Source organism: Colius striatus, chromosome 5 (assembly GCF_028858725.1).
Source record: "Colius striatus isolate bColStr4 chromosome 5, bColStr4.1.hap1, whole genome shotgun sequence".
Taxonomy (NCBI): domain Eukaryota; kingdom Metazoa; phylum Chordata; class Aves; order Coliiformes; family Coliidae; genus Colius; species Colius striatus.
Genome location: NC_084763.1, coordinates 49,252,091 through 49,395,464, shown reverse-complemented (window position 1 = coordinate 49,395,464; position 143,374 = coordinate 49,252,091). Strand labels below are relative to the sequence as shown.

Sequence of the window (143,374 nt, the reverse complement as noted above, 5' to 3'; positions counted from 1 at the left end):
TCGAATTCAATGGAACTTAGCAGACAACTTTTTCCTCACCTCAAACAGCAGCAACTGAAGCTTACATATGTTAACAAAGTGACAGAAAGTGTAGCAAATGCCTATTTCCTGCAGGGCAGTTTCATCACAACCAGGTTATATTGTGCTGCTTGCCTTATACACACACCAGTCAGGAAACCTAGGTTTTCATGCTACACCAACTAAACAAAATTTCACTGCCTTTCAGTCATTCTGATCAGAATTACAACTATTCATTTGAATAAAACACAGAGAAGTCACTATATTCAGACTTTTTGTGCTACAGAAGCAAATAAAAATCTTCTCCCAAAGGAGAAAGCACAGGAGAAAGATAACTCCAACTGCCAGTTCCTTCATGGACCCAAGTCCCTGCCAATAACAGATGTGAGAGAAACCAGCCAGTTCACACACATGATGCTGCATGGCAGTGACTGAGCCCTACAAAGGGTTGCACAACTACATGCAGAAACAGCACTCCTGGACAACTGCACCACTTCTTAACAAGTTGTGTAATAGAGGGTGCAAAACTCAGAAGGACTTTGGAGAAACAAAATCTTACTTTGAAAAATTCAACAAACTTAGTGCTACCAAAGACTGCAGAGGGCATTTATGAGTGACTGGATTAGCTATGCCACAAGGCTGAACACAAGCACTGTGGAGAGGAAGATGCTTGGGAGGAAGGTTGTGAGAAGAAAGACTTATAGACTAGCTTTCATGATGTTCCTCTAAGTCTTTGACTGGTATATGAGGTCTCCTTTCCTAGCTCTCTCCCTGCAGCCTGACTTCTGGACTGTGATGCTGCAGCAGAGAGGCAGGGACTGGCTTCCTCTCCCTCAGACAGCGAACACCAAGCACTACCACATTTCAAGGTCATGGGGATTGTTTATTTTCTGAGGACATGACTGTGGTGCTCAACAGTGCCCAGTAATTTTCTTCCTATTAAATGAAGAACCAAGTGTTTTTCACAGTTGTTCTTACCAACACAAACTTGGCCTCTCCTCCAACAGCCAGAAGCAGATCATCACCAGTCTGCTCCACAAACCTGGAAATGTCCTGTTTACACACATCTCCATCCTTAAGAAATACCCTATTAGGGTTTCCAACTCATTCCTACCATTTTTTCTTATTAACAACACAAAAAATCCCCTTAAACAAACAAAAAACCAAGAAATCCCAAACCAATATAAAAAAATCCCACAGGGCACATACATGAAATGTCAGAAAGCCTGTTGCTTCCAGTACAGTAAGCCTTTCAAGCTCTTAGCTCCCCTGACTGGAGAGACAGTGAAAACAAATGTTCAAATATTTTCCCAAAATATCTGGAAAAAAAATCAAATAAACATTCTGGGAAATCTTGGTTTATCCTGCTCTTCCAAGGAGTGAAATAATGTTTGTCAGCTCTAAAAGTATCCCCTCTAAACACAAGCCCGTGCTGTGGAAGACTGTCAAAACGGTAAGCACCAACATTTCAGCTGAAGTGTTTCCTGTAAACAACCTCCTCTAGCAACAGAAAGCACACAAAGCCACATTTGCAGCAGCTGTCCAAGCTAGTTGTTGCTGCTCGGTTGTTTGCTAAAGCTCCAGCCCTGGAAACACCTGGGCATGAGTGTATGCCAAGTGGTATGCAGGACCTCTGTGCATGTGCAGAGTCAGAGTCACTGGGAACGTTTCAAAGGCCGTCATCTCCATCCCTGTAATGCCTAAGCAAGTTTATCAGACAATCATCGATCTTGCCATACATAACCCCCAAAGGACAAGAGGGTTACACATAGATGGGGAACAGAGTTTAGAAATGCTAAGACACGAAACTCAGAGGTCTGTAATTTCTGTGGTTTCAAAGGAGGAGTCAAACTACTGTGTTAAGCAGGTCACCCCAGTCCATAGCTGGTATCTCAGAAGGAATCTCTGCTAGAGCAAAGAACAAATTCCTGTGTGAAGTGTCTCTGACCAGAAAATGATCCACTGCAAACAACTCTCCTCAGAACACTGTGCCTTTGACTTCAGTGAATCCTGATTTCTCTTTGACTCCAGATTTAACGATCGCTAATAAATGGGAGTGCAGAGAACATGACATGGCTTTCAAAGTGTAACCTCTGATTCTCCAATTCAGCAAGTTGAAAACAACAAGATAATTGAGATGATACTGATGTTTGCTTGTAACTTATGGAGAAGTTATAAAACTCTTTTGCCCAAGCTTTGGCCCTCAAGCTCCAAATTTGAGCTTAAGCATCACAACTCTGGTAATAATTCAATACTGAAGGCTTTTGGCCCCACAGCTTCTTACCTCTGTTCCTCTAAGGTCTTTGGGATAGTAAATGTCTTCAGTCATTTGAACACTTAGGCCAAAATCCACCAAAACAGCCTTAGTTGACATAAAGACAATGTTGCTTGCTGGAAGAAAAACAAAAATGAAAACATTTAAGTTTCTAGTATGCTGGGCATTTCTTACAACATGCTTATTTCATTTGAATGTTAGCCTGAAAAGGGAGATGAGCACAATCAGCATCCTTCTCCTAGCCAGAAATGATCTGTTAGTGATTGAGTCCGATTTTAAACTGTATCTTAAAAATCAAATTCGACTGGTTTAGGTAAAAGAAGTTTTGGTAGCTTAATTAAAAAAGAGAGAGAAAATGGTTGATGATCAGGGAGGCACCTCAACACAGCAAGGCCTGCCCTGCAGGTGTTTAATGGTCTCCAATGTGGAGAGATGACAGAGGACAGGCTATGGCTGCAAAAGTAATAAAAGATGGAGAGTTCCAAACTCCCACCAAATTGCATCAGTATTTAGGAGCTTAATTCACCTTCCTTCATAAAATTCTGCCTAAGGCAACACTTTGTATGTAGAGGCTTTCTTTGCAGTTGTATTTCTGATCAAATATTTATGAAGGTAGTGCTCTGTGGAAGCCTTGAGAAATTCTTATTTGCTGTTTCAAGTGGACAAACAAAGACTCCAAGTTATGAAACAGAAACACATTTTCTCCCAGAGGAAGCTGTGGGTCATTCTCCATGTTGACCATGCCCACTGTGACCAGTCAGAGGGAAGATACAAACTTGATTTCAGTGGTACCAAATCCTGACACAGTCCTTCATGCAGCTTCCTCCCTACCACTGCTATAAAACTACATAAATAAAGTTGTAATTTTAGGGATACTTTTGAAGATCTGGATTTTAAACACTGCCCAAAGGACAGTGCAGAGGGCCACACTGCCACAGCGCAGCAGGCTCTGCTGACTGTACCCCGTCTCACCTACTGCTGGAAATCCTCCCCATCAAATAGCCCTATGATTTAAATGTTTTCCAATCAAGGGTTAAAGTGGCAGCACTGAACTGCTCCTAAGAGCCAAGAGAAAGAAAGCCCTTCTCTGCTTCCTGGCTCAAGGTAATCTTTCAGTAAAACCTTCAGCTCCTCCTGCCTCAACTAGACAGAGATCTAGTGGCAGCTGATGCAGTGAGGAAGAAATCAGAGCTGTTTGGGAAACAGTCTTTTCTATCAACAGAGGCCACCTTGCCAAGCAGAAGGCATTGCTGTCATTAAGGGCCAGGGTTATCCAGCTCACTTCCTCAAACAAAACATCTCCTTGAAAGCAGAAGCCTTGCTGGGGTTTGCACCCAGGCACCTCCATCAGCCCCCACTTCAGCTCCTGCATCCAGTAATGCAGAAAAAGGCTGAGAAAGCAAGATGCACTCATACTCACCACATTCAGAATGGGCCAGTTCTCCTACCCCCTGTCTAGATGTAGTGGGTTGGGTTTTGGTTGGTTTGGCTTTTAAACCTTTTAATTAATGTCATTGTTACAGCCAATTACAGTAAACCCATAGGAAAGACTCTTACTGCAAGCAAGAAAGCACAACTAAAGGAAAAAACTAAGCAGTTTTACAGTTGTCAGAATCTCAAAAGCTTACATATAAATTATCAACCCACATTAACTAAAAAAGGTAAAACCTAGACAAAAATTTAGCAATTCCTGATCATCATCTTCTGTCAACTATGTATTGCAATGCTTCAGTGTGAATATTTCTATTTTAAACTCTCCAGTTTAGCAACAACTAACTCTCAGATAAGTCTTCATTAGAAGCCCTGTATCTACAATGGCAGAATTTATCTGTCTGTGGGTTGAGGTGGTGCTAGGAGAAACAGTATTTACTATTAAACATAATGCATTAGAATTAAAACCTACAGGGATTTAATATTAATGTATTTAATTTAGGGTTAATATAATTAAGTTTTGATGATTCATACGTAATATCCAGAGCTTTTTAGGAGCAATTAAACAGCAAAATTTGCAGTAACTGTTGAAAGGAAAAAAATCCACAACAGTACAAGTAACATATTTAGTCCTAAAGTGTCTCAAACAACAGCTATGCAAAAACATAACACCTAAAAGAAGGGGCAAGTGGAAGGTAGGCATGGAAGCTCCCAGGATGAATGTATGTGGAAAGAGGGAAACTTGTAGCTTAACACAGACTGATAATTTCATTCATTTTCTCTAAGTTTTTATTTCAAAATGTGTCACTCAAGCAAGGCAACAGAACCATGACTTTCAATTCACCCTCTACACTGAGGTGAATTAATAAATAGTGTAAATAACGATTATCTCCAGAACCTGAGCATGCCATTTGTTGAGCATTATCCATCCTTCCCTCCCAGAGGTGCAAGGCTACGCACCTTAGCTCAGGGCCAGGCTTTTCACCAGAGTCCCATGCCAGCTTGGACCAGAAAACATCCCAAGGAAACACACATAATATACATACGTTTAATGTCATGGTGGATAATTCTCTTGGAGTGGAGAAAGTCAAGTCCTTTCAGGATATGCTTTGTCACCCAAATGATTTCAAATTCTCTCATAGGACCACAACTCTCCAGCTTTTCCATGACAGATCCTCCCTCTCCAGCTTCCATAAAGAGATGGATCGTCTCATCCCACAAAATAGCACCGTATAATTCAGCAATGTTTTCGTGACGGAAACACGCCTGTATTTCAACATCTGATGGTTTGAACTGTTCCACTGGGACCTAGGACATCAAAACAAAAACCATGGAAGGCAGCTCAAAAAAAACCATCTCTCCATACTAGCACTAGTTATCCTACAGATGAAAATGGAAAAAGGAAGTAAAGCATTCCTATCCACTTGTTAAAATATGGAGCTTTATTTTGATCCTATGACTTGTTCTTCCTTTGCAGTTCAGAGAGAGTTTGTTGGAAACATGCCCAAATAACAAGTGCAATCTTCCAGAAAAAGCAATGTAGTAAGAGTTATTCCCGACAAAATCCACTGGTTACGCAAAAGATCTGTGCAAACTTCCCGGTGAAGGAGATGAAAGTCCCACTGCTTTTTCCATTAGCTTTGTGCATCTGCCCTACCAGAACCACACTCCCGTCTGACACGTGGCTCTCTACTTGCAGCACTCGGCACAATCTACAAACTAACCACGCTCAGGATCACTACTGACCTCAATTCAATCCTTATCAGCACTGTTCTATAGCTCAAAAGAAAGGAAACCTGCTTTAAAGTGAGCACCTCACAGTACTATATTTCTTTAAAAATTACTGACAGCAGATTGCCAAGACAACAAAAAGCAGTGTTTGCTTACACAAGGAAAGGCTACTACTGCTCTTTTTATTCTCCTTCCCTCAGACTTTGTGGACCAATTTTTTATTGCAATGAGAAACATTGTTTGTATTTTCAGAAACATTAGGAAGCTTTAATTCTGTACTGGCGTACAACAAGTGGCAAACTACTTCTGCCCAAAGGCTACAACAGCCTTCCCAACTCTTGCACACACGGAAGTAATGCAGGTGCCTACTCACAAGCAGGGGGATACAGAGCAGTGTCACAGCTAAACTTTAACTGCCCCTGAATATTTACTGCTCAATTCATAATAGTATGTTGAAAGAAAATGTAATAGCAGATTTTTTGAGACATCTCACAACCTTATGCTCAGCTGGTGCTCAGAATACAATGAGAAATGCAATATGAGCTGAGCTCTCAGGAATATTAGTGGAACTAGAGTAATGAAATCTATGTCTGAAGATTTCCGTTAAAGAATGAAAGACTAAAACTATTTGCAACCAGAGTTTTGCCATCACTTCCAGCAGAGGCATGATCTCAGGGACATGTTGATATTTTAGTTATTGTTAGTACAGCAAGACAAGTAGAAATACTTCTACTCCCACATCCAGAGGGCCTGATCACGTGGCAGTTGCACGTGCTTCCAGATACTTTCAAATGCAGAAACTTTTGCAGTCTCAGAGTCAAGAAAATAAAACAAGTTAACAGTTTCAAATGTTCACTTTCCCTACTCTGTGTAGGAACAAAAATCCAAGATGATCATCAACCTAACAGTGGAATTTGATGCAGACATATTTGAAAATATACTGTATGTTGTACAGTATTTGCTCAGAGATAAAACTCCTGAACTAACATACCAGTTTGCATGCCATTCTTTTCTTGGTTTCTCTGTCTTGGGCTAAGTACACCTTCCCAAAAGCACCCCGAGGAATAAAATCGGAGCCAATGTTCCTGTAAGTCAGCTTCCACGGGAACAGGAGCACATCTGAATCGATTTGATAACGCCCATTCTTGGGTGTGATCTGTGGAGTTCAATAAAAACAAAAAAGACAATCACAATGGAGTTCAAACTTCTCCAAGACTGATTAATTTTATACATGTAGTGGGGAAAAAAAATAATCACTTATATATGTGCATGATGCATGAGATCTGTCTTTATTTAGAAACATTAAATGGGAACAGCATGTGAGGTGTGGCATTCATTCACAGCCCAGGCATCCACGTTTCTCTCCAGTGACTAACTTACAAAGTGTAAGTTGCAACTAATTGTCTGGAAACAACAACAGCAGCTGGGTTAATGAAATGACCCACCTCTTGTTATTAGATTTACCTGCACGTTTGTCCTTCCTGTAATCTGCTAACTTGTTATGCCACATAGCTGTTACTCACAGGCTATCTTACATGAGCAAGAGTTTCAGCATTTCCTAATATCACATGTACTGCCAGGGGAACATAGTTTTATTTTCCATCTTGTATCAGAGTTTCTGCTGCTTAGGAAAAGGTCAAAGAAGTCCACCACGATTTATCAGCCACCTTCTTCTAGTTTTATAGTGTAGGTCAAAAAGAATAAAAGCAGCAATCACACTGCCTGCTTTGGGTGGGTAATGCTGGAAGATTTGATTCTCTCTATTGTCAGTGAGGCAAGGAGGGCTCCTCCAGGAAGCGATTCAGAGCATCTAAGCTAGTATCTTGCTCTAACTCTTCCTCCAAAACAGCTCCCTCCCCCTGCACGTGACATAGAGAGATCAAACTCCTAACTCCAGCCATGTGAGTACTGTTCAAGGTTTGATGCTATTTCTTCTGTCTCTTAGCTAAAGCATCAGCAACGATTCCTGCAAAAAATGCTTCTAATTAATTCAGGGATATACAGTATCGTGAGTCTCTTTACTGCTACTTTATTGAGATTCTTGAAGATATGTAAAAGCAGATTGAGAATATTTATGACTTTGTGTCTCATGTACTCAGCTCTTCATCTACACTTTTTAAGATAACGGCGTATTAGGAAGATCATTTGGTTTAAATTTCTGTTTAAGATGTAATGCGCATAATCTTTCTGTGCTTTACCTACCTTCCTGGTTTTTAATCAGAAAAGTATCTCATCGACTGCTAAAAATGTGATTTGTGACTAGTATCTACCAGAAATAAGTTAATTTTTCAAAGTTCTTAATTTTGGAGAGTATAAGCTCTTAACAGTGGGAGGGGGATGTTTTTAAATAAAAAGTATTTTGCTTAAGATTTGCAGAATGAGCCTCCTCTCTACATATCAGACCCCAGGTAAAGACTTTAGCAGTCTGTACATCTCTCACATTTACATTTCAAGGGGTTTAGAGTACCTAATCCACACCTATCCTGGAAAGCAACATAGACCAAGTGGAATGGATTTGCAGAGCAAGACAGCAACCATCATCACATTATTCATGTTTTCAGGAGGTTTGCAGGACTAGTTCCTAGCCTGGTCCTGTGGAATGAATGCTCATCTGCAGCTGTAATGCATCTTCCAGTTTGGTTTCAGCTGAAAGAAGTGCAGTTTGCACACTCCAAGACCCTTCATGACGTGAGCCATGGTGCAGTCAGCAGGGGTCACCAGGCAATCAGAAACACTCCTAATCCTAACTAAAATGCTGCAGATACTTATTATGTATGTGCACCTGCTGCAAGCAAAGCCCTGCCTCCAGTCCTCAGTTGCTTAATGGGATCACATGCACCTATTAGTACTTGGTTCATACCAATTGTATGCATCTGTAGAAACAACATGCAAGCAAAACAACCCTGAGTATGTAGAGCAGTGTCTATCCTAAGTATAGGAAACATTTAGAATTAGTAAGTGTCCTTTCAAATGTTACAGACTTTAAAATTGGCTTGTTTTGCAACACTGCAGTGCTCCCTCCAGATCAGATTAAAGCAATAACCTTTGCTGTTTCACACCTGAGTAACCAGTAAGCCTCAAGCAACCACTGTTCCCATATAAAACATATTACATGCAAGCTATTTAAGATGATAGATGTAGAAAACTTTAAGGAAACAAAACAACAGCACAAGCACACACTTTCTCCTCACAGTAGTTTTCAGAGCAATTGATTTTAAACAGAAGTACAACGACATAAACATCTACAGATGCTTGTAGAACACCAATAATTTTAGGGAACAAGTGATCATATCTCAAAACAACACGTCTATATTTTGATTTAGTAGTGTATGATATTACATAACAGTGGAATTCTGAAAGTCACAATTGATACTAGATACTCTTTTTCCTTTACTACTCCTCATGACTACTTTTTTCATTTTGTACAGAGAATGAATTCAGTAACCATATCAAATAGATCCTAGACCTTTATTTGGGAGTTTTGCCTAACGAACTGTTTTTACTGCATGAACACAAGGCACTGGAAAACCCTTATCATCTTCCAAACCTGTAAGCTATCACAGTTGTGGTTTCTGCTTTTTTACTTCATGTCTCCAGTTTGTATTCAATTGTTATGAAATGTTTTCAGCTCTCTTGGGGTCCGTGAGGCAACACAGATTGGAACTTTCTGAACAACAGACCTTTCTCCATAGCTGCCTGAGACTGCAGGGGCTAGACTTGATGGCCTCAGAGATCCTCTCCAGTCCCAGGTTTGCACAGGGAACAACAGCCTGACTGTTACACCTGGGCCTGAGGTGATCTTTACATAGATTCACTAAAAACTTCTGACTCCCAAGGTCTAATAATTTTCACATAGAAAGAAGAGAGACATACCATATTCAAGAGGATTCCAGATTCTTGCTGTCTGCATCCTTTGAATTGTTTTGCAGTGTTAGACACCTGATTTGCAAAAGCAAGCAAGTCTTCCACAGTCCCATATTTGACAGAGGACATCAAAGAAACCTCCCTTTCACAAAACAGTAGAGATTCTGCACGTTCTTCATTTTGATTTGCCTCTTCACACATTGTAATTAAGCTGTCTTCATAGGCTGCAAGGTCTCCACCTGGATAAAGGTTTTCCATGATGTCTATCACCTCAGACATATTTAAATTAGTTAGCAAAAAGTCAATCTCCTCTTTGCTATCACTACCCGTGCTCATATACTCCATTACTGTCCACTTTGCAAAACCACTCCTGAAAAAAAACCAAAAAAGAAACAAAGAAACCTGAAAACACTTTTCATCTAAATGTATTTTAGCAAAGTAACATGAGAAAGAAGTGATCAGGATGATACAGTTCATCATTACACAGTTAAAATTATTCATGTTATGAAGAAAATCATAACTAATAGACTGGATGAAAAGGAAGTAGAGTAAAAGTCCTTGCTAATGAAAATTTATGTAGAAGTTATTAGTGAATCTCCCCTGCCATTCACTCTTGGAATTTACTTTGATAAAGTGTTTCATTAGAGGAATTGGAACAGTAAAGAAGCACAAACTAGTTATATTTTGCTAGGAGCATCCTCAGTACAAATGAAGGCATTCATTATTTGGAAATTAACAACAAAGAGATATAAACATAATTAGTTTAATCACAAGTTTTTATGAGCAAATCATGCATTGTGTCCAAAAAGAGATCACAGAGCAAGATCATTCCACCAGCAATAAGCATCATTGTTAGTATCATTGCATAACGCACAAGTAAGCCACCACCTGAGATTCACAACCCAATTGATCAGAACTAGACTAGAATTGAAATTTTCACCAGTTTCAGAGAGTCAGAAATTGAGTCATCATAAAAGCAATGAGCTTCTGAAACAGTTTGTTCTGCCCTCTGTCCTACCAATAACTGCCCATCTCTCCGAAGAGGACTTTCACTATGAGAAACTGAGTTCAACATCCCAAAAAGTTCCTTCCCATCCCAGGTTGCCACTTTATGCCAGAGAGAGTTACTCTACCCAAGTTAAAAATGTATGCATGGTCAGTCATTAAAATACTTGCACAAATAGTTTTCAACCTGTAAATGTCTATGGCACTTACCTTGTATTTATCCTGGTTACATCACACAAAACCATCAAAAACACCTCAGTGTAATCCTTAAAGTCGTCATGTTTCTTGAACCCGTATTTACCACCAGTGATAATTTCACAGCGTTCTGTAGCAGTCTATTAAAAAAGCAAAGCAAATAGAGCCATAGCATACCAGCTCAAGTTGAAGGACTGGTTTATAGTCATATGATCATTTCCTACACAGGCTTCATGGAAAGAAAAACTAGTAATCACAAGGCTGAGATAACAGGGGATTTTTCTGTAGAAAAAGTTGTCAGCTCAAAAAGAGAATCAAGTCACTGTATGGTCATCCAGATTTCCAAGTAGTAGTGAAAAACAGTTTTTCCACTGTTAAGTCCTGAGTTTTAGTCTCCCTGCCTCATGCTTGCTAATAGTGAAGTGAAGGATCTCCTCTTCCTCTAGCAGAACTGAGTAGAGCATGCCCTATTTAGAGAGCCCTCACTTCCTTTTTTCGTAATCCACTGCAACCATCTATTTTGGGCAAGAGATAACAACCAGAAAAAAAGATACTTAGAAAAAGAAAAAGCATTGAGTGTAACCTATTTATCCGAAGGACAAGCAGCAGGCTCGGTTCCCTGAGGCCGTTTCTGGTTATGATTATTATCTTTCTTACCCTCCCCGTGAGGACGTGGAAGCTTTGTGGCACACATTTCTCATGGGTTAGAGTATTTACGTCAGCTCTAACGTTGAAGAAAACTGAGTAAAATGACACGGCTGTCTTGGCACAGAAACTCAAACTCAGCCCACGTGCTGGGAGTTCAAAAGGCAGGACAGGACATATCAGCAGATGCAGCAGAGGAAAAGGCAAGAGGAGTGCCTGCAGTGCAACACATCCCTTTCCAAATCCCTGGGGTGACAGTGGTAGAGCAGCACCATGCCCACCCAGTCTCAAGATGGACACAGTGACTTTCATCAGTACTCTACACTGGTCCACTTAGCCTCAACTCAACCTGATGGCCCTCCTAGCATCAGGGCAGCTGGGCAGGAAACCTTGCAGTCACTAGCACCACTCAAGTGGGGAGTACGCCAGCTCAAGTGGGGTGCTGAGAGAGGTCAAGTTTTTCCAACCTACACAAAAAAATAAAAGATGCTAGGGGTAGTTTCTAACTCATCTTCCTGCCCTATGCCCAAGCTAAAGGCTGCTAACAAAGCTTGAAAGCTTTTGTTCTTTTTAATAAAGAACATTCTGATTTTTCTACACTTTTATTTATTGTGGTTTTTTGGTGCTGAATTTGTGGGGGTGGAGAGAGAAGAAACCATCTAGTCATAAAAGGAACTGAGAGACTGCATGTGTAAAGTCAGGTAAAGTAAGAACTAGTCTTGAGGGGCTTTCTGGAGAAAAACATGAGCCTCTAGATGCTCTAGTCTTTTGTGGCTAAGGACAAGTATGTACCACAAGGAAACTAATTCACTCCCTGATAACATTTAAGTATATAAGGCATCTGTACAGTTTAGATCAAATGCAGCCTAAGTGCCAACTCTGCTCTACTCCTCAAAACATTCCCAGACTACAGCACAATACTAATAATATTCTTAACAGTTTCACTACCACCCTTAAAAAAGCTCTGAATAACAAGAAAAAGTGACCATAATCTGGGTGCTTTTACTGCTTGAGAACAGCTGCAGAGCCTTTATTTTTCCTTGTATCTATCAGATTCTAACCAACAATTGTTTACATACTGAGAGCAACATCTAGCCTATGTAAAGCTGATTTTTTAAATTATGCAGCAATTTATGCATTATATTTCCACTACTGCCAAGAAAGGTGTCCATTTGCCATCAGGGAATTAATCCTCCTTTTTAACCCCTAAAATCCTGTACTAGTATCTGTGGTGGCTATTCAAGCAACATCCTAAATCTTTCTATACAATCCAAGAACATGAAGAAATTACATCACTAAGTATGCTTTACTGAGGTTTTCAGTCAAAAAAGTGTTTTTATCTACAGTGGAAAAATAAAACTGAACGTAAGCGCTTAAGTAACTTGCTAAAGCATGAGACTCTTTCTCCAGTTCTGCCACTATTTCAACATCATCACATGAGTAATTTGCAAGCCAAGAGTTTATTTCTCTATTTATCATGAGCAGCTTTTCCTTAAACTTCTTTTTTTGAGAAGTCTGCTCCTCCAGAGCATCCTTATATCCACCACATTAAAATAAAAGTAACAGGATACCAAAATTATGTGGCCCCCATGGGATTTTTTTGTGTGTCAAGGATCAACACAACAACAACAAAAACGCCAAACTAACAAAACCTGCAATAAAAATTTAAAAAACTTACACACTAATAAAAACCTGTACAGTCTGTCTGAACACAATCATACAACCATAATAAAGGCTTCTTGTGCTGCTGTTATGGAACAGGTTTTTTGTCTGTGGCAAGTAACTGTCCACCAGTCATGGAAAAGTCTTCATTTGCTTTTGAGAAAAGTTACTGACAGAACTCGAAAAACACAGTCCCTTAAAAAAAAACCCTTCTGCTGTTAGAGGACAAGAACTGTCAACAATTGCAATTTTCACACCGTTTCAGATTTTCACTCGGGAAAAAAAAGGAAAACAGAAGAGAAAACAAAGTCCTCGGGCTGTCGATGGCCCATCTCCAGCGGGGAGGGGTCCCAGGAACTCCCTCCTTCTCTCCCCTCCATCTCCACCAAAGACGGGGTCTCAGAGCATCCCCCCACATCTCCAGCGGGGAGCGGGTCTCGGGGTCCCCGCCCCGCAGCCGCTGCGGACAGCGCAGGTGCCGGGGCTCGGAGGACTCCGGCGGCACACACGGTGCTGCCCGGGCGGCGGAGACCCTGCCCGGCCGTCACCACCCCCAGCATCCCGTCCGAAGGGCGAGCGGAGAGGCAGCCGAGCCCCCTCCGTGCCGCCGCGCAGTGCAGCCCGGTCCCGTCCCGCTCCGTCCCGTCGGGGCTCTGCCGGCGTCTCTCCAAGCCTAGCTGTCCCTTGCCTGCTCCCCCCGCCGCCCGGCCCGCAGCCCCCCGGCTCTGCTCCCCTCGCCGCCCGGCCGCGCTGCCCCCAGCCCCGCTTACCCGCGGGGCGCCGGGAGAGGCCGCGCCGCCCGCCCGCCCGTCCGCAGGCAACCAGCGCCGGGGCCGTGGGCCGGGGCCCGCGGGAAACTCCCGGGGGCGGGGAAGGGCGCAGGTAGCACCGCCCGCCGCTCACCGAGGGCGGGAGAGCGCCGCGACTCCGGCCGCGGTTTCTATTTCGGTTTCCTGGGAGGCGGCAGTGAGGGCGGCCCCGAGCAGCGCTCCCGTGGAGCTCCAGCTTGTGGAGACAGCTGCGTGTCGCTGGCTTGTGACATTGGTGAACTGCTTCCCACGGTCCTCTCACGTTCCCATGCCAAGCGGTTTTCCCACACGCGCTTAGTTTAAGCATTATAAATCCGAATAAAACTTCAGCTGAAACTCCTTGGAGGATATTAGTGGCAGTAGGAATAGATGAGTTCCAGTAACATTTTTAATTGCTAAAACCAGGCAGGATTATGTTTCATTTCTCAACCAAAAGGCACGTGACTGCTCTCCCAAGAGCTCCTCTCCAGTGAATTACTTTTTGATTAAGAAGTGACACCTCCTGATCACCAAAAACTGTTGCCACAGTTGCTAGGACGTCTCCTGAGACACAATTTGTATACTGTTTATCATCTGCACTATGACTGTTTGCTTACTGAAGGCAATGGCAAAACTTTCATTATAAAGTTTCAGGACAAATACTCACTTTAGGCTTCAGTGTTTATTACCAGTACATGCAACTCCTGTTTGCATTAGACACACTGACTCCTTTGTTTAAAGGTTATATGTTTGCTACCTCTCCTGTGCTGTTTAAAATTGTCCAGAGCATGGCACAACTGACATTCTGAAATGTGCAGGGATACAGACAGACTCAATCCCTGATTGCATTTTCCTTGGCATCGTAACTGAACGTGTGGAACACTGTTAGTGGGGTTAACTCCATCTGTGCATGGTTTCTCCTCCAAAACATACAGGTGATAAATACGTTGTCAAACCTCCATAAAGGTGTCTGTGTCTTCTTTGTGGAGTCTGACCTTGTTCAACTGCACTACTACAACAAGTTGCACTTGTTAAGGATTGTTTGTGAAAATAAGACAAGAAAGCTGAAAATTGTTAAAGGAAGAAAAAACAGAGCAAGGAAATGAAGGGGACTGGGGAACAAGGCAGGGTATAGGAGAGGTAAAAAGGAGAGAGGCCAGGTGTAGGAAAGGGAGGAATTGGCAGCATCTTGAAAGTGGGAGGTTAAGGCTGAGTAACGCATCCTCAACATGCTCCCACACTAGCATACCTTACGTATCCTCTTTCATGCACTCGCTTGGGTTATTAGTTTTCCTAAACCCACAATTAATTCTAATGAAATCATTTTCCTTTTTTTAGACCAGCTTCAAAGGTGAAGAGAGGAGTTTCTCCACATCAAGGAATTTAAGAAGGTCAAGTCATAGGATTCCAGAGGAAACTCACCTTGGAGAGATGGAGGAAATACAAATTTCTGCTCCGTGGCATGCATATGTAGGGTATAAATTGAAACATAGTATTTTAAAAAACATCTACTCTCTGTCTTGAGGATTGTCACAGAATCTCAAGGGCTGGAAGAGACCTTGAAAGATCATCTGGTCCAACTCCCCTGCCAGAGCAGGAGCTCCTAGAGTAGGTAACACAAGAACTCATCTAAGTGGATTTTTAATGTCTCCAGGGAAGGAAACTCAACAACACATCTGGGCAGCCTGTTCCAGTGCCCCCTTACCCTCATAGTGAAGAAATTCTTCCCTGTATTTCTTTGGAACTTATGTTCCAACTTACAGCCATTGCCCCTTGTCCTATCATTGGGTACAAACTCAAGACAATTAGGTCATATCAACTTTTTACAGACCTTACTAGGACAGGCTACCATGTTTACAGCTCTGCAGTGAAGACCTGCTACCAGAAGTAGCGACATAGACCCTAACACACACTGTGGATGAGCCCACAAGTTTTACACAAATGACTGGTTTTAAACACTAAGGAAAACAATGTCTCCTTCAGTCTGTGGCTGGGGAACCATGTCGTAGGCCAATGAGTATCTGGCGGGTACCTTGTGGCTCTGTGCCCAAGCCTCTGCATTGCTGATCCCGCGGGTGACTACTGCCTTCTGCACGGGAACTCTGCTTATGCACCCTGGCACAGCACCAATCCTTGTATTTCCTCTTCTTACGTAGCCAGCCTGCCAAAGTCTACACTCGGCCCCCACCGCCTTGGCCATTGGCCCCCTGGGATTCACGTCCACGGCCACCTTTACCCTCCTGCCCTTGGCCGATGAGGCTCATGTGAGGGACGGCCCGGGGGCCCTGTCCGCCCAGGGCAGGAGGCTGCCCGCACCCAGCCCGAGGAGCTCCGCCTATTCTCTCTGCCTGGAGCGGGCTGCTGCCGCACCTACACGCCTCGGGCCTTGCTGGAGCTGGCCGGTCACATCTGCTCCCTCACGCCAGTGGGCGCATGGCCGGGCGGTGACGTCGGTCGCGCCGGTAACGCGGCGCCGGCGCGGTGTGCTGGGGAGCGGCCGCGCAGCCAGACGGAGGAAGTTTGATCCTCGCGGGCCGCCGTGCGGCGCGGTGCGGCGCGTGCGCGGAGGCGGGTGGCGGCCCGGCGATGGCGCTCCGCGCGGGCGGGCGCGCGCTGTCGGTGCTGCGGGGCCGCCTGTCCCTGCCCGGCCCGGCCGCGGGCGGCGGCTGTGCGCGTGCCGGCCGGGCCCGCGCCGCCTCCTCAGGCGCCGCCGCGCGGAGAGCGCCGCTCGCGGCCCCCGCGGAGGAGCCGGCCGAAGGTAGGCACCGCCGCGCTCCGCGGGGCCCCGCCGGCGGGCCCTTCTCCCCGGGGGCACCACGAGGTCAGGCGACGGCGTGGAGCGGCCGCCCGACGTGTTTGCGGGGAACGGTTCGGCGCCGGGCATCGCCGGCGTCCCAGGCGTGATGCGCTCCCCTGGGCTCGGGAGCCGCTGCCCGCGGCGGCCTGTGCGTCCCCGGCCGCAGCGCTGGGTTGCGGTCCGGGAGGCCGGAACCCGCTGGCCTTGCCTGAGCCTTGCCTGCTAAACGTAGCTAGCAGGTGAACCAAAGGAGCGTGGTTATTGCCCAGAAACGCCCTTAAAAAGATTCAGGAGACGTGTGATCGTTGCCGTGTCTTCAGCCAAGAACTAGCGAGGACTGTCGGTTGTTGATGTGCTGTAGCTCAGGCGCAGCTTGCAGTTCATGTGAGCCTGAGGCCTCTGCTTATGCTTCCATTCATGTTTCAGAGCTTGAAAACCACTGGGTAACCAGCATTTTTTAAAGAGAGAAGATCAAGCTATATTGCCACAGATTCACAAAAGCAGCGGTCTTTTGCTGTTCGTGTCTTCATGCTAACAAATACGCAGCAAATTAGGTTAAATAACAATTCCAGGTTTCAGTTAATGGTTCTCATTTTGCTGTATAAATTCCATCACCAGTCTCTCCTGGTTTGCTGCATGACTATGCAGGTCCTTACGTGAGCTTCAGCATGCAGAGGGCAGCCTTGGAATCAGCACCAGCACCATGTGGAGGATGGGGCTGCTTCTGTTCAAAGTGATTGTAGAACTCTGTTGCTAGCTGGAAATACTGTATGGAACAGGGGAAGAAAGCAAAAAGGACTCTCTCTCCTGTGTTTAAAATGGTCAAACCCACCATTTGGGTGTGATCAGCTGCATCTGTGCTATGCTCGGACCATAGAAATTACAGCAGAGCCAGAAAGAGATGTTAAAGCACACCTTCTGCTATAGGAACTAAGCACTTCCAGGTAGTAAATTAGGCAAGAATCACATAGCCACTCAGGCCTAATGCAGAGAACTGTGGGAGTGAGAAGGTCAGAGTTCATCTCCTGATTGTATCACTCATCCGTGGGACTTGGCCTTTCTCTATCTCAGTCACTTCACGTTTCTCTGCCCCCACAGAAAATGAGACATTCATCATCTTCACAAACTGCCTCTTTTGTTTCTGGTAAAAAAGGTTGTATCAAACTAAGCTATTGAAACAACTACTTTGGGTATTACAGCTTGTGTGAGAGCACAATAAGAAAGTGAAAGAAAAGATTTCTTAGAAATAATAGCAAATGCTAACAAGTGTCATTAGAGGATCATTAAGACTTTCTGGAGGTCATAATGTCCTCTAGGTTCCTCCAAGTCAAAAACATAGAATGAAGAGCTCTCTATTGAGTCTTCCTGCAGCAGGTAGTAGCTGCAGGGAAATAACTGCATGTCCTCCAGCTTCCCAGTCTGAGTTAACAAATGTCAGAATTAACAGGGAGCAGCTTCACAGGCTGTGGAAATACCCTATACTCAAGGGATTGGTTTGGGAATTAGGTAGGGAAGTGACTATGATTTCAGATTTAGGCCGTGTACAATATTGCCTGTATGCAATCAAGAAAGAAATGTCCTTGTTTCTGGATGTTCCAGTGTGTCTCATTTCCGTGTTAGTTCTGTAGGCTGTCGGCAGCAATATAGATTGCCAGTAGTGTGGTGAGATGTGACTCATCTGTGGGTTTATTGTAGTAGAAGAGATGAAAGCATAGTATTAAATGAAAATGTTGAGTGGGAGTTTACTGTAAAATAAGGTGATGAGTTGTAAAAATAAGCAAGTCTTGAATTGTTCTGAAGGTGAAAGTGCTGGTTTTGTGGTAGCTGGGAGAGATTATCCTTTCAGTGCAGCTTGCCTCAGCTCTGGCTCTCCCTCATACCCTAGTTGGTATTTCCAGGCTCCTATGTAGAGTCCGGCTGTTTGTGCTGAGTTTTTTCACGGTGAATAGCAAATCAAAGAGCAAAGATACTTTGTATCATCAAGCTTCCTGTGGCATTAAGGGAAGTCAGTAGTGTTTTCTACCTATCCCACATTCTCACAGATGTGTGCTTTTGTGAAAGAAACACACTTATGCTTGTGCCTTTCATTCGTTCTTGTTTTCTCTTTTGCTGTAACCGTCTTTGAGAGCCAGAACAGACTTTTCTTCAGTTTTCAATCCAGAGGAAGAGATTAAATGTGCTAAAATTAGTTTTAAATCTTTCCATTTATATAGAAAATCCTTGATGCTTATTTCTTTTTCTCACAGATGCTGAAGTCAACAGCAGAAAGAAGACATTCACTGAGGTCCAAACAGAACGACTGGAGCAAGCAGAAAGGATTGTTTTAATTAAGTGCCCATCAAAACTTAATGAAAATAAATTATTACAATATTTATCCAGTCATGGGAACGTTAAGAGTCATTTCTTTTTTGAAAATCGTGTAAGTAATTAGATTTTAGTTTACATTGTTAAACTTAGACAAAGAATTTGGTCAAAGTCTCATACATTCAAGTTAAGCAAATTGTTTCTAGATAATTAGTTTATTAAACTAGCTTTTATCTTTGTTAATGTGCACGAGTTGCTGAGCAACAGATTTTCAGCTAACCAACACCTCTAAGGAACAGCTGGCAACCAAAATGGATTTTGGAAGTTTCTTTTTTAGCACTTGCAGCCAAGAATAACATATCTTGAATATTTTTGGCCTCATATGAAGAAGCGTCTAAAGAGTGTTGAGGTGCAGAATGTAGCATTCAGCTTCAGTCACATTAAATTGTCTTGGTACTCCCAGGAAAATCTGAATATTATCAGTTCAAGGCTTGTATCATTTATCTAACCCTGTCTGTTTTTGTTGTTAATATTTTAGGGTATCCATGCTGTCATAGAATTTTCGGAAAGGAGCAGTATAGCTTCATTGCAGGATGCTATTGGAATCCCAAGTGCTGCAGACCATCATGTTGTCCCATTTAAATCCAGACTTTTTACTTTCACAATGAAAAACCCAGTGAGTCAAGCTGCTGAAGAGACACCAATCCACCTCTCTCCTCAATCTCACATTCCATTGAAGGAGCTCATTCAAAAGCTTTGTCAGGCAGACAGTGTAAGTTGAGGTTTCTAGACCTCTCTCAATTAAAAATAAACCATGTCAGTTTCAGATTTTCAAGTGGTTGTGTGCAACTTATAAAGCAATTTATTTCTGTTTAAAAAAAGTAACCCCTGTTAGAATTGTGTGTGAATGATTCTCTTGCATTGAAAGAAATAGATGGAATTAGTAATTGTGAAAATCATTTCTTTTCTGTATGAAATAAACCTGTTGTGTTAAAAGAAATAATCTTCCCATGATATCAACCAGATAAAAATAGAAGTCAATAGATAGAAGATGGGTCATTGTACTTTTACAGTGTTTGTTTTCTTAACTAGATAAGCAGTCAGATGTACATTCTGCTGAATGAGCATCAGCTTACAGAAGAAAATACCAAGCTCCGATATCTGGCCTGTTCTCTGATTCGGGACTTCACACGTGCATATTTTCCAGACAGCACAGTAAAGCCATTTGGCTCTTCAGTCAACACCTTTGGCAAACTGGGATGTGATGTGGACATGTTCCTGGACTTCCACGACACACAAAAGCATGCTACAAAAGCGGTAAGGTTATGCTGGGCATCCTCAGCCTGTTGGATTCCTTCAGCAGCGCAGCTCATTTGCGGTTTCACACACAGCAATCGGTTTATTTAGTCAGGTTTTACATGAGATCTACAGTAGACTATGAACAAGTTTATTTGAATATTTGGATTTGAAGACTTCCAAAAGCTGCATGTGATGTGAAAGAGATGTTTCTTGCAATAGGAAGAAAATTATTCTGTGTATACTTACACTTTGTACTGTTAGGGTGAATTTCACTGTGAAAAATCTCACATCCTCTGAAATTATCACATTTCAATGTCAGACCTTGTGTTTTCTTCTCTGTTTAGGCTTCTTATCTATTTAGGCTGTTTAGTCTAGAGAAGAGGAGACTGGGGGGGGGGTCTCATTAATATTTATAAGTATATAAATAGTGGGTGTCAGGAGGTTGAGGCATCCCCTTCTATTGTATCTAGCAACAGGACAAGGGGTAATAGGATGAAACTGGAACACAAAAAGTTTCATTTAAACATAAAAACTGTTTACTGTTCAGGTGAGGGAGCCCTGGCACAGGCTTCCCAGGGAGGGTGTGGAGTCTCCTTCCTTGGAGGTCTTCAAGACCCACCTGGACGCGTTGCTGATCTAGGTGAACCTGCTTCTGCAAGGGGGTTTGGACTAGATGATCTCTAAAAGTCCCTTCCAACCATTCAATGATTCTATGATTCTCTGGAGCTGCTGGGCTTCATGCATGCAGTTTTAGAGCTTGGCTTTGCTTGTCAGGTCCTCCATGTTCTGAAGGACAATAATTATGTGTGTGTATGCATGTGTGTGCATTTTGGGAGGGTTGCCAGGGTCTTTTTCTTAGTTTGAAGAGTTGGCTTCATGGTACAGAAGAGTTACTGAATTACGTGCTGAGGAGTGAATACACACTAAATATTGAATACAAATAAAATGTGTGTGAGGGTGTCACGGTTTAAGACCTGGTATAGTACTAGTGAAGAAGTACTAGTGAAAAAGTACTAATGAAGTACTAGGTTGCAGTTGGCACACATGTTACTGTTTGTGTTGTCTGCCAAAGAAAGTAATCATGTTAACAGCACACAATTTGCATTGTGAAGGGAACCAGTGGCTTAGTCTTGAGAGGAACCTGAGCATAAGCTGGTGTAAGTAAACATTAGATGCTTGGGGGAACAAGATGACAGATCCCTGGGACTTGGTCCCCCGAAATTAGTTGAATGCCTCATTTATAATACAACAGCAAGTGCTAAGACAAGTGGTGATTACTAAGCAAGTGTAGAGGCTTGAAACTGAAATACACTCACTTGAATTTGCTGACCAAAGTATAAAATCTGCATCAGTTGGAGAGGCAACTTGAGAAGTTGGAGGGCTACAAGACTTCCAGTACACAATATTCAGTCACCAGTATTGCTTTTTTCAATGCACACAATAAATTTAATCCTAATGGTATCTTGGTCCATACTGTAACTTGTAAGTCAGAACAGAACAATTGCGGAGGACCAATGAGGGGCCTGAGGACTGGAGGAAGGCCACTGTCACTCCAGTCCTCAAAGGCAAGAAGGAGGAGCTGGGAAACTACAGGATGGTCAGCCTCACCTCCATCCCTGGAAAGGTGATGGAACAGTTCATCTTGGATGCCATCTCTAAACACATGAAGGAAAAGATGGTTGTCAGGGGGAGTCAACATGGATTCACCAAGGGGAAATCCTGCTTGACCAACCTGATAGCCTTCTGTGAGAGAATAACTGGCTGGCTAGATGAGGGGAGAGCAATGGATATCAGCTACTTGATATAGTATAAACTATTTTCTAGACAGTTTTTTAACTAGATGTTTTCTTTAGTATTCATCCTCTGTAGAAAAGGAAGTTCTACTGGGAATTTTATCTGATGATGGACAGAGTTACTAGGAGTTGTGGTTACTTGTGGATGGTTGACAGACTATCATGGGGAGGCTGTAGCAAAAGCCAGCAGGCATACTGCCTGAGCCTGTGTTTTTAGGTTACATGGCAGGTTAATAGGCGGTGTGTCATGGTGCTAGAAGCACAGAATCGTGGAGTGTTTTGGGTTGGAAGGGACCTTTAAAGGTCATCTAGCCCAACACCTCCTGCAGTGAGCAGGGACACTTTCCACTAGAGCGGGTTGTTTAGAGGCCCATCCAGACTGACCTTGAACATTTCCAGGATCAAGATATCTACCTCCTCTCTGGTAAGCCTGTGCCAGTGTTTTACCAGCCTCACCATAAAAAAAATGTCTTCCTTACATCTAATCTGAATCTACCCTCTTTTTGTTTAAAACCATTACACCTTGTCATATCAAAACAGGCCCTGCTAAAACAAGCCCTGTCCCCATCTTTCTTAGGCTCCCGTTAAGTACTGAAAGGCCACAATAAGGTCTGGAACCTTCTCTTCTCCAGGACAAACAAACCCAACTCTCTCAGCCTTTCCTAGCAGGAGAGGTACTCGGTCTCTCTGATCATTTCTGTGGCTCCTGGAGACCCTCTCAAACAGGTCCAGGTCTTTCCTGTCCTGAGGACCTCAGAGCTGGATATAGTACCTCAGGTGGAGCCTCAGCAGAGCGAAGCAGAGGAGCAGAATCCCTCAACCTGCTGGCCATGCTTCTTCTGATTCAGCCTGGAGTATAGTTGGCCTTCTGAGCTGTCAGCACACATAGACAGCTCATGTCCAGCTTCTCATCTAGTAAGTTCTTCTCTGTGGGGCAGCTCTCAGTCCCTTCATCCCTCAGCCTGTATTTGTGCTTCAGATTGTCCCATCCCAGCTGCAGGACATTGCACTTGACCTTCTTGAACTTTATGAGGTTCACATGGGCCCACTTCTCAAGCTTGTCAAAGTCCCTCTGGGACACAACCTGTCCTTCAGGTGTGTCAAATGCACCACTCAGTACTACATATATCATTGATGAAGATATTAAACAGTACTGGTCCCACTGAGAGATACCAGTTGTCACTTACACTCTGTGGTGCAGTGAGGCTTTTGTGTGCAAGCACAGGCTTTACACTCTAAAGATGATGATCTGATTGGTTTTGTTAGTATTGTTATATGTCTCTTTGGTTCCAGAACTAACAGTTTACTTTTAAAATTTTATGTTAGAAAAAAGGTCCCTTTGAAATGGAATATCAGATGAGAAGGTTACCATCTGAAAGATTAGCAACTCAGAGAATTCTTTCTGTGATTGGTGATTGCCTTGATAATTTTGGTCCCGGATATGTGAACGTGCAGAAGATACTCAACGCTCGCTGCCCGCTGGTGAAGTTTTTCCATCAACCCACAGGATTCCAGTGTGATCTGTCAGTGAGCAACAGGTGAGACCTGGTTTTAAAAAGTTGAGGAAGAATGCTAATGTACTTACTTTCTGTAAACCTGTAATGAAAGCTGTTTACTCCCTTTTCTGGTCTTAACAAATGTGAACGTTGGCTCTGAAAGCAAAACAGGTATTTTCAACTTCTAGAGCTTAGGTTTTAATGTGCTTAAGATGTCTTTCTCCAGCATAGGAAATACTTACTAGCTGAAACTGAAGACTTGAAAACCACTCTGTACAGTAAGGTTGGCTTATAAGGAATTGAAAGAAGGCAGCATTCATTAGTCATTACTTCCCATCGTATATGTGAGTACATGCACAACCTTTGTTTGGTTGCTGTCCAGATTAAGGAGCTCCATTGGGTTATTTTCAGTGATTGGACTTCTAGTTAGTTTGGTGTCCTTTTCTTTCATCTTAAGGGCCCTGTCTGCTGGCAAGGTACCTTGAATGCTAAATTTAACTCACTGCATCAGAAACATGAATCTAAAGCATTACTATCATTTGAGGCCTTTCACAGCAGTGCCCAACAGAGGGAGCAGGCTTCTTAGAAATCCCTTTCTCTGCATCTGTTTTTCTTCTTCCAGCTCGAACTCTTTTGATTGATAGCAAAGCACAGAATTTGGTTTGCTGTCACTTATTGAGGTATACATGCCTTAATCCAGTATATATCCATAGCCTTGGCATGAGGTACATAACCAGAAATGAGGTACCAACCTTTCCAGTGTTGTTAGGACAGCTGTAAAATTGTTGTTAGGGAGTAGGAAAACATGAGCAATTGTGTTTCAAAATACTTTTGATATGACTTTCAGTGCAGATGTTGTGATTTGTCTCCATCAGATACAATTAGATCCTAGAATTAGTTTTCTGAATTACCTAAAGTTCTGTTTCAGAGCAAATATCCTCCAATAAAATTACTTCAGCATATGCAGGTGCAGCCCCAGTGAAAGTCAACATGCAGCTCTGTGCAGGCTTCCTTGTAATTCTCTGCTGATGTTTTGGCTGGTTGGGACTGTGTATCTTGTCTTGTTATCTTTGGGAGTGATAACAGACCTCTGTGGACACAAGAAAGCACTTAACAGTTGAAATTTTAGAAGTAAAGGTGTTACAAAACAATAAACAGCAAACTTCCCCAAAATGCCATGCTGGGTTTTTAGGAGGTTTCAGTGCAAGACTAGGAGTCAAAACTCTTGCCCTTGTAGTTCAACAACCACTTTAGACTAAAACTGACCCCAAAGTAAGTTTTGCTCTCACATCTTGCTTCCATTTTATTCCCTGTTTTTACTTGTCCTTGTCCTCCCATCACTACATGAATATTTGTGTGACCCTATGACGAAGCGGATCAAAACCTGATCCATATGAAACTCTGTATCCTTCCAGAATAGTTGAGTGGTTTTTTTTTTCCAGCAGAACCAAAGGTCATTTGAAAATTTGCAGATTTCATTGTGTCTCTGTGCTTCATGTATTTTTTCAGTGCATTATTTTATTACTTTTTCGATTAAAGTTACAGAGGAAGTTGTAGTTCGTATTTTACTATACGTTAGGATAGAAATGCTACTTAATGTGTCTCAAAGGCAGTTGTGGCTAAATTATGGGTTTTGCCTTGATTCTGCATAGATGCACTCCTGAATACTTGATAGCGGTTTTTTGTCTGTTTGTTTTTTCTCCCACTGTGATGTGAAACAAGGAAACGGGAAAGATTACAAATGCAATATTATTATTTACCTATAACTGTATCCTCCTTGCAATGGAAAATGACTAGGTATTTCCTCCTGGACAATTTTAGCCATTCTCCTCTAAGTTTTTTAAATACATAAAAATTGAATGTTGTAGGCTTTCTTATGGGGCTGCCCAGGGAGGATGTGGAGTCTCCTTCCTTGGAGGTCTTCAAGACCTGCCTAGATGCATTCCTGTGTGACCTGATTGAGGTGGACCTGCTTCTGTAGGGGTGTTTGGACTAGAGGATCTCTAAAGGTCCCTTCCAACCTCCTATTTTATGATTCTATGATTTTATGATATGCTCTTGCCTTATAACTGGTTCTCTATGGCTCAGCAACAAACACTGCATCTGGTTCTTCACAATTCTCTCATCATTTACATGTCTTTTGCTTTTCTTCTTCAGCATTGCTATAAAATGTTCCGAACTCCTGTATATTTATGGCTGCCTTGATTCCCGGGTGAGAGCTCTGGTGTTCACTATACGATGCTGGGCACGTGTTCATGGACTTACAAACAGTATTCCTGGCACCTGGATTACAAATTTCTCCCTGACCATGATGGTCATGTTTTTTCTGCAAAAGAGGTCACCACCTATCATTCCAACACTAGACCAGCTTAAAGAACTGGCAGGTAAGGACAGCTCTTTATTGTGTTTACTGAAGTGGTTTTCACATTCCTTTTCTCTGAAGTGATGAAGAAAGCCAGCAATTGCTCAGTGCTCTCAAATACTGATGCATATTATGTATGCTTTAAGCTTGAAACAATATCTAAATTTTACCTGGGGTTCTTTTTGGTGAAAGAATGTATATTTAAAGGCAAAATAAATCCATACCAGTACAATACTAAATTCTTTTTGAAGAGGTTAGGCTTATTCTGTGCCTCAGATAATTAGAAGTGATTCATTTGCTCCCATGCTGGCCAGTTTTTGTTATTTTTGTCTTTTAAAAGACTTGTAGGATCTCAGATGTCTCTGCAGTTGTTAAGTATTTTGTGCAGATCAATATGATGTGTATTGTTTTATAGATACCAAATGCTGAAAAGAAAGGCTACATTTTTTACCTCACAATTTGTAATCTCCTTGAGACTGCTCAGGCCATCTGCAAATAATTCCTATATTTTTACAAACAAGCTATTCTGGCTGTTTCATGCATGGCTTTCAGGGTGTATATCTTCAGTGACTCTTACAAAAGCATAGAGGATGACATCCCAAGTTATTTGTTCCTCACTCATGCCTTCTGCTTATTGACATGCTCCCTTGGAAGCTTTGAGTGGAGGAAAGGGTCTGTGTTCAATTGCTTTAAAAGCAGTTGAAAGATTTCCATCAGATTTCTATAAAATTCTTATCCCTAAACCAGAACACCTGTCCTGAAATTTTACAAGAATATTCCTAATTCTCTTTAAGTTTTTTAGAAAAGTTGGTGGACACTTTAGGTCTGATCTTTTTGAAACCCTCATATAGGTATTAACCTCAGAGATCTGTGCTGTTAAGTGTATAATAAAGCTCTGCATGCAGAGATACCAGGTCTGTTACTTAAAAAAAGTAACTTCAGAGGTACAGAGATGTCACATACCTTATTCCTGTAGGCTTTTGAAAAGTTTGCTGTTCACTCTTGATTGGTTTCCTTCTTTTCCTTTGCCTATCCATATGTAGACTTTCCTCTTTTAAGTCTTTAATGACTTAAGCTGAATCTTAACCTGCAAGTTCACTTGCGAGACTCCTAATTTGATTTCTGTGATATGATAGTATTTGTTGACTTCAATCATGTCTGTTACCTGAGTTTTACTAAACACCAGGGCATTTTATTGCTTATCACTTCAAAATACACCTGTGGTTTTTGTTTCAGGTGAAAAAGACAAACATGTAATTGGAGGATATGATTGCTCATTTGTTAGCGATTTAAGCAAAATTAAACCTACAAAAAACACAGAAACACTTGGTAGGTAAATCTTCATCAACTTTTAAAAGCAGATTTTATGAGCACATTGAAAATAAACTTCTCCTTAATGTTAGTGATGGCTATTGTGGTTTTTTTCCCTTAGATACATTGTTGGGTGACTTTTTTGAATACTTTGGCAACTTTGATTTCAGAAAGAATTCCCTAAACCTTCGAAAGGTAAATGAATTTTAATCTCTCATCATTATCAGTTGAATTTCTCTGTCTGCCATTTGACAAACTGCATATGCTAAGTAACAGTTTCTCAGTTTTAGTTGTATATACAAAGTACATTTAAACTGATTTTATCCAGAAACTGAGTCCTTTCTGTGCAGGGAAGAGAATTTTCCTCTCAGAGCCTAATCACTTTCAGCACCATTAAAAACATTTACAATGTCATTATGTGGATATGTTGAAAAGCACAAACTCTGATGCTAAGTCTGTATAATTTTTCATGACAACCCTGTAATAAAAGTGGCAGTTTTTAAAAAGTGAAAGCTTTTTTGCCTCTATGAGGGGAAAACTTTTAAAATATCATGAAGTATATCATGGCAAAAGTCTGTAGCAGAACAGGCTTTGAATTTGAAGTTGGGAATCCAGACCCACTCTGTGAATTAACAGTTAAAACTGGTTTGTGAAACTTTCTTTTGGCACTCGAGTTTCTTTCTGCAATTTGTGTCAGCCCTCAGTAAGCATACTTACAACTCAGCAAGCATGACAGATAACGTGATTGTTCTCTGCTGTCGCTTTGGATTACTTTCTAAGTTGAAGTCATGCTATTTGTTGATCCGTGTGTGTGCAAGTATAGTGGAAATAGGTATAAACGTAACTAGCTTAACTCAAACCTGTTCCTGCTGGGCTGCTTACAGGATGGGGGTTTTCATGTTGCTGTGTGCACACTCTTGTTTGTGTTTCCTACTGTTCTGTTTCCTCTTTTTGCTGCTGCAAGTGGATCCTAGAAACTGATTCATTCAACTGAAGAACTTTTGTTTGCCACTAAGCCTTAGGAAAGGCAAGCAAAAACATACACGTGTAGGAGCCAGAGCTAGTCAGGGGAAATGTCTGTGCTGATGATGTTTTCCTGTTTAACTAGTCAGTCCTCAGGGCCCTGGGACAACAGTGTATAGCATATATGTGAACACTTCCTGGACTAGCAGTAACTGGTCAGGTTCCTGCTAGAGCTTGTGCTGGAAGGCTTGAGGAGGTTCTGTAATCCAGAACAGGTCAGCTAGGTAACACTGATGAGGACTGAAATGGAATTGCATTTAAGTAACAAGCCACATAGTTGTCAGCAGCTTGCATTGTACTATACCAGGTGCCCAAAAGTGGACTCTGACCTGCATAGCTTTGTGCAGACAGACTGAACTGGGAGGACAGCCAAGCCAATAATCTTGTTTTGTTATGCTAGCTCTTAATGAGCACGGTGAGAGGAATGGTTTAAACAGTTTAAGTGCTTATGGTAGTTTATCAGACTGGGTTATGTAGGTTAATGTGGCATGCTCACGATGCCCATACACAGATGGAGATAGGAATAGGAGGTTGCAGTGAGTGAGGCCTGAGGCTTGTGGAAGAGCAAATGGGAGAATGACCAAAAAGACAGGCTAAACTGTAGCTGTGTGTTCTCGAAGGAAATCTAAGATGAATGTGGCAAGGAAAGCTGCCACTAAGAGAATTCAGAGGAGTCATACAGTCAGGTTGACAGGAAAGTTAACTTGATTAATAATGACTTCTTTTTTTCCCCAAAAGTTCTCTACTGGGTCAAAATACTTTTACTCCTAATGCTAATGTAATAACTCACATGATTTGTTATTTGTTCAGCCTATAATGCATATATATGCAACTTTGGCTTGTTCTTTACTCTGTCTGCAGGGAAAGGAAGTAAATAAACCTGAGTCGTCTCCTCTTTATATCTGGAATCCCTTTGAACAAGACCTTAATATCAGCAAGAATGTTAATCAGCCACAGCTGGAGAAATTTGTAGCAACAGCCAGAGAAAGTGCCTGGATTCTACAGAAGGAAGATGAAACTCGGCGGACGATCAATCAAGAGCCTTGGGGACTGGCAGCCCTACTGATACCATTTGGAAAAAGTAATCCCAGCAAGATGAAGAACAGGACGAAAGGAATGGGAAGTGAAACAATCAGAAGCCTCTTGGACTCTTTAAAGTTAAATAATGCAAGCAGTCTACAAAAAGCAGTGGGAAAGTGACTTTCAGCACAGAAACACGGTGGCTGATGTTCTGTTTTAGGAATCGAACGTGACCCCCCGCTCCGAAGAACATTACTTTTAATATTTCTATTACAGTGGAAAAGACTCAGATGACCTCTGTTTGCCATCTTGATGTTTTTTGTACAGGTCTGCTTGCTTTCTGTACATTTTTCTCCTCCTTACTCTTCACTTTTCCATCTGTTTTATGAATGATGTGCATTCAAGTACAAGTTTTACAGATACATTTTGGAAGTACCCTTCAGTTCAGCACTCTTAAAAAAAGCACCCCAACAGACTGACAGGAAGAGCATGGGAAAAAGCCTTTGGGAATTCTGTTGGCTAACACACAAATGATATGTTAAATAAAAGCTCAAGAAACAACCACGTTTCAGTGCAACTGCGGTTTGAAAGGAGATGAATGTTAGAACCATTGCTTCCATTCCAAACATGTTCTGGGAGCCAGTAAAACCAAAGTGCATATATCTATTTTTTTGCAGTTGTTTTCCATTCATGTAGATAGTGCCAAGACAAAATAAGGACAATGGAATTGGATAGTAGGGTTTGCAGTTTCATAAAGCTCTCCAAGGGTAATGCAAGTGGTTTGTGTTGGAAATGTGGTTTTGCTTTTGTGTTTACCACCTGATCTCAAGTTTCTTCAGTCAATTCTTTTTTGTTTTCTGTACCCATAGGACTGGTTCCCGCCCACACTTGTATATACACTCATGTTTCTCATTTTACCTTCAACTTGATTTTAAACCTGTATTTCAGGTTCAGGCAGGGGCTTTTGCATGCCCTTCTTGCCACATCAGTCTACTCAAAGTTACTGTCTGTGAGGCCACACCAAAGCCTTCCTCTCTCTACTCCTTGCAGAGGGATCTGTCCTTGCAGAGATCTGTAGGGAGTCATACATCCCACTGGAGCCCTGTTCTCATTCCTGCCATGTTTTTCAGATATTCAGCTGAACAGAGAGTATCTCCTTTCCAGGTCAACTGGGTGAGCAAGGGTCAATGCTTCTCCTGTACTTAAAGCATTGAGTTCCTTGCCTATCTACCATGAAAGGGAGTGTTTTCTGAGGAAAGAGAAGAGGGGAGGGAGGGAAGGAAGGAAGCCAATCAGGGAACTGGAGAGCAGACAGATGTCAGAGATTTTCCAGGTAGGTTTGTGAGCCTTTGCCCTGCCTGATGTGAGAGCCACTTGTGCATTAAAACTGTCAATGGTGGTGACAGCTCTACAGACTGTTGTTTTAGTTCTGAACATAAATGATGTACAAGGAATTGCTGTAACCCAGAGATTATCAAACAGGTGCAACATCAGTGTTGATTATTGTTTCATTTTCAGTAACTTGAGATTCTTTCACATGTAGTGGTATATGGTCTTTATGGGGACTTTCTTTCTAACGCTGTAACCTGATCAGTTTAAAACTGTCTTTTCTCTTTTCCCTGAGGCATTGCTTGTTGGAAACACCATGGGCAGAGTGCATACTATCCAAGTAAAAGCTGCACAAGGAGGAGTATTTTCCAGCAGCTGACAGACTAAAGGTGGTAGGAAGACTGTCTTGGATCAATTCCATATTAGTTTATTTGGAATTTAAAATAATATCCATATGTGTCCCTTTCTAATTGATTCATAAATATTTTCTGGAATGACTCAGTCATTATCATGATCCCAGGAATTCTCAGATTCTTCAAGGTGAGCCTTGAATTTCCAAACTTAGTTTTTCTACCTAAATCCTGGTGCTAGTGGGTGAACTACTTTTTGCAGGCTGGTATGCAGTTTATTGTAACTTCTTATTGGTGCTAACCCAAAGCCTTTGCTAACAAGCTTGGCACTGATGCTGTGAGTAATCTCTTGTTACCTTAATCTGTACAGAGGTACGTTTTCTGGTGTTTCCCCAGGAATAGCCTTTGAGGCTTTGTGAAGATTAGGGCAGTACTGGAGTACTTGTGAATTTTCTGTTATCCTACTCAACAAAATTAGTGACACTGCAGTGCAATAGCTTATCAGGGACTGGAGCATGAAGCAGGGCTGTGGCAGTGTATACCCACTTGCATTATATTCACAGTGCTTCACTCTGACACAGATGGGAGCAATTGTATAAGAGCTTTGACCTGTAGGCACAGAAAATTTGTAGTAAAATACTAATAAACTTTGTGACTTGGTTGCATATTTAAGGCACTGTGAAACCCTTGCTTGGTTTGTCCATGTGTGTAGGCATGAGGGCTGTGTTGTCCCTGAGAGGCAGACAGGGCAGGAGCTGCCTCTGTGCATGCAGCTCTTGTAGCATCACTGCTCTGGTCTGACCCTTTGGGGAAGAACTCTCAACCCTTACCATGGCTGTAGGTGGGTTTCTGATAGGAAAAGAAAGAAGGCAAAAGCAGTGTTACAGCAATGGAAATGGAAAGGTGATTGTTTCAGATATCTGCAAGTCCGGGGAGGTGGAGGGCAGCTGCCAGGCAAAGCTTGGAGCCTTCCAGGAGCAGCTGCTCTTGATGATACCATTAAGACTGTACTGGCTGGGGTGGAGAGGCAACCGTGAGCTTCCCTAGAGTGTGGGCTGCCTGACACTGGGGGAACTGAACCCACCTATGGGAAAATAACCAGACAGAGAAGAGGAGGATCAAGATTTGAGGGCCTCTAGCAAATCAAGAGAGATGGTGTGATTTTAATTTCCTGAGGGAAGCAGCCTTTTCACACTGAAGATGGTGGGAAATAATATGGTTCTGTCAGTGAAACATGGGCTGGATATTTTTCATAAAGGACTATCACAGAATATTAGGGATTGGAAGGGACCTTTAGAGATCATCTAGTCCAACCCCCCTGCAGAAGCAGGTCCCACTAGATCAGGTCACACAGCAAGGCATCCAGATGGGTTTTGAAGACCTCCAAGGAAGGAGACTCCACACCCTCCCTGGGCAGCCTGTGCCAGGGCTCCCTCACCCTCACAGCTAAATAGTTTTTCCTTAAGTTTAAATGGAACTTGTTGTGTTCCAGCTTCTTTCCATTACCCTTTGACTATGGTGACAGTCTGGATGTGAGAGCTTGTTCGTAGCCTCCAAAAACATGTAAACAATGTCTCTGCAAGAGCGAGGCTGTAAGTTTCAGTTACTTGTCAAACTTGGCACTGATGCTATATTGTGTGGTAGGATTGTTGGGGAGGATCCATGTAAAGAACAGCAGTGAATGAAAGACATTTTTGCCCCCATGCCCCATCCCCTCACTGGGAATAGTTGTTAGTGCAGTCTCACATTCTCTGTGAACTGGTTAGGGAAGCTGAAAACATTTAAAAGTTCCTTGCTCTGAGAAAATGCTCTTTGGGACATGAACTTCAAATTAACATTTGTTGCCAGAGATTTTCTTTTTACCCTGAATGTTTGATGGTGACAAGAGTTGCAGGAATTGGTTCTGCTGCAACTGCCACTGCCTCATCATTCCTCTGTAGCTTCCTGGGAATCTGTGGCCTTGGTCTCCAGTTAGCTGCTGGGGGGGGCACATGAGTGTGATACATCTAAGACACGGTCACAAGATGGAGACTTCTTGGCTGGTAGCAGTTGTATTCCTCTGCCTCAACCACAAAGCTACAGTTCCTGCCTGAAATTCTGTGCTTTGGACTTGGAATCACAGTAAAATTCAGGTTAGGAGAGACCTCTGGACTTAGTCAAGCCCTCTGCTCAAGAAAGATCAACTGTGAGATTCGACCAGATTCCTCAGGGTTTTATCTAGTCAGGCCTTAAAAATCTTCAAGGATGGAGACTGCACAAACTCTCTGGACAATCTAGTCTAGTGCTTGACTGTCCTTACCAAACTGGTAGTTGATCTATAATGCACTGCCACATCTTTGTCCCTCTGACTGGCTTCCTTTCTGATGCTGCCCCATCCTCAATCAGGTGCTGTTCATCAAAAAGGTTCACACTGCTCCTTCATGTAAGGAGCCCCCTCCTTTCCCTTTATCCTTCCCGAGGAGTATCCATCCATCACGGTGCTCCTACCCCACGTGAGCTCTCCAACCCTATGTTATACCAGCGAGAACAGCTCTTATTCCTCCTGCTTCTGCCCAGGCTACACACATTTATATCTGTACATTTGAGGAGGTATCTCTTCATCATTTTTTATTGTTCTTGAGATCCCAAAACATAACCTCATGCAGCGACAGTTGTGTGCATGTGGAAGATGGCTGCTGATGCTCTGGTACTGCAGGATCTGAAGGCATAGGGCTCTCAGCTGCAAGGTGTTCTTACAACAGCATGTCTTTGTTCTTGCAAATTTATCTCCAAGTTCAATTCAGTTTATACTCCCTGGGGGCTATGAACTATGTTTTCACTTGATACAATTCGTTCCTTTTGAAAAAAGAAAGAGATACAAAGAAGCTTTATTGAAACAACTTTGCCACCAAAGTAGTTAAAGGTCCATGCCAAGTTCAGTTGAAGCAACCTTAGGATTTCCAACCTGAGCTGCTTTAGAGATCTGATGCATCAACAATTAGGAAGTTTTTCAAAGTGGAATCATCCTGTTCATTGGAAAGCTCTCTCTTCCACATGCTTTGTCTTGCATTTTACAAAATTACCACCAAGTTTCTCTTCTAGTACCAAATTCTTCTAAACGTTGGGGGTAATTTGGGGTCAGTTTGTTTAAAGCAAGGGTTAGGATTTATACAAGGCTAACCTCTGCCTGGAGGTAAAACCTCTTCTTCCATAAATCTTCTTAGTTGAAAGTTTTTATCCACTGCTTTTGCTGATCTGTTTCTTGTACTTTCCTTAATTAGGGGGTTGTTTTGCTTTCTTTTGCAGGACATTCTTGCTTCTTTTCCCCCTCCTCAGTGCCTTTTCATCATATCTCATCTGATCTGTAAAAAATAGTATTTCATTTGGCCCATAGTGTTTCATAGTAAATCCAGCTGCATTAAAGAAGAAGTTTTTAAAACATGGCTCTCACATTGCAATGTAAACTTTTTTGACTGCTTAGTTTCTTGTGTAGGTTGAGTCTCCATACTGCCTTTTCTATAGCTCATAGAGGGATCAATTAGCCAGACTTGATGGGCCTCACCTATACTGAGCACATATTTTTAGGACATCTGTTCGTTTAAGGGACTTGTTTAATACAGGCTATAGTATTACAGAGCAGAAGTTCCCTGCAAATTGTGAGAGATGCCTTCCCCTTCAAAATATTTTCTGTTTTCCACCGTTGTTAGGGGAAAACGATGTTCAATTTGTTTCACAGAAAGACTTCAGAGAGAGGTTTTTGTTCCCATGCTGAGCTCTCTTTCACGTACAGATTTGTAGTCAATGTAAACAGTGCAGCCCTGTACAGGAATCTTGCATGGAACAACTCCCAGAACATGTCATTTAGGTATTATCCTCACAGCCCGCCGGGGAGGTAAAAGCCCCACAAATTGCTGAGGCAGAGCCTCCCCTTTGTGCTGCTGACCCCATGGGAGGCAACAATTCCTGTCATTTTATACTGCTTTTTCTCATGTTGGACACAAGCAGAACTCTTGCTTTCCTGCAGAGAAAAGGTACATATGGTAGAAGTTGGATTGTTGGGTTGAAAAGCAATATTTTACTTACATTCCTTCTGAGGATTTACATCTTAAGTTTGGCTTTCTAAAGTCCTTCTCTATGAGCTATTGCTGAAGATTTTCAGGATGAAAGAAAGGACTGGGAGAATATATAAAGGCTTCATATTTCAAGTAATTAGATAAACAGTAATTACCATTATCTTCATTATAAAAAATAATAATATAGTGGAAAGTGATGCATGTAACAGTCCAGCAATAACAAGGAAAACTGCCTTGCCTCTTTAAACCAGTTTTCCTCCCTTAATTTTTGGTAGTCCTCCCAGTACACTACTTCTATAAAAGGATGGGATTTAGGAGAGTGTCGTGAATACAAATTACAATACCCAGTACATGGGAGGGTGAGTATTTAGCCACTGCAGTAAATAAAAAAGAAGCATTACTGACTACCGTGAAATGAGGTTCGGAGATTTTGTTGACTTCAAAAACACAATATAGAGAATTATTCCATGGGTCTTTAGGTGATTCATACTTCTTCCTTTTGACAATTATCTTTGGACACTTATCAAAAGAGGGTTTGCTAGAATTGCTTGATAACTCATCTTGCAAAGGTCTCGTTTGAAATGACCGTGATCTGTTTTATTGAAACACTGAAGACCGTAGTTATTACAGTTCTGCATTAAAATCCACCCTTAAGAAGGTTTGCATTGCAGTTGGCTGAGGAATGTGGACTCTTATTTTCAGCTATCCTAAAAATGCAAATGCTCTCAGATAGCCACAGACTTTCACACTTCTACCACTTGAGCTGTGTGATTTTAGTTCCCTTTTTACTGTAGATGGTATTTTCAATCTTCAAAATGTTTTTCAGCAATGAATTTTATATTCCTTCTAGAAGGTAGATGAGCTCCTCTGTCTCTGTTCATTTTGCTGCTGTCAAAGTCTTTGATGAGATAAGGAATAAAATATCTGGTGCTTTCCTTCCTCAGATGTGGGCAGAAGTTTGTTGCCTACTGAAAGGTGGTTGCATTTCACAGAGCAATGTTTTGGATCTGTTGATCTCTGAACCTCTCAGTGTCCAGGGAACTACATCTTAAAGAGCTCACCAGAACTAGCAAGAAAACAAAACGGATCCCTGAGAAACCCAACCTGATGGTCAGCCAGCTTCAATGGAGGTTTTTAACTCGGTGATTTTCCAAACGAAACAAAGGTCAAACCAACTGCTGTTGAGTCATGGTTGGAAATGTAGCATTTCTTGCATTCCAGCATCACTTTATGATTAATAATTTGCTTAAGTACACGGTGGTCTGTGAAGAGCACATCTCTGTTGCTTACAAAACATGGCTTCTAATGAAGAGTGGAGAAATGGTATTTTGGATGTGTGACAAACTCTGAAAGATATCTCTTAATGGGGAGAGAATGATTTTTTCTAGTGGGATATCCAAAGTTCCTGAACCCTGTGCTGGCAAAAAGCTTGTCTTTTAGCCTTATAAATTATAAAGGGGGAACATGGGTGTCTTAGTTTGCCTCGATTTAATTTTATCCCACATGTATAGGGTTACAAGTATGTGGCACTTAGGCATAAGTGATAGGATTTTATGCTCCAAATGCTGGTAAGAGAGAAGCTTCACATCACATAGGTTAATGTAAACTTGATTCAAAGACACCTAGTCCAAATCTCCTACACTTTTTTAGACTCTTTCCCCTCCAGCATTGCAGCAGAAGACCATAAATATTAACTACTGCCAGCTGCTCATTCCCAGTAGGGCTGCCTTTCCCTAGAGTTTGATTCAGTGGGAACCTTTCATTGCCAAGCTGACCCAGGGACTTGTGAAGCCTCAGAAGGCAGAGAATGGTTAGTTATCCCCATGCCTCGTTCCTGGCAAGTTTGGTTTTTTTCTTCTCCTCCTATCTCTAATAACAACTGGACACAGCACTGGAATTCTTCTCACATATGGAAAGAGTGGACAATGCTGTTACAGCATGGCCATTTCTATGCCTCAGATTTGTGCAATTCACGTTGTTGGGAGTTAATGACACGTTTTTATGTAGCATCTTTTTTTTCTGTTTTTAAATAACAAGATTGATGAACTGATTTTGGGTTGGTTTTTTTTAATTCCCTGGGGTTCAATAAGCTGGAGCTTTCAGACTTGTGCTTCACTTGTTTGTCCTGGCAAAGTACAACATCTAAAGCTGAGCATTTTTCTGCTGAATGTTTTTCTTCTCTGTGATGATAAACAAAATCTGCAGTTGGTGTCATGAGAGCAGTAGGTATGGGATTCAACTGACACTTCCCAGCAGAAAACTCTCCATCTTGCCAGGCCGTTGAGGAGACGCGACAATGATTTATTTCGGTGATAACGCAGCAGAAACACAAGTCCAATTGTTTGCTATGTAGGTCAGAATGGGGTATGTTGGCATCTCTGTTTGCAGACTTTACAAAGAAGTCTGGGAATGGGAAGCATGACAGGGAACCCCCTATTCTGATACTACTTAAATTGTTCCCTTGGCAGAGGTAGACTATAAACAGTTTGCTGTCGAGTACTTGCTGTCTAGCTGGCATAGCTGGACACTGTCTGTACATGATGAGGTTTCATTTTTCAGATTAAACAGCTCATTTGCTCTTTACCCAAGCTCTGTGATTAAAGTCTGGGTCTGTGTCAAGGAGAAGGCTCTTAGAAATACTCAGTCATGCTGTTCCAGCACAAGTTCCTGACAGCAGTTTATGTTTGTGTAGCTATTTCACGTACCTGAGAGTCAGCGGAAACTGGCAGGTAACTTGGTTAGCTCAGGACTTCTCTTCCAGCCTTGTGCTTTCTAATGTCTGTAATAGTGCTTCAGAAACTTGTTCACCTGTCAGTTTGGGGTTTGCCTATTCAGTCAAGGCAGGTTTTGCAAATTGACAGGAGATTAAGTTGGTGGGGATATAATTTTGTGTAATGCATCACAACATGTTGTTGGACTTCCCATGGCACATCACAGCAACATATCTACTTGTGGGAGACTACCAGCTCTTCCCTGACATCAGGGAAAGCCTCTGGCTATTGAAATACCAAGATTTTATCTCTTTCCTTACCTGGGTTCTCCAACAGACTGATGTGGGAATGCTTTTGTTTAGTAAGTTTGAATGGTGTCATGCACTTTGTGGGCAATGGCATGTCTGCATGCACCCATGCAAGCACCTCAGGCTCTCGTTTATCCCTCTGGTCCTCCTTTACCATTGTCTAGATAAACAGCAGCACTACAGCTAAGATTGCTCTGTAGCTAGGAGAAGCTGAGGCATATATTGTGCCATTGTAGTTTGGGGAGAATAACTCTTTCCCAAATGATGCATCTCCTTGAAACTGACTGGGAGCTGCTTCTCATACCAGTGGGAGGAACAAGCAAGGTCTTACTCTATCAATCAAATATATGTCACAGCAAACATTACAGCCAAAACCACCCTTTTTTAAGTTCCACACCACACACACTTAAGCAGAAAATTGCTCTGCCTCATATCTTGAGAGCTGAATAGTTGGAGGCAGCATTCCAAGATCAGGTCATGTACCTCTCTCTTTCCTCTGGAAAAAAGGAAATAAATCCTGATGACTGGACATGATGTTGTCTAATAATCATACTTTTTCTTGGCATGTTTATTAGCCCAATGAGGACTTTTATGAGACTATTCTCCATCAGTCCTAACCATTTATAGCTATTCTTTTCTCTGAGGTTTAGTTGATTGTCTTAAGAAAATCCATCTCATACAGGACAGACACCAAGTCAAGTGATAATAAATTTTCAATAACTATATGTGCAATCAAAGATTTTAAGTTGCAACACAATTCCAAAGGGAAGTGGGTATTAACTCTGATATTTTAATATCAGCCTCATCATGAGTATTTTATTTAACCTGGTTTTGTATTGCTGGTGAGGCTCAAACTAAAAAAAGGCCAGAGGAATTCTGTCTACCTACCTAAAGGTCAGCTTTCTCTTCTAGAAGGGCTGAAGCCCTAGCCAGTGTTTGGGTCAGTGTCTGTAGCTGAATATTTTTCAACAGAAGTCACTAGTGGAGGATCTTTGATTGTTCTTGATGATGAATAAAGACATAAAGAGTGATAATGCATGGGGATTTTGATTTCCTCCACTGCACTGGTACGTGGAACGCATGCAAACACAGCCCGCTCTGGCACACAGAGGCATGTGTACGGAAATGCAACTGGGATTTTCAAACAGCTCCGGTGTCCAATCCCAAATCTTTTTGGCAGCTTTGAAAAATCACTGAAGAATCAATTACACAGCAGTTTGTGCTGGGAAGAAGAAACAGAGCATGTCTTCTGCTGAAGCATCACGCTGTGGTGAATGGCCGGTAGGTCTGGTGAGCTAGTCATCCATTCCAGTCCCCTCTTTGCTTCTGTAAAAGAGCCAGTGTGTGTCTGGAAGAATGGGAAGCTGTCTGGAAATTTGATCCAACAAATAGCTCGGCTGATGCTGTGATAAAAGCATAGCTGGCTATTTCAGATGTTCAAACAATGATGGTGTTTCTAATTAAACAAGGTACTATAACCTCGTTTAACACTGCCACTACTCTGCTGAAAGAAGTAGAAAAAGAATGTAGAGCATGAGCCACACTCTAATCTTCTCATTTAAATATCTGCAATGCTAGGATAAAATCTATCATGATAGGATGAAAAAACATCTTTTGATAAGACTTTACCCCACACAGTTTGACTGTCAGGCTTAAAGATTGCTTTTAGGTTGGGATGGTGCAATAATTACTGTTTTATTAGGTCATTTTTATTTGTATCTATTTAATGCACTAATTTAAATAAAGCTACTTTTAAAAAGTGTTGGATTTGGTCTGATTCCTATAAAAATTAAGAGAAACAAAGTCTCCCTTCATTTTCTTCATTGGCACCAGGATGCAGCTGAGAAGATGCTCAGTCCCCCTCCCCCTAGTTCAAGGGTGGATTTCTCAGTGGTTCATGAAAGATTTCTTGTTCCTCCCTCACAGTTCTAAGGCATTTTATACACATCTATATGAAAGCTTCCTGTTGGGATAGAACAGCAAAACCACTTTGTTACAACTCTAGGGGAGTGTAGAGCTTTCCTCCCTAATGAGATCAGATGTTGAATCAAACTCAAGTCTGTTAAACTATTAATGTGGATCAACTGTGACAACAGTCCTGTAAGTGAATGGAATGGGTTTTTTTTAGTGTATTTGCCTCACTGATAGAGGGTAAATTCAATTTCACTTTTTTGGCAGAGATAACCAATGGAGGTAGAGCAAGGGAATTTACCCATGATCAGTTAAAGTAAAAACATTTGGATTAAATTCTGCTGTAGTCTAACCCCATGCAATTCTAGCAATACCAGTGAATCACTGTGGATACACCACTCCATCCTCTAGTGAAAACTGTCAACAGCAAAATCCACTTGTGGCTTAGTGGCTCACCACTGCCTGAATCAAGAAAGTGCTGGAGATTGGCTTCTCCATGCCTCTAGAGGAAACCAGTGCAGCCCCTTCCTGTGTGAGTTCTGGACGTAGCTGCTTGAAAGCAGCAGCTTTGCATGCCATTTAGCTGAGTGTTGTACATCCTGTAGCTGAGCTTTGCACAGCTTTTGAACTGCAGCAGCCACCCTGGAAGTTGCCCTCCCTGTGCTCCTGCGTGACACAGATGCTCGTGCAGCCGTCACCAATCACCCCTGCAAAAGGGGCACAGCAGCGACTGAGGCAAAGCCTGCAGTTCCCCTGCCTGTTTTATCACAGGAAGCTAAAGCTTGGTTTTCTTTTGCTTTTATGAGCTCTGCTGGCAGTAAATATCAGACCAATTTCTAATAACTGATGTTCTCTTAATGTTTTAGGCAAAGACTGACGTGGGCTTTCCTCCTGAGGCAGCCGCCCCCACCATGGCTGTACCTTGTTCCCACACAGCATCCGTGACGCAGCCTCTTGCGGGGCTGGGCTCAGCAAGCTGCACTCCTCCTTGGGAAATCCCCCTGCCTAAGCAAGTCCTGCTTGTGCAATAGGGTGGACTTTGCAGCTACAGCTTTTCTAGCTGGAGAAGAGGTAATGTGGAAAGCTTTGTCCTCATCCAACGTGGCTTTGGAGATAGGAGCAATCATGCTTCCACACTCAAACAAGCTGCAGCTTTGGTTGGGGAATTTTGAAACATCTTGTGCTCCATCAGGAAGTTTTAAGATACGTGCTGTGCCTCACAGAGACTTTCTCATCAGCATCCTCCCTTCACTGCCCCTCCCCAGGCCCCCTGGGCAGCAGAATTACTCAAATCATCCCAGGTCCCCAGGGACAGAGGAGCTGGCTGCTCTGCTGTCTGCTTGAGGGGAAAATCACCCCAAACGTTCCAGTAAGGGAGGGAGGAAACTCTGACTGTTGTGACACTCCTGAGTTTATCTCCAATTATGAAACCCTGGGTTAAGCACCTTATTTCTCTCTGGAAATTGAAATTTTGGCCCAAGGAAGTGAATAAATCTGTTAACACGGAAAGGGCCTGATTCCCTGCTTTGCCTGTCTCCTCTGCAAGGTCTCCAAGAGTGTTTCTGTGATGCTCAGCCCCATCAGGGCCAAAGCATGTTTTCTCTTGATATAACACTGGAGGGAGAAGTCCCCTCCTCCACAGACAGCATGTTCTCCCTTTTAAGGCATTTACATGGTTCAAAAAAACTTTATTTGTACTTCAAGCCCCCGTGAACAAAGGCAGGTGGATGGCTGCTGGCAGCAGGTGAGAGGGACTGGTACTGCAGTAGGTAAATGGGGGCAGGGAGGGCCATGGTGATAGCTGGGGTGCAGCCACAGCTTCTGCCACAGTCAGGGGCAGAGCATCCCACTCTGAGCTGCTCTGGAAATGGGATTCTGGGCAGCAACCCAGGGCAGGTACTGCCTTGTGATCACCTGTGCTCTTCTGCCTTTTGCTTCACATTTTTCATGATGCTAAAAGCATATAAGTCTGCCTGGCCCCTCCACCTCTGGCCTGCTCACACCTACATCTGAAACCTGCTCTCCCTTGTGCTGGGAAAAGCCTTGAGTGGGTTCTTCATTGAGACAAATAATTCATTCTCTGTTTTTACTTTCTCACCTGTCAGCTTATTCAATGCTGGCTACTGCATCACTTACACCTTTCTGGTATTGAGTCTATGTCCTGGACAAATACTGTCCTTCTTCTGTGCATTCAGCAGCTGAGGAGAAGGGCAGAGTCTGACAGCCAGAAGACAGCAAAATAACACCTCTTGTCTTGATTTTGAGCTTATCCCTAGCATTGAGAGAAAAAAAACCCCAACTCCTGTCTGTATAGTTTAACCATAACCATGCCTTGATGGTGGCAAAGGTAACGGAAAGCACCTGGGTTGGAAAGCACCCTGTCCAGTGGTGCTTAGGGACAGCACATGCACTCGGCTTTGCAGTAGCCTGTGACGTGCTGAGAAGGACAGGTTGGGTGGTCTGCTCCCAGGAGCAGCAACGCAGTGGGTGGGGAGATGCAGAGGATCATACTTTTGGCTTCAGTGCAGCACAGGAGACTAAACTTCCCTCTGCTGTTCCTTGTCAAAACCCGTTCCCTGACGATCTGAAGCCTGGTGAGTGTGGCAGTGGCTGGTCCCTGCGGGCCCTGCTGAGCTGCAGGACCCTGACATGCCCAGCACACCTCTCTTGGGTCTGTGCTCCACTGTGTCCATGGGCTCTATTGGACCCTGTTTAGAAACGTGCCATCACAGTGCTTGCAAAACTTTGCAAAGCAAAGGAGGTGTCTGGCTTTGCCAGCAAAAATATCTCTTAAAAGGAGAAGACAAATAACTTCTATGTGCTAGGCTCGCTTTACAGAAAGACAAATGCCAAATGATAGCAGTGGGAGGGGTAACAGAGGCAGCTTGTGTAAGGAGGTGATTTCTTGCAGCATGAAATCATGCATCTGTCCTGTCTGCCACAGACCTTAGAGCATTGGCTCTCCCTCCCTTGGCTCAGCTTCTTTCTCTCAGTGTGAGGCTGTGAGCTGCTGAGCAAAAAGTACATATTTTTAACATGGAATAGCTGCTGCTGCATGAGAACACGTCAAAGGCAGCAAAACACTTTGCAAACTTCAAATCAACCTGCCTGGCCTTCCCTCCCATGGCTGAAGCATGAGGCTGTTGATTAGAAAGGGCTTTGTTGAAGTTCCAGGTGAGCTGGCAAATCTTTCCCATCCCTCCACAGGTTTCTCCAATGCTGAATTTGAAAAAGAGTCCTCCCAGAAGGTTTGTTCATACCCTCATAAGCATGAACCAGAATAATACTATCATTTGTTCTATGGCTTTTCTCTACAAAATTCTCATTCCAGGGTGATTCTTTCAAGGCTCATTACATACATCTACCAGCTGCATTGTTTAATCCCTGTGAAGATCTATGGGTGTTTCTGTTTGGGCTGGGAGCTGATAAAGCTCAATATATCTAGTGCTTCTTGCAAATAAAAAGCTCATCTGTTATTCATTAAGAAAAATCCTATCAGAGATTGAATGAAGAGGTAAAAAACCATAACAATGTGAAGCTGTGTAACACTGGAATCACGGACTGATAAGGCTGGATAAGGTTGGCAGAGACCTCTGGAGAACATCCAGTCCAACTGCAAGGCTCAGCATGCAGGTGTCATGGTTTGACCTCAGCCACCAGCTAAGCAACACACAGCTACTCATTCACTCATTTCTCCCTATCCCAGATGTGGAGGACAACCAGGAAAATAAGTAAAACCTATGGGTTGAGGTAAGAACAGTTTAATAACTATCATATCATATCATATCATATCATATCATATCATATCATATCATATCATCATAACATTAAAAATAATTGTAATGATAAGGAATACAACAAAAAGAGACAGAAATTAAAGAAACAACACAAAACCCCTCAATGCAGTTGCTCATCATCCTCTCACCAATGCTTGAGCAGTGACCCACCCCTCTCCACCAACTCCTCCCTTTTTATATACTGGGTATAACGTCCTGTGGTGTGGAATAGCCCTTTGGCTAGTTCAGATCAGCTATCCTGGCTGTGCTCCCTCTCAGCATCTTATGAACTCCACCCTACTCACTGGCAGAGCAAGGTGAGAAAAGGCCTTGATGCAAGCACTGCTTAGCAATAACCAAAATCTTCCTGGGTGCCCTGGGTTTGGCAGGGATAGGATGAAGTTTCCCCACACACCATCAGGGGCCATGGCCAGATGATGTGCTCCTGTGCTGAATCACTCTCAGCATCCCGGGACAGCTGCTGGGGCTGCAGGCAGGGAGTGGTTATACAGGGCACTGCTCACTTTCTGTATCCCTTGGCTGTCACTGTAACTCCTTATTCTCTGTGTTATTCCTTATCTCAACCCACAAAGCTTTGCAATTTCCTCTTGATTCTCTACCCCATCCTGCTGAGGTGGCAGGAGTAAGTAACTGTGTGGTTTGGTTATTGTCAGCCAGGGCTAAACCACCACACTGGGTTATAAAGATTCTTCCCAGTGTAAATCCAAAACATAGCCCTACTCTGGCTGCTGGGAAGAAATTTAACTGTATCCCAGCTGAAACTGGTGTATACTTGAACATTTTATCTTCATTTTGCAGAGGAGGAGAGCTCTAGTGAAGATTTTGCATTAACTTCATCCCAGCCCCAGCAGTGACATGGTCAGATCCCCAGCAAGGGGTATCATTGTTGCATCTTTGCATGAGAAGCTGAAACGATTTGCTTTAAACATAGAAATGTAACTTACTACCCAGAGTGTGCTCTAAGAAACCACAGAACTTCTCTGAAAGATTAATGATATTAGAAAGTGCTGATGGCAGGCAAGAGCAGCTTTTAGCTGTAGGGCTGTGGTCTGGGTGCCAAGCTGCTCCCTGCACTGCAGCCTACTGGGGCTGGGGCCCTCGCCCCGGCTGCCCCATGATTGCCTTGGCATGGCACAGCATGGCACGACACAGGAGTCCACCTGTCTCACCACAGCAAGCCTAATGGGAGTGGATCACACTACTGACAAGCCATGGGCAGGCTTGAGGAAGAGTTCCTGGAGGTTACTGTCAAGTGTGCTGCTCCTCACGTTTCTGCAGAGCAGGTGGACTCTGAAACAACACTTTTTCCTTGAAGTGCTCATCTGCTTCCTATGTTTGCTTCCTCAAGCAGAACTCCTCTCTGTGCATTAATACACCACTGCAGCTTTTTCAGAATTGTTGGCCTGGCCTTTGCCTATCTATCTGCAGAGCTCTCAGTCAGCTGGTGGGAAGGATGAGCCCCTCCTCCCCATTTCTTTGCTTGTGCCCACATCACCCCAGCAACCTGCCTCGGCCCCAGCCTCCTCCCCATCTTCCTGTCTCGTCTGGGTGCCAAAAAGTGCCTCTCTGCCGCTTGCTGACACTTTTTTTTCCTCCTCATCTCTGTCAGTGAGACCAGATCCTTCTGTGGTTTCAGCCATGGTGTGACAGTTGGATTTTGGATACCACTAGCTGGAAAGATTTTCTATTCAAGAAAATATTACCCACCAGCAGAAAAAAAAGAGCAACTCCTACCCTCACCCTGGGACACTCATTGACAGTGAGCACCTCCGTCTTGTTCCTACACACCCAGGCCACACCTGCAAGCTCAGAGCAGGTTGCATCTGGCATAAAACAGATGTCTGAAGCCAAGTACACAATCAGCATCATGGTCACACTGAATCCCCTAAACAGGCAGAAGTGTGGTCCTCTGTTTTCAAGCCCATGCTCCTGCCAGTTTCAGATTCTTCGTTGTTAAAGATTCCAACTAAATTCCATGTTCTAGATGTATAGTTTTAACTCGGAGAGAGAGAAGGTCCTGTCTTTAGGCTTGACTTAAAAATGAGATGCATCCCATAAGGTGAGGGTTTTTTTCTGCATGTAACAGAAACAGTGTCATTGTTTATTAATCTGCATATGATCAAAGAGTGATTTCTACAGAGCCCAGTGGTTAATCCCACTCCTAAGGCTGGACTCTCCATGCAAACTGCCCAGTGGGGCACCAGGAGCTGGTGGGGACACTGATTAGGCAGAAAGCAAACTGGCTATGCAAATGCAAATGTCTGGTCTGGGACAAGACACTTTTCCATTGACAGGAAAGCCCCACCACAGTGAGCCAAGCAGCTCTGCAGAACTGCTTCCAGAGGAACAGGATGGATCCACACACAGCCTCTGATGTGATGACGGAAAAGCACCACAGAAATTGCTTCTACTCTGAGGACGATCATGTCTGACTTTCTGCAACCACCCTCAATGGACAGAGACCATTAGAGTACATTCCTGTGTTCTTTGGCTCTCCCCAGTGCTGGGATGCTGATGAGCAGTGACAGTTGCACCACTGCTGTCCTTTCCTGTGGTGGATATTGGAGATGTAAGGGCAGAGATGTGGCAGTACGATGTCACTTCTTGCAGCTTGGCTCTGGGGAGTTTTCATAGAATCATAGAATGTTAGGGTTGGAAGGGACCTTTAGAGATCATTTAGTCCAACTCCCCTGCCAAAGCAGGTCCACCTAGATCAGGTCACAGAGGAACATGTCTAGATGGGTCTTGAAGACCTCCAAGGAGGAGGACTCTGCACCCTCCCTGGGCAGCCTGTGCCAGGGCTCTGTCACCCTCACAGTAAAATTTGGTTGTGAACATCCTCACTACCATATAAGAAAACCAAGAATTGCATTGGAAAGTGCCTGGAAAAGCAAAATATTTGTGTGGATCCATAGTCACATATATCAGTATTTTTATCTGTATTTCTCCAAGGAGATGTGACAGGTTGGTTGGTTGCTTTGGGGAGGGGGAGGAAAGGTCAGAGTGGATACTTTCCCTGGCTGCACCAGGAGCCAGGTAATGCTGTGTTTGCTCTGTGATGCACTCTCTCTTCAGACCCAGATCATCCTCTAAGTGCCACCAGAGCCAAATTGCCCCATGGTAATTCACAGTCCCCCAGCTTTGCCCTCCTAGATCTTCTATCTGTGCAATCGCTTCACTTACCAAGTGGCACAGCACAAGTCATGGTCACACATGTGATCACATGCCTGGTCAGAAATGATCACATGCCACTCAGAAATGCAATAAAAACACAAAGCCTGCAAGCAATTGTGAAACTGAAGAGTCTGCACGTGTTGGAACGGTTCATGAAGGACTCTGTGGGCACAGCAGTGTGCCTACACACGTCTGCTGACAGAGGGCTGGCTGGAGACCAGGCCAGTGCTGCTGCCAGGTGAACAAAAGCCTCCAAGCAGTGCTGTCACTGTGGTGGCATTTGGGCTGAGGTCACCTGCCACAGGTAAGATCAGAGCTGGCAGCAGAAAGGCCGAGTCCCGATGTCCTCGGGGTTTGTTTACAAAGCCTCAGTTGCAGTCAGTGGCAGCCACACTGACAGGGCCACTGGGAAAGTGGTTGAATTCCAGGCTTCAAGAAAAAAAAAGAGAACACTGTTTTCCTGTCTTCAAAGTGCTGTGTTTGCAGGAGAGGCTCACTCTCAGGTCCTCATCCCACTTCAGTGCTTTATGGGATGCTGAACAGCAAAAGAACAGTGGAGAAACCAAACTGAAGGACATCACATTTGGCTTTGAAACTTCAGTAGCTCTTTACAGAGAGAAAACAGTTTTAATATAAGGTCCAGCACATAAAGATTTGGCAGTGGAAACTCCCCAGTGGAGTTTTAGCTGTTTTACATATTTAAGAGCAGATGTGAAGCTGGAGTTCTGTTGTTTCTGGGCATTTCTCAGCTATTCTTTGCCATAAGACATTTCATATGTTTTTATACCCCAATGCACTTCCCCTCCCATTGCTATAGTCCTGAAACTTTTAAAGTAAAACTTCATTTTGTAGAAGTGGAAAAAAGAAAATGTATCATTTGCCTCCCATCACCATCTACTCTCTCTGCTAACTGCCTCCCACACTCTAAGTTATCATCCTAAAGGCTGTTCTGAGCTCTCTCTTAGTCCTTGTTGTGCATGAGGCAGAAGCTTGGTGCTGATGTTTCTCTGTCAGCAGAAACTGTAATCATTCCTACTGTCCACTTCAGTTGTGCCAATGCAACTGTAGCATAAACTACATCAGTGAAATGATTTGGGTTAAGAAATAGCAAGCCAAAGGAGGAAAGCTGTGTCTGTTTAATATATGTTTGAGCAGAGCAAATAGTTTACTTTTCCATTTTACAGAAGTGAAGTAACTGTCTGCTAGCAAATGAGAGGAGACAACAGGCTGGCTGGGGCTGGCAGCTCTGCATGGGGGTTCCATGCTGGAGGCTGCTGGAACCTCTGGGCTTCTCTTGGGATGGGGACTCATGCTGACATGGTAGGTTGCCCCTTTGCTCCACATCTGTAATGAGCTGATATCCCAGGACATGCTGGGATCCACATGCCAGCTAAGGAGGGATGGTTTTGAAGGTCACTTGCACCAGGAAACTCACCAGCAATACAGTGTTGTGAAATATGTCACTACTGGTGTGACAATATATAGAATAAAGCCATATAATAAATAACCTAAAGGAGCAGCTGCATCACAGGGTCTCAAAGTTCCTCCTTGCTCCTTCCAACATTCTCTGTTTACAGCCTAGGACCTGCACTTAACTTCTTTGTCACGTGTCATCAATGGGTGCTGTGCCTGGCCCTGCCTCTTTCTTTCTCCTGCTTTAAGCTTCTCTGCAAACATTACTAGCCACATGAAAAAACAAACAAAGTAATTTCCAGAGGCCAGGAAGCTGGCATATTTCTAGTTACAATAAAAAAGTGGCCATAACCTGATGTGTACAGATGTCTTCCTTTAGTTAGGCCAAAAAATGTGACTATTTCAGAGCTGATTTATATTTCTAACTGAAGTCCAGAATGCTAAACTCTCCTACTGTTTCCTCCATCTGAACTTGGCTGTTTGCAGAGTGAGGAATTAGGGTCAGAGGTGGAAGTCAGAAGGAAGAAGGATCAATTGTTCCTATTGCAAAAGTAAACAGCAGTAAGTGCTTAATTGTTTCTGTACTTTTTAGTCCAGTGGATTTTTCAGGCTGCTCTAAAGAACCATCAGTGTGTGTGAGCAGCCACAATCAATCCATGTCCTGCTCCTCTCTTCAAGTGCTTGTTCTTGTCATTGGTCAAGGGTGAAGATGAGCTCCTTCACTGCTCTGGGCCTCTGTACAGGAAAGGACTACAAGAGACCTGCTTCTCAGTGGAAGCCTAGGCCTGCCTTCACAGCTGTCAAGAACATCAAGGGACCATGGCACAGGGTGGCCCTTGGAGGCTGCAGAAGGAAAACAAGCTCATGCAAACCAAGCCCTCTGGTGAGCACAGCAGCTACTGTTGCCTCATTTCCAATAGGTTTGTGTTTCGCCCTTGCCCTAGGAAAGTGTGGTCTCCTGTACTATACTTTCTAAAGCAAGTGGGCTTCACCTATAATGAAGAAAGATAAGTTTTCCGAAGAGCCTCCATTTTCAGCATCAGCCATGCTCTATATGCCCTGGTCCTCTTGGCAGCCAGGCTGCACAGGGATGTGGATGGAGGAAAAGCACACAGCTTTGCACCACACACCAGTGCCCACTGCTATCACCCTCTGCAGCAGACAAGTACCATTTTGGAACTAGTCCTCATCAGAAATGCAGTCACAGGCTGGGCTTCTGGCTGCTCACAGGTTTACACATCTTCCTGTCACCCTCAGGCTGCCCAGGAGTTTCCTCTCCAGTGGGACTTTTAACTGCTCCCTCCTTGACCTTCTGGAAATGTGCTGTTTATTTTAGCCCTAGCATGTGTCCTTCAGGAGCAGTAATGTCTTCAAGTATGTTTTCAAGTAAACTTAAGGCCAAATTGAGCTCTGCTTCAATCTCATTTCTAGCAGGAACGAACCCTTCCTGCCTAGACCAGCCCTGTCCTCCAGCCCCTTCCAAAGACACAGAAAGGTGCAGTTTCCCACAAGGACAACAATGTTTGATGCTCTGGGACTGAACTGGGCTGTCAGGGTGATGAAGGATATTCATGTTTGAGATGACCTGGTGAGTGGCAAGATGAAGAACTGGATAAGTTTCCAGGGCCCATCTGTCTTGCATGTCCTACAGATGACATTTTCCCCCTCTTTGTAATTTTTCCCAAGGTTTCATGTGTTTTGACAAACAAAGGTAACCAGGATGCTGAGGGGTTAACCAGGACCAGAAAGGCTTCCATGTCTGTTGGTGATTTGGGCTGTTACATTTGTTCTGCATTTCCCTGAGTCCCTGGAAGGCTGCAGTGCTCCTGTATGGGACATAATGGATATTGTATAAACCCTGGCTGCTACTCTGCAGGATAACTGTGGGCAGAGCAGAGATGAATAAAAGGGTTTAGCTTGGGCAAGAGGCACACCCTCTGTTTGGCAAGAAACTGTTTGAATTCTTACTCTGATTTATGCTAGTTTATAGAAAAGGCTGTACCAAGCTCTCCAGGCATGTGGTAACATTTAACTGTATAAAACTTGGAATCAGCTTCAAATACTGCATGTGGAGAGATCAAAGCTAATAAACTGTATATTTTATATAAGGAATATCTGTGATGAAGAAACAAATTCATCTCACCAATAGCCAATGGGGAGAGCCTCACTTAAAACCAAAGGCTGGTGTGGTGATGTTCCTCTCTGCTTGTTTTGCAGGAAGGTTGTTTATCAGAGCCCCTCTTTCCATTTCTGCTCTGTGAAGGCTGTGTGCTTTGCAGGAAGGTGCTGGTGTCTGTGGGCACGGGGCAGCAGCTGAGCAGGGCTCTGCCTCCCCTGCCAGAGAGGGATGTGGGCTGAGCCTTTCTTCTCAGGCAGCAACATGGGAAAAATTTCCCTGCTGCTGTAGTCATACTGATATAACTGTCTCTGCCATGTTTTTCCACATGGGGATGAGGGAGAAAAAACCCTGTGCTTGGCTGGTTTTTTGCAAAGCTAAAGACCGGTTGCCTCGTCCCAGCCCAACAAGAACCACAAGTGACCCATGATGCCTGTCTTAGGGAGCCTGGAGAAGGCCATGGTCCCTTCTACTCTACATGGTCCCTCCTACACTACATAGTCCCTCGGCACTGCTGCTGACCTTCCAGCCATCACCAAGGGGGATGCTTCACCATGGAGGATGGCAGCCGTTTGCTTCACCATCCTCTTCTGAGATGTCCCCTCGCTTCCTCCTGCTCACTCTCCCTCACCTGCAGTTCAGCTTTTATGTCCTGGTTATTTATGTGAAGCTGCCTCTCCAGGGCTGCCCTGTGTGGCTATTTCAGTCATTTCCTCCAGCAAGTTCCTGTGATTGTTGGGCTGGCATTGTGTGAGTCACCCACCACACTTCCTCCCACGCTCCTTCCCAGCTGCAAAAAGCCTCCTCCCGCTAATTTTCCTTTGTTAACCAAGGCATCCTGAAGCAATCCCACCTTTAGCACCACTGAAGCCATACTTGGTGATGGCAGCCCGTGCTTTGCAGGTGCTTGCACCATCCACAGGGGCGGAGGATGCTGCTGAGCCCTCTGGCAAATGCTGGTGGGAGAAACCAGCTGACCTGTCCTTTCACTTCTACCTGCAGCTCCACTTGGTTGTCCTGTATCTGGGGCACTTGGTTGGCAGTAAAGCCAGATTTCAACCAGGAAGGGATCCAAATACACAGCCTTGCTCCTGCTCTTTGTGTGCAGCCCCTGGGAAATGCAGGTATGACATCCACAGGGCAGGTAGCTAAATATATGGGTTGGACAAGTGTTAGAAATCTGAAAGGAACAGCCTGTGTTTCTTTATAATTTGTTTTGTTTCTTTTTATCTGCTTGTTTGGGGCTTTTTGATGTTGTCAGTCATAATAGAAATGCTTTTTTTTCCCCCTCTAAGTACCAGACTGGTATGCAACTAACATTTCTATCCCCGTAAGAGTGCAAAACATCAGCAAGCTTGAAGCTAGCAATTTCTTTCATTTGATAGAGACATAATGATTTTCACCTTTATGCTATGCTGGACAGACTCATCCTCCGGGATGCTCCTTGCACACCAGCCTTCAAAGAAGCCTAGCAATGCCTGTAGGAATGTTACCTATGGGTAGGAACATGAGGTACAGCAACAGAGAGTCCTTTGGATTATGCCTGTGTGTGCCCAATAGTGTGTGTGCCCCACAGCAGCTGGGCAGGGGGTGGCATGGACCAGGACCAGGCTTTTCTTGCAACCATCCAGGTGAATGCTTTTCTGAGCCTGTCCCTGAAATAACAGGGACCATACATGGGCTTTATACAGATCCTTCTTTGCACAGGAGGAAACTTGGCATTTCTCCCCTATTACCAGCTGAGGATGTTCACTTTGTCTGATGTTATTTCTGCTGCTTGTTATGTTTGCTCTTCAGCAACCTATGCCACATTTTCCACTGGGAAGGTACTAAAATCATCACCAAGCTGCAGGGGATAATTATAATTTCTGCTGAAGGGACCCTGATGTTTCTTATTAGCAACAGCAGTATGTGTGGAAACCTGTACTTTGGAGGGAGCAGATGGCAAATGGGTCCCCTGGGAGCACTGGGAGAGGAGGAAGGCTGCACTGCCACCAGCAAAAGCATCTGCCAGCTCTGTGTCTCGGTAACATCATCTTGGGCATTGCCAGTCTGAGGCTTTTCTAGCACATAGAGATATGGCAGAAGGTGGGAATCAAAGGAAAGGAATTTAGATGGGAAGCTCAAAGTAATGGGCCTGTGAACAAAATCTTGTGACTTATCTTCATGGCTTCACTCCAGAGGAGCTGACTCAGTAGTGATGGAGCAGGAAGGCCCAAGCCAATGTCATTGGGAGCAATGCCATGAGCCACGGGCTGGCCTTAGCCTGTCCTTCAGCACCCCACAGGATGAGGCCATGAAGAACAACAGGTTTGGGTCTGATGGAGGCTGCATGGTCTAATCTTACTGTGTTCTTTTCAGTGCACATGCAAGGGGACAAATTTCCCTTACTAAACCCTGTGTCTTTACCTCAGAAGGAACACAGGGCTACCCTGTATATATGAAAAGGCAGGTGGCACATCCACATTACTTCATTCATCTCTGGAGACATCAATTTTCCCTCCACAAGCAGGTGCAAGGAAGCTGTTGGCTCTGAGCCTGGTGCAACAGTGCAGCAACACAAGGATAGTACACCCAGACCTTTCCTTCTCCAGTAATTTCTCAGAGCATCTGTAATCTCATTTCCTAAAAAAAAATCAAAATAAAATATGAAAGCTGGTAAAAATCAAGAGATCAAGAGAATTGCAAGTGTCTCCTCACAGCTGTTTGGAGTTGTGCTACACCCAAAGACTAACTCACTTTTGCATGTTTCTCTATAGCCTGCTGGGATGGTCATTATTGGACTAGGCTGCTGTGGGCCCTGGAAACATCCTCCTGAATTTTGGTGCCACACAGATACAGCTGATCCTTGCTGAACTTCTCTCTGCTGCCCTTCAATAGGGCTGTCACAACAGCAAGAACATTAAGGATTCTACTTCTGTCTGAATTTATTAGGCTTGGAAACTCTGAAAGCCCTGGTGTTTGAGCTGAACTATCTGGAAAGTTGGATTTGTTTTACTCCCAGTCCTGCTTCCTCTGACATTTGAAACAGCAGGAGAGACAGTGAAGAATTCACTCCCTTTGTATCTCCTATGCCCACAATCTGACATTCTTGCCTTCCTCAGCTCTATGGAGAACAGGATTCCTGAAGGTTTTTTCCAAGCATGAGCTTTTCCAGTGAAGCCAACAGTTACCATGAGTTAAAGACCAAAAGATGCAAGAATTTGAGAAGTCATGTTCCAGGCTTGCCTCACACAAATCTCTAGTTCTGTGCTGATCTACATCTGCCACCTAGGTCAGCAGAGCAGGTATCTTAACTACTCAGGCAGTTTTATTTACTGTAAGACTGGAGCATCTCGCAATGCTGAAAATGGTTCTCACAGGAGCTCCCTTCTACAGCCAAGAGTAGAAATGTCAATAGGATAAGTGACTTGACAAGGTCAAACAGAGGTTTGCAAGCAAAATGGAAACCTCATGAGTTTCTGATTGTCACTAAAGACACTACAAGACATCAGTAGGACTGCACATGTTAGGACCAGGATGCTGAGGGGTGACTTAGACCCCTTAAAACCTCTGCATCTTGAAATGTATGTACCTGCTTTGTTTTAAAGCCAACCCTTTAAACTTGGAGGTGGTGGGTTTTTTTCTGGTGGCAGCAAAATGATGCTCAAACTGGCCTAGTTTTACTGATCTTTCTCATCTATAAACTCTGTGGTTCATTGACTACAGGAATTGCTGGATTCCTCATTAACGGTTGGTATTTTTATGCTTGTGTTCACTCAGCACAGAACATGGAGCAAAATCTTTCAGAAGGTTATCCACCTATTCAGGCCAGGGTTGCAGTCCACAGAGAAGCAGGCTCCTACTGCAAGCTCACCTCTTTTCCCTGAGAAAGGTGCAGGCAAGAAAACTGGAATCAGACCTACAGTATTCACATTGAAAATTCTCCCCGTGTTGACATCTTATTTTCTACTTAAGCTGCTCAAACTGAGGATTTCTTTAGTCAGGCCAATTTTCTAAGCACATAGCCTGAACTACCATTTCATCTCTCACTGCACATTTGGTGAGTGGAGCTGCCTCATTCAGGTTGGCAGTGGAGCTCTTACTGATGCGTGTAACAGCACAGGGGCTCCGGGGTGTTTTTCTGTCACTCCACCCTGGCTGTCAATCGAGGCGATGCTTTCCATGCTCCTGTGCACGAGGGAGGCCGTGCAGCTACAGAGGGAGAGGGCAGCCCTCCACAGTGTCACAGAGTGATTGGAGTTGGAAGGGACCTCTAGAAATCATCCAGCCCAAACTACTGCTAAAGTAGGTTCACCTCAATCAGGTCACACAGGAACTCATTCAGGCAGGTTTTGAAGACCTCCAGAGAAGGAGACTCCACACCCTGCCTGGGCAGCCTGTGCCAGGGCTCCCTCACCTCAACAGGAAAGAAGTTTTTCCTCATGTTCAAGTAGAATTTCCTGTGTTCCAGCTTGTCCCTCTTACTCCTTGTCCTGTCATTGGGTACTGCAGAAAAATGACTATCCCCATCCTCTTGACACCTGCCCCTTAAACATTTTGAGTGTTGATTAGGTCCTCCCTCAGTCTTCTCCAAGTTAAACAGCCCCAGGTCTCACAGACTTTCTTCATCAGAGACATGTTCCAATACTCTGATCCTCTTGGTGGATCTCTGCTGGACTCTGCAGAAGTTCTCTGTCACTCTTGAACTGGGAAGCTCAGAGCTGGACACAGTACTGCAGATGTGGTCTTACCAGGGCAGAGTAGAGGCGGGACGGAGAACCTCCCTTGACTTGACTCTTTATGCACCCCAGGATGCCATTGGGTTTCCTCCAGCTGCACACAGAGCCCTTCTCCCATCTGTCCCAAACAAGCCATTGCAGTCCTTCCAGGCTTAGGTGGGGAGGAGGTGCAGCATGGGGATGCTGCTCTGCTATCTCTCTGGAAGGGAGTGAATGCCCTAACATCAATGAAACAAGAAAAGGGGATGTTACCAGGAAACTCCCTCTCCCAGCAGCTAGCAGGCAGTGGTATCCCACCTCTGGGACAGCTTTATTCCCAGCATATCTACATCTTCACTCTTTCCAGACTGGGACTGAGCCCTGCTGCTTCTCATTAGTTCAGTTTTCAGTTTCCTTGCTGTCCCTTTTGATGTCCCACAGCCACCCACAAGCAGGGGCTCTGCTGGGGACCTTCACCCATCAGGTGCCTGTGTTGTACCGGGCACCAGATTGCAGACCCTGTGAGGGGATGATGAACAGCATCACCTCACTTACCCTGAAGAGAAGCTGCAGGATATTTTCTGTTCTTCATACACCACAATACTTCCCTGTATTTCTTTCCCCATAAGCACTGATTTGCTGCTTCTTAAGGGGTAAAAAAAGAAGAAGAAGAAGAAGAAAAAGGGATAATATTAATTAAGCTTGGGATTTTGCAAATACCTTTTGGAGACTTTCAGTGGAGATCCAGTGTAATATAACATTAAATATTTAGTGTGTCCTCTCAAAAGGGATTTGCCCTTTACATATGAAAAAGGGATGGGACTTAAAGATTAAACAAGTCTTTTTATTATCCAGCCTCAATGACTCAAAATAACAATGCAAGCAGCAGTGATTGAAGAATTTGCATGTAGTGGGTTAGGCAGAGTGATTAGACATCAAGGACAGAGGAAGGTCTGAGGAAGCTGGGCTGTATTGTGGGTGTCACTGCTGGAGACACGGGGATACCTGAGAGGAGGTGATGCAAGGCTGCAGAAACACTGACAGCCAAAGGGAGAGGGGCAGGGAAGAAGTGACCGTGCTCAAGAGGAAGGGTTGTGTGGCATTCAGGTATGGTGGCCTGATGGTTTCCCAGTTAGCCAGCAAGTGAACAACCCAACCTGTTATGCTACCGTAGTGTCCCGCTGCATGATAACATTAAGGGTTAAAACAGGGATGCCCCTGCTGCAACCAACCCTTCTCTTTTTCTTCTTTTGAGTAAAAAACCCATGAGATGAAGGCAGCTCATGTTAAAGCCAGTGGTTTGTTTCTTTAAACCTCTCTAGGAAGGTTTAACAGAGGAGATGTGGCCCAGCTTTGTCAGGTACCAGCCAAACAGCCAGAGCCATGGGTGGGCTGCAGCTCTCTATTGCCTAGGCTCAAGCACCTTCTTCAGTCTTTCCTAAACAATGCACCTATAGTGTTTGGCCTGGAACAAAATACTCATTTGACATTCTGTGAAGTTGTTTTCGGCCTTTTTCCCAGTCCAGCTCTGTGCCATTCTCGTGTCTGAATGAGCAGTAACCACCTACATGGGAAGAAGGTGGTGCTGGCACAGTCAAGAAAATAAGCACTCCTCAGCCCAGATTCAATTGTTTTCTGTTTCATTCTGTGGAGCAAAACTCTGAATGGTTTCAGTCATTTCCCTTTCAAAATAATTGCTTTCCTGATGCAGCCTCGGACAATCCAAGCAAAGAAATCTTTTCCTTTGTAGCAGCCCCAGTGAAGGAGTGGCAGATACTGCAAACGGAGCTGTGGTGAGCTCAGCATTACTAATGCCTATCAGATCTAGTTCTCATCACTGGAGTGCAGCAGCTCACAGACCTTAAAAAAAATGTACTGAAGCTGGTGAAACCTGTCCTTGGTTTGCCATTTAGATTTGCCAAATACAGAATCAGAAGAGACTGTTATAAACATTTACTCTGACTTCCCAGGCAGCTCAGGCTAGATCTTCCCTGAAATTAATTTGTCTTTGAACTAGAGTATTTCTGTTTGAAAATGCATTATAGGAAAATGTCTGGGTTTTGAAAATCCACCCCAGCCTATGCTAAACCATTCCCATGTTTGGTTAATGCCATTCCTAAAACCTTCCTTTTGATCTAAAACCCCTGTGCTCTGATATCCAGCTCCAGATTTTGCTGTGCTTGGTCTTCCAGGTTGGTGAGCTCCCTGATCATGTTTTTATTCTCTTTAGCATCGTTTATGGTGGGATTTGCCTTGCCTTCCTTTGGATAGGTGCAGTGAGGATGTCTCCAGCAGAGCAACTCACCACAAGCTCTTTATACTCAAGGGAAAAAGGTATTTTGAGGATACAATCTTTGTCACTTGTTTTAGACCTCTTCTTCAGCAGAAGGAGAATTGTACTCCCAAAGTGCTTATTTCTCTGCTTTGACTTCAAAGGAAGTCTAAAGAATAAGCTTAAATATATCAGTGCTTAGTCAGATGAGACCCACCCAAGCAAGCAGTGATCCCAGCCCTCTGAACTCATCTCTGACAAACTCTAAGACAGCACTGAGAGCCTCAAACACTACTTTACAAAGCGGAGTTATCACTCCTTCCAGTTACACCCATCATCCTTCCTCAAGCCTTTACAGTTTCCCAAACCCTTCCTGCAGCCGTTGCTGCTATGATTCACAAGACCCCACCACATGCCAGTAGCAGAGCAGCCCGAGCTGGGGAGTAAGCTCCCTGTCTGTGGCAAGGCTGCAGCATCATCAGCATTGTTTTGGGGTTTATTTCTACCACCTTGCCTGTGTCCCTGGAGATGTCCAGGGTCCATTTAGCAGATCTGTGTTTGCAATGAAGCTGTCAAATAATCACAACCTGCTCCCAGGGCATGGCATGTCTCCTTTTCACTTGCACCAGACCTCTGCTATTCTGCCCCAGCTGCCTTCACTGAAACATTGTGACTCATCAAAGACACGAAATAGAAAGGGAGATGTTGTTGACTCAAGGCCAGAATGGAGTTTCCTCAGCTCTCAGAGAGAACAGTCACTGAGGAAAAGCTTCTTATTTGGCAGGGTGAGCCCTGAGCAGAGATTAACTGGCTTCTGCGGGGAAATGTCGTCTTCCTGCAGCAGTGGTGGTGCACATCTGGCCTCCCCTGAGCCCTGGAGCAGAGGAGGCGGCTCAGCAGCTGCGGTGACACAAGTGCTGGCTTTGACTGTGCTGCTGCTGTCCCTGGGGACAGGCACGTGGGACACTCGGTGGTGGTGGTGGTGCAGCATTCCCTCCCTGCTTCCCCCACACTACCGTTTCCTCTCTCCTCTCTCTTCCAGGTCTTCCTTTCAGAGAGGCTTTTTCCTGGACACCGTTTGCCTCCACCATTTATGTGTACTTTCAGCTCATCTAAAAATCCTGTTTCCCCCCAAGCCTATCTCCAGGACACTCTGGACAAAAAGCAACCAAACAGACTAACTGAGGCCAAACCAAAAGGGTCCTATTTTCCTTACCCTCATCAGCTCTTGGGACATTTTACTACCTCTACCAATCTGGAGCTATCCTTGTTTGCTGTGGGGCTGTGTCTGGGTCTCTACTTGGTCCCCAGAGTGCTTGACACTCCTCTGTCAGCCAAGGAGAGCAGGGAAGTTTTTCTTCTTTCCCAAGAAGGAATACCTGCCTACACCTCAGCCCAGCCTGCATGCAAACATACAGTCCCTAAATGAGGGACTGGAATTGCTACCACTGCAAAGAAGCCGAGCAACATGCAGAGCAGGAGGGAGCACAAAAAAGACAATGGATGCTCCCTAAGTGGAGGGTTTGCATATTTGGCAGGATCTCCTGGAGAGATTGCTGACACCTCAGCTTCAGGTGTTTCAGAGCAAGCAGTGTGGAGTAAGATGAGAAACAGCTGCCTTCTGAGCCTGGAAAGCCAGTCCTATCCCCTCCAGGCTTGTTTCTCCAGCCTCATTCTTGCCCATCCTGCCTTCTCCAGCACTGTTTCTTTGAAAATTGTAACCTCAGCCCACTCCCCTCTAGTCCTAACCTCCACCACAGCTGTTAACCTGCATATTCAGACAATCCATGTCCACTGTTAACCTGGGTATTCAGACAATCTGTCTCTGATGTCTGTTAGGTTTTCACCTTTAAATACATAAACTGTAATGTACAGATATAGGCTCATGTTAGCTAACTGAGCTGGAGGTGAAAGCAAGCCCTGGTGAGATGGGGAATGAATGCTGAGAATCAAAGTGTCCCCTTCACCTGCACAATGGGATATCAATGGGTTGGCACTGCCAGCTGCTGCTCTATTAACTACTGGGGTTTAGCATCCACCCCTGGGGAAAGGGGGCTTGGCTGAGCCTGACCCACACCCAGCTCATGCAATGCAGCCCAGCAGAAGACAGGTCGAGGGAACTGGTCTAGGCTGGCCCTCCCAGCCTCTTGACCTGAGGCAGTGCCCTGTGGACATGACATGCACAGCCCTGCTGCCTTCCTGCCCGTGCCCATGGGGGCAGGAGAGACTTCACCTCTTTGCAAACGTGTGTTGCTTAAAAAGCAGCAGTGAGTTATAGGAATAGTACTGTCACAGAACTGCTGATATTTTTTTCTTCCTGTCCTGGTTTTGACAGAGTTTCTTGTGCTTCTGTTGAGCTTTTTCACCATCAGTTTTACCACCATTTCAGCCCATACTGGCTTTCTCTCAGCTGTGTCTTAGCTTTTGCTTTTACGCAGTTCATCAGTAGCAGAGAATTCACTGAAGAGGAAAATGACTCCTTCATTGTCTGCAATTATTTGTTGCTATTTTTTTTTTCTGTAGTTTCTTCATCACTGATCCATGGGAAGGTGGATTCTTTTGTTTTACAAACATGTCTATTGAGGTTAAGCCAAAAGGAGACCAAGCTACTGGACAAAACTCTTGAAGGCAATGAAGGGTTTCCAATTAGCAACACTCCTTCCCTTGCTAAGTAAAGCTCTACCAGTGAAATAGCTGTTAAAGACAAGTCTGGGGAAGTGCATTCCTACTGTCATCTTCTCATAATACAGACCTTCTAGGTTTAAGACTTTAGTCTTCAAATCATTTCCTTGAGTGTGTAATTAGCATTGATCCTGAAATGCAGAGCATTCTTAAGAAGAATAATATCTGCTAAGTAAATTGTGTTGCTATCTACAAATCTACTATGCACATCTTTCTCAAAGATAAACCTTGATGCCTGATGCATGTTTGTACAGTGGTGTCATACCCCCTTGAATAACTGGGAAGAGTATTGACAGCTGAGATTTTACTGAAGACAACCCATTTTTGAAAGTCCATCTTTGCTCTGATGCCTGGAGTAGAGCATAAAGTTGCTCACTGCAGGCACTGGGGCACCAAGACAAGGCAGAGGATTTTGGTGAGCCTTGTAAAGAGTGGCACAGACAGAAAAGCCTGGATTGAGTGAATTAAGAACAAACTTCAAATATCAGTATGGGTAATGTTGCTTGCCTGTCTCTAAGGTAAAGTCCACAGAGGTGAAGGAAGCACCGTTTCATTTATTCATGGAACTGCACATTGAACTGTGAAGGGCCATTCAAATCCATCCTAATTGTCAATGGCATTTTCTTCTCAGATAACCCAAGCTAATATAATGCAGCAGCCTTAAGGCTGAATCCAAGCCAAGGGCACAGTCAGGTCAGTTTTATTACTTCAGTTTGTGATTGTCCCCACAGCTCCTTCATAAAACAACTGCATTTAAGGTTCCTTGTAGGTGACAATGCATGCTGATTTGTGAGAAGGGATTTTGATGGTCTGTTGAAGGGATTATCTAGAAATCCCATCAGCAGGAAGAGTGCAAAGCATATCATTACTCTGTCCCTGCAATCAGTGAGGTGGGTAAAGCTTGGTGGATGCTGGCCCTTCAGTAGGGCTTGAGGCTGTTCCCTGCACACAAGCCTTTATCTTCATCTAACCAGAGTGACTGACAGTGGTACATTCCCCAAGAGACCCCATACCCATTACCAGCTGGGGGTGGTGGTTTTCAGCTCACAGGCAGTGTATCCATGAGCCCTGTGGACACACTAACAGGGAGAGCAGGACTTTTGTAGCATTGCACACATGTAGCACCAATGCCAGCCAGCTTAGACAGAGAAGCTTTGATCTAAGACTCCTAAGATCTGGGCTGTTGTCCAATTAATTGCCTATTTAATAATGCTAATAATAGTCAATACTGAACTTTTATCTATTATTTTCACTACTAGAACTGAAAGCACAATGCAGAAAAGGTGATTATTCCTATTTTACACACAGTGAAAGTAAAGCAGAGATGGGTGGATTGCCTTCACCTATGTCACACATCAGTTTACTGGCAGATCTGGGAATAAAACCTCAGTTTTCCAAACCTTGGTCCAAACTAGAGCTGCCAAGTCTCCCGATGCAGTTTTCTGAGTGTCCATGACTGCTTCAATGCCTTTCCCACTGCAGTACTTCCAGAAACTGGAGGAAACCACTTCTGGGCCAGGGTTCCCACACTTCAAGGTCACACTGAAAATCATCAACTAGGTAAGAATTTTCTCGGAGAAGCTGGTGGACTGTGTCTGATGGCAGCACACAGAGCAAACCCAGCGCTCTGGGTGGTTCAAAGGCCTTCCAAGGCATATATTTCCTATTTTGAAATGAACTTCACTTCTTTCTCCCTCTTCTCATTTCCTCATCTGTGCTGGGCACCATTAGCTGAATACAAACCACCACACACATGCTTTCTTTCATGGCCCCTTGTGCTGTAGTAGCATTGATTCTGCCCCATGTCTTATTTCAAGATCCACTTTCTTTCTGCAGCTTCTTCCCTCTTTCCCTGGCTCTTTTGCAGGAATTTGCTGTGTATCCTTGAATTTGCCTTTCAGCACCTCTCCAGGGAAGGGTTTATACTCAATGCCAAGCCACAAGCAGAAGATATCTCTACAAGAACCACTCTGCTCCATCCACTTGTGCAGTGTAACAAGAGACACTTGGTAAATGATTGTCTGACCTCTTGTACACCATTTCTGCAGCACTCAGTATTGCCCTCCCTGATGTGGATATTCAGGGTTTTCTTCACTTTGTGTAGCGATGGCAAGACCTCTAAGAAGTCTCCTACCCTGGAGAGATTCAAAGTTGATTAACTGTAAAGGTATATTTGTTGGATTTTTTTTTCCAGCTGAGATTCCCTGTATTTCTCAGATTTGATTAGCTGAATTCTCATTTTATAGAGAAAAAGAAAAAAGACTTCAAATGCACTCTCCAGTGAAATGATATTTGCATCCTCTCTCCCACATATGCAAATCTCCTTCAGGCAAGGCTGTAGTGTCCTGAAATATAACAGGTTTAAGCAATCATTTTGTAGCTGGCTATTCCTCCATTGCCCTTGTATATCTAACTAGAAAGGAGAAATGAAGAACAGCTTTAAAAAGCTGGGAGAAAGTGGAGCATTTCTGTATTAGCTATTAGCAGGTCAGAGGCTTTTCCTAAGGAAACGTGCCCATTTAAACAGAAAACTGAGAGCACACAGAGGTTTTTTTCTCCATCTTCCCTGCAGAGAGTGAAGTGAAATCTGGGCATTAGTTCTAAATTGTTTTCAATTTTTGTAATGGCTTTACATAAATAGCTTTTACTCCTCCGTGTCAGTACACTTGACAGCCGTTAAATAGCACCCTTGCCAAAACAGGGCCCTGTCCCTTCAGTCCTTATCCTGGTGCTAGTTTCTTGTTGAAACCATGAATCCCATGCTGGGAGTGAGCCACTGTGCTGATCTCTGTGGTCCCATGTGGCTGCCAGGGATACTATATCATGGCCAATCTGCCCAGTCCACCCTCAGCTCCTTCCCAGTGTACATAACCACGTAGTGGTTTAGCACTGGCTGGGTGCCAGATGCCCACCAAGTTGTAATATGACTCCCCCTACTAAGTTGGACAGCAGAGTGTAAAATACAACGAGAGTTTTGTGAGTTAAGATAAGGACAGGGAGATCACTCAGCATTTAGCATCATGGGCAAAACAGACTCAACTTGGGGAGAAGAGGGTTTGATTTATTAATGAACCATCAGAACAAGGATCTGAGAAATAAAACCAAGTCTTAAAAACACCTCCCCCCACCCCTCTCTCTCCTCCCAAGACTCTTCTTTCTTCAACCCTAACAGCTCAGGGGATGGAGGTGGGGATTGCAGTCAGTTCAATACAGATGGACTTTGCTGCTGCTGCTTCTCAGGGGGAGGCCTCCTCACACTTCCCACTGCTACACTGTGGGGTCCCTCCCACAGGAGACAGTCCCTCAAGAACTTCTCCACAGCATGTGTCCTTCCCATGGCATGATTCTTCCTATTCTTTACAAACAGCTCTGGCATTGGGTGTCCCTCGGGGGCAGCTCCTCACACCCTTCCCCAGCGTGGGTCCCTCCTAGGGTCTGAGGGGTCTGCAGCATGTGCAAAGGCAGACTATCCAGAGGTCAATCTGGGGCTGGCCCCTAAACCTTAGGGTTAGATTCCTCGTTCATCTGTAACAAGGACACAAGTATTGCCCTCATTTGAATGTAGTATTTTTGAGGAAAGTACTAGAGGCAGGTAGGAGCTCACCTGCTGTGGGGCTGTCAGCACATTTTAGATGACTGAACATCTGACTGCTGGGATGCCCTCCAACAAACCCACCTTCGACCCCACCAGGCTTTGGCACAGTCTGGTGTCCACACAAGCAAGGACATACACAAGCAGGAGATGGCTCTTTGTCACACGGGACTGGCTTTCTGATGCTGAGATCAAGTGCCTCCCACCTCCCTCTGGCAGGGGCTCACCATGGTGACAACCAGCTGTATCAACCTCCTGCCACCCAAGTAAGAGGCACTAATTAGCTACGAGCACCCAGGTTACTACTGTCAGCTGCTGCCGCTTCTCCCTCTCGCTCCCATTGCTGTTAGGACAGGATGTGCTGCCAGCAGAGCTGTGGCATCTCTGGGCTGAGGATCACTAAGGCCACCTGCAGTCCACTGTTGTGCCTCATGAGTAATGTCAAATTAAAGCACATTATGTTTAAGGGAGTGTTCTCCAGCATGCAGACCTAGAATCTTCTCATGGTGGGAATCATAGAATAGTAGGGGTTGGAAGGGACCTTTAGAGATCATCTAGTCCAACCCCCTTGCAGAAGCAGGTTCACCTAGATCAGGTCACACAGGAACATGTCCAGGCAGGTCTTGAAGACCTCCAAGGAAGGAGACTCCACAACCCCTCTAGGCAGTCTGTGCCAGGGCTCCCTCACCTCAACAGTGAAATAGTTTTTTCTTATCTTTATATGGAACTTTTTGTGTTCCAGTTTCATCCCATTATGCCTTGTCCTGTTACTAGATACCATCAAAGACAGGGATGCCCCAACCTCTGACACCCATCATTTAGATATTTGTAAGTATTAATGAGATCCTCCCTCAATCTCCTCTTCTCTAGACTAAACAGCCCGTTCCCACAGCCTTTCCTCATAAGGAAGATGTTCCAATCCCCTGATCATCTTGGTGTCTCTGCGCTGGACTCTCTCCAGTTCTCTGTCCCTCTTGAACTGAGGAGTCCAAAACTGGACACAGGACTCCAGATGAGGCCTCACCAGGGCAGAGTAGAAAGGGAGCAGAACCTCCCTCGACCTGCTGGCCTCACTCTTCTTGATGGATCCCAAGAAGAGACCCTGTAAAGCACACATTGCACACAAGAGAGCCTATCTCCCCTTTCTCTTGCATGTCTGGGGTTGCTGCAGTCCCTTCCATATGCTGCAGATGCGTAGATGTCCCTGCTGCCTTGGGTATGTCCTACCTTTGTGGCACTAGCCCTGCTTCCCAAATTGGCTCTCCAGGGTGTGAGACTACCAGCCTGGCTGGACAGAGCTTTTCTATCTCCAGAGCCCTATCAGCAGCATACCTGTGCAATTTGGCCATTTCACCAGCAGCAAAAAGAAAATGTTGCTTGCTTTCTGGACCATTTTTCCCCTGATGTCCTTTCTCTGTTATTTTTTTTTCTCTTCCCTCTCTTCAGTCATTTAAACAATTTCCAGTCTTACATTGAAGTGAAGTCATTTTAAGACAGCTTCCTCCTGTTTAAATTAGGAGGAGAAAGAAAGAGAAAAGAAAATCTTTCTTACTTTACTGTCAGCCCTCCAATATGAGCAAGTGAAAACTGTGTTGTCATAGTAAGCACCTTCACTGTTCTGGCATCAGTGCCTTGCCTATAAAGACACAGTCACTCTGCAAGTCTGAGATACAGTGAGATACAGACTTGCAAGGCAACTCCATGAATCTAACTGCCAGGCCAAAAATATCTACCTGCTCTTCTTTCAGCAAAGTTATGGTGGTGGTGATATGCTTTCAAATACAGGATTTTCATTATATTGACATTTTCCAATGATATGCTGAAACATATTGGTAGCTGAAAAAGCTGATGTTGGTAAGAGGAATTATATTTTTCAAAACTATTACTCTCTGTTGAAGACCAATATTCAAGGAAATGAGGTACAATGACCACTCAAACAGAAACAGCCACCCTACAGTACGGCTGCAGCAGCAGAAACCAGCCAGGATGCACTCCTTGAAGGGCTAGGGACCACAGGAGGGGATGCCCCAGGGTACCTCTTTTGGTCATCAGCTACAGATGTGACCAGTGGGACAATTTGGTTATGGGACTCCCTCCTCTGGCTGATCAGTCTTGCCATGTCTTGCTTTTAAACTGGCAAAACTACTTAGGTCAAACTTCAGGGGATTTTTTTTCCTTTTTATCTGTCACTGCTAATTACCTGCTCTGGGGGATGGGGGAGTTAAAGGATTCAAACTGATAATGCCCCAAGTATGCAAGAGAGAGTAAAGGCAGCTTTATGACTAATACATTGGGAGAAGGCTCTAGGACTTTGCAGTCAGGGTTACAGGCACAGTCTCTCAGCATGATCTTGAACCAGTCAATTTGCTATCTTCTCACTGACTCATCACCTGTGAGATGGTGAGGACATGTTCATCAGCATCTGGGAAGTGCTCCATTTGGGGTAATGAACATCACTAACAAATAGAGGCTGAAAGGGGATATGGCACTTCCCAGATCTCGCTTTCAGAGCACTTACTCCAGTCTTTCACCCCCTGGGAGGGCCCTGGGGAGCTCTATGAGCAGTGGGAGATGCTCTGGGGCTTTGGTACTGGGATTGGGTTTAAGCTCCTTAGCCAGAGAGAGGCATGGTGAAGGTGTAGCATCTGAGTGCATGGAAACAGCCATCTCCATCCATAGCTTCAAACATTCCCACAACTAGTTAGTGTTATTAGTTCTGCATTTCCCTAGCAGGGTGTGCTACAGATTGCCTGAGTTATGTCCCTCTCTTCCACTCCAGGAAAAGCCCTGGAAGCAAATGTGCCTTGCAGCATGCCCTGCAGGTCAGCTTGTGCTGCCTCTCCAGGGCCAAGGGATGAACTTCAGATGAGGAAATCTCATGCAAAAAAAACCCATCTGTGCAAGGAAATTATTAAGATCTCAGCAGTGAAGTACTACTTGCTGGGTGATGAGATGCAGCTGAGAGAGATGCAGCAATGGCCCCTCACCAACACAGCTTGAGCAGGAGCTGATGGTATGAAGCTGCTGTGCACCCCGGCTGAGCCTCTTCTTGCCCACAGCCTCCCCAGTTTGGCGACCAGCTCACAGGCAGACTTGCCTTCACGACTGGAAGCCCAGCAAGCACCATTCCACAGAGATGCCCATCAGGGAGCCCAATGAGAAACACAGCTTGCCACCAGTGCACCATAAACACCACACTGGTCTGAAGATAAACACCACAGTAATGGCAACATTTGCTTCCACTGCATCCACTGCTGGCTCCTCTGTACAGTGACCACTGGCTGAGCATGCAGAAGCAGATACTCCATAGGAGAATTGAAAAGCAATTTGGTTTTGTCTGGCTGAAATGGCCTTGCTGTCTCTCTTGTGCTTCAGCAGGCTTCTGTATCATGCCTACTGCCTTCAGCACATGGGCTCCTGCCAGGTTGAAAGCAGAGCTTTGCTGCAGGCCCTAGCCCTCATAGCCCATGGCTGGGGCAAGCCTCTGCCCTCAGCTTGGCTTCTGTGCATCCCTTCCACACAGCCACTCCAGCAGCAGGGTATTGGTCTATTCTATTGCCTACTTATGAGTAATATATGCTGTTAATTGTGGTTCACAGAAGAAATGCAAGTGGCCTGTGGCTCAGAGAGCTTCCCACCAGGCAGAAGTGAGAGAGCAGGAGCAAGGGTGAGTGGTGGGGTGAGCTAAAAGAAATCACCCAACAGCTTTTTAATTTGCCACTTGAGTTTTGATCCCCTTAGCTTCATATTTTTAACTTTTCTCCTCAAACAGGAGAACTAGTAACATTTTCCTTACATAAATGTAGGTGTTTTCACATAATCAGATGATTCCAGGAACTGGAGCCTTAGAGAAAAGCCAGAGTGTGTTACATGAGGTGTGAACTGAGAATCCCCTGAGCATCACAGTGCTGTCACTTGGATAGGCAGGAAGCACATTTTCTCAAGGAGAGGGTTATCTTTCAGTTTTAAGATTTATATTTTGATCCAGTTAGCTTCTTGAAGATTTAACAGCCCCTCCCAAATTTTCTCAGAGCCTCAAGGGACTGGTGGTTGGAGACCAGTGCAGGAGGAGGACAACACACCACAACAGCATGAGACTGCAGCAGATGGAGAAGGGAAGCTGTGAAAAGAGCAGGGTCACTGAAAGGACAGGGCTTGAATCCTAGCTGTGCCAGGGACTCTCTTTAGTTTGATGCTAAATTCTGTGAGCTTGTTTTTTGGGTGGGCATTGGTAAAACCACCAACACCAGACATATCGCTTGAATTATTCTGCTGTGAACTTCTGGGATGGCAGAGTCAGATGAATCAGGCACAGGTTTCCAGTTGCTCCCTGAGTCATCAATCCAACTATGACCCACAACACATTTTCAAGCCAGCAATTTAACTTCTCCACGTTTCTATTTGTCTTCAAAACGGACCAAATGAAGCATTTAACTCGAAAAGCCTGAATCTCATGTTTGTGAGACATACTGAAAAGCAGTGTTATGATTAATCTCATATCTGCAGATGCATAGGTAATGAAGATAAACAAAATACTCTGATCTTTGGTTTCCTAACTTCAGAAATATTTTTTCTCTTCAGATTGATGCAGGCAGCACTGTGTTTTTCAGGAGGCACAAAGGGGCAGTAAAAAGTAGGTTGGGATGCTGAGTGTCTAATTCATGTAATATTTTCTCTGCCATTTTGCTTAGCAGTTGGATCTAAATGGGAGGAGAAGTAGTGGGTTTGTTTTCAGGCAGCTTGGTTTCCATGTGAGTTATTGACCAGTTAACTTCACTACCACAACAGCTGATGTGGATAACAGTCATACCCATGGCACCGCCTGGGTTTACTAATGCACAGATTTTTGCTATCTTAATATACCAATGCTGGCTGTGGTTCCCTGTTAAGGCTCCTCTTGGATTCATTTCCTTATGAAAGCTCCACCAACCTCCAGTGCATAAATAGTGCGGCAGCACAGCGCATCATGAGGACTAGATCCGGTTGGATATCTTCCAGCTGAATGGGTTTTTTCCATTCAGAAGTGCCAGTTGGTCAAAATGAGAATGTTCTGCAGGAAAGTGTTGATTTTGACAGATTGCAGCAGCCTGGAGAGTTCAAACCCATTAGCTTTGCCATGGGGGCTTTTGCTAAATAGCTCTTGAGGAGCTGGACTTATGCAGGGAAACCTGGCAGGCACCTCTGCTTCCTCATAGCAGAGCTTTTCTAGGCTTTTACAAATCTCACAAGTTTTCCCAGAGTGGAAAGATTGATTTTCTGCACTGACTCAATAAGAATCCTTTAAAAAACCTTGGTTTTGGGTGTTTTTTTTCTGTTTTTCTGGAATACTGGCACACATAGATGCATTGGAATAATCACTGAGTAACTGCTTTGCTTCTCAGTATTGACAACAAGTACCATATCTCCTTCAAAGAAAGATGTAAACAGAAAGGAAAAGAGTCATTCTGATGGTATCAAGAGGACCTATCTGACCAATAATTGAAAATGCTACATGGGCCTGAATTTTGCCTTCCTCTCACATGCTGCCCTCACACCTCAGCTCACTCACACCTGGGCAGGGGAGCCATCAAACAGCAGTGGGGCACAGCAGCCTGCCTTTGTGCTCAGAGACCCAGTCATGCTCTGAAAAGAAGATGCCTGTGGTGCCTCACTCATCTCCTCTCATGGCTGTGGACGGTACCTAGTGTTTCTTTTCACCCCGTCTGCAAACAGGGATCAGGATGCTGGTTAGGGCTTCTGCCAACCCTGCTGTGACAATGGCACATCATCTGGAGCCTGACCTAATTCATTTAATTTGAGCTACCAGGTAGTTCTCAGAGGGTAAGAGCTTCAAACTGCTCACATCTTAAATAGATTTTAAAAGACTATCTAAAAGTGAAAGACTCTGTATCCAGGCCACTCCCTGGGTACAGCCCAGCACAGTCTGACATTGCTTTTCTTTTTGTAGAGATCTGAAATGCATTGCTAATGGGGTGTTAAGGAAAGACATCCACCTGTTTCATTACTTAATATATGCCAGCTTCCAACTCAGGACCATCTGTATGAGAGGGTAATGCATTCAGCTAAAGATATTTGCACCTAGTTTGTGCTCAGGTAAGTGTTCTACTCATGTCTTCATAAACCCTTTAATTTGGTGGGAGATTTCACTGGGTCTCTGTAACTGTCTGGGAGTCCTTTAATCTTTTTGGGGTGCTTTCTCCATACTGAGCTGATCAGTGCCCAGAATATGACTTGTGGCCTCCTGTGAGCTTTGTGACTTGCTTGGGCAGGTAGAAACAGCAGGCCATGAGAAAGGGCTTCACTGTAAACTCCCCAGCAGCTAGTGCAGGTACATCCCCAGCACAGTCTGCAGGGCCAACAGAGGTGCCCTCAGAGCAGGATTGGAAATGCCAAATGCCCTGGCTTTAGAAGGAAACACTGGCACTTGCAGCTTTCTACAAGGAACTCAAGATTTCAAAAATATCACCTCCTCAGCCCTGTAAGTTTTATCCATGAAGGATGGAGCTGGGAACTCATCTCCCAGCTTCTGCATTATTGTCCTTAATGTTATCATTCTTTCTCGTAATTTCTGGTGGGTGAGGTGGCTGTGTGAGCTCTTCAGTCTTTGTGCAAATCTGAGTCCAATTATCAGAACTTTGCAAAAAATATCCTTGTTTTCCTGCATCATCTCTAAACACTTGTGCACTGCCAATCACAGAGTGGCCCACACTGATGATGTGAAGCTTGGTTTTCTGGAATATGAAGAGATAGGAATGATTTTTGATCTGCTAAGGGTAGACTATAATTTAAGTACAACTACCTTTGTAGCTTGTGACTAAGTTTCCGTAGCTCCAAGGAGCAGTTCAGGCATCTGAGAAATCCTGTGCTAAACACTAGTTTCAGAGAAAAAAATCTAGCAGAATTACTGTGGCCATAAAACTGAGTGTAGTTCAGTTTGCTCTGACCTTAAGTTCAGTGTCTTTATTCTTCCTGGAAAGTCCTGATGTTTGCTCTTTCTGATGCTCACTCTTGACAGAGCATGCTCATCCTTACTCATCTTTGTCATTAAAAACCTGAAGAGGATTTACACTGCTGTTCCCAGAAAATGTGCCTTCTAATCCTCCAAATATACAAAGCAGAAATAGGACCTTACAAGAGAAAGCAGATTAAAGTACATCAAAGAGGAATCTAACATGGTGTTTTATTTCCTTGTTTAGTGTCTTTCCTCTGTGCAGCTTGCTTGTTTGATTCCTGTTACCAGTGATGCATATTTGTGTAACAGGGATAGGCAGGTGTGTGTCAGAGGTTCGTGCCCTGCTGTGTCAGGGATGTTGGGATACCTCATATGAGAGAGGTCTCACCAGCAGGAACTCATGGTTGGAAGAGAAAAGCCAGATGACAGGCTGCAAGGAAAGACTGTTTCTTTCAACGTGCAGATGGGCATGGAGGCAGAGAGGTGTGGGGACAGAGTTTCTTAAGAACTCGGGGCTGCTAAGCATGGACAGGTTTTCAGAAGAGCTGGGCTCCAATTTAGTAAGTAAAATAATGGGCTAATTCTTCCAAAGAATTCTGGACAAAGGGAAATGAGCTCTTCTGGGGATCTTGCCTTATATAGTTATTGTAACAACTTGGCTTTAGTGCCAAGTGTATGAAAATCTATCACAAAGTGACTTGCCAAAATGATACAGGGAGTCTGCAATATATCTGGGGATCAAATCCTGATATCTGAGACAAAGTATATTATCCAGACCTCTTACTTGTCTGGAAAGTACAAGATTTGGCCTTGGCTTAGCTGCCTTGCTTTAGACAAAAAAAAACCCAACCCAAACAGCTCAAAGCAGACCTTGCAGTTCCTTAGGAGCCTTTTGTGCATTTCCCCAGGGTGGTCTAGGGAAGGACCTGACTTCTCTGTGAGGAAACAGCCTCAGGGCTGGTATGACTGTGATGAGGCAGAGGCAGTCCCACCTCATGCTGCCCACTCTGAGCAGTGCAAAGGGTTTCGGGGCTCAGTAGAATGTTGGATCTTCCATGTACACTTTATAACTTTTGAACAAATTCCTCTAGGGCTGCTAGGTTCCAAGTGATGAAGGCTTGGAGAATGCTTGTGAGCAGGTTGGTGAAGCATCTTTTCCCAAGTCTTGTAATATCACATGCAGGATAACTTCTCTCACAGAAAACAAAGGCAAAATGTAAATGCCACAGTGCAAGCAGTGTGAGGGGCAAGCACTGGTGTGATGCTACACGTGCTGCATTTTAATCATCACCTATCTGTTTATTCAGTGAGCTCTGTATTTCCTTCAGGCAAGCTTTCACACTGCAGCCTGGGCAGCTGTTTGGCTAATTGTAACAGAAATCGTTTCAGCTAAGTAACTGAAGGCAAGGTGTGGGAACAGAGGCTTTCTGAGATGAAGGCTGCAGTTCTGGATGCATTAAAAAGGGACTTACTCCCTTCCCCACTGCCTGGATGCCTCCTGCCTTGCAGAAATTGTCAAGAATTATCCTCTGGAAATAGCCAAGGAGCCACAGAGGCCACAGGACTCCAATTCACGTCAGACCCACCATAACTTTCATTAGCAGCAATTGCTTCATTTCCCGAGGAGCAGCTCCCTTCCTGGTGACCAGCTCTGCATTTTGCTTTCATGGCAGAGTGACAAGCTGCAGCCATCACCAGACATTGTCAATGTGGCACTTTAATGTGTCATGTTTTGTGGTCTGTGATATAGGGACCTGCCAGAGATCCCTGGGCTCCTGCATTCAGAAGTGTGAAGGAAAAGAGGTACCATTGTTATTACTTAACGAGAACCATCACACACTTTGCCTGAAAATCAACATTTTCAACAATTTCAGCAAATTGCTCTGCTAACTGTGTTTTCCCCATTAGCCTCTATTTTCAGGATGTCTGAGGTTCCTGCTCCAAACTCCATTTCCTTTCATCTCAGCCTGCTGTTTCTACATTTTCTCCACAATGTGCTCTTACACTTCCAGCTGAAAAAGGACCCTGCTTTTTGCTCCTATCTCGTTGAATGCAGGTGGACATGTTTGTGGGAAAGAATTCTGTGAGCTGTGGGGAGCATCATTGTGACCATACTTTTCTTTTGAGTCCGTAGAAGTGCTGCACTTGTGCTACATGCTCTTGTGCTACTTCTGCTCACATTTGTTATATAAAAGACAGCTTGGCAACATGTTGCTCCAAATATCCTGAGTATATAACCCCATCACTCTGGGCACAATGGCACAGTGCATGCAGATGTGGGGCATCACTGCTGTGGGAGAATGGGCTCTAAAGATCCCTTCCAACCCCTACCATTCTATGGTTCTATGATTGATTCTATGATAAGCCACTCCTGTAGCCTCTGCTCGGTACCAAAACCTTTCCATACCAACCCAATATAGTCTGTATTGTGAAGGAGTTCATTAAGGAGCACAAGAAGCAGAAGAGGCCTCCAACTGCCCCAGTCTAGCTTGGTCCTTCCTTGGCTTGGATGAGCACTTCCACGGTGGCTTCTACTGCACGTGCAGAACAGGTAATGCTACAGAGGGTACAAGATAAGACAAGAGAGTCGAAAGAGGCATTGGTCACAAAATAAAGCAAGAGCTGACACTCCTAAAACTACTTGCTGCCCCCAAAAACTGCTTTGGTTTGGGTATCATTATGTAACACAGTCTTTAAGATACACACACCTGGCTTCAAGAACGTGACTCCTTTGTTAATGCAGAGAAAACTCTTAATCTCATAAATCAGAACTTGGTTACCATTGCTTTTGATCCTTATTGTCACAGTAAGTAATCTTCCTTTCTGCAATAAAAATGAGAATGATTAACATTACAGGAGATGCAATGAGCTCCCTCTGGAACAGCAGAGATTTCCCATAACACCAGAAATTCCAGTTTACAGCAGTCACTTATCTAGTGCAAACGCTCTCTGCTGACGGATGAGCCTGCCGCTTGGGATCTTTTATGCTTGAGAAGACCTGAAGTCACCTTGTAACAAAGGCATATTTAGCAGTAGCAATTGTATCTGCCCATCTGGTGGGACTGGAGGAGAAGATATCATCTTCTAGAGTGGAAGGTCTCACTGGGAACTGCTGCTGGCACTTCTCTATTGCTGAGCAAAACCAGCTCTGAATATTTTCATTTGTTGTCGCCAGTGCAATCCAGTTGTCTATGCAGCCTGGCTTTCAGCTATCTCATCCAAAGGCTCCCTTCATGAAATGCATGTTCTTTCCTTCTGACATCCACATGGACTTTCTCGTTCCGTCTCATACAGCAAGCCAGAAAAGACTTGGAGATGAGATGTAGAAGAGGAGCAGACAGGGTAAGAAAGCTTAAATAAGACATAATCAGATCATAATACCTCTTTTGTAACATTACAATTAAATACTTCTAACTAGAAAGGAATTTTCCAATGAGATCTACTGACTGAAGGAAGCCCTTTGCAAAACTGTAACATTTGATATCCAGAAAATTACAACAATAATCTGCTCAATACTATTGACACTTTGGTTATATCTTCATCATAGAGTTTATGCTGATGATTAGCATCAAAGGCAGTGCCCCTGGAGCAGTCTGGTTTTGATGACAGCAGTCACCCCAGAAACTGTTTTGACCTTACTGTGCTGTCATGCTGCTGCCCTCACCTGTGTGGGTCCCCTAAAACTCATCACCTTGCCAGAAGGTGAGCTCTTCTGTGGTACCTGCCTAGTTAAGTACTTTAAAAAGCATCTGCTAGGCATGCAGGGAGATATGGGAAGACTACTAGCAGCTGAATTATTTTGGCTTCACCATCTTTGCAAGCGGGGTGTTCCTTTGCAAAAGCAACCACTGAACCATACCTGCACTGGGCCAGTTAACCCAGATTTGGAGTATCATCAAACACAGGTATGAATGGGAGGAAAGTTAGGAATACATTGAACTGAGAGGCCAATTTAGCTACACTCACCATATACTCTTAAGCATCCATGGAGGGGAGTTAATCATCATTATTGTCTCTAAATTTGTTAACCAAAATGCCTTGCTAAACACCACAAATTCCCACCCACCTCTGAGCAACTGAAAATACAGGGCAAGCTTATATCTCTGTTATTGGCAATTCAAATAATTAAAACTGAGTTTTGTGCAGAGGCAGCCCTGGGCAGTGCTACAGAACCCTTCCTGAGACAAATGTGAGGTATCCCAGGCCTGCAGGTGACCACAGCTTTCCTCATCACAAGCTGAGTGTGCCAAGACACTTCTGCTGAAGTCCAAATAGGTTCTTGGCCCATACTTGGTCCCTGGTGTTTCAGCCATTTAATTATTTGCTGCTCTGCAGAGACTCTGTAGCTCCTTGAGATCCACCACTGCAGGGTAAGAAGAGCCTGTACCATGACAGTGAGTTTATATTATACTTCAGGTTTTGCTCAGTACTCATGTACTAACCTTCAACACAACTTCAGAGGTTTGATTGTTGGGGCAGTTGTAAACTGTGTAACTTAAACTTCCCTCCATCAGTTCTTGTTCCAGAAGGAGATTGGTTTGAATTTGTTCATCATGCCAAAGCCATGGAAAAGCCTGCAGGGCCTAGCTACAATGCTCAGCTGCAATGCTAAGCACATCCCAGTATGTGCCTGCTCACGCTCAACAGACCTGGGGCTAGGCTGGGGAGTAGGGTACCCCCACTCCATGTCTTCTGGACCTGCCACGTCCTCGTGGGTGCTTGGGACAGCTTGCATCGAGCAGTGTCCCACATAACTCTGAGCCAGAGTCCAGGCTCCAGTGCTATTAACTGGAAGATGCTTCTTGCTGGGTTGAGTGCAATTTCTTCATGGTAGTGGCAAGACCTGCTGTGTTTGGAGAGGGGAAGCAATGACTACATAGGCTCAATGGCTGCCAGCACCCCTTCTGTGCCAGTCAACGGGGCCTGGAGCCCCCAGCTGAGTGCTCAACAATCTTGGACAAGTAGTTGAGGACTGCATACAATTTAAGGGGAAACCCTTTGGTGGAATTCCCTGGATTAACCTGCAATTAACTTGTTCAGTTTTAGGTTGTCCTGATGTTTGGTTCCCTGACAGCTGTGATATACATAATGTTAGAAATAAAAAGAATAGAAACAAGCCCTGCAATCCAGAAAGAAAAAGAATTTGAGTCACATCAAGCTTAAATAAACTATTTTTCTTGTAAGTTTTTGGTTTGTTTTTGGCAATCATCACAATTTTTTGTCTCATAATATTTGATACTGAGAGTGGCTGATTCAGGACCTCAGTTCCTGGGGTATGTTGATTAAAAACTCCATTTGGTTTCTTTTACAACAGAATTAAGTTCCAGATGAGAAAACTGCAGATCAGAGGTGTGAAAATGTAGTCTGTTACCATCCCCAGTGGACTTTTTATCCCCCAAAGCCTGTATTCTCTATATCTACCTTGTAGTTTTGTGTAGTTCCTAATGGAAGACCTTTTAACGGGGTGGATTGTCAATATCACTTCTAGAAGTGGTTTTGTAATTCAAAAGAAACAGAAACTTTTTATCTCTAATTCTCAGTTCACTTTAGGAAAAAAGGGAGAAAACACACAAAGTAGATTGGCAACTATTCAGGTTCCTTAAACATGTAATTTCTCATCAACAATATCTATCATGAATTCCTCATCCCGTTATCTCAGAAGGGGAGGCCAGTGTAGGAGTTCTTACCTCTGCAGAACTGTACTTCATTGTACAGTTCATTGTGCTTCACACTTTCTTTCATTTGGTGCTTGGTTCATCTAAGCACTGACTGAAACGCAAAACTGAATCCCTAAACAGGCCTAGCATGTGATGTGCTTTGTTCTGCAGGATTTAATGGAAGGCAGGTGAGCACCACATCTTACAGACCTCAGCCTGCCACCGTTATGGTGCCAAAATACCCAGCGTTGCACAGAGGGTGCTGAAAGGGAATGTTGCTCTCACAGAAAGGGAATAATTTGTTGCTGTTTACACTTGGGAAAGAGCCATTCCAGCTAAGATCTGTAATGTTAGGATTGGATGAAGAAGGAAAGAGCTCTAGGAAAGTATGCGGAGCTGACTTTGTTTTGGAGGCAGTGGGCACGTTTGTGGTCTGCACTGCAGCAGGAGGACGTGTCAAGCAGGGAACAGGTCTGAGCTGCCTCAAGGCACAAGAGAAAAATAATAAACTTCTTCAACAGACAGGTGTTTGACTTCCAAATTCTGGCTGCTGTGTCAGAGCCCAAATCTGGCACAGGTTTCAGACAGAGCGATTTTTGTGTGTGTGTATAAAACCCCATGAACTTGAAGGAACCGGTGTGTGAATTTGGATCCAACTCGTTGACTTGTCTAGAAGGAGAAAGGAAACCAATACCAAACCCATTCCTATGTCACTCTTGTTCTCCACATCCCAAAGAAACAGAAGCAATGTGGAACACTGAAATGTCTTGCCTTGACATTTTAGAAATGAAATTCTTCCTTTCCACGACATTGTTTTTTAAGTGCAATTTCTTTGTAAATTGAGTACAGTCTGACCTAAGAGGTAAACTAGAAAAAATAAACATGCATTAGGATCAAATGCTTTCACTTAATACAAAATCATTTGTGCTTTCTCCCCTCCCACTTTTTTTTTAGCTCCTCTGGAAAAATGGACTCTTTTCAGGTCAATCTGCAGAGCAGTTTCTGCTGGCCTCTCTTCCTCCTGCTGTTTCCTATACAGCCAGCTCAGCAAAAGTGAAAAATATACCCCTCTGCAGCACAGAAACTTCCTTTGTGCATGCAAAGATCCTCCTTCCAGGTGGAGCAAGGAGCACAAGGAAAGGAGACTGGTTGTTTTCTTCCTAAAGTCCTTTCCAGCAGTTTGCAATGCTGTTGTGTGGGTCTGGTGCCTGTCGTACCAGTATCTCTGCAAACAGGATTTGGGCTTTTCCAGAGGGAGCTTCCCTCAGGAGGGCTGTAGCAACCTCTGACCCTGCTCTGGAAGCATTTCTCATGCCTGCTTTCCTTGTGAGTTCCCATTCAAGGATGAGGTAGAACCTGTAGCTGGGAAAAATCAGAGCAGTTGATCTCAGGGTAATTACAGTAACGTCAAAGAAAGCCAACTGGAGTGGAGCAAGCTGTTCAGCTGGTGGAAGGTGAAGTTCTTTGATGGGCCAGGGGCATGTTGATGGCAAATTTGGGGACATTTTGCTTCTAGCTCAGGTGTACATCCCTGCCTGTGGCACTGATGCTTGGGATTGCAGTTGCCTACCCTGCACAAACCCAAGCTCAAGTGAGCCAGGCTGAGAAAAGCACTGGGGAGAGCTCTGCCTGAGCCCTGTGGAGCAGGCTGGCATGCTTGTAGATGTCCCAGGCCTGCAGGCTGAGCTACACAACAGGCTCTTAACCAGACCTGTACATCAGAGTAAGCCAGCAGCACCTGAGTGGCACAAGAAGCTGATGCCCCAGCAGCTGACAGCTCCTGCCAATGCATGGAAGCCAACCGTGCTGCGCTGGCTGTCCTCTGATGCTGTCCTCTGAGACAGAGTGAGAGGTCCATCCTCTGTGCCAGGGCAGGATGATCCATCCTCTGTGCCAGGGAAGCAGGTCCACCCTCTGCACCAGGGTAGGAGATCTGTCCTCTGTGCCAAGGTGGGAAGTTCCTCCTCTGTGCTGGGGCAGGAGGTCCATCTGCCCACCGTTTTCAGGCTGAGTGATTACATCTGCAAATCACCAGGGAATGCTTTGGGATGAAGAGTGTTACATAAGTGTAAGATAATGTTATTTATAGAGCCAGGTTTTATTAAAAATGGAATTAAATTTGTGCTCTTGAAGCCTCTGCTGTCAAAGACAGATTGGAATTTTCCTCCTGTCCTCTATTGTTTTGTACCCAATTCTTTTCCTCAGTTCAGCCCACGGTTTAAGAATCTGTTTATTTACAAATCATACCTCTCAGAAAGTTAACAGATCTCTTTTCCATCAGCTGTGAAGTGGCCTTGAAAGCCTGGATTGTAGCCATGTTTTGCAACCACAGCAGCTGTGGCACCAAAGTGTCATAAACCAGGAAATGAAGGCAGAATGTGAGCCAGATTAAACAACAAAAACCCCAACCAACGTCCTGGGTACGATATTTCACCTTCATTTAACAATCTCTGCAGCAATCCATGAGGGTATTGAAGTTACATCCCTTTTGGAGTTGGCAGTCATCATCTGGCTAATGTCTGTGGTCCTACAGAACTACAGACCTCGTGGCTTTTAAAAATCTTGCCTTATTACCTTCAAGAACTTTATTTGCTCTTTTGAAATATTAGATTCAAATCCCTCATATCTGTACTTTTTATAAGCCATGAAACCCCCAAATTGCTGGAGTGCCTCCTGAAAACAGGTGTTAGGAATATTGTTTTACAAGGTGTAGCACCTTACCTAGGTTGGTTTGCACAGTTCATCTGCTGCCCCTCACTTGTCATAGTATCTAGCATGAAATTCCACACATGCCTTTTATTTAGGAAAGAACACAAAAGTATGTTATCTTATTCCTCTGGAATTTTCCACAGTTATTTAGTATGTTAGTTTAAGCATAATTGGTTAGTGGAATCTTGAAATTTATATCTTAGCAGAGTACTTATTTACATCAGGCTTAAAGTAGTTTGTTTCAGCTGAGGTAAATGTGAAGCATTAGATTGCAAACGTACCTAATCCATCTCTCCTCCCCCATGACCAGAAATCCTGTGGTTAAAATAACACAGCCTCTATTCAGAGCACAAACTTAGAGCTGCTAGCGGGAGCAGGCTTCGGATTTAGACAACTCTCAGCAGATGAATCCGTTCAAGGGTCTTTCCCTGGTTTGTTTTTCATCCTACTTCTGATCCATGAGAGGAACCCAGGCTCTCTTCTCTGGACACGCAAGGTAAAGATTTGCTTTATTCTGTATATGGTTACATGTGCTTGTAAAGGAGCATATAAATGTGACTGCAGGAACGCTGCTGCAAATGCAGTTGTAAAAATGTTGTTGCTTATAGAGTAAGAAGCGTTTGGCAAATGGCTTCACAATCTTTAACTGTTAATCTGATCTTGCGGCTATTTCCTGATGACAGCAAAACGATGAAATGATAATCTTGCACACAGCAGCAATTCTTCACCATACGTTAGAGGGGCTGAGCATGTTGGCAATGTAGGAAATAACAAACCCATGCACTGTGGCCATCCAGCCAGGCTAAAGCAAAGCTGGTATTCCGTCGGCTGTCAGGTTGGTCCCTCCTGGGTTTGTCCAGCTGCTGCAATCCCGGTGCAGGAGGCTGAAGCTGTGCTGGAGGATGGCATCGACTCTGTTTACAGAGGATATGCTAATGCTGTTCCAGCGTGGCTCTTACAGCAACGGCGGAGCGGGGCTGTCACAAATGTTGGGATGTGGTGTGCCAGATAATTAACTGCCTTTATTTGCTGTTATTGCTTTCCAAGTCTCAGGGGATGTAGGAAAGCATCATCTTTTCCTTGAATCCTTATTTTATTTGAAATCCAGGAAACAAGCGTGATGTCTGTGCTAATGCCTGTGGAACTGTACTCCCAGTGCTGGAGCCTATTAACTCTCCCAGACCCAACACTCTCACTTCTCATTGAGCTATGCTTCAGGAGGGATCCTGAGTACCAAATCAGCCCTACTGTACTGTGGTATTCAGACACAGTGGGTCACGCTGCCAGGTAACACAGAAATATTGTTACTCAGATTTTGGCTTAATTTGAAAAAGTGCTGCCCTTCCCTGCCCCAAGGCACTGGGCAGTGGGAGCGTGTTGGGGATGTGAATATACTTCCCCACGTCAAGGTAGCATTGAACAGCTGCTTGCCAGTGCTGGAGAAAGTCTTGCCTTCCACCCAGAGATGCTCCCTTCTCTCTTCCCCTTCTCTCCACTCTCCTTTCCCTTCCTTGAGTGAGACAGGATGGTTTCACAGTGTCCTGTCTGCAATAATCATCCTCCCCTACTCTGTGCTGTCCCATGCTGGTGTCACCCTGCAGCACGTATGCCACCCCTCTGCTGCTCCACAGGAAACTGGAGGATCTTACTTGGCACAGCAGGTCCCTTGTCCTGCTGCAGGGAAGCCTCTAGGCTGGCAAAGGTGCCCTCAGCCTTTCAGCCAACAATGCTGCTTTGTCCTGGAGGAAGAAATGCAGCTTTATCACTTGAGTGCCCGGCGCAGGCAGGGGCAAGCAGGGCTAGAGGGAGTACAAACACCCAGGCTTCCATGATACCCGTGTACAGCACGCTGTGGCAGAGGGGCAGCGCCGAGGACAGAGAGTATGTGCAGAACAAAGAGAGGCACTCAGGCAGCAGCTATAAAATTTCAATATAGAAAACAGAGCTGATGTCATTCTAACATCCCAAGCAGTGCCAAGAATTCTAAGCTCCGTATCAAGATTCAGTGCAAATCCCCCACATACTCACAATTTGTTCTTGTGGAAAAAAAAATGAACTTTTGTGGAAAATATGCATGGGAACCTGCCAGAGGAGTGTGTTGCTTTCTTCCTTTTATTAATTTTGAATACATTAGTTGAGAGAGCAATCCCAATTTTAGCATCAACTGCCTCTATCCAAGAAGCCGAAGCTCAAATGCAAATACTGGAGGCGAGGGAACTGTGGGGTTTTTTCTGTACGACCGGTTGTTAGATGGGAAGAGCTGTTAGAGTAGGAAGGGGTGTGGGAAGGCTCAGTGGGATGACTGAGTTAAAGCTTTTTTCCAAGTGACAGATTTGAATCGTGATAAGACGTACCTGAATGGAACAGCGTCATCAGCCATTATAACTTTGAATGTGTCAAAGGTGGGATTGCATGCAGCTCCTGTGATGAAGATTACTCATGTGTCCTGCTATAAGACCGCGTTTGCAGTTGCTTATAACTTTGCCAGACTCGAACCATTTAAGCTGAGTTCTTCCAACTTGATTGTCTGCCTTGGGCTAAGTTCTTTTCTGGAAAACTTCAGCCAAAACTGTCTAGCTACTTCCAAGAATGAGCATAGGGAAAAAGGCATTGTTGTCCAATTGGAGAAAAAAGAAAGGAAGAAAAAGGAGGGGGGAACCTGATGATCCTTTCTTTGGATAGTTTTGATCCATCTGCACTTTGGAGTAGAGATCTGAAATCTGGCAGCTTTGTGTTAGGACTGGGATATTTTTGTTTCCTTTGTAAATCTCCTCCAATTTGGCTTGGAGCTAGCCTTTGAAGGGAAAAAATAGCAACTTATTGGGGATGTGCTAGGGCCAAGTAGTCAAAATCTGCTGAGATTTCTTCTCACATGAACGAGCTCAGCCCAACATCCCGGCAGCTCCCAGTGCTGACCCTAATGCTCCTTATGCACCCAGTCAGTGCTACCAAGTTCCTGCTGCTTCTGCTGCCTCCCCAGAGCTCTGCAGGTACCAGGCTACCTGTGCTCACTCTCTGTGGCTATTCCCAGCTCCAGGAGCAGGATGAAGCTGGGTACTTTCTATAACGCTGCGCAGGGCAGAGCGATTGGGAAAGGGAGAAGCAGGCAGGGACAAAAACACTCTTGACACCTTCCTCACACAACCAGGAGGCAGTCAGGGACCCTGCAAATGCTGGGCTGAGGGGTGGTACTGGGATGCTATAGCTGAAGGATGGCATGTGACTGGCATAGGGAGTGCATGGTACAAGTGAAGAGTCAGGGGCTCAAAGAGCTCAGGAGTGGGGCAGGGAGATGTGTGCCAAGGTGTGAGCCACACGGAGAGCCGAGACATGCCAGAGCCTGACATGAAGCCTGAACTGCCCCAACCGTGGCTCTTTTTTTGGGAATAGGAGTGCTGCCTTGCAGAACTGCCTCAGTTCCTGCAGGGTCTGTTGTGCCAGGTGGCACTGAGGCTTTCCCTAGTCTGCAGCTAGTAGCCGTGCAGTGTGACCTCCTGTCTGGATGTCCCATAGTGTGTGACTAATGTTGGCTCCTAGCATGGGAGTTGATGGGAGCTCTGCCCCCAGTGTGCCCAGTCCTGCCTGATGCTGAGCACTCTTACACAGCCCTGGCCCCAGTTATGTCTGTTGGCCACCCATTTGTCTCAGATTATGACCTTGAAGCACAGGGCTGTGGGACCTGTGAAACTTTCACAGGTGGATGTGGGTATGGGTCTTGCTGCAGGGAGGGCCAGACCCCTGATAAACTGGTGTCATCAAACTGGTTTATTACACACCTATTTCTTCACTCAATTTCCATTTTGTTCCAGTGGCTAAAGCATCACCACATCCCCGACCAGAGCTCAGAGACACAGTGTAGCACACAGATATTACAGGGAGGTGGGCCACTGAAATTCTCCCAGTGCTGGGAAAAGCAGTAATTTCTATTCAGAAGAAGACTTGAATAGTAAATACAGACCAGGACTGCAGTGGACTTGATGATCTTAAAGGTCTTTTCCAACCAAAATGATTCTGTGATTCTATTTTGTGAATACTAAGGAAAAAACAAACTTCCATGCAACATTTTCTCCAGTGAAGCCAGTCCATCCTGTACCATGGGATAAAGCTGGGATAAAGCTGAGACCTCTGCAAAATACTGTGTGATCATCTAATTAACAAGTGTATCATAACACATAGCACAAGGAAGGTCTCATTCTGGCATCTCTTGCCTCATGAGTTTTGCAGCCTTAACAGTATTCTTACAGCCTATTTTTGTATGTGATACATATACAGCATTTGCAGACAGATGGTGAAATGTCAGGTTTCCGTTTTGCCACTTGACATGATTTCCATGTTGAAAGGTAGGGAGCTGCAGTCTGCTTGTTTCTGCTCCTGCTGGAGTGGCTGGGAGAGGTGGACTCCTTTGCTTCTTTTATGTCTGTGCATCCTGTGCAACCTCTCCTTCCACAAAGCCGAGCAGTAGAGTTTCATCATCTTCATCAGCTCCTGGGAGCACCACACACACTCCAGGGCTCAGCTGTATGAGACGGTGTAGGGACAAAGAGCAAGAATGACGGGAGCTGTCAATGTGAGAAGACCAGAGCTGCCTTCAGACAGTGACTAAGAAGCTGTGAGACGGTGTTGGCCAAGCATGGCAGGCAATGTTTGCTGCAAACTGACACCTCGCCTTTGTCAAGGATGTCACAAGGAGTTTTAAGCAGGGATTTGCAGAACTGAAACAGAGAAGGGAAAAGAGTGGTGAGTGCTTACATGCTTCTGCTGCATGCTTGGCTGGGTGCTGTGGAAAACTGTGCCCTAAACTTTGATACTGGTTGAGAGCAAATGAGTGGCATGGAGACTGACAGTCAAAGGGCTGGAGATGCTTATTCAGCATGTTTTTGAAAATGAATGAGTGAGTGAATGAATGAATGAAGCAGTTGGGCCCATTCATAAGGTTTCTTGTACAGCTCTGGAAAAGTTGCCACCTCCTAATCTGCAGCCCTGGCTGGTCCAGCCAGCTCCTTTCACTGCACACAGCCTAGGGAAAGAGTGAGGTCACCTCATGGGTGCTGACTTAAAACCTTCATTGCTCGATGAATTGTTTGACCAGCTGGAGACTAAGACCTTGCTCCTATCCCACCTCTGTTCCCAGCTAGCTACTGGCCATATCCCATCATATCTACAGCTTTGGTCTGAATTAAACCAGTAAGTGTGACATGACTAGTTGGGTGATCCCAGCACTGTGCCTTGACACTTTGCTGGAAACTAAAGTATGTGCAATTAGTTCTACAGTTCCTCAATGAACAAAGTAGGGCCTTTGTGTAATTCCTGTTCCTTATTCATTTCCAAATAGTCACGACTCATGCACTATTTTGTCTTGGAAATTAATGCTGTTTTTCCAAATGATCTGCTTTGATCTATTCTGCAGACTCTGATGTCTCTATAGATTGTATGGGCCAGGTCTTCTGTTCTAATCCATGCCAGGGCCTTGGGTTTCTGAAAGTGACTGTATAGCAACATTGAGGTCCCTAGATCCCGTGGCTAGAGAGAATCAGACTGATCCCAGCCCTGAGAGAAGCCTACTACTTTCTTGCACCTCAGTTACAAATTTGCCTGCGTGTTCCTCTGCTGTCCAGTGATGTGGGATAGGAGAGAAACATCAAAGAAGTTCGTTCATGAATGGGTGTGCAGATTCTTTTCTCCTACCAAGATACAGTGCTGCCTGAGTACTCCTGTAGCAAATCGTGTCCTACTTCATACAGGGGATCTGCCGTATCTTCAGATGTATCCATGAAATATGTGTCCCTTGGGCTGCATGACCCTTACAGAAATCTTCAATTTCAAGGGTGCTTGGGAAAAGTGATTTACTTGGTGCTTTACTGGTTTGTGGCTTAAATTCAGAAGGGGAGTACATACACAGTTATATCAGAAAAGAAAAGCTCATCTCTGACAAGGCAAAGACATTGTCATTTTCAAAAGAAGGAGATTAGCAGAGGATGAGGAAGATGAGCCTTCCAGTCCTTTGCATTGGTGAAGTCCATTTGGGAAATCTCTACCCAGACATAAATTCAGGTTTCTCACCCTGTGTTGTGGTTCTTATAAGTTGTTTTCTATCAGTTCATTTATAACACCCTTGTGAATCTCATGGTCCAATTCTATCTATAAGACTTATGATGTACACAGGTTCCTAATAACCCTAAACTCATTGAGGATTTTTTAACTGCTCACAGGCTTTTAAAGAATCACAGAATCTTAAGGGTTGGAAGAGACCTTGAAAGATCATCCAGTCCAACTCCCCTGCCAGAGCAGGACCTCCTAGAGTAGGTCACACAGGAACTCACCCAGGTGGGTTTTGAATGTCTCCAGAGAAAGAGACTCCACAACCCATCTGGGCAGCCCCTTCCTGTGCTCTGACACTCTCATAGTGAAAAAAGTCTTCTTTGTGTTTCTTTGGAACCTCTTATGTTCCAGCTTGTACTCGTTGCCCCTTATCATTGGACATCACTGAGAACAGCCTGGCTTCATTCTCCTGACACCCACCCTTTACATATTTGTAAACGTTAATGAGATCACCTCTCAGTCTCCTCTTCTCCAAGCTCAAGAGCCCCAGCTCCCCCAGCCTTTCATTATAAGGGGGATGCTCCACTCCTTTAATAATTTTTGTGGCCCTGCACTGAACTCTCTCCAGCAGCTCCCTGACCTTCTTGAACTGGGGCCCAGAACTGGATACAGTATTCCAGATGTGGTCTCACCAGGGCAGAGTAGAGGGGGAGGAGAACCTCTCTCAACCTACTGCCCACAGCCCTTCAAATACACCCCAGGATGCCCTTGGCCTTGGCCATGAGGGCACATTGCTAGCTCATGCTCATCCTGCTGTTCACCAAGACCACAGGTCCTTTTCCCCTACACTACTCTCTAACAGTTCATTTCTCTTATCCCTTAGTAGTGAATTTCTCTGTTTTCTTTTCTGCTGCTTGGACATTTCTGCTGGTTGGATGTTTATGCCCTGGGCATTTTCCACCTTCAGAGCAGAAAGCACCTCCTTGTATCAGACTTCTGACAGTGCTGGTGTTGAGCTTTGTCTGCGCTGAGCTCAATGCACAAAATGGCTCCAGCTCTGTAGCCACAGAGCACAATAAACTCTCACCCAAGTTGCCATCTCTGAGCTTTAACCAAATCAAGCAGGAGTCTAAAGTGAATGTAGGTTGCAATGTGCAGCCCTCTAGTATGAAGGCTTGGACTGTATGTCTGTCAAAGACCAGCCCAGACACACGATGAGCCATACCATAGTCCTGCTGCTGCAGTAACCAAGCAAGGAACTAAACACTACACTTACCTCTGTTTCACACTATCTAATCGGACAAAACACCAATGTGGCTTACAGAATGGCTTTCTTGCACAGTGCATCTACTGCTGGGACTGCCAGGATTGGTATTCCTGCTGCACTTTGGCATTAGGCAAAAATGGCCTCATCCATAACTTATCTTGGACAAACAGATTCAAAAGAAATGGCTTTCTCCTCTACTAATAATGGTTTGCTTTGGCCTCTTGCATATATGTAATCAAACACTGCTGCTTTCCACATGCTACAGCTCGCTCTGTTTAAATTGAGAGGAATCTCCCTTAAATATTTATTTAAACAATAACATCCCTTGAGCTCTTTATAAATTGCTGTACAAGATTGCCTTTCATAAAAGACCCCAACCTTTTTTGCTGCATTTTGTCTGAATTGCTTTCCCACCTCACCACCGTGCTGTGGGCCAGCACCTCCTTCTGCTGGGAATGCAGATCCCACAGCTCAGGGAGCCAGTGCCCGTTCCACGGGCCGTACACACACAGTCTTCAAATCATGCCAGCAGGGCAAGGTTTCAGCAGTCATATTGTTTCTATCTGAGGAACTCAACAATCCCATAACTTCCAGGAATAGGCTCCTTTCAGATGCAGGAAAGCTGCTCTGAGAGTCATCTCTTCCTACCAGCACATACGCACAATGCTTGAGGCTGGGAACACGGGGCTGCCAATCCTCTGCTCCTCTCACCAGTCAAAGGGGTGAGGCTGAGGCTGCTGATACCTTTCAATAAGATTTAAGTTGTGAGTTCAGAACCTGCAGTTCTGAGCATTTTCTGAGCAAAAAACCTTCAAGTCACATTTTGTGCACATACTCCACGCTACTCGGTTGGAGCCTGCAAATCTAAGAAGGACTCGCCATTCATAATAAATAGGTTTTTGTATTATGTGTAAAAGAGATGATTCAGTCTCTTTGCTTAGCAGGCCATTTGTTTGTACTTAATTTTAGCTAAAGGTGGACTTTAACCCAAAATATTGGTTGTATTAATGTTATCTGTTGAAAACTTTGCCTGAAATTATCAATGTTTAAGTGTGGAGAGCTGCAGTCCTTCCACATTTCCAACATAGTTCCAGCATCTCGATGAATAGATGCTGGCAAAATCTCCATAGTCAACAAGGGTTTGGATAGAAATTGGATTACTCACCAGCTGAAGTAAGTACAAAGGAGATCGTTCATTACGCTGTTCTTTAGCTGTAATTGCAGCTCATCTCCCTATGCTATGCTCTGTGTGGGTTTAATCACGAGAGCTAAAGAGGGGAGAAGTACCAGAGCTTCTCTGAATCATTTTTATTCTCAGTTCTTTATCATTAATTGCATCAAGGCATATTTCCATGGAGACCAAGAGTGATGCCATCAGCCTGCTGTCCCCCAAGTCCCCCCCAAAACCTTCACTTGCTTTGCAAAGTGTGGTCTCCAGGGGACCCCCAAGGAAGAAGAAGCAGGCTGCGTTTCGCTCAAGATCCTTCTTGTTCTGAGTGCAAATTTCTGCACTCTACATGAAAAGATGTATCCTTTTGAGAGCAAATGCTTTTGGTGAAGCTGGGGGATCAATTAGCTTTTTCTGGTGTCTGAGGGTGATTGCAGAAACAGTTTTGAACATCAGGAGGGCACTGAGTGTTACTTTCCTCCCATGGTGCATGTAATAAGTGGAAAGTCTGCTCCAGCCATCCTTTTATGTTTTTACAGTCTGAACTGGAAAGATCTCCTTGTAATATTCTCTCCATCAGACAAGGCCATCGTCAGCAACAGAGATGTAACATAACAGTTCAAAAATTTCAAATCCATACTTCATTACTTTGCTCTTCTCAGAAGCAGAACATTTTTCTCTCCGTGGGTATGTGGAACCTTTATCTTGTTTGCATTCACCCAGCCACCTCATCTCACTGTTAGGGTCAAATCCCTCCTTTTCATTTCCTCCCCCTCTTTATTCACAGCATCTGATGTAGACCTTAAATGGTGAAGGTGTCTGAAAGAGTATTTCCAGAATAAAGTTCTTAAATCTTTTTAAGAATCTCTTGCCTGTACTGGTCAATCTGAACAGCTGCCTGGTAGCAAGAAAGAGTTCTTTGTTCTCCTCCTTCCAAGCTTTTGCCTTTCAGTGGTAGCTCCTGCATAGCTCCTGCCTTGCTACGCTGGGCTCAGCATTTCCATTTCATGGGAACTTCTGAGAGTCATACCCTTGTCTTTGTACACAATCAGGTCAAAAAGTCAAATTGCAGAAAATTTGAAAGAGCTGCATGGTCCTGAAAATGTTGTTTCAGATGAGTTAAGGTCACTTAAGTGTCACTTAAGGTATCTTGATGGTTCAGAACTGAAACAAGTTTTTTCCAGTTTGAACTGAACCAAAACCTCTAATTTCCTCTCAGTTTTACATTAGTCCACACCCTCTCTTTTCTGCTGTGGTGTCTCTTAGGGGCTTGTGCTTATCTACAGTAGCTATGGCCCACCCGCTGGCATGAGCCCATGAGTCACAGCAATCACATTCCCATGGTGTTCTTCTGGAGGTGGGAACCCATCTTCCACTAAGGAATAGGCTTATCTTGTGATCCTGAATACCTGTAATGGAAGGTATTCACCCAGGTAAAGGGTGTTGGTAGTGTGACCCAAAGCACTGCAGCAAAAATCCTATCTCCTCGTGGAAGAGCCATGAAATCTGAGGTAAGACACTGAAAAATGCAATGCTGAGGAAACCCACTCGTGTTCCATGGCCTGAAGACGTGCCAGAATATGTAAATCCACTCATTTCACTGTACTCTTGCAGGGGCTGAAGATGCCTCCTGGGCACAGTGAGACTTACTGCCTGACCTTCACCCTCCTAGATTTGGAGAAAGGGCTTGAAATGAAATGTCCCACTTCCTCGTTGGCTGTCCTATCCACATGTCCTACCCAGCCATGTCCTTCTGCCCAGTAAGTGCTGTAGGGCTGCAGACAATATAGGCATAGGGCAAGATCAGTGCTGGGCATCATGTTCCTGTACTGAGCACCCCCATGGAGGTCTCTGATGTTTGCATGGCTAAGGTCTGCTTGAAGAAGCATTGTTTAGTTCAGCTGTGTTTGTGTGTCTTTATGAGTGCCAAAACAACGTGAGCCCAAATGATTAACTGTTGTTATTTATTAGGTCCACTACTGCCCAGTCCTGGGGCTGAACTTTCCAAACCAAAGTCCCTTGTACACAATCAGCCTTGCCTCTCTGCTAACAGTGCCCAGCATCAATCACAGCACTGTAAATTGTTTACACAAAACTGCAGACGTTGTAACTTCTTAAATAACTCTCTTGTCAGTCAGATAAGTAAATATTTCAAGAGACTGTGAGCACCACGGCAAGCTCCAATTGCCCAGGCCAGCTCCAAATGGATCCAAGTTAACAGAGTACCAGGTTTGCCTTGCCTTTGATGTTCCTGCTCCAAATCGAGTTGAGATCTGAAAACAAGCCTCCCTAAGGGAGTTTAATGCAGTAGAGATAACAGGAGGAAGAAAGCCATGGAAAGTGTTTGCAAAGAAACTATCTCCCTGAAGCTATGAATTTGAACTTTTGGGAGTCAGAACCTCCCCCTTCTTCACATCCTCTTTGTTTAACCCAGGACAATGAGGTAGATGCCAGCAAACTTCTGCTGCAAAAGGCATGGAGCATTCACTCCTTGGGCCATAACTAGGGACCACAGTGGTGAGCCTCTCACACTGTTGGCAAAAGGGATGGTGGTAGCACCTTTACACAGCTGCCTCGTGATGCAGGCAGCAGTCCCATGGGCTTTGCATGAGAGGAAGAGAAAGGTGTTGGCATCAGCTCCCACAGCTCTGTTGCCTGCCCGTGGTAAGTCACTGTGCTTCTGAAAACACCATTTCACAGCCAACTGCTTTTGAAACACCCAGCTCTCTGTTTGGTTTAGCATGTTGTTTCGTGAGATGCTTCTTTCCAATCACTTCCAACAAATTATTTGGGATCTTTTTCCTTTTGAGCTCACTGAGTTGTACTTCACCTCCTTTTCAAAAGGGATTGTGTTACAGTCAGGAATGTGGAGTTGAAAGGGCCTGAGCCTTTGCAACAGGAATTTGTTTTGGAAGCAAGCGAGTCGGAAGGAGAGGAAATGGGCAGCCCACCAAGGTCTCCAGCGGGATTATCCCACCCTTTCAGCAAGCCAAAGCTGGGGCAACCCGTGGCCTGAGCCTGAGCCTGCTGCCAGGGGAGGCAGACAGACCACTAGTTTTATACAGCACAGGGTCTGGTCTTGCTGTTTAAAACCTCATCTGAAAAATGCCCTGGGGCACAGACCTCACTAGCGTGGAGCCACCCTGAGTGCTGGGAACCTCTGTGTGGGTGCAGCTGGCTGCACTGCTGCCATGGGGTAGCGGGGTGCCGAGAAGGGCATCCTCCATGCAGAGACACACTGAATGCCCTGCACAACACTCCTGACCAGCTGCAAACTCACTGACTTGAGGCTAACCCAATGCTGAGTCATTGGCTCAACTGCATGTTTGGCATTTACATGTTTGCTACCTGACTGAGACCTCCTTTCAAGCAATTCCTTTAATAAGATTTTAGTTGTCTTTTGAGTTACTTTGATACCTCCTGTTGTTGGTGCATCTGGGTTGTTTTCTTAAAATATGTTTCTGTGCACTGTGTGTGTTGTTTAATGTCAGAGGCATGCGTGAGGCTGTCCATGTTTGTTAGAAAGCAGGATTTTCATCCCAGGACTACATCAAATGCTGCCAGGACAGCACAATACAGACATAAATAAAACATAAGCTGTAGACACAGACTGTCAGTGGTTTTCATCTCCTTAAATGTCTGCTCTTGCTTGTGCACAATCATATTTACTGGCACTCCTGCCTCATTGCATTCAGTATAAACTGAAAACTGATTGAGAAAACAAGGTTCAAAAAAGAATCATTTCTTACTGTGGTAGCACAGTGGGTAGGTAGGTCAAGAGGATGGGGCCACACTTATTTTCTGTAGTGTCCAGTGACAGGACAAGAGGTAATGGACAAAAGCTGGAACACAGAAAGTTCCACCTAAACACAAGTAAAAAACTATGTTCCTATGAGGGTGAGGGAGCCCTGGCACAGGCTGTCAAAGGAGACTGTGGTTTCCCTCTCCAGAGTTTTTAAAACCCGTCTGGATGTGTTCCTGTGTGACTTGATCTATGTGAACTGGCTTTAGGAGGGGTCTCTAGAGGTATCTGCCAACCCCTGCCATTCTTTGATTCTGTGATTTCATGACCGTAGCTGCAGGTAGTAGATGGCAAAAGGGTATAGAAGCAACTGACCCAGTGGTGCACATGCCAATGTGAAATGCAGTCAGCACAGCCAACATGTTCATGTCCCACAGGTGTGGAGAGGTTTCACACATTGGAGTGAACGTTTCCTAATTCCTAGACACACTTCATAGAAAAACAGCACATAGAAGGAAATTCATGCAGGGAACCTGCCAGAGAGCCAAGTGCTGGTTTTTTAAGAGAGCTGGAAACACTCCAACTCTAGCTCTAGCCATAGATACTAACCCATACCAATGTGGACACCACCAAGTACTACCAGCCTTGTAGACTACACGCTTGTACTGCATTGCCTTTGTGGCTGTCAGCAAACGAGGCATCCCAATGTGCTGTGTGTACCCATGGACACCACAGCATGAATATCCTCCCAGCACCTGGAGCCCCAAAGACCTGGGACTCCCATGCTATGCAGGGCCCTGCAGCTCACACAGCTCATCACAGTCATGTCCTCTCTCCCATGCTGGGGGAAGGGGTGATCCATCTTTTCCATCCACCATTCCCTGGCCCTGGATGCATGCTCTGAGTGGCTTTGTTCTGAGTAGGCAAGGTGTTGGTAACTATGCTACCCGAGGCTTTTTTGTAAGCTAAAGGTGCTAAGTGGCTGTCACTGTTAGTGTTCTTATTGACCAGTACCTACAATGGAAAGTTTGCAGTGGGAGTAGTCTTGCCTTTGACTAAGTACATTTCTTTTCTTATCTTTATTGCAACGTGTCACTGTTTTTTCATCCATTAGTGATTTCTTTTCCCCCCTTCTTAACATTGTCTTTGCTTTCTGTGTCATGAGGGGGAGTGTTGTCAGATTGCATTCTCATGATGGGAGAGGCAGAAAATCCTTACTGTATATCATGTGCCCTTGGCTCCCAACACCACAAAAGATTTCTTCAAGCCCTGCTCATTATCTTGTTTTATACTTTAAAAGAAAAGCTAAAATACTGGTGACAAATGGCCCCGTTTATCACATTTAATTGACTGACTGTTCCTTTAAGCCTCTGAAATACACAGTTTGGGCCAAAGCACTGGGAAAAGAACGTGCCATTTACCCTGGTCTGCTGCCAGGTCACATTAAAAAATGTTCAGGAGGTGTTTGCTAGACCAGTACACGGAGCACACGTTCTCCACCAGTGTGTCTCCAGCTGCATGATGTGTTGCTATTTGAAAAGGAGATTGAAGCACTGCATCAGAGGTACTTTTTTACCCTTTTCCAATTGCACTAACAACTTTACTAGAAGCTCGTGCATGTGCAGCACAAGGTCTGTGCCCTCTGCAGAGGGTAGGACTTGGAAAAAGGTGCCAGGATCCACAAACTAGAAGCGTGGCCATTCTGGAGGTGTTGCCTGCTGTACCACCCCAGGCTTTGCCTGCAGCCTAAGGAGCTGTAGTCTCACTCCAGCACCCTTTCCTGCTGGCTTCTACCAACTCTGACCGTGTCAGCCTCTTCATGAGAAAGCAGTAGGAATGGGGTTGGAGTGCTGTTACAAAGTTGAATGTGTAAGGCATTAATATCTCCTCTTTGAGTAGGGGGATGCCTTGAATGGGACTGTGGGGGACTTCCCTTTGTCCCAGAACTATCCAACATCTCCATTGACAGCTTGGGCCATGCAAAAGCAGAGCAATGAGCTTGTTGCATCTACAGCGGGTGTTATGCTGTCTGTAGGCTGCAGGAATGCCAAACTGGAGACCGAGACTGAAAAGCACTGAGATGCAGTTTGGCAGGGATGAATGCACATGCCTGCCCAGTGTCTCTGAGCCCAACTGAGGCTGCTGCCGGGGCTCCACGGACATGCAGGTTGTGATGGGTCACAGGCCAGCTGAGTACCTGCAACATCCTACTGTTCCAAAACCAACTCCAAACTCCATTGTGGAGTACATGAATAGAAACAGAGCATGCAAGACATCTCCATTCCCTCTGTTCATCTCTTCCAGTTAGTGTGAGAGTTCACCTAGAGACTTCACCTAGCTGCTTGCCATTCCTCAGGAGAGGTGCATACAGGTATGTGCAGGAAGGTAGGCTAAAGAAACTGGGTTTGATTAAAGAACAGATGTTTGAAGGGAGAAATAATGGCTTTCAGACCCACAGCGGCTGAGCAAAAAGAAAGTGAATAAACTGCTCTCTATCCCTACTGTAGACAGCAGCCATGTACATTTCAGTGAGGGTGTGTACTGGCTTTGGCTGGGAGGGAGTTAAGAAATATTTAAGACAGATTTAAGAAATGTTCCTAATAGTAAGGTTAATGAAACATTTTGTCTCAGGAGACCATAGAGGTTCCGTTATTAGAGATTTTTATGAACAGGTTATCCAGATATCTGTAAGGACTGACTGTAGCCATGGGGTGGAGGGATGGACTGGAGCCAGCCTGAGTCTCTGGGGACCCTTCTGCATGACATTTTCATCATATTAATGTCAACACATGAGATTCCTCTTATAAAGCACTAAAAACACCACCCTGGTTTCCAAGCAGCTCCCAGAAAACGTTTTGGTCTCGACTGAGCCTGTCTCCAGTTTAGACAGAAACTTTTTGATTCCTTTCCTCATTTCACTCCCAGAGAAACCTGCTGCAAAGGGGCCACCGAACCACAGAGTCACAGAAATCTTCTTCCCCCTCCTGTCCTCTGCTGACCTGAGAGCCTTGATCTGGGCAAGGCAGGGGCAGGACCCCTCCCCAAGAGGAACCAGGGTCCAGTGCCTGGGGAGAGCCAGTCCCATGTTCCTGCTCCTCCCCACAGAAGAACATACAAGGCACCCTTGGAGCACATGCAGAGCACCCCAAAGCCCGGGGCTACCCCCCATGGCTGCTGGCCCCCCAGTCCCAGCCACCCCACACTGACCACTGCAAGACCCGGCGTTGCACCCAAAGGTGCACAGATTGACACAAATCCTGCTGTCCCGATTAGTAGCTCATCTAATCCCTGTGATGTCAGCAGGGCTTTGCATGGCAGATTTGGCCCACTGCCTTCACACATGCACTGCTGAGGAGCTTTGGGTTTTATTCCCCAGCCTTCTGGCCAGTGGCGGGCAGGAGGAGGCTGCAGGTGTGAGCCTGCAGCAGGAGCCTGTGGTGGGGTTTTAGCCACCCAGCAAAATTCACTGCCAAGTTTTGTTTGTCTTGGTGGGAAAATGGGACAAAAAGGTGTTTCCTGAAGAATGCAGAAAAATCTCACCATGCAGTTCCTATTAAATGTACAGCATATATATATGTATGGGTTTGATTCTATCTATGTGTATAAATATATATCTTGCTATTATAGTGTTTTCATGCTTTCTACAAGCAGTTTCTGGGGCTAACACAAGGTACAGGCATGACAGAGGGAGGAAAGGAGAGACAGGAGAGGAAACTGCCGCTGGAGATGGTAACTCTCCTCTAACCCTCATTTTCTTCACTGATGGAATGCACCCAGTGACTGTTTCTACTATTTAAGGAAAAAGGTTCCTATACAAAATCCTGTGGTTTTGAAGTGATCCTTTTATAGGCATAAAGAGATTTTTCCACATTGCTGTATATGATTTTTTTTTCACTCAGACCTGGCTACTCAAATAGATATTTGCAGAACATCATGCACTGGAATCAGACACTTTGTTCCTATTCTTGGTGCTGGAGATCAAATATCCCACAAGTTTACCACATAAAGCCACAGGGATGCAAACTAAAGTCAGTTCAACCGTAGGGAAGTGAAAGAGAGAGTTGAATTTGGTCCTGTACTTATCCCAAGGGATTTGGAGCTGGCAGTGCCCCATCACACAACTGAATGTTCTATATGTTCTGTAGCAGCTTAACCACTCACAGAACTCCCTAATGGGTTGTTTATTCTCATGCTTCTCTACAGTGTTCAATATTAATGGCATTTGTCATCTCTGTGATTTGGAATAGGACTAACTATATGTTAACCTTGGGTTGATAACAGAGGTTTTTTAGAGTGTGTAACCTAAACAGCAGTTGGATGCAATGCACAGCTTGCACCTGGAGCAGGGACCAGAACACTCATCTCTCCTGTCTCAGAAGAGACAGACGTGGTTTTCATGTTTGTTCAGGCCCAAAAAACAGTGAGCACATTCTGGGCAGCGAGGTGCCAGCAGCAGTGTGGGATGGGGAGGTGACATGAGGTGACTGATTGTGGATGTTTGTGTGGGAAGACTGGAACAGGCACTATGCATGCTGGGTCTCAGGTGGGAGGCAACCAGCCCAAGGGCAGATGCTGAGCTGCTTGGCCAGGCCTAAGTGCTGGAGTGTAAGGAAGCAAAGCAAACCTCAGGGATTTACAAGCAAGCCCACTGACATTGAGGAGCTCCCTGAGTCCCCTCTTCATGGACCTTTGGGGGCATCTGGACACAAGTGCTAAGCTGGGGACCCGAAGGCAGCTCAGTGCTTTGTAAGGACCAACACAATCTAATTTATTACACCAGACTATACAGTCACATACTGAGCTGAAGGTAGCTTTTCTGCACAAAACTACACAATAAGGGATTTCCAGAGCCCCAGCAGACACATGGTGCCAGATGTCTATTATCTCATCACATACATATGCTGCGCAGCGATGCCGGCACTAATACTTCCCTTCACTGCTGCGGGGCTATGCCTGGCACCACCAGCTTGTGCCTGCATAAATAACCACCTGTCCATGCATCACCCCGACAAGTGCTGAGGGAAGGGGCAGTATCCTCGGTGGCTTCAAGTTATGCAACTTCATCTCAAAGCAATACAAGTGGGAGTGATTCCTCCACAAACCCCATCTCGTTTGGCTGCTTGCACACTCACTCTTGTGAAAGTTAAGGGGGACTGGTTATAAGAATGACAACAAAACTACTGCAAAGCAGCTGAGACCCTTAGTACAGTAAAAAAACCCAACTTGCTACGTGGTTCCCCCTTGACAGATAAGGCATGTTCACTTATTTCTGCTTTAAAGTGATGTAAATCTCTGACTGCAGAAGAATAACTCCTGATTTACCCTCACACTGAAGGAGTGGAAAGTGTTGAAGCTGGACTTTGGATCGGTGGTACAGGTCTCAACTCCCCAGGCTTTGAGGGCTCTCGACTTGAAATCATCTTTTAACTGCATGTGAGGCCATCATGGAAAATTAAATGATCCAGATACGCTTCCAACTCATCCAGAAGGAGCAATGAAGGCCAGGCTGAAGTTCCATTGAGAGAATAGGGATGGAACACTAAGTGATGCCTGCCCACAGAGGGTCAAACTCACAGCGCTCTCCCAAATTGTGGGCGGCCTGTCGTGCATCACTGCAGTCAATGAGCACACCACACTCACACATGCAAACTTCATTTGAAAATCCATGATTTAAGCTGAACAATGGAGCTACTGTAACCTCCTCATTCACACTCCCTGAGCCTCAGCCCTCTGTTCTTCTCCAGTACCCAGTAGTCTCTTTGAAGTCCTGCAATTTGATTGAAAAAAAGGATGCTGTGGGCACAAAGTTAGCGTAGAAGTACACAGACCACTGATGACTCTGTTTTCATCCACACAGAGCATAAGGCAACCAGATGACTTATTTTTCTTGGCAGTGCAGACAGATGAGCTTCCACTGTTATGAAGGAGTTGGCCTGGGCTGTCGCTCAGAGCGCGCCCACCAGAAAGACTACAAAACCCCATTCAGTAATTACATCCTCCTCAAGGTTGTGCTGCAGAGGGAGGCCAGAATCCCTGCTTCTCCCATGGCACTCAGAAACAGCCAGGAGTGCTCACAGCCAATGAAGGACTCGGACTGCTGTGATTTTTATAACGTTATAGCATGTCATGGGACATTGTGGCTCTGCTGCAACTGAATCAAAATCATCCAATGTAAAATAAGAACTAAATACTGTCTGAAAAATAGAAATCCTCTAGAAAGGTGTTAAGGCCTGGTGCCAGAAACCCCCTTCCCAACTTTGTCAGGGTAAGGGTGAGGGCAAGGTGGAGCATCTCTGCTTGGAGAGCTGCAGTCTGGGGAGGTTCACCAGTTCCCAGAGAGGCTCATGAGCTTCTCCCCTTCTCCCAGGCAGGCTCAGTTCCACTTAAGCCTCCCTGGTGCTTGTTAAATCCCTTTGCAATGCCCCACAACCTGTCCTGGCAGCTCCCTCAACTGCCTCACTGCTGTGCCTCACCTCCTGTCTTCCATGGGCAGGGAAAGCAGCCTGTAACTACTCTGATTTCCCCTCCTAGAGCACTTCAACAGGGCTTCCAGGGCTCCCCATAACAAATCACTTCCCTCTGGCTGTTGTTCTCATGGCCTCTGCAAAGCAAACATTTTGTGATTGCCTGGACTTTGGAATTAAGTGGATAAACTTTTGATGGATGTTCTCACTCTTTCCGGGCTGTGGCTAATTTATCCAGATCTTACACTTTCCTTGAAGGAGACCTCGATTGTCATGCAAATTGCATTTTTACCCCATTCCATTGAGATATCAAGTGGGTAATGAGTTCTTGGTTTTATTAAAGATTGCTAGAGAATTCTAGCAAGTAAAATGACCATGAGTACAAACTGATGATCAGGGATGAACATCAAACGTTATTAACAGCCCTGAGGAATCGCTCCATAGTTTTATATTTCAGCATTGCAGGTCTGTGTGCCCCCACAGTTGTACTCACATTTCTAGAGTGGTAGCATTGTACTTTGCATCCCCTTCTGCTGAAGAGGAAACAAGGCAATTCTCTGGCAGCTTAAGGCCAACAATGAAGACATCCCAAAGAAGGGCAAATCACAGCTCCACATACACAGGCACATGCTTTGGGCATGTCTGAAAGCATCTGTAGTGGGGAAGAGAGCTACTTGGACTTTTGTGACTTTAAAATGCTCTTCCCAAAATCAAGGGGTTTCTCACAGTTTTTTAAAGTCTCTTGTTGCAGGAAAAATGCTGCTTTTGAACAAGGGGTTTTTTTATTCTAGTGGATTTAAAACAAATCCTTTAATTCAAGTCTCCAACTTTTGAAAACCAAAATACTTTGAGAAATCTGAATTTCATCTGTCCATCTTTGGTACCAGGTACCCAATAATTCAAAAAATATCAAAGAGTTCTTTGGTATTGCCCCCTTGTTTGTCTCTCTCTCTTCTACCTTCATAGCCTTCACTGCTGCCAGGATGCCTCCTACCTTTCCCTTCATGCCTTGCCAAATCAATTCTGAGTGGCACCAGGACCTCACCACCACTATCTCTCTGGCACAGTCTGCCTTTTGTAAAGGGGTGGGCATTGCTTGTGCTAGCAGGGCAGGGAAGGAGTTGCACCCTGGTTCACCCACAGGCACTGACAGGACACTCCAGGTCAGACCCCAGGTCAGGTGCTGTGTCCAAGGGCTGCTCCTGTGTTCCTCCTATTTTACAGCCAGATTTCACAGAGATCTGAGTTTCCTTTAGCTGGCAGCTGGGTGTGCTCGGTGCTTTTTGCATTGAAGATCAGGCCTCGAAGGGCAACGTGCTTTTCATAATGAAATCTAGTTTGAAGCAGTAAAGATCAGAGGGTTCCCTCAGTTGGAAAATTGGATTAGGCTTACCTGGATGTCAGGTCATCTGGGCTGGAGTTAATAAACAGCTTGGGACAGATGGGGACAAACTGTGACTGAGCTGCTCGGAGGAGCCTGTGAGGCTGCTCTCATAGAATCACAGAATCGTGGCATCATTACAGCTGGAAAAGAACTTTAAGGTCATCGAGTCCAATCACTAAACTCCCACTGCTAAGCCCACAACTAAACCATGTCCCTCAGCACCTCATCTGGGTGTTTTTAAAATATCTCCAGGGGTGGTGACTCCAACATCTCCCTGAGCAGCCTGTGCCAGTTTCCTGCAGGGTCCAAACCTTCATGTTGCCTCAATTGCTGCCTTATGGCTCCCACTGTCCTCTCCAATAGCCAGTGCTCACCTGGGCAAAGGGGTGCTGGTGCAGGGACAGACCCAGCTCATGACATGTCCCAAACCCATGGGGATTTCATGGCTTTGAAATGTCTACCCCATCATGGCTGGCTGAAAGTGGCTGGCAGAGCCAAAGGCTGCCAAGGGCATATGAGTAGATAGTACAACTGCATAGGCATCTTCTTTGTGGGAAATGGAGCTAAAACATCTAACTGGCTATTTGTACCTGTCAGTCAGCAGGCCAGGTCCTGCTGCTGCTGGGGTGCCAGGAACTAGGGAGAGCAAAACAGGCTCTCCAGTGTTTCTGGGGTCATCCTACCTGCATCCTTCACCACATAGCCAAGTTCCTTGTTATTTTGGCCTTCTAGAAATGTCTATGGAAGTGGGAAAAGGTGAACTCTGCAAGGTAATCTTGTTACATGGTAGCTCTGAATATGCTGAACTGCTCCAAGAAAGAAGTCTCTGCTCTGACTGTACACCCATCTTCTCGGAGAAGCCCACTCATCCTTTTTCCCTGGGCACGTGCTGCCCAGTACAGGGGATGAGCAACTCCCACATTGAGCTCAGAGTTTCTTTCCAATGTAGGAGAAGAAGGCAGACTCACACACATACTGTGGGTTGGTTCTGGGACTGCCTGTGCAGGCTGGGCTGTGACACTGCCGTCAGGAAGCTGTGTGGTGAGATAGCTCCCTTTGGGAGAGGGGACAGGGACAAAGGTAAAAAAAACAGAAAGCACTACAAAAATGTGACTCCCAGTTGCCACAGCTGTAATCCTCCTTGTAACCCCAAACCCCTACAGCTGAAAGAGAAAGAAAATATGGTTCAAGGCAGCCAGGGACTCTGCCATGGTGATGTCATGGCCTTCAGAGGACACATGGGGAGGTGGCAGGTATAGTGAGCGGATCCTCCTGGCAGGCATCAGTTATGAAAGTGCTCCTTCCCACTGATGCTTTGGGGTCCTAGCATGCCTGGATTTGAACCATCTCTGCTCCCAAACCAGGGACTCCACCACTGCACCCTCTACCCTTCTCCTTTTGGGCATCACATCATGAAATGGGTACAACGAGAAGGGATCTCCAGAGGTCATCTTCAGACTCAGGTCACTAGCTTTTACCCTGTTTGCCCATCTCCTTCCAGTCAGAGATGAGATTATTCCCTTCAGCTGCCAGAGGCTGAAATTAAAAAAAAAAAAGATACTCAGATCTGATTTTGTACCTCTGCAGTTAGATTTTGTCTCCTGTGCAGGTGGAACAATGAAAGGTGAAATCCCAATAGGGGAGGATTTGTGAAATTCTGCAGGAAATTGGTACTACAGATAATTGTTTCCTGCTGAGGGGAACTAGCAGAACTTTGCAGAAAAGCTGCCCTTTTCAGCAGTATCCACTGCAGCGTACCTAGGCAGAGAACTCTGCCTCTAGCATAAATATGCTGCTCTGCACGTTTTCCTGCTGCACCTGAAATCCAGTACTGGGATTTCCTTTAATAGAGACACCCTAGTGTAAATGATAAACCTGTTAAATCACAAATGAAGTGGTGAGTGCTTTGGCCTTTGGAGTATGAAGGCTGGTTCTCAATGGTAGCTGTTGAGACTCACCTGTTGAAAACATGTAGTGAAAACAGTAATTATTGACGCTCAGAACAAAATCTCCCCTCCTAAGCAGGCTCATACTGCCAGAAGGCACCAACTTTGTTTCACAGTTTGGCTGAGCTTAAAAAAGACACTTTTAACCAGCTTCTTTTTTGTACACAGTTCCCAGTATTTTGAGAATATGTCCTTTATTTCTCCCCATTGAAGATACCTGGTTAAAATAAGCCAGCACAATAGAAGAATAAATAGCACTGGATGTAATGCTAGCTTTCATGGTTGTATACAGTCATGGATATGCTTGTACACATTAACAAAAAATCCCTAAGCCAAGACACCTTTGTTAAGCTACTCTGAGCTTCAATAGTGTTAATGTTGGATGAGAAAGTGAGTCCTCAGACAAACTCACCTCTTCACTCTTCCACTGAGCTTACCAAAGCAGACAGATGGTGCTTTCTGGATCAGATAGTGCTGTCCACTGAGTTAAAACCCTCTTGCTCAACTGCCTCTGATGACTCTAAACTTGAAGCAATTGAGACTTTGACCTAGACTAGAGAAAACTTCTGCTTAGAATTATCACAACCAGAACAAAACCAAGAGCACTGTGACAGCTTTATTCATAGTGTGCTTTGGTGCTCCCAACCTTTGCAGAATCTGTGTATCTGGCTCTCCAGGAATAGTACTACTTGGACCTATTTCATATGGATTGTGAAGGATAAAGACATTCCTGAAAGCTCACTTGCCAGCTCTGCTGCTCTGCCAGCACCCAGCACTTCAAGAAAGAATCATGGTCCCTTTGAAATACAGATTGCAGCATGGCCAGAGGACGGGGCCCAGCCAGACACGTATGCATCGACAGATCTACAGAAGACTCACTTTCCATCCCCTAGAAGCCCTCACCTTCTCTCTTTTGCTGCTCTGCAGTTTTCCTGCCGAGGACAAGTGTAGGTAGAGAAGACATCAAATGTCATCTTTGAAATAACTTCAGAAACGTGCCCCAACATCAGGCTTTCCCGACTGTAGAAAGAGGTGCCAGCAGCAGAAAGCTGGGTCAGGAAGGAGCTCAGATCTCATGTTTTCCTTCCATGTCTCAGTAATAGCTCCATGAAGAATTAGAGCATTTTTGCAGGGCTGAAAGGTGCTGATGGCATCTGGTTTAACATGATAAACCTTGCTTGCCATCCCAAATCCACTGGCTATCAGAGCAGCTCATCTGTTAGATTAGTGTAGCGGCTCCCTGACATCATCAGGAGTGAATGTGTTACATCGATTAAGGCTTTTACAGTCTGGCATGGATTTAGGTAAACGGCAGCAACTGAAAGGCTTAATGAGAAAAACAGTTTGTGCATGCAGAGCACTACCTGAGACATACATCTGGAAAGTGCAAGTGTCTGTTACAGGGACCTCTAACTGCTTTATCAGACAAAAGAAGAAGAAACCTGGAAAAGCTTAATGATATCAGGGCAAGACAGGTGAATGCAATTGAAAGATGTCTGTCAGGTCACCCAACCTGATGCTCAGGCTGCAGGAAGGAGTGCTGTCATCCCAAGTAATGAGTTCCCAGCACATGGGCCTCATCTCATCATCTACCCCAAGACCTTCCTGGGAGGTAATCCTTGGAATTTTCAGGAGGGGTGAATAAGCTGTGGTAGAAGAGCAATTATGCTCCCTCTTGCTCCTTGTAAGTCACTGGAATTTGATAACCAGATTTCTGTAAGTATTTTAAACTCTGTCTTGAGGAAAGAAACATGGACAGACATACTTTTCAATGTAGTAGAAAGGTTGGTTAATCATAGAATCACAGAATGGTAGAGGTTGGAAGAATTCTTTAGAGATCATCTAGTCCAACATCCCTGCCAAAGCAGGTGGAATTTTACACTGTGTTAGGAATTACTTCAAGATGTTCTTGTGCAGCTTTACTGATGGGTGCTGGTATGAGTGGCCATGAGCCTGGTGTCCCATGACCCATCCAACTTCCACACATGCAGCAGCTGCCAGACTCCAAAGTGCCCCTGGCTTCACTGTTCCCACCAGGCCATCTGTAGCCAGGGCAGCAGAAGAGGGAACTAGTTTGTTCTATGATGAGTATGTTCATCCCCTCTATCTTGCAATCCTTTTAGGGAGTAGGAGAAGGGGAGTGCTACATGGGGGAAAATGTACTCAAGCCAGGCTAGTAGAAGCCTCTTTCTTCATCAGCATAAAGTCACCCTTGTGCCATACTTATCATGACCCTCTATTTGCAAAGACCCAGCCAGCACCACCTCCTCATGGTGGCCGTACCAATAGGGGAGAGCAGCATTAGCCATGGGTTGAGCAAGAGCAGCTGCAGTTGCTGAATTCAGAGTTCAGGGCACAGCTGCAGGGTGCCTGAGTGATCCTGAACATGGCCACCTCATCTGCAGGGATGGATGGCAGAGAGGCAGGCAGCACCCAGAGTCTCTCCATTGCAGAAGTCCAGATTTTGACAGAGGTTCTGAGAAGGGGCATAGAAAAGTGGGAACCTAAGTCCTTAGGCAGCTGTGACTCGCTGTCTTGGATTTAGGCACCTAAGTGTGTTTTTGGAATTCATCCCAAACACTTCATTGAGTGAGTGTTGCATTAACAACAGCCCAGTCAGAGGATAAACAGCAACAGAAATGCTCCAAGCTGCTCTTTTAATGCATCCTAGAATCTGAACAAATGATCACTGCAGAAACAGCTGTACTAGGTTATGGTGTCATTGCCCCAAGCTGTTTCCTTCATCACTTCTACAAGGAAACACTCCTCAGCAGAGCTTTCCTTACTGTTTTCACTGCAAAACCATCAGCCTGGTGTGCTCCAGTAACCTAGCCAAACTGGTGCCACTGACTTGGTGGTGAAATGGATTTGCAGGTCCCAGTATCTATGCATCTGATACTGTTAGAGAGGAAGGTGGCTTATGGTGAGTAGAGGAGGACAGCATCTTATTGTTACTTCTAATAGTGATTGTCTTAAATATGGAGTGTCTGCTTGTAAGGATCTGAGCTATGCACTGAGCTTTGCAACTTGCTCTTCAGCTTCCCTGCGGGGTACCTACATGCAAGTACCTACATGGTTAGTGCTGCTGCTCCCGACCACTAAGACAGAGGCTCTTCTAGAAATGATCGGAGTTAAAAGGCTGTGTGTGCCACATTTCACTTTGGGCAAACATGCTCTGACTTTGGAGGATACAGGGTCACAGGTGCAGGCTGCCTGCAGGGCACAACAAAAGGCAGAGCTGAAGTAAGAGGACTCATTTCTATTTTAACTTTCTCCTTGGCAGCTCAGCTTCTCTGCTGTCGCCTGCCTGACTGTAAGTTGCACGTGCAGGGCTTCATCTCCTTTCAAACAGCGGTTTATTTGGAGGCTGGATAGCTGCTTTTCTCCCAGAGCCTTCCTGAGGACAGGCAAAGCCTGCCAGAGCAGTTTGAATAGAGGACAAGAGGATTTGTGATGTCCCACTCCATGTGGGCAAGGGAATGAAGGATTCCCAGGGTAGAGGCTTGCCTGTGGGGGTGAGTGGGTTTGGGCAGAGTGGCAAAGCAATTAAAGGGGATGTGTGGTATCAATGTCCCTCAGCACTAGGGTCTTTAAACAGCCTGTCTCCTAAGGAGAGCCTGCAGGACAATCCTGTGTCACAACACTGCAATCTGCCCAAATACCAGGGGGAAGCTTGAGCCAGTGAAAGAAAGGATGTGATAAATTAAGACTTCCAGGGAGGCTGTTTCCAATCCAAAGCACAGAAAACATGGTGAGACAGAGGTGTATATCCACCGATGAGTCTGGAAGCCCTCTAGTGAACAGAGGGCTGCACAAAAGATGGTCTCAAAACAAAATAACATAGTTAAAATGCCTTCTGATCAATCTGAATGAGGCTTTGCCTAATAAAAATCCACAGTTCTTGTGCTTGGTTCCATTTTCCCTCTGATTCTGGATGGAAGGAGGGAAATGGAAGAATTCAGCTTGACAAGAAAGGCATTTGGTTATGAGAGCTTGGATTTCTCTACTTTCCAAGCACGATTTCTTTGCGATATCAGTATCAACTTCTACAAGATAATGAATAGATTTCCATGACTTTCAACCCCAAATACAGTCCCTACAGACCTGGAAATCTTTATGGTACAGGCTGATAGTCTGGTGTTGATGTTGCAATCCTTTGCAGAGTTGCTGTATTTTAAAAAGTTACCAAGCAAAACCATATTTCCCCAATGTTGCTCAGATAAACTTTTGGCAAAAGTATTTGTCCAAAAAAATGTCACCTCTCCAGTCCCTCTAAAAGCAGTTCCAGGTAAGAAATGGGGATGACAGCAGTATCTGCAGGAGAGCATATCCTGCTGTAAAACAGGATGAGAGCAAATAAGAATTAAATTCAGGGCTAAAATACACATGCACAAGGCAAGTTTATTACTGTGGGGATAAAGACACATCCTCACTCAGTTCTCTAAACCTGCCCAGCAGCAGGTGTGAGGGGGAAGGAAAACAGCTTGGTGAGCATGGCTCTGCAATGGGGATGCTCTGCACAGCTCGAGTTTTCTTTTTTTGGATTCCCACTTGAAGCAGAGGTGGGTCTGTACCACCCCCACAGATAACAGCACGTTCCCCGTGTGATTTCATAGCTTTAAGTCAGGCATTTGGAAAAGATTTTTCTATGAAGAATGGGTTTGAGTCATAATCCTTTGACCCCTTTGCCCGCTGGAGCCAGCCGTGACATGTCATTGCTCCCCGATAACCATTCCCCACGTTGCCTCTGCCTGCTCCCGTGGCGGTGAGCTGCAGCGGGGCGGCTGCTGGGCCCTGGCCTCACTCCAGAGCTCTGGGATCTGGATAATCTCCAGTGTCAAGATGTGTTTGGATATGGAAAGCCGTGACACTCTGGAATATATCAGCTAGATAACAGGAGCATCGCCTCGCCCCAGGAGACAGATGTCTGGTGCTGGGTGTTGAGCAGCCGAGGGCCCGTCCCTCTGTGGGCTTTATGCCTGCTCTTTAACCCTGGATGGCAGTCACATCTTCAAGGGGCTGTTCTTTGGAAGATAAACATAGCTTTTCTGGTTGAAAAATTACAAGCCATTCTCATATTTTTTTCTCTTTAACAGAGAAGGACTGTAATTTCATCTTTTTGGGTGAGGCTTTTTGTAGGAACACAGTGGCACGAAGGGGTCTCACAAACTCTGCTTGAACTTTCTGAGTACTCTCGTTACAGACAAGCCTTTCTCCGTGCTCTGCCCTTGCTACTGTACTCAACTTCTCTTATGAAAAAAGCCAAACAAGTTTCTAGAGACAGTTTTCTCCCCTTGATCTCATAAAACCAACTCACGTAGATCTACAGGAGGGAGGCTGCATTTCAGAAAGGACTTTTGAAACAGAAGATTTACAAATTAAGGTTACTGCTGCTAAAAGCTGAAAGTGGTGAGTTAAACTTAAACAGCTATTGCTGACATCCTTATGGACCTAATAGGAACTATGTCACAAGCATTTATTGAAAGAGCCTTTATACTGTGTGCTGTGGTTTTGTATTCAAGCACACTGTTTCAGAGATGCTCCCTCTCCCCACTGTGGACCTGTGTTCCCCAGGGAAGGGCTTCCTACAGAGGCTCAGCACAAGTGGTATCCAAAGCCATGCTGCTCAAAGCACAGCAAGCGCTCTGGGAGGAATGGTCTCTCCATTTTGAACCTGTTTTTATCTCCTGCCTTCTAAAGGCAAGCAGGAGGACTATCATGCCAGCAGCTGACCCATAGCCTGAAGTTGCCAGTCCAACGTCCCAACTCACTGTGTGCCCCTACCTGGTTCTATTTAGGTCCCTCAGTAGCTCCACATCTCTCTAAATGGCAGTGACTGGGGCTGGGGGAAGAGTGAAACCTGCTTTAGCTTTCCAATAATTACAATCTGGCCAAAGCTTTGAGGACTATAACCCCTTCATCTCCATTTCTTGATATTTACTGCTGTAACTATAGGCTCTCTTGTCATTGGTACATGTTTATGTTTGTTCCTTGAAAACCTCAGGGCTTCACTTGTATCCTACATCAGCGATTTTCCCAGCCTAGCTACATCAGTGCAAATAAGGTGGAATCCTTTTATCACTATTGTGTTCTCCATCTTCCAGTTAATTTTTTTAAATTACATATATGTTCAGGAAAGGGAGGAGTCATGCCCAAACCACCTCTTCTGTTTCTACATTACTTCACATACCTTCATCTCCCTGCCCCTTGTGCATCTCCTCCCCAAGATGCCTTTGCTATTTCAGACTCCATTCTCCCAGATAAAAAGCTGCTCAGCACACACTATGTATTTGCAAGTTAAATTATCTATATTGCTAATAATACGTTTGCAGCTGTTTTGAAGATGAAGTTGTGGGATTTTTTCAAAGTAGATTTGCAATTAGTTTCATGAAAAAGGCAAAGATTTTTTAGCTAATGCCTGTGGGCAACCTGAGTTTGCTCTCATCCTTTGTTGTAGCTGCAATAGGTCAGGATCTGAACTTGCCAAAATCTGCAGTCACAGTGGGATGGTGCTGAGGTGCAGCTAGAAATTTAGTGAGAGGTCTTGGTGGCTTTCACTGCATGACTAGACCTACACTGGGTATCAGGCACAACTTGAGCTGCTGAGTGTTGTCTGGGAGCTGCTGGACACTCAAAAGTAATGTAGTGGGCATTTCAGTGGAGATCATCAACATCTGGTGGTAATACATGAGAACTGACCAGGGCCTGATCTTCTTTTACCTTATTTGAAGTGTATTTTCCACTAGCACTAGTCCACACAGTGATGTTAACAGGATCCACAGCTACGCCCTTCATTTCAATTAACCAAGCTAAAACCTTGCCTGTGCTTGGAAAAAAGACCACTTCCCAGCTGCATAGCTCTCAGCCATGATCTCACTTCCCAGTGTCTGTGAGACACTTCACTCTCCTTAACAAGTGAAGCTTATGTCACTAGCAGGGATGTGAGGTGGCAGTCACACCTCAGGCTCAACATGTACACTCCTGGAGATCGATGGATTCACACTAACATCTGTATTGTACCCTTCATGTACCCTTGTACATAATGCATCAGATCTATATTAACTTATAAAGTGAATGCAGGGATTAGCCGTCTGTAGAGTAGTAATCATCCAAATTCTAAACTAGGAAAATTAGGATGGATCCAACACCAATATGATTTGCTACTCACTATTCTTTCATCTTCCCCTAGCTTTGGAGATCATAAAATTATTTTGTTTGGAAAAGATCTTTAAGATCACGGAGTCCAACCAGTCACCTCATGCTGCCAAGCCCACCACTAAACCATGTCCCTCAGCACCTCATCTACAAGTCTTTTCAATATCTCCAGGGATGGTGACTTCACCATCTCCCTGGGCAGCCTGTGCCAGTGTTTAACCACCCTCTCAGTGAAAAAGTTCTCCATAATCTCCAATCTAAACCTCCCATGGCAGAACTTCAGCCCATTTCCTTTCCTCCTATCACTTGTTACTGGGGAGAAGAGACCAGCCCCCACCTTGCTGCAATCTCCTCTCAGGTAGTTGTAGAGACTGATCATGTCTCCTTTCAGCCTTCTCCAGGCTAAACACCCCCAGCTCCCTCAGCCAATCCTCATCAGACTTGTTCTCCAGATCCTTCATCAGTTTGGTTGCCCATCTCTGAACACACTCCAGTATCTCAATGTCTTTCTTGTACTGAGAGACCCAAAACAAATTATGACCCTCTCCCTCCCTAATGTTGACACCTTGCTGGGAGGCCAGCTGGAGCTCCTAACCCTTTCCAAGAGCTTTTCAGCTGAACGACTGTACAAATATTTTGGTCAGGAAACCCTCCTGAAAAATGAGGTCTAACTGTTCTGTTCCTCAGCTGGGCGACGGGGTGATTACTGTGATAACTTCTCATCTCTCCTGGGTGTTATGATGAGAAACTCATTAATATTTGCTAAGTACCCTGAGCAAAGTCTTTGAATGAAAAAGCTGTAAGGATTACTTTAACAATATTTAGCACTTCAAAAGTTTTGGAAGCACTACCTAATTTCCCCCAGTGTACACCAGCTAAATTCTGCAGGGTAATTTGTGTGCCACACCTCATAGCACTTTGGGCAGTGTTCACAATGTTCACATATGCACACAGAATGGGTGTAAACTTCCTCTGTGTTTTTTATTTTTTAGCTTTTTTCCCCATTTTCCCCTCCTTCCAGCACACATTTGTGTGTCATGCTTTAGGACTCTAAGGTATATCTAACAGATATGATAGAAGAACCTTTACATCTAAAGGAAAATATCAGTGCACTATCAGTCCTCCCCAGCAGCCCAATGCCTTGCACAGACACTGACTGCTGTGCATTAAATCATGCTTGCTAAAGGACCACCACCTGGCATTGTGAACTATTTCCCTCTATTCAATCCATACTCACCCTCCTGGCTTCTCTGGGATGCTTAGGAAGTGATAAAGTAGTTCAAGAAATGAATCCCCGAATACCTGAACAAAATACAACTAAGAAAGCACCAAAGAACTGGCATCTGAAAACATCCCCTCTCCATGGCAATGTTTGGTGTTTGCCTTGATATACCAATAAAATATCTGAAGCTCCTCGGTTCCAAACTAAAAAGTGGTGCCAATTCTATAAACAGGTGGTTACTGGCGGGATGGGTAATGTGACGTGTTTTCTTGCAAAAGGGTAATAGCTGTTTTGTTTATGACTAGCATCTGTTTTAAGAAAGTTTAATATATCATAGCTGTAACTTGCTGTATAGAATGGAGAAAAGGTAAAAAAAAGCATGGCTTTAATAGCACATCTGTGGCTAGTTAGTTATGGTAAACTGCAGGTATGTGGTGATTTCAACCTAAGTATTTAGGCAACTGGATCTAAGACAAAACTTGTTATAGTCTTTCAGGGAATAATTAATGCACTCAGTCACTTCACACCACACCAAATTATGAAGAAAGCTGCTTGACTTGAGTGCAAAAAACAACTAATGCAGGATCACCTCCAGAAATGAGGCTCTAAGCCTGCAACAAGCTCAGTAGGAATGGCAGGAAAGCTCTGGCCCCGAGCAGCAACACTGATGATTGGACATAAACCATAAACATAGAGCTCCTGATCAGGGAGGTTTTGAGGCCAGAGAGAATTATGAAGGCATAAAGCAGTAACAACTTTCACGGAGCAGAGTGGGATTTCCCATTCACTCATCACAGCAATGGCACACAGTAGTGCTGTTGCTGAAGAGCCAGCTGGTGTGCAGCATGCCTGTGTGGTTTTCCTTTTCCTTTCCCTGTGCATTAATTCCTCTGTGTTTCCTTCATCTGGCCCATCACTCTCCTGTTGTGTGTTGCTATTTCCCACAATGTCTGCCCGCAATGGCCCTCACTGGGCCTGGCAGGCACTGACCTTGATCCCCTGAGGAGCCGGACCTGGTGCTCCAGCCCGTTCAGGCCCGCACTCACATGGGACACCCATCTCAGCCCTGCCTTTGCCCCACACAGCAACCCTCAGCTCTTACTTCGTGCTTTCTTTGCTCTTCTCCTTGCCCCCTGCAAGCCGTGCAAAGCACCGGGTAGCAGTGGCTCTCTTGGGCAAAACTAGAAGCAACATATGCCCAAAGAGTTTGCTTTCTAACAAGCAGAGGACAAGATGGAGCAGAAGCAAAGGGAGACACTGGAAGCCATGCCTCTGCTGAGGAGCACAGCAGCTGGACTTCCCAAACCACAGACTAATGGCTTCATGTGTTATACCAGCTCCCCATTCTCACTCGGGGCTGCCAACTGGCATCAGTCCTTTACTGTGAGTCACAGAATAATAGAATGGTCAGGGTTGGAAGAGATCTCTAGAGATCATCCCGTCTAACCTCCCTGCTAAAGCAGGTTCCCCTTGACCAGGTCACACAGGAATATGTCCAGGTGGGTTTTGGAAACCTCCAGAGCCCTGCCAAGACATTCCTCAAACTGTGTCAAAACTCATGCAGTTTGCATTCTAGTTGTCCGAGCTCTGTTCAGCCCAGGTCTTCAAGTTTTTCTCTGTAGCAGGAGAGCCTGAAGCACGAGTGACTGTTTTCTTTATTTAGGGGAAAGCTCTGTTTCTCAACTCAAGGCCCACTCGGGGTAAATCTTCAGCGACGCCAGGACTCCAAAGTCCAGAAGCGCCTCTTTCCACGGGCTGCACCTCCCTTTCGCAGCCCAGGAAGTGTTCTCAAAAGAGGTGTAACAACAAAACAAAGCATCAGCGGCCGGTTCAGAGCCGTGCCGCCGCATCGCTTTATGGTCAGGGGGTGGGGAGAGGGGGGAGGCGGGACAGAGCGATGGGGGCGGGCCGGGAGGTCGCCCCGCCCGCCCCCTCGCCCCGGCCCGCCCCCCGGTTTCGGTGCCTCCCTGCTGAACGCGGCGGCTCCAGCCGCCACCGGAGCGTCTGCAGCTGGGTCCCGGCAAGCGGTGAGGAGGGTAAGTGGGGGAGCTGGAGGAGGGAACACACACACGCACACATGACAGGGGAGCTCGGAGGTGTCCCAGGGCTAGCGGCATCCCTCGGGTTCCCACCCCTGCACCTGCCGGTTGCCACCCACCATCGCCCCCCGACTCTCTGCCGACAGCCCCCGCGCAGCTCGCCTTGAGCAGGACTCCGGGGGAACTTAGTGGGTACCGCTCGCTTTTCATTTTAGCGTCTATCTCATCCGTTCGCAGCCCCCGGGACCCGGCCACCGGCTGGGACTCGGTGCCGCTTCCCCACGGACACCGGCCGGGATGTGGCATCGGGGTCCGAAACGTCAGCTGCAGCCCCTCTCGGCGTTTATTGCTATATTTACCCAGCAGTCAGATAGTTCTTTGGGGTTGTTTCCTTTTTGGTGGTCGTTTTATACTATGGACTGTTGCAAAGGAGACAAGAAAAAAGAGAGAAAGTTGTTCTGTCAGAAGGAGATCTGTGCTGTTACATCATTTCATAATTGCCTCAGAATTACAAATTATGGCCTTAGACTGTCGCTGGGTCTGTGCCAAAGTACTCATGCATCTATTAAGGGTTTGGGATTTTTTTCTTCCTTTCTTTTTAGTCAAGTGTTGAGAATAAGGGCTTTTTTGTAGCATGGACTCTACATGTTAAGCTACTCCAGCCCATATCTTAAAGGGTAAATACGATGTAACTGTTTTGAGTAGTCAGTCTGATCCACACGGTCGAGACATTAAATCTTGGTGAGTGGCAATGAGAATTGTGTCCTGCTGAGACATATTCAGCTACATTTCTTTGCATGAGCTGAAGCATTTTCTCTTTGTTACTTCAGAAGTTCTAGTTCTGCCTAGGAATGCTGTTGCTGTTTGTGGGTAACAGATACGTGGAAAACAGCAACCTTACAGCTTCAAACTAAAGAATATTGGGTTAGTGGCAGAGAAGGGCTCTGCAGTTTAGAGGTGCAACCACTTTGAGAGCCTCAGATTGTGCCAGCACTTAGTTTGTAATCACAGAGGCCAGGTCTGCCCTATGCTACTATGCTCTTGCAGTTCCACTTCTCACCACGGTACCACTTGGAGGAAAAAGCATGATCCTGCCAGCTATCCCCTTTGCCATGGGATGCTGAGGGCAGCAGGAGCCTGAAGGTGGTCAAGGCAGGTTGCTGCCATGGGTTAGACAAGCTGGGCACGTCCTCAAGGCAAGATGCTCTCCCAGGCTGTGCCATGAGAGCATGTTACAATGCCAACTAAAATACCAGTTTATTCTGTTGTTTAGAAAGCTGGGCCCAGTTCTGCATCCTCCCATCCTATGGTGATGTACAGGATTTCTCCATGTTGCAACATGTATTTGCCAGCTCTTGGAAAAGACGGATCTTTCAGAGTCTGCCAGGCTGTGTGTATCAAGTGGCATATTACAGTAGTATATTGTTCTTTAATGCATAATTTTACTGGCCTCTTACGACCTAAAAAGCACACAGAAAATAAACAAGGGCATATTGTTCAATGGGAAGGATGCAGAGAATTCTTCTGCCTTAGCCGTTAGTTAGGGGAAGATTACTTTTAAGTGTTTCTCCTGATTGTCAGAGAAATGGCATGGCACATGTGAGCTTGGTTTTTGCCAAGCAGGCTTTATTTGGAAGGTGAGGCATTTCTGAACCTCTTGGTCACCTTGGAACTAGTTACAAGTACATAGCAAAGTCCTGCCCAAATCTTCTAATTAATTTGGCCAGAGGCCATTCTAATTAACCTTGAGGGAGTTGAGGGGTGGGAGAGCTTGGTATGAAACAATTGTTCTCTTGTAATTTGCTGTTCACAATGTGTTGACCAAGCCACAGGCTGCATCTCTAAAATCCTCTGGGTCTCTTGCTGAAGCCATTACATCGGTTTATTTGTTTTTTAACAGATGTTGTTTTCCACTTCTCGAGTGGAAAGGGTTATCTCACTTTCTGCAACCTTGTTATTATGCTTTGTTTCAAGAGCCAGTGGACTCAGGCTTGCTGGGGAAGCTTACTCACTAGCTCCAGCTATGAAGGAAGGGGTTGTTCAGCCTTGGTGCTGTCATTAAGGTCTCAGTGTGAACTGGTGACATTGTCCCACATGTACCTAGACATAATGCTCAGAGGCAGCCTCTTTAGCACCCAAGTTTATTACAGTTAGGATGTTAGTAGAATTTGTCAGCCATAACTTGGACTATCTCAAATGGTGGGGCAAGTGAAGGGTTTTGAAAAGTAATTCTTAAAGGCTGAGCTCTGCTTTTGGACGTGATGAGGGCACCCTGCACGTCACCAAGGGTGTGACAAAGGGGGGAAAAAATAACAGCCGCCTCTGAAATTTTAGGATGATCTCTCTTCTCCCATTGTGATGATGACTGCTCACCTTGTTGGCCCAGGGGTCTCAGCCAAGCTCAGGAGCTGGGCCACCTTCCAACAGGCTGGTTTTCCCTGCAGGCAGGTGACCCTGCCTGGCACAGGCAGTGCTCCAGCAGCACAGTGGCACTGGAGTGTGAGGCTTCTCGAGTAGAGTGTCTGGTTTTTTTCCCTACGCTAATGCATACAAATACTACTTTAGCATTTATTTTCTGGTAAAGCAAGGATTTGGAGGGAAATCCTGCTGAGACTACAAGGCAGGACACACAGATGCAAGAAAGAAAGATCAAAGGCGTCTATAATACAGGAAGAAGCAAAGGGTCAATCCAGAAGAGAGGGCATTTGATTATACATACAAGGGTAATATAAAAGGGATAACAACACAGGAGAGGATGGTAATGCCTGAAAATGAGTAAACAAACAGATGTGTGAGACTGCTGAGAATTTATTTACTCCAGCAGACACAATCCTTATCTCTTTGAAAGAGGAGAGGACCATACCAACCTTGGAACGCCTCTGCTCCCAGCCACGACTGTGAGCGGGAGAAAGTGTTTATTTACGGATCTCTCCTCCGTGAGTCCTGGCCCGATGGGCTGGCCTGTCCTGCTGTGATTAGTAGGATGCTAATGTGTCTAATCCTTTTGATCATAGAGCCCGGGCTCTATAAGTCATGTCACCGTCACCTCAAAGAAGTTCAACTATGTGATAGATCCCTTATTAAAAATTTGTGCTTTAAAAGATTAACTACTGTTATTAGTATTTGTATGGATGGAGAGCTTTTCTGTCAAAAACTGCGACCACTAACAGTGATCTGTGTAGTTCTGGCATGGGAGAGGTTTATTAGCACTTTGCCCATAGGTATTTTAGGTGGGATGATTAGCTTTTCACATCTTGATTTTCAGATGTGAACAACAAATGTGACTCCCCATGCTTTGTTCCACCAGAGTGGATTGCTCCAGACAAAAGCATCTTAAACAACATGGAAACATTTGTCCGAGTCCTAAAAAATACCCTCTTTTGCAGTTCCTTTTTGGGAGGGAAGGAGTGGCTAATTACATTTTAATAAATGTACTATTTTGTTCTCCTGTTGTGACAAACAAAAGCTGTCATTTGAGGAAACAGACCATATGCTGCCAATTGGTCTAAGGACTGGTTATATCTGGAGCACAGAGTAGCAGTGAGTGCTCTTTGACAATTGCTCCTTCTCTGAAAAAAGTCTGGACCGATTTCAGTGGAGTGATGTGCTGCTCTGTCATCGGTGGAAGCAAGCTGTTGACATTTGGAAAGCCAGCTAATAGGAACAGCGATATCTTTGCATGCTTGGTTGTTTCCTCTCTCCCTTTCAAGCATTTGCTGCTATTGGGATGCTTGCAAGCCTCAGCGAATCAGTGCTCGGCCAGGGCTGGATTGGTCCATGGCAAATTTAAAAATCAGCCTTATTTCAGATACAAACTCCTATCCATGCACCATCAGACACATATTTCAGTGATGTGTGAACCCAGCACTCAAACACCCACGCTACTTACAGGAAAATAAATCCATCTCTCAACCATTTTTTCTTTGCAAATCTGAGCAGGCAGACTTTGAAATATGACCTGAAACCTCCCAACAAATGGGGCTGGCAACCCCTGGAGAGCAGCCGTCGCTCATTAAGGTCTCCCCCAGGAGATGCTCTGTGCTCTCTCTCATGCCACAGTGGGTTTGCAGATATGTTTGCACTAGTGAGATTCAAGACAGGAGTAACTACCTTCTGAGAGTTAAACGGACTCTTTAAGACTCACTCCTCCTCCTCGCCTTCCCATTTTTTTGGAGACACGTTGGATCATTAATTTATTCTCTGGCACAGTTTCTGGGTGATTTCACTGTGGACTTTTTTTCCTCAAAGAATGCAAAGGGGATGTGAGCTGTAATTTTGACTGTCTATGAGTCTCTCTATTAGAGGAAAAAAACAGTGAACTCTCCTGCTCACAGGTAATGAGGGTTAAGCACAAAGATTCACTGATTTCTGTTTAATTTATGTGAGATGAATGGGAGAGATTGGCCTGGGAAAACACGTGGAGCCAACATAAAGTCAGCTTATCTTCCAGCAATGACTTTGGCATGTCTCTTTCCCATGTAGTCAGCAAAGATGAATATTTGTTTAGCACTAGCAGCTTCGAAGCCCTCAGTATGGTGTTGGCTGTATTGGGAACTGTCTTGAAGCTCTGCCTGGTGTGTGTCTGTGATCTGACATGAGTCCTTTCATCAAGACCTCATTCTTGTGTCTCCACTCAGCTCATCTACTGCCTCTTCTCTGCTTGGAACCTTTGGACATGCAGTGTGTCTCTTATGCCTCAGCCTCCCTCTCCCTCCCACCCCTGGAGGAGAGGCAAAGTTTCTGTTCCTACCAAATGGTGCTTGCCACCTTGCCAGGCCTGCCTGCCCTTGGCACCCCACACTCCCACTCTTCCTCACAATGCAGAGGATGTCAGGAAAGGGGGGTGCAGGGTAGGTCATTGCTGGCATTTTGTGATAAAGTGGTTGTTCTACTTTGAATGGTTGCAGCTGAGGGGAAAGTCACATTGTAATTCAGGTGAGGTGGCTACTCGTAAGACTGGGAATCTTTCACAGAAGAGTTTTGATTTTTGTGGAAATGGGTGAGGCACACCACCAAAACTATATCTTTTTTGGGGTAAGCAGAGGAGAAATGTCAAAGTGTTTAGCTTCTATCCCAAATCCCATGGTTCTGCATCAAGATCTGCTTTATCTGCAGCATTCCTGGAAGATCTTCATTTAGCTTGTTCTTGAAAAGTTGTATTGATGGAGATGCACAGCCTCCCAGCATAAGCAACAGCTAACTATCATCATGGCCAGATAGTTCCTCCTAATAGCTAACCTAAATCTCCTTTGCTGCATGCTAAGCCAGTCCCTTCGGTTTTGCACATCTGCAGAGAGCAGGACAAGATTCTCACTGCCTTTTAGCAGCCTGACGTATTTAAAACTCATTATCGTATCTCCTTCCCCCCGTCTCATTCCTCCTCCCTTCTCTTTCAACTACACAAGGCCACTTCTTGTAGCCTGTTCTCCAGGGGTCACACTTCCTAAGCTTTTTTTCATTCTCGTGAGCAAGTGGCAGGGTGCAGCCTCTCGCTTGAGGCAGGATCCAGAACTGGATATGTGGCTGAGAGAAGCAAAGAGTTTGATGTTCCCCTCACTAGATCTCCAAGGACATTCACCTGCATGTACCAAGCCCTGTGCTACTCTTGACATCTTCTGTCTCTGTGGCTTTAGCCCCAGAGACTGTTTTGCCATACTGCTCCATTTTGTACTTTTGCATTGCATCCTCCTTCTTCAACACCTGCCTGTACTGAATCTCAGTCATTCATTTCTGACTGTGTCCCTAATTTATTAAGATTTTATTCTAATTGTAATCCCTGAAAATGCTTGCAGCTCTCCCTCCAGATTTGTAATTGTAATCTTTATTCTAATTTACAAGTCATTAATGGAAATATTGAATCGAGCAAGACCCCAGGCACAGCCCTTATGTTTCTTTTCAGGTTGACATTCAACTCACTAACTATTCCTCAAGTACAGATTTGAAATATTTGTATACCCACCTAGAGTAAGTTATACCTAAATTATAATCACATGGTTTGCATATCAGACTATCACATGCATCCATCAGAAGCATTTCTCATTCCAATGTGCGACCTCTACTGTTTTCTCTTCCCTTGTCACTAAGCACTCAACTCCATCCAAGAAGAAAATTAAATTTATTAGACTTCATTTGTTCTTGACAAGTCTATATTTTCTATTTTCTCATGACTTTAGCTTGTGGGAGTGGATGCAGCTACAGCGTGGGGCGGTGGAAACACTGCTGCTCCTCCTGGATCACACACTCACTCCTTCCTGCTCCACAATAAATCAACACCTGCTAGAAGTATTTACAAATGAGTTGAATAATAATTTGTACCAGTCGATATCAAATCCAGGCTGTTTGGTCTGTGATACATCAGATCTGTCTCCTTCCCCTTTTTGTTTGAAGTTAGATCATGTGTTTGTCCTTCTCCCATCCTTTAAGAATTTCTAGGAGGCATTTACTCACGGCTTGGAGGCTGCCCTGGCTAGTTCCCTACTCCTTCTTTACTCCTAGCCTATGCTTAATTAAGCCCTGCTGAGCTGAATACATCAAACTCACATTAACATTCTCTGATATCTTTTTTTTCCCGTGTTCTAGACTATCTTTGCATTGAATATCTGATATTTTCTCACAGTGAACAGTATCGTTGAATGCTCTTCAAGCTTTCTGCTTCCCACTGGAGCACGTGTCCGCGTAGCTCTGGGTGTGGTGGTGGCTGTTTGGGCACAGCAGCCTGCCCTTTACAGTCCCATCTGATGGTATTGTCCCAAAAAAGATGAGATGATCAAGGTAAAAGCCCCATGTAATGTGTTTAGTTTTGATAAGCTGTCTTAGATGAACACATGCAAAACCAGAGTGAGAAAACAGGAGCAATTACAATGGACAAAGGCTTAGATATTCTCCTGGGATGTAGCTCAGGGTTATATTTAGACTGAGCCAGTAGTACCATCTAGTATTAAAACTTCTACTACAAGAACCTGTTTTCCTTTCCTGTAGTCTGTCAGGCTTTTATCACCTGATCTGAGACTTTCAGGTTATGTCTCTCTCGGGCTAAATTTATTTTAATATTGTCAGCTAAACCAATTCAACCATTTCCAAGAAAAACTAGGGAAGAGGAGGAAGGAGAGAAGGAATGTTGTTTTGCCCACATTAAAAAGGGGGAAGAAAAGAGATCCTCCAGCTGTTTGATTGAGAGCTGTGGTGCCAGCATGTTCAGGAGCAGGATCTATGGTGACAAGGCTCAGAGATGTCTGTGTCTGTTCTCAGCAGACTCATCTCTCTTCCTAGCTGCTTCTTTTTCTGAAGACTTTCCCCTCCCATCCATCAGGACCCCTCAGGCTCTGGAGAGGAGCAGCCTGCTGATGCCCTCCTCCAGCCCCACACCGGACAGATGCTCGTGCCCCAGCTGCTCTGAGGAGTGTGCGAGCAGAGCGTGACTGCAGAGCCCGGCACGATGCCCCTGCCCAGGCCTGTGACCATGGAGGTGGGTTGTCACCGAAATGATGGCTCCTGCTTTCTCTGTGTAGTGGGGAGATAAGGTCTTGGACCTAGGAACAGAGAGGAAGCACAGAGGTGCTTCTGCTGGAAATGCAGACAGGACAGAAGATGGTCATCACCAGGGGAAGGAGCAAATTGAGGTGATGGATGCGAAACAAAGACCAGTCAGGAGAAGCTGTGAGGGGTGCAGGGGACAAGGCAGGCTGACTGGCATGGCGGGGGCCGTGTGAGAATAGTGACTGGACTTGTGGCACTAGGAGATGGGAAGGCAGGGAAGGGATGCTGGGGGATGTGGGGAGAAAAAGCACTGGGGTACATGGTGGTGAGGAGCCAACAGAAGTGGGAGGAATATGGGGCTGCCTGGACAAAAGTGTTGGATTAGATGGGAAGAGGAATGGAGAGTGTGGTAGACAAATTACTGCAGCCAAGTTTTTGACTCGTCCCATGTCTTTATTGTGTAGACAGCTGACTTGCCACACTGGAGTTGGTGTGCAGAGGCACTAGTTTCTTGCAGCAGTTGCTTTGAAAGTGCCTAGTTCACTTTTTAAGGCCAAGGGCTTTGAAAAATCAGGTTGCAGGCACTTCAGACTGGACACCTAGAATGGAGAGGATTGTTTTCACTTTAGTCTGTCTGCATAATACTTCTGTCTGCTGGCACACACCTGATATGAAATGGGAATAATGCCACCCAGACGTGAGTGATGATAAGCAAGTTTGTTATGTGACCCATCTAGATAATACGTTTTGTAATTCAGATGCCAGTTAGTAACTCTGTCATCAGAACAGTGTTTGAATAGCTGCTGTAGATAAAGCCCAGGAAGACCAGCATCACCTAGGCCGCCCATCAACAGAGGCAGGAGTCCTGCAGAATTCAGTAGCCTGAAGTCATGTAGTTACAGACTGAAGCAACCTTTGTGTCCATGCAGGGTGCCGTGATTTTGGCAATTCATAATGTTTGGATGCTTCATTTTGCAATGCAAATCACACTTCTTCAATGTTTGCTGTAAAGTTGTACAGAATCACTTACAAAAATGTTATAAATAGTTCTGCAGAGGTGGGCAGGGCGAATCGTGTGGATGAAGGACTTCAGGGGTCATATTCAAACAGCCAAAGGGTTGCCACTTTCCACTTGATTTCAAGTAGTGGAGAGAGGGAGAGATGTAACAGATGGCAGCCATGGCCAAATTCTCTGTTGCTTCTGACCTCCCACCCATGTGTGGGTGCTGTGCCAGGGCGGTCCCTGGAATCGGGGCAAAAGGAAGGAGCAGACTGATGGGCTGCTTGGAACACCACACAGGGAGGATGCAGGCCATTCCAGGGCATGGAAGTAAGAGCTGCTTCTGCCACTGTTGCAAGTGTTGCCTTTCATCATCTCTGGTACTGGCCATCGTACAGGTGGTGGTGGTACCTTTGACCTCCAAAATAATAAGTCTCTGGAACCCATGCCACTAAACAGACCCACAGATAAAGGCAGCCCATCAACAGAAAGCAGTGCATTTATCCCATCAAGAACGGGATCCAGAAGCAGGTCAGAGGAAATTCTAGCACTAGCTTTCCTCAGGGTATCTTTCAGCAGTGCTTTGAGCTTTTCTCAGGGCCATCAATGAGATTTGTGCCCCTGAGGAGAGACTCTGATCCCCACTCTCCAAGATAAGGGGCTCTGATGATGTTTCCAACTGGTGGTCCCATTGTGTGCTGCTCGCCAAGGCTACAGGTCCCCATCATGTCCACCCACACAGGGGCCGATGCCCATTTCCACTGTTCAGCCTGTGCTTGCTTCTTTGCATCTGAGAGTGCTCCTGAGAAGTTTCCAGAGAAAAGCCTGGCCCCTGTTTCCAGTGTAATGCAGAGCTGTACCGGCTGACAGGGACAAGTCGGAAACGCTGGCAAGATAGCAGGCATCCTCAGGAAGCAAACCCTATCAGAAAGCACTGATGTCATTGGCAAACAAAACAAATGAGCACTGGAAAAACAAACTGTTTTCCAGCATTGTTGATCTTCCCTCAAATTAGAAGCTCTGCACAGTCTTTACTCTTTGGCCCAGTCTGACAGATTATTTACAAGACAGTGCTGCAGCAATGGTTTTGTTACTCCTGCCAATCCAATCCCTTTGATTTCAATTTTTAGGTTTATTTATCTAAGGGAGGGTGGGAAGAGCGTCTCAGTGCCGCAGCAGGGTTTGGAATGCTGGCCAGCATGCTCGAGGACCTTGGGTTCTGACATGGCTGATATCCTGCAGGCTTTGCTTGGCCAGGGACTCTGGCTCCCCTGCCCCTGGCCAGGTTTGTTGGGAGAGGACAGTTTCTCCCCATGACTTCTGTGTAGCTTCTGTGAAGCCACAAAGTGTCACCTTTGAGGTATGTCAGTGTCCTGGATAGCAGCCACCCGCCACCTCTGCTACCAGCTCCTGGTGCTGTAGGCACAGAGTATTTCCATGTGATGGGTCTGGGGAGAGCTCTGGGGTGTTTTGGTGCCAAGGGCACTATGACAGGCAAAGGAGTGTAGGCTTCTCGACTTCATTTGTTGCCATTGTGAAGCTGTGCTGGGCACACATCCCACTTCCAGCCGGGCCTTCCTGCCACCCACGACACTGCGAGGTTTTCCCTTCCACACAGGAGAAGTTTTCAGAGCAGGAGGAGATGGTCACACCAGTTCCCCACTGCTCCTCGTCACTGGTACCAAAAGCAGGATCAGAGTAAACCACATGGGCTGGAGGTCTCTGATGGCACCTTGGCTGCAGTGAGTGGCCGAGAAGGGGTTAAACTGTGTTCCCAGACAGCCTGACAATAATAGCAGGAAAAGCACATTTCTTCCTTGCACCTGTGAGCGCTCGGATGGGCTTTCTGCTGTTTATGGCAGTCACATCAGATCTTTCTCTCGTTAGAAGCTGAGCAGCTCTAGGAGCCAGCTGTTCCCCTCGCTGTGCTCGTACCTGGCTCCTTGCACAATCCGGGGCGGTGGGTGGATGGAAAATCAGCCTTTTAGGTCAGCATTCAAAAATAACCCACTGAGCCTTCCCTTCCTTCCAAGAGGGAAGGGTCCCACTCCTCCCTGCTTTCTGCCTGTTTGTGCTTACTGCTGGCTCACTTACACAGAGCACTTACTGGGAATTTGGAATCCTGTTCTAGCAAGGGACACTCCTAAAATATCTTCATCACAGCACTTTATTTCTCTGTTTTTAAAGGGTGTGTAGTGTTCCATGTGTGAAAAGGGAAGAGATTCATTAAGCTCTGGAGACAAACCGGTTTAAGCGCTCGGCAGACTCTTGGGCTGAAAAGCCACTTGTGTGCAACATTCCAGGTTGCCAGTTAAATTGTGTCTCCTCATAGACATTGTGCATGTTTTTGCACACTGTGGGCTGTCCTCAGGCAAGCGCCGTGGCTGCCGTGGGCTGTGCAGGGCAGGGCACAGGCCAGAGGGTCCCTTGTGTGCCCTGGGGCCGCACACCAGGGCTGCTCAGCTCCAGCACAGCCAGCCAAACCGGCTCTGCGGTCTGTGGAGCATCCAGGAGACAGGGCGGGAACAGAAGATACAGGAGGCGCTGGGTAGGCAAACACTGGCCATAATCTATGGAGTGCTGCATAGAAACTGGTTTATATTCTAAACTAATCCATTGACTTCTGTATATATGTAGCCTGAGAGATTTAGTACTAATAAACGCTCAGCAGCCGTCTCGGTAGTTGCTCCATCTCCAGTAAATTACTGTAAACAGCAGTGAACAGAGTTCTCCTTTCTTCATGCCCAGGAAGATCACTACAGACCAGTATATAAAGTGCATTTGCTTGTGCAAGTCTTTACAGAGATGACCTTCCTTTGAGTAGCTGCCAACGCTGGACTCCTGTCCCTCAAGTAGACCTGCTGCTACTAAGGACACACTGCTTCTACGCATGTTAAATTCCCTCTTCGTGCAGGGAAAATCATCTTGAGTGGTTTATGTTTTACATAACAAATCTATTTCTGTGTGTTTTGCTGCTTCTTTACCCACCTTTTAAAAAATTTCTTCTGCTAACGCAGCTCAAGCAAGGAGGAATGTGTTGGAACGGGTCTGTTGTGTTGCACAGCCTACTGACTAGGTCATTACTCTCCACTCATTTTAAAACTCTGGAAGAATGAGTATTCTGTAATTGCCATAATAATCTACAAGAGTGGTATAGACAATAGGGATTGTTTCCAGCCGAGTATTTCAGTTTGCTGGATCTTTGCAGCAGTGCAGAATTGAGGGCTGTCACTGGGAATACAGAGCACACCTCTCCATGACTGGAGAAAGACTGGTTCTTAAGGAGGTGCCTGACTCAAATTGTAGGCTTACCTCCAGTGCAAAGAGGTTTTTTGAGATCACTTAGTGAAATCTGGGAGCTGCAGTCACTGGTGAGTTCTTCAGTGAGATGGATTGAGTCAGCAGCAGCGTGGCATCTGCTGCTTGGCTGAGCGAGCACGTGGAGGTGTATTGTCTAGGGAAGGTCAGCACATGATTCATCAGCATCTGCATGCACTTTGCTTCATCTATTTTATTGTAATGGTGGAAGACTGAGGCTAAGGGATGCGAGTTTTAGCTTCAGCAGCCTACCAACTGATCAAAGATACCTATCATTCTTTAAAGTGGCCTTCTGTCTGGTTTTGGTTTTGTTTTCCAGGGATGGGTCCTGCTGCAAAGAGCTTTCTGATGGCACAGCTGTGAGTGAAACCAGCACAACATGTTCAGTGTCCAGGACCTCCTGATTTCACATGGATACAAATTGTCAAAAAATCCCCCGGTCTCATATGAGAACAGATGTGATGGATACCGGCACGAAACTGCAGGGAAGAGGTCTGCTCAGAGAACATTGAACGGGTTTGAGGCAGAATCAAGAGCTGGGGCTTACAGCAAGAAACCTCTGGTGAAAACCAACTCGAGCAGCACTGAAAGCAGCCACGGGAGCCAAGGGAGGCAGGCGGGTCCTGGTTACCACCATGACCTTCAGGGTTTGTCCACTTTTCATACTTCAGAAGGGGGGTAAGTTTCAGCATCATGCCATGGCTTTGCTTTCTCTTCCTTTTGATCCTGACAGATAACTAAGCATGACCCTAACCTTTGACATCATTTTCCTGTGATCCTTTCCTGCTCCCATACTACTGATCATTTCCGTACACTGCAAGTCCACACGAAGCACTGGCACATCCATTCACCTTCTACTACATCGAGGCCTTTGAAGGTACTGTGGTGATGGGAAGTGGCTGAGTGGGGTAAAATGTCATTTTGAAATGTGGCCTGTATCAAAAAGGCCTTTCTGAGGGGCTTCAAAAAGCTCCAAGTAACGGTAAAAAACCCCCATCTTCTACCACATGCACTCCCTGTTTTTTGCCGTAGATTCAGCGATGTGCAGCTCTTGGTGGGTGTTCCTACACGCACACAGGACCTTCTTGGGTTTTTTTTTAAGGCTGCTCTCCTGGAGTAAACATGAGAAGGTGCCTGTGCATTTCTTTTTAAAATAATTGCAAGCCAGTGGCAGCTCTTGTCGTCACTCCACACAACGTGCTTGTACAACTGAACGGGGAGTACGTGCGCGCTGCGGCTGGGGCAGGCCGGGCAGGAAGAGCTGTGTGTACACACCGCCGCTCGGCCATTGTTCTGCGGCTATTTGGGTGCTGCAGACCAACAAAGGAAAGGAGCTAGAGTGGGACTGGAAACCAGCCCAAGTGTGACGATGGTTTACAAGGAAAAGCCCCTTCCTCCCACCGAGTGGGCTTGAAACTGAAAGCAGGGCAAAATGCTGTCGCCTTGGGGGCTTGTCTGCTTACGAAGACCTTCAGTAACACGTGGCAAACACACGTGTCCCCTGACTGCTGGGCTCGTCTGCTCTTTCCTCTCGTATCTCTTCCCTTTGCAAGCTTGTTTGCCTGGAGCAGGAATGGCTCCTGGCTGCCAGCTAAGATAATGGGCAGGAGGAGATGTGAGTTCTGTAAAGCAGTCCTGAGGCAGCAAGTCCCAGCTGCAGTGAAGGTCCCCAGGTGGAACCATCTCTTCTGAAGAAGGAAGGAGAGAACACAAGTTTAAAGGTAACAAGGAGGATCTTTCATGGTGTGTTTTGGGTGAAGTAAACTTGATAGCAATAAAGTGAGGAATGATACAAAAAAAGAATGAAAGGGAAAAAGGGTTTGAAGCAGGGAAAGAGTGTGCAGGGGTGCCAAGGAAGGTGGTGCTTGGCTTTGGAGTTGAGGAGGAAAACCAGTGTGGACAAGACGTGGGTGTACAAGGCTGGAAGGTGCCCCAGCACTGCTGCTCCCGCAGCCTGTAATGTGTGGTGGGGGCTCTGCCTTCTGCTTCTCTGGCATATCTGCCGTGGCTCACACCTCTGCTGCACGTCTCACAGCTGGCACAGGGATCTCTAACTGCTGGTGTGGGCTACATACAAAATTATGCCCTCTGACAGTTTAAATGTCTCTTTCTAACATCTCAAAAGGCAAGGGGTGGAACCTGTCAGTCTACAGCATAGTTAAATGTTATATCCAGGTTTTAAGAAGTTCCTTTTCCATGTAAAATAGGGAACACAGCCCTGGAAATGGCTTTGTCACACTTGTGTCAAAACAGAAATCCTTTCTTACTGTTACTGGTTTTTTATTTTATGCACTATTTGTCTGATTCCCAGTGACCCTGTTGGGAACTCTTTCATGGCAAACCTTTATATGAGTTGTCCTTTTGTTGCCATCCCTAGGCACAAAGTATGGCTCTGGTGCAGAGCACAGCACTGCCACTGCCCTGGGGCACAGGAAGGGAGGAGTGAGTTCTCTGGGCCAGGCCCAGGAAAGCTGTCTGCAGCTCCAGTGCTGCAGCAGCACCTGTGTGTCTGTTGTTGGGCTGCAGGATGACAGTCCCTCTGCAGACCTACCCCCTGCCCTGGGGAAGCATCCAAGGCACGGCACTGGAGTGCAAGTATGAGCTGTTTTCAAATTCTGTGATGGCCCACTTTGGAGTGTTTCAACCTGTTACAGGTGAGCCATAGTGAACTCTGGCAGGGATTTTGAGCTCATTGTCTGGTTTCTGGACTGTCCTGGGAAATAGATTCCTGTTTCTCAGGCTGGGAAAGAGCCACACACTGCAGAGACTTGGAGACCAATTGGGCCTGAAGAGGGGACAGCCACCCAGCATGGAGACACTGCTCCTTGGGCACTGCAGGCTTTCTGCAGCCACTTCCTGACGCTGCCTTCCACGTGCAGCACAGCAGCAGGGGAGGGCCAGAAGAGATAATGTGTATCCCAACTACCTTCACAGAGGTTGACCAGCTCCATGGCAAGTTGGAGCATGACTCAGGCTCCTCAGCCAGGGAAGTACCTACACCACACTCATGCTCAGACCACTGATGTAGAAGAGCTAATCACCTTCCAAACACCACAGAAGTGAGTGATGTTGCCCACCTCGCTGCTACCTTCACAGACAGGTTTGTAGGGCTCAAGGTGTTTCATGATGGCAGGGGATGATGCTGTTATCTCTGCTTATTAGAGTTGTTCCACTAATCCAACCTTGTTGAGGAAGAGAGGAGCTTCATGGCAACTGCACGTGGACACAACTCACTGCCAGCTGCTGCTGCTTGCAAGGGGAGAGTGAGGCCCTGGTGATGCAGGGAAGTGATATTTGGATCCATCCTGTTGTTCTTCAGGCAAAGCATGGGGGAGCAGATGGGGAGGGGGCTGCCCTGGCTGTTCTTGCTTAACTGAGCATTAGGACGCCACACAGTAAAGGTTTAGAAGAGGAGACAAGGTAAAGAAAGTGGGAAAGGTGACCCTATGGGTAGAGATGAGAGAGTTCACAGAAGGAGAACTCCCTCCTGCTTCTCTTCTGAGTGGAGGAAAGAGGCACTTTGCTTAGCTGTTTGTGTGGAAGAAACTATGTTGGTAGCTAGCAGGTTTGGAGTTAAATAGATAAGTCATTATTGAGATCACCTGCTGGAAAGATTAGAAAGATGTACTGGTGTTTCCCAGTTTGCGGGCTTGGAAGAGTATGTATGAGGATAGGATCCCAAAACAGAACAGAAGGTGCCATTGTCTAGAACAGCCTTCTAAAAACTTTCCCCCTTGGTGCCACATCCTAGGGATTTCTTAACAGTGCCTCCTCGTTGGGGACAAAGTTTGTCCCAGTGCTGGCAGCTCACCTACCCTGAGCTACCATGTGCCTAACACCTACCACTTGCATGCTGGCAGGCAGAAACAGGGACAGAAACTCCCTGGGTGGCCCTGCAGTGGCCTCATTCTGCAGGGGTTTGACTTCAAAGCCTGTGCCACTTCTGACACCGTTATGTGTGTCACACAAGTTCCCACCAGTCCGGTGTCACCCTAAGGGAACGTGCATCTTCAGCCCATTGCTCTGAGAGCAGCAGCTTGCTGAAATGTGGCCATGCAGGCAATGCAGGGTGGACTGATGGCCTCATTTCTTGCAAAGGCCTAAAATTCATGAAAGGCTAGCAATAGTTTGCTTTTTAAAACAGTCTTCATTAGATTAGATGTCTGTAGAATCAATGCAAAGCATTTTATGACAGCAAATGTGGTATTTTTAAGAAGCAGGCATGTTAGAAAAGAATTAATAATGTTAAAATCTACCTCCTTGGTCCCATGGGACCTCTCTGTCCCTGGCACTTAAATCTTGCCTGTTGGTGCCATAGGATCATTCAGTCCTTAGCACCTCTCCCAGCTGTGAAGCACTTGCAAGCTGCTGTGTCTGGATGTGCATTTGTACGTCAGTACCAGCACCTCATGGAGTGAGACAGAATTATGTAGTGGCACAGTCAGAAACTAGCTGCTGTCTCTACATTGTTCTGGAAAGAGGCACGCTCTGCTGCAGTTGTGGCCACAAGCAGTGCAGGTGTGCTGGGCTGCCCTGCTGCCTGCTGTGCCTCCACGTGTGCAGAAGCTACTTTCCATCCTTGGGAGAAGAGGAGTTTTCAGGCTGGAGATAAGCTGGAGAGTCCTTGGGGAGACTAATGGAGCATTGCCTTCCCACTGTGCAGTGCAGTGTTATCCTCTCCAGAGATTTAGGAGCCCACAACACAGGCTGTCTGTGCAACTATCACTACCACATGAGCCAGGAGCTGGAGAGGCATAGAAATCACAGAAAAGATCAGGTTTAAAATGCTCTACATGCTTCCTTTTAAATGTCTTCCCTATACTTGTGTTGCAATGATGACATAGTCCAGGTTACATGGTGGTTTGTATCATGTTTCAAGGTTCATTTCTGGAGCCTAGTTATTAATCTTCTCATCTTTAAAATATAATGTTTTAAACAGCTTTTAATAAATGGAGGAACATCCTTTCTGGAACTCAAGCTAACCTAGGGCTAATTTACTTTAATGAGTGCCTGAGCCTGAGTTTTGTTTGTTTTTAAAAAAGGCAAACTAACCAAAATTCTTCTGTTTCTGTGGTTTCCTAGGAAAGAATCAAGCAATGCTTCCTTCCCTATTCCTGATTTCCTCTTAAAGCCTTGAAATAGCCATCCCATTCCATTCCCATGATGTTAGCTCCAATTGTTGCAAATCTCAGTAGTGTTGTCTACTATACCTCCTTCCCCCAGTGTTTTCATATTTGGGTTGAGGAGAATTTGAGTTTACTTTGGAGTTTTTTTAATGGTAGATGAAGCTTTGCAACAGCATCTCTGGAAATTTAAACATCAAGATTTTTAGATGCTTTTCTATAAGACATACTACCGCTCAGTGATCTTAAAGGTCTCTTCCAACCTGAACGGTTCTATGACTCTACAAAGCAAGAATCATTTTAGGGAAGTCTAATGGCCTGCGTTGAGCAAGATGTCAAACTAAATAATTGTAACAGTCTCTTCTGATCTTGGACTCTGTGACTCTTCCTGTGATTTCTGTAGATCCTTTTTACGATGGTGGATAAAATTAAACAGAAGGAGTGATCTGTCCGTTCCCTCCTTGCTATTGCTAGACCCTGTTTCTCACCTCGGTGCCAAAAGAAAGTGGTGTCATAGCAACAAGGGGATGAGATGAAAAGGTAGATTTGATAGTCTCAGAAGAAGGCAGCATTTGTTGAGCTGCATGTTTTCACGTGCAGAGAGCCATAGAAATGCTCATTGTCACTGCAACTTTCTAATAAAGGAAGTGTCCTGTTCTATCTCACTGGTTAATGAAGGCGTCTGTTGCGTCCTGGGGTTCAGCAATCGAACTGTACTTTGTGCTTCAGAGGCAGAACATTTTGTTCAGATGTTAAGTCTTAATCCAGTTGAATTAATGTGAACAAGATGCTCCTTATCCCAGATTGATTTTTAAACTTTTGTAGTTGTAGGATGAAGTTAATACACATAAAAGTGCTGTTGATCTGAATTGCTTCATTTGCATTCTGAATTTTGAATTGTATTATGTTTTCACAAACTCCTATCTAAAAACATGATTGTTTTTAGTAAAAAAAGAGTCAGATGACACTGTTTATATACCTTGGGGTGGAGAGAAGAGAAGGAAATTCTTGAGTTCTGTCTACATACTTGTCCTATTTCTGTCAATTTTGATTTTTCTTTCCTCTTATGCTGGTGGCAGACACATGGTGTAAAGGCAGTTATATTGTTGGACACCTTAGATACAAGAATAGAAGAGCACAGTTCAAGTAGAAGATTAATTATTTATATGGAAAGGTACCAATTTTGTTCCACAGTAATATGTAAAACAGTTTACATTGTTTAAAACACAGGAGGAACCTATTCTGTTCATGTAAATCCGTATTCAGAATTTCTAATCCACAATAAAATGTCTAATGTCTTTCATGTCTCAGTAATAGATTGCTGGAGTTAATCCTCCTTTTATTTAAGAAGTTTATACTTCTTTTGAGGTATTTTAGATTTTAAATATTGGTTCCATCTTAATCAGAACTGTTCTGATACATCACCACTGTTATGACACGTATCATTTCATCCAAAGCACTTTGTTCCCTCAGAAAGATGAACAAGAATCAACACTGGAAATGACATGTTTCATTTCAGTTATTGTACTAGGATGAAAATCATGTTTCTTACAGAATATATCTTATGATATAGCCCTCTACCCATCCTCCCTACCTCTGCTTTTTTAGATTCCTATTAAACTTATGTACCACAGTAGTCCCCCTTGACATCTATAGATTTTGATGTGGCAGAATGCAGGAGTAAGTTCAACCCAATCATTTCTAGTTTTCTGGTGTCCATCGAAGAGGACTGTGCATGTTTGCACAGCATGTAACTGCATGCTTTAGTTTCTCTTTCTAACAGCTTTGCATAGATAACAACATGCCAGTGGAGCATCAGTCCCTTCCTGTACTCATATTAATGACTGACTTTTAAATCCTCTTATTAAAACCACTAAGTCACCTCATTGCGCATAGATTACGCAAACCCCGTTGGCATAACTCAGCATTTGACCTGCTAATGGCCTTACCCGTGAGAGAAAGAAAGGCCATCTGTGCAAACTGCCTGTGACACTGCATTTCTTTTTCAGGGTTTATGAGAGGCCTCAATTAGCGTGGTCTTCCCAGCCCAAGACCGACAAAGATCTTGCATACTGGAGAAGACGAGGACAGGACTTCAGTGTGCTCCTGGGCTATTCCCAGAAAGCCGGTGTGGAAATGAAAGGCCTGACTGCAGCCCCAGGGACACCCCGGCACCCCAAGGAGAGTCAGCTGAAGGTGGGGACTGGCGCAGGGTACGTCAGGCGAAGCGGCTTGCAGGAGGGCTGTGAAGTGCCCGGTGACTGCAAATGCCAAAGTCTGGGAATGGAAAGCTGGAACCAGCCAAAAAAGGTAGAGAGGCAAATGTCTGAGGGTGACAGGGAGAAGCTGCTTCAAGAACTCTATTCACTGACCCTGGGAGACAACGTACTGAGTACCCACAACAAGGGGAAATCGCAGTCATTGCCAAGAGTCCTTTCACCCGAGAGCATGAGATGCGTGGAAATGCCCTCCCTGACCAACAGTAACAACTCGCTCAGCGTAACTAAAACTGCCTCCTATCCCTCAGACAGACTGAGTGTGGAACCAGCCAAACACCATGAAAAAGGAGGCCATTTCCTTCCCCTGGTGAAACCCAAGTATGGGAGACCTCTCAAGCCTCCATCCTATGAGCTGCAGCAGCAGACCAGGGCACCCGCAGAAAACGTGGGTTTCCAGGACCACTTCCAGAAAGACAAACCCATCTCCTACTTAGCCAAAGTTAATGAGCCAAGGCAAGGTGCCTGCATCCAGGACTGTGGTTTAGAGCCCCCAGTCTATGTACCCCCTCCTTCTTACAAATCTCCCCCTCACCAAAATGTGGCCCCACATCCCCTCAATGAAGTGCCTAACAGCAACACCCACGCCAGCAGCGATCAGCGGGGTCCTGCAGAGCGGGTCGTCCCCTGCCAACGACAAGCCAGGAAGACTTTTGAAGCTGGGGGTGACCCTTGCAAAGACAACCATCTTCCTCACGGGAAACAAAGCCATGCAAGGCGCCCTGCTGACTACCTGCGTTCTGTTCAGTATATTCCCTTTGATGACCCTCGGATACGACATATTAAGATTGCCCTGCCGGAAGGTCTGCAGGACAACGCTAAATACACTGAAAATGCAAGTAGTCCCAGTACTGGTGCTTTGCAAGAGAGAGATCTTGATGTACAGTACAACAGTGCCTTTTTGAATACATCAAACTTGTCCAGTTCTGCAAAGGGAGAAAGAACTTCCAACAGCTCCACCCATAGCAACAGATGGTTGGCACCGTCCATCCGAGATCAGGAAAACTGTGCCTTGCCGGACCAAAGAGACAGTTGTAGCACAACTAATCACAGCCCCAGTAATGAAGCCAGCACAGAGTACACAAAGAGCAAACTTTCTGTAAGAAATCCACATATGGACAGCACCTGTGAGACTGTTACAAAAGTGAAAAAGTTTGAACCTGGAACTGGGATGCAGAGCAAAAAGAGTTCAAAGAAAAAAATGAATGAAACTATATTTTGCTTGGTCTCTATCCCAGTTAAATCAGAATCCAATCTGCCAGATACAGATAGGAACAACAACATAACCCAGAGCTCTGATAAGAATGGATTTGATAACAATGGGGCTTTGCAAGAACAAAGTCTCTTAAGTATGTCTTCAACGGACTTGGAGTTGCAAGCACTTACAGGAAGCATGACCAATAAAAATGAGTTACAAAAACAAGAGCTGTGGAGACCAGAAGAGTTCAAACAAATGAATGACCTCAGATTTATTCAGCCTACAAAACACAGAGAGCTCAAATACTCTGGCTCCTGGCCAGGTGATCAGTACAAAGACCAGCAGACACAGACCAGTTTCTCCGAAGAACCTACAAGCCCCCAGTTTTTCCATGGTACAAAGCCTGGGCAGACCAATGGTAACAGACTGCTGTCACCAAAGCTCCCAGGATGTACAGCATCCATGACAGGGTCAAAACAGATAGAGTCACCTTCTGATGAGAGAAGCTGCAGACAGAGCCCTTATGGCATGAAGGGTCAGATGTACCTCAGCCAGTCTAGCAACAGTGCTTTTTCCAGGACTACCACCTCAGTGCTTCAGGCCCCCTCCACAAAAGCCCACCAGAACCAGCCTGTGCCTGCCCAAGAGAGGGAACCCAGTCCTCTTTACAAGGGGGATGTAGTTAAGGGAGAGGCAGGCGCTCCCTGCAACAGTAAAGAGTTGTTTGGGCAGTTCCTGTTGAAGCCTGTAAGTCGCCGTCCCTGGGATGCAATAAGTGAGCTTGAAAGTTTTAACAAGGAGCTGCAAGAGCAGGAGGAGAGCACGAGCAGTGAAGATGATTTGGAAAGTGCTTCTCCACAGGCAGGTGCCCTTACACAGAGAAGGGTGTCCAGAAATGAGAAGTTGAACCAGGAGCCAAAACACGGTTGGAAATCAGAAATCATTGTGCCAGAGGTGCCTATGTTTAAGTCAGGAAGAGTGAAAAGTAAGTCTGAAAGTTGGAGTATTGGGACAGAGCATGGTGGCCAGGTGGGTAGCATTGGTTCTCAAGGCTCCTGGCAGCCAGGAGGCAGTGAAGGAGTCGGGCCAGCAGATGGAAGTCTGATAACAGAAATGAGGATGGGAGAAGCCAAGAGTGGAACAAGTGAGCAGCCAGTTTGTGTGGGCCCTCTCAAGAGGGTTTTATCCAGTAGCTCAAGCAGCTCGTGTCACAGTAATCCTTTCAATAATCCTATCTTGCGGGAGATGAGCGAAGACCAAAGTTACCTAGACTTTGTTAAACTGAGCAAAGGTGCAACTCCCACAAATGATGCGGTATTGGAGAGAGGCTCGGTAGTACGCCTGTCACTAACGCAGAGGAACCAAGGGCGCTCCGAGCCAGATTTGAGGTCAGTGGGACTTGATGTAGCCCCAGGACCTGGTGCTAACAATTCTGATCACTCTTCAAATGGAAATGCAGTGGAAATCCCTGTGAATGAGTCATTGCAGGCAAGAGCTGCAAGAATTTTAGGCATAGATATAGCAGTGGAGTCTCTCCTTCCAGATGACCACGTTGGGGACCACCCAGGCAGTAGCCCTGCAAACGGTGCCCAGGACTTTGAGTCATTGGTGGGAACCGCAGTAAGTGACAATGAAAGGAAAAAAGAGGATTCTTACGAAGGCAGAAGAAAGTGTGGTTGGACAGAGAGTGCTCTCTTTGTCAGAGTGGGAGGCCGATCTTTATACCCAGATGAGTGCCAGACCACTGACCAGGAAGCCGGTGCCAAAACACTGGCAACCCAGCAAGTTCTCAAACAACCTGCAAGTCTTGGCCAAGGTGAGGACCAAAACTTGGTTTGCAAGTCAGCTGTGCATCAGCATTCAGAAAAGAGGGTGAGAAGCACCTCGAAAGTGATCGAGACGCTGCAAGGCAAGCTGACGTCTCCGCCGAGCCGGACTGCCGTGGATCGCCTGGTGCGGATGAAGGAGGTTGACTCTGTGTCCCGGATGAGACGTCTGAGCATTAAAAGTGCAGACTCGGGAGAGGAGGTGGATGAAGAGAAGCTGTCGAGGGTACAAGAGGAGAGAGGGAGCAAACTGGCAAGCTCAGGGGCTGTTTCCAAGCGTGTCATCTCTCTCAGTGAAAACGGATATTTAGGTGGAATGGACAAGAAGAAGATGAACAGAGATTTGTCTCTAGGTAAGACCCTATTATGGGAGATCCAGATGGGTACCGTTTCCTTATGTAACGGGCATGATTGGTTTCCTTATGCCCACGTACTGCAGCTCAAATAGTAACAGGCTGTAGGCGGTACTACCCCCATCTGGTTGCCACCCCCTTCGCTCTCCTTGTGGAAGAGATGAGTGTTCTCTCCTTTTAGGAAAAGTTACTGTAAAACTCACTTGTGATATTGAAACTCATTCACAGACTGGGTCACCCCCTGAGGTCTTATCTCTGCCTAATTGTTTCAGGGAATGGCCAGCTTCAATCAGCAGAGTTCAGTGATAGTCACTCTAGTACCAGTGTTTGGGAACACGTGGCGATTTAATCGCAGCCTTTCCTTGAACATCCTTTTTTTTCCCTGTCTAATACTTCAGAAGACACATACTGCATCAGAGTTCAGAAGAAACTAAAAATAAAAATCTGATGTTCTTCTGTGAAGCCTCTGGGAAATGGCTGCATTAAGGGGCCTGGAAAATTCTCTCTCTCATTAATATTTTCCAGATCAGATGTTGAGAATAACTATTATCCCCAGGTCAAATGGGAAGTTTTCTTTTTCAGTCAACACTTTTTTTTTCTTTCTTTCTTTTTGGTGTTCTTCATCTCTCAGAAGTGTGTAAGCTTGTGGAGTCCATATGCACCCCCAAAGTAACATGAGCTGTTCTCTCACAGAACCTGTTTTCATACAGCACTGTGTTGAACAACTGAAAATCGGTTGTTGACGTAGATCTGTGTAACAGGATAAATCTCCCAGGCCACCTGTCTAGTCCATTAAATTAATTAGAGTGGCCAAATGTAGGGTGTGAAAGTTGTTAAATGAATGTTAATCTCCTCCTCCCTTTTTTTCCCATCCTCTCTGTAACAGTTGATGCTCTACCTTAAAATCTGCACAGGTTATTCATTAAACCTCATCAATATAAATCTGTTCACGGTCTTCCACTACAGAGGGACTGAAATTAAATGGAGCATACTTTAAAGTGGATTTATGTATTTCCATCTGAAAAGAAATATTTGCATGAGCACTGACTCCTGCAGTCTTGCAGCCTTTCCCTTCGTGTCTTTCTCTGTAAAGCACTGCTCTGTATTTCTCTCTGCTCTGAAGTGTATTTCTCTAGACCAGATTTTCCAAACAGACTAATTCAGCTTTCGTGTACCCATCAGGTCTAGTACACCCCACATGCATTTCATATGCTCTCTTCCCTTGGGGTTTGTGCTGGAGTAAAGAAAATAACTATTGTGGTGAATATGTCTTCAGGGGTGTATCAAAACAGATCGTGTGTGTTTTATTGGAGAGTTATTCTGCAGTAAATTAAGTCTAAATTTATCCCTCTAGCTGACAATGCCAGGCTTGTATTCTGCAGTGTGTTCCCACTGCAGCAGTTCGCTTGCAGACGTAACAGCCCTCCCTGGGACTGGGAAGCGTGGATGTCCCTTCCCTCTGTGCACATCCAGCAGGGTGGTAAGGCAGCAACTCCACTGGCTTCTTCCCATAAGACATCTGATGTGTTGGTGGCCATAAGGTCTTTCCCTTACCTTAATGGGACTGAAGGTTCATGTTTGTAGAAAGGCCTGGTGTTGCGTCTTCCTCTGTTAACTTTCATTCCCGACTTCCAGGCTAGCTCACTGATACCACTGAAAGCCAAAATGACAATTAATTCAGGAAAGTCATTGCATATGTTGCTTTGAAAGAGTAAATATTGCTAAAGGCCATTCTATTTGCAGTGAGGTAGGGTGATGTTAGTCTTATAATTGCAGACAGTCACCAAGGCTAGAGCCCTTAGCAGAAACAGGTTTTCACATGTATAATGCAGCTTGGCAGATGAACAGTCATCTCAGAGTGAGAGCTCTGCCGAAACTCAGTGCAAGAAGCTGACCTTACTATGCAAATACTGCCATTAGAAGAATATCTCCAAATGTTCCCAAATGCACTCACTGGATGTCTTTTCTCTTTTGCTGTTTGAAGACTGCATCCGTGAGGCTGCTGATCTGGCTTGTTTCTGTAGAGAACATTTCATATGAGCTTAACCAAATGTTGAATAAACATTTCTGTATCAGTGCTAGAACTCCCATGTTTGTCCCCAGTGAAGTGTGAAGTAGCCTGGCAGTCTGGACCTTTTGTTGTCCTTGGATTAGGTACTGAGAGTGTGAGTAAACTTGTAAGGAATAAACTGAGCCATGTGGAGGCTCCACATCTCATGGCCTGATTTTCTGTCATTGTGTCCCCCACCACCACCACCACTCCCAGGAACAGTGAGCACATGCAATTTTGTGGGGAATTCTATTATCATAAATGTGTCTGGCCTTAGGAAAATCCAGCTTCTGAAATGTGAATCCATTTTTATTCTTAGGTGAACCTCACCCAGACCAGTTCTGAATGTTAGTATATTTTCTAGCAGTTTAGATGGCAAGTTGTTTACAATCGAAATAAATATTTACTGCTTTAGAGGCATATTCCCACACCACCAGTGCGTTAAGCTTCAAAAGATGCAGCCTTATCCTGGAGTGCACTAGCCCTCCAAAACTTTTTTCCTGCTGATTTTTTTGCACTCTTGTGGTGTCTCTTCTTGAAGTTTGGAAATACCAGAAGAGACTGAATAGCAATAAGCAGTTCTGAAAACATAGGTGTTGCTGGCACAGACTCCTTTCTTGGCAGGCGTTGCAATTTGAAGAGAGTGGGCAAGAGAAGCAATAAAGGATCCTGCACCAGGAATCCACCCACTAGGGCCAAATCCAGAAGCTCTTTCCAAGCCAGCCCCCTCTTGCTATGAGTCTGGATGCTGCAGATGGACACTTGCATAGTGGAGTAAAAATTTCCCTCAGGATTTTTATACTTGTTTGAATGAAGACATTCACTCACATCAACATAGAAGTCCTGAGGGGGAGACGTTTTACTGCAAAGTGTGAAATTTATATGTGCAGCTATTTTCATGCTCAACTGTTTAAATGCGAGTCCTGTGGGAGTACAGCCTACGGGAGGGATGTTTAAGGTTAGCACAAATACCCGGGTTGCATAAGAGCAGCAAGTAGCACGTGGCAGCACGGGCTGCAGTGCTGGTTTGGCCAGGCTCCTGTGTGCCCAAAGATGCCTGGTTCCTCAGCACCATGACCATGCATCCCAAGAAGCCTAGGGGAAGTCAGACCTCTGCATGATGGCACAGGGCAGGCAGATGTCACAAGGCAAAAAGCCCTTTCACTGCAATCCCGTCTCAGATTCACAAGGGTGAAGGAAAAGGCTCGTAACTGTTCACTGATGGCCACCATTGGCATAAATCCAATTAAAAAAACCCCCAGAAATTGTGATCTGTCCTGTGCACTGACAGACTAAAGATTAAGACCAATGTTAGTAACCCTGTCCAGTGCTTCAGTGAACGATGTTCAAAGTGTGAGCTGCGGTTTTGTAGGTCGAAGCCAGACAGCCTAACCAGAGTGATGCAACACAGCAGTGCTTTACTGTATGCTGTTGAGTTAATCTGAAATCAAGGATTTGGAATGAAAAGACCCTGATAATTTCTTCAGCCATCCTTAAACACTCTGCTAACTCTCTTCAAGTATTTGTTTGTCCCCAGCATTCAGCACAAGGAGGAGACAAAACTTATGTCTTCCTTTCCCTGTCAAAGCATCTGAAAACAAGTAACCACTTGGCATTCAATGTGCTTGTTCCTTCCCACCTGAGGCTTCCCAAATCCTATCTCCATGCTTGTGATCCAAGTTGCTCCCAAATTACACTGGTGTAAATACAGAATTTACAGGGTCAGGACTGTAGTATGTATATTTAAAGCTGTAAGTCCATTATTAGCTTGTTTCTTAAACAAAACCAATGGAAGCTACGTCTCATTTGAGCAGTTTCACAATTCATCGTTAATAGCGTTTTGTTGTTTTGTGTTTTTTTCAGATATGTATGACCCCACCAAAGTTGAAAAGGTGTGAGATGAACGAAGAGGGAACTAGAGAGATTTCTGCTCTACTAAGAATGTTTCACTGATTTTTTTTTTTTTCTGGGTGCTTTTTGTTTGTTTTTTTGGTTTTTTGATGCTTGGAAATTGCCTCCATTTGTGGTGTTCATGGTGTACTGATAATGCCTTTACCACTGCCACTAGGAATTAGCTATTCGTATCTGAAACTGTCATGGAGACCCCAGAAAAACCTGACTTCTTCATGGGAACCATCTGGATTTGTAGCATTAAGACTGAATACCTACTGTTGGCAATGAGTTTTTAGCTGAACTCTTATTTCAGTCTGCAGCGGGGATGATGAAATGCATGAAGTGAAGCTTTTGAGCTTTCTCTTTGGTGTAAATGTAAACGTGGGAGATTAGCAAAATGCTTTTTCAAAGAATGTGAATTTATAAGCTAAACTTCTAAGTATCTACAGTCTAAACTTTGTTTAACTTAAGGGATTTTTGGCCATAAGTAGAAAGTGCTGTTGCACTACGTGAGGGAAGGAATGTGAGAGGATGGTAGGGAAGACTGATTGTGAAATGATATTTCTGACTTCCAGAGTTTGAATTTACTTGGATTAAGTACTTACTTGCCACCTAGAGAAAAGAAAAGCAAAAACCCCAAAGCTTCTGAAGGTTGGAAGCCTTTTGTAGTACAGTGTACAGAACGTGTAATTATAGTAGCTGGCAACTAGTGTTTCAAGCCAATGCAAAGTATATCACTGGCTGTTTTGCACTCAGTATTACCTATTTTTGTTTTGCTGTTTAGAAACTCTTTATATGAAAGAATAGTAGCTGGTTTAAAATAGCCCATTTTAACAAAGTAACTATATTTCTTGTTACAGAATACTATCTATTTTTCTACGATGTAAACAATTGCTAACAAGTGGCAAGTATAAAGAAGTATTATTATTATTATAATTATTATTATTATATTTTAAGAAGACTTACCCCTCAGAGTGAAGGTGCCCCAAGCAGATTTCACTTGCCTATCTTAATGCACACTCCACATTGCCACATACACAGTAGTGCTCCCTTATTTTGTTTGGAAAGAGCCATCTATGTATGTATGTTTGTGTGTATGTACGACAGGGTTAATTTCTGGTTTTTCACACTGAACCCTTGGATTGTTCTTCTTGGAGCCACTTTCTGGAACACAGCTGAGAACTGTCTGGGCTGCTGTTGCTGCCGTTACATTCCAGTGACAGCAATTACCAAAAAGTGGGTTTGGATCTTTGCCTTGATGTCTCTGAGTGGCTCAGATGAAATACTTGGTTTCTTTCTTTCACTTTTTTCCCTTTACACAGGTTGTGGGTTTGGAGTAGGCCAGTGTACACAAATAAACAAAACTGAGTTTAATTCTTCCCTGAATCAACTGATGTTGCTGGGGGAGGAGTTCAGGTGTCTTCTTGATGGCATTTAAATACATGGCTTTAAATATATTTTATCTGCACACACAAATGCATGAATTACAGAGTTTATAATAAAGCTTATACATTCTGCTCTTCGATTCTGAACGAGCCTGCATAGTATCTGTGTCTTTAAAGACTTTATGTCCACTCCTGTGTGTTTTTATTTGTAAGTACCTGTGTACTAACATTCTTCTGATGGCTTGCTCATGTACTCCACTGGTCTATTCTACTGGCCTTTTCTGGGTTTTACCACCATTTTGTTTTTAAAAAATCTTCTAATTTCTTGACATATTTTTTCCTAAGTCTGTAATTTGAAAAGAACTACAGGGAAAAACACTCGTTCTGTCTTTTGGCAGCAAGAATTTCTTCATGTGTCTGTGACACATGATTCTGTTGCATATGGACTATTTAAAGCTTGTTTGAAAAGAAAATGTGGTGTATAATTTATTTTGTTAACTCCTGTGTATGCTGTGTAGCAATACTTGTTGACAAACTGTTCCCATCACTCTTACTATATCCACCTTTCTTCATCACCATGTAGGATGTCTGGAGGCTAGTAAATAGCTACAAAACATGTTTCACACACTGTCCCAATTCTGCCCATAAAAAATAATTTCTTGAACTGCTTCAAGTCTTATCATCACTCTACTAGTAAAGCTAAAATGTCTGGCAGTAACTTGAAAGTTTCCATTTATCCTTGATTTCTGGAGAACCGTAGTGTCCCACATAAGCAGTCCTGCTACCTTCAGTTCACGTCTCTGTGGAACGAGGTTTCTGTGCATTTTATTTTCTCCTCGTGGGGAAGGGATTAATTGATTCTGCAACATGTCTGTTCATGTAAAATAATTACTTTTGCAATGCACACAAACAACCAAGATCATAAAAAAAACAAAAATAGGAAGCAGCAATATTGTCAGGAAAGTTTTATTGGCCAAGACTGAGAAATTAAAACCTAGAAAGTTAATAAGTTTTGTTTTACAGTAGTACATGACTGACCAGTGGATGACAGACTAAAGTTGGAACTGCTTTAAAAATGCTGTATGTGTCTAAGCACACAGATTGTTTCATTTGATACTATGGCACAGACAACTAGAAATACATGGAGTAGTTTTATGAATGATTTTGCCTCAGTGTTTCTTTGGTACCTATGCCATCATTAAAATGTTAGCTGCTGGAATGGGCTGGATGGTACCATAGCTGACCACCTTTCCAGAAGCCTTTTACCAGTTGCAAACAGCAGTCAACAGCTCTTTTTACACCAGATTAAGTTAAAAACCAGTAAATGATGACTTTCAGTGCCTGTCCCAATGGGTGTGTAAAAGTGCCCTGGCAACAGCTGTCACTAGTAATGGCAAGGGCAGGAGCTTGGGGCTGAGAGGACACAGAGGAGGGCGAGGCAGGCTGTTTTCAGTACCTCCTGCAATGCAGCCATGTGGCTGCAGAGCAGCACTGAAGAACTGTGCTTTTCTCTTCATTCTCAGGAGGAAGAGAAGAGCTAGAACTTTGGAAATCCAGTTGTTGCAAGCTGTTGGGTATTCTGCTTGTGCTTTTGCTGTACTGCTGAGGAAGCTGGGGTTCGATGACTGGTTATTGAAGGGCTTGGCTGAGGAGATATGGATTTCTTGAGCATTTCCAGAAATTCATACCAAAAAATCCATGCATGGTTTATGCATTTAAAAAAATGTTTAATGGGGATACTCCTCAGGAGATGGACAGTTAATAGGACCTGCCATTTCCTTCCATTTACTCTGTTGAAATCTGGAGTGGACAGTCAGCCTAAGGGATGAGTGACAGTAATAGCAGTCAATGTGCCAGCAACAGTCACAACTAACACAAATTTCAGGCTCTTATCTTCTGTCTGATAAACAGAGTCACCTGTGAGCTTTGAGGGTTACTGAGTCATCCAAGTCCAGCTCTACTCACCCACATGGACAAAGGCGGCGAGTGCTGCTGACGGGGATGCGGCAGGGTTCAGGTCTCCCAGGGGAATGGATGCCGTGTTGTGAAGGGGAATGTGTTACCTCCTGCAGTTCCCTAAGCACCGGCTGGAAGTTTATCTCCATGAAGAATTACTACTTTTAGAGCCCACTCCAGCCTCCTTGCTACAGGCATTTTGAACTAGACAGAAGTGTGGTCTGAGAAGAGCTCTTAAGTACGTGTTTCAAATCCCACTGCCATCTCAACTGAAGGGGGTGGGATGGGAAAGGCAAAGGAGGGAAATGCCTTTGAACAACTCAAGGTCATCAGTAATGGAAATGCCTGGTGTTATGAGTGACAAAGCACCACTTGTCAGCTACTAACTCAAGAAACCTTCCCTAGGCAGAAGAAGGACTGTTGTGTTTCAACCCACACGTTTTACAGCAATTTAGTTGTACTGCAAGCCACTGTATCAGGTATCGAAAGCACCTTGACAAGCTCCTGGTGTTGGGAGCAAATAGCATCAAGACTGAAACATCCAATAGCTCTTGGAAAACATGAAAGTCAGTATATGCTTAAAGTGATCAAGTAACAGAATTAATCTGTCACTCTGAAAATAACCAGTCCCATCAAGGATATTTCCATGTAAATATTGGAATTTAGTAAAACATATCAGTTTGTTTAACATCATAAATCACTATCTAGGGTTAACGCTCCATTGCCTTTACCACATGGACAGCCAGCTGAATGTTAGTTTTATAGTACTTGACCTTCTCTTTTGGTCAAAATGCTGATATTCTCTTCATTGCCCCTTTTTGAAGTTAAAGCTAGGGGGGTGATTGAGCGAAAAGGAGAAGTGAAATGTTCTTTCATATTAAATGGCAGAAGTTCTTGCAATCGCAAAGTGAGCACTTTTGTCCATGTTCAAGATCCAAGAGGCAAGTATATGTGAGAAGTGAATTTGTACTTGGCAGGAGCCATCAGCTCAAAGAAGAGTGACAAAACAGTGTTAAAAGGAATGAAAAGGATTGACAGCATGTCAGCCTTTGAATGTCTTCTGTAAAGTTGTCCTTTTGGAGGACATCAGTATTTTCTTGGTTGAGGATCAAACAATCCCCTACTTTCTCTCTGCTGGCAATAAGCCATGATACTGCAGTCTTAATTTACTGGAGCGAGATTTAATTACAAGTGGAATCTACAAAGTTTAAACTTCTTTCTTCTGCCTAATCCCAACAAAGGATCGAGCTGAAGATTTCATGAGATGATGACTGTGTCACTGAATTCATCAGAAAAGTTGGGAAATTGTGACTTAATTCTCTTACTCCAACTGTGTGAAAATGTTCACAAAAGCTGTTTACCATCAACTCTATTTTTAAAGGACAAAATGTTTCAAACAAAGAAAAAGGGAAATCCTGATATCAATAGCAAAGCCCCAAACCACAATGCTACCTCCCACCCATGCTGAAAAATATGTTAGCATATGACTTGCAGAGCTGCACAGCAGGGAGAGGGTGAAGCGAACTTCAGTCAGAATTGACTGACACATGGCTGAGATTAGAAATAAAAATGAAATTTCCCAGCCAAGAGAAACCGCAATAACATACAGATTAGAAAACGAAGGAGGAACTTTCCACCCTCAGCAGCAGCAGTCTCAGCCTTCTTTCGAGATCTGGACTGGCAGAGAAAATAATCAGAACCATTTCAAAAGCCATTCCTAAGCTGGAAGGAAAGTGATACATGTGCTAGACAGTATATCAGTATCCTTTGTCCTTATACAGTGCAGACAGTTCTCCATGCTGACTTTCAAGATTTTGTGGCCTGTCTCCAAAACTAATACCATGCTATTGCCATGGTTTTCTGCTCTGCCTAGCCTAAGAGCAGATTTAGAGGGATAAAAAGAGAGGAAATAGGGGTAAGCAATTACAATAGTATTTATATGGTATCAGAAGATGAATGTGCTTTAAGAATTTTCATTGTATTTTTTTCCTGCACAATGCAAATACTGTGTTTCTGGGCTTCTGTGTGAACTGGAGGGTGCTGTTGTTATTCACAAGGACACATTCTCCAAATAAAGATTTTGCATGGATACACTCCTCTGTGATGCTGTTCTCATGGGACAAACTGGAACACATGCTCTGAAGTTTGCATGGCCTTTAGGAAAGATAAATGTAAATGTATTGGTGAAGTGTTAAAAGGCTGCAGTATTCTCCAGGGAACTGCTACTCCAGAACCCGACATTGTGGCTGGCCTGTTACACCATCAGGTACAGTCATGGTGTTTACTTGAATTACTTTCCACACCCGCACTTTTCCAGCTGGGCACGGACTGTAGGTCACTCATTTCCAAG

At 44.9% G+C, this 143,374-nt stretch overlaps 3 protein-coding genes across 7 annotated transcripts in view; 2 read left to right on the top strand and 1 right to left on the bottom strand.

Annotated features, from left to right (window-relative positions):
• Nucleotides 1-13,658, bottom strand: part of MAP3K8 (mitogen-activated protein kinase kinase kinase 8) — a 19,369-nt gene extending 5,711 nt beyond the window's left edge. The window contains exons 1-6 of the mRNA XM_061996765.1: nt 13,597-13,658; nt 10,535-10,659; nt 9,329-9,689; nt 6,447-6,611; nt 4,771-5,032; nt 2,303-2,409 (exon numbers count right to left, since the gene is read on the bottom strand). Coding sequence (XP_061852749.1) covers nt 2,303-2,409; nt 4,771-5,032; nt 6,447-6,611; nt 9,329-9,689; nt 10,535-10,569 — 930 coding nt within the window. The 5' untranslated portion in view covers nt 10,570-10,659; nt 13,597-13,658. The remainder of the gene's footprint in view (nt 1-2,302; nt 2,410-4,770; nt 5,033-6,446; nt 6,612-9,328; nt 9,690-10,534; nt 10,660-13,596) is intronic.
• Nucleotides 13,659-16,200: 2,542 nt separating this feature from the next.
• On the top strand, nt 16,201-29,681 carry MTPAP (mitochondrial poly(A) polymerase). The gene is made up of 9 exons (XM_061997191.1): nt 16,201-16,372; nt 18,658-18,830; nt 19,254-19,487; nt 19,808-20,032; nt 23,134-23,345; nt 25,461-25,687; nt 26,902-26,994; nt 27,098-27,171; nt 28,861-29,681. The coding sequence occupies exons 1-9, from the start codon at nt 16,201-16,203 to the stop codon at nt 29,197-29,199; spliced, it is 1,749 nt and encodes a 582-aa protein (XP_061853175.1). The 3' UTR covers nt 29,200-29,681.
• Nucleotides 29,682-79,055: 49,374 nt separating this feature from the next.
• JCAD (junctional cadherin 5 associated) lies at nt 79,056-143,117 on the top strand. Of its 5 annotated transcripts, none has more exons than XM_061997513.1 (4): nt 79,056-79,240; nt 118,480-118,635; nt 123,284-123,642; nt 130,097-133,850. In XM_061997513.1, exons 3-4 carry the CDS (start codon nt 123,344-123,346, stop codon nt 133,833-133,835), a joined length of 4,038 nt encoding a protein of 1,345 aa, XP_061853497.1. In that variant the 5' UTR covers nt 79,056-79,240; nt 118,480-118,635; nt 123,284-123,343; the 3' UTR covers nt 133,836-133,850. The 5 variants fall into 5 exon arrangements, with proteins under 5 accessions (XP_061853497.1, XP_061853496.1, XP_061853498.1 ...); XM_061997514.1 differs by lacking the exons at nt 79,056-79,240; nt 118,480-118,635 and adding exons at nt 111,076-111,167; nt 137,654-143,117 and having other exon boundaries at nt 130,097-133,740; XM_061997511.1 differs by lacking the exon at nt 79,056-79,240 and adding an exon at nt 111,083-111,167.
• Nucleotides 143,118-143,374: the final 257 nt, after the last annotated feature.

What these genes read in the sequence shown, in the direction of transcription:
- JCAD (XM_061997512.1), top strand. Translation starts at nt 123,344, where the DNA reads ATGTTCAGTGTCCAGGACCTCCTGATTTCACATGGATACAAATTGTCA. An exon ending in TTTCATACTTCAGAAGGGGG is followed by an intron (nt 123,643 to 130,096) that starts GTAAGTTTCAGC and finishes TTTCTTTTTCAG; the next exon opens with GGTTTATGAGAGGCCTCAAT.
- MTPAP (XM_061997191.1), top strand. Translation starts at nt 16,201, where the DNA reads ATGGCGCTCCGCGCGGGCGGGCGCGCGCTGTCGGTGCTGCGGGGCCGC. An exon ending in CGCGGAGGAGCCGGCCGAAG is followed by an intron (nt 16,373 to 18,657) that starts GTAGGCACCGCC and finishes TTTTTCTCACAG; the next exon opens with ATGCTGAAGTCAACAGCAGA. An exon ending in CCAGCTTAAAGAACTGGCAG is followed by an intron (nt 25,688 to 26,901) that starts GTAAGGACAGCT and finishes TTTTTGTTTCAG; the next exon opens with GTGAAAAAGACAAACATGTA.